General features: G+C 41.0%; 1 protein-coding gene across 1 annotated transcript; it reads right to left on the reverse strand.

The window, feature by feature from the left end:
* Positions 1 to 8,391: 8,391 nt before the first annotated feature.
* On the reverse strand, positions 8,392 to 99,044 carry COL21A1 (collagen type XXI alpha 1 chain). Its single transcript, XM_032216825.1, is given in 35 exon segments — positions 8,392 to 8,579; positions 9,311 to 9,388; positions 14,061 to 14,261; positions 17,271 to 17,325; positions 17,434 to 17,580; positions 22,156 to 22,188; positions 27,406 to 27,450; positions 28,915 to 28,950; positions 31,429 to 31,500; positions 32,555 to 32,608; positions 33,277 to 33,330; positions 38,324 to 38,377; positions 38,502 to 38,546; positions 47,596 to 47,649; positions 53,139 to 53,192; positions 53,294 to 53,347; positions 55,343 to 55,396; positions 57,131 to 57,184; positions 59,563 to 59,616; positions 63,914 to 63,958; positions 76,704 to 76,766; positions 79,517 to 79,600; positions 81,595 to 81,603; positions 81,712 to 81,714; positions 82,030 to 82,050; positions 82,052 to 82,129; positions 82,356 to 82,445; positions 82,447 to 82,518; positions 85,858 to 85,880; positions 85,883 to 85,933; positions 85,936 to 86,072; positions 86,227 to 86,391; positions 91,273 to 91,279; positions 95,515 to 96,066; positions 98,957 to 99,044. Coding segments are annotated over 35 exon segments (2,874 nt in total).
* Positions 99,045 to 129,528: the final 30,484 nt, after the last annotated feature.

Below are 129,528 nucleotides of genomic sequence, written 5' to 3' on the forward strand. Positions count from 1 at the left end.
TAGTTTAATTAAAAGAAGGACTAGGGGAGACATGATAGCAGTGTTCCAATATCTCAGGGGTTGCCACAAAGAAGAGGGAGTCAAGCTATTCTCCAAGGCACCTGAGAGTAGAACAAGAAGCAATGGGTGGAAACTAATCAAGGAAGGAAGCAACTTAGAACTGAGGAGAAATTTCCTGACAGTTAGAATAATTAATCAGTGGAACAGAAGTTGCCTCCAGAAGTTGTGAATGCCCCAACACTGGAAGTCTTTAAGAAGATGTTGGATAGCCATTTTTCTGGAACGGTATAGGGTTTCCTGCCTAGGCAGGGGGTTGGACTAGAAGACCTCCAAGGTCCCTTCCAACTCTGCTATTGTATTGTATTGTATTGTATTGTATTGTATTGTATTGTATTGTATTGTATTGTATTGTATTGTATTAAGCCAACTTTCATTTTTCCAGGCTTGATGGAGAAGAACAAGGATTGTCCTTCCTTACCACAAAGATTCAAAATGGCCGAAGACCCACTAGATCTCTTAGTTAAATCTTTAGGAAGCTTGGCTCACCTATAGCAGATTCTTCTCTTTGCTTTGCTGTAATGATCCTGTAGCATGCTATATAATGCACACATCCAAGAAGAGCAATTAATATTATAGCCAGTGAGTCTGCATTGACCACTGCAATGCAGTTGGCATGAATAAAATCAGTTTTGTGTGCAGACCAACAAGCTGATTAATCACAATGGCTCCTGTTCTCCTCTCACTGGTCATGTTTTTGATTATCTGAAAAAAACCTCTGCTGGTTCTACTTTCAACTAGTGCAATAGTAGTTGAGAAAGAGTACTTCTAGTGAACCCAACTTTGGTCAAATTTGCTTGAATTTTTGCTGTTGTATCTGCAATAGTATCTAAGATAATCCCAACTTTTAGATAACTGAGCAGATACTGTTTCAACTTTCATTCTCAGTTTTTTTAAGCCTAAAGGAGTTAATTGTTGTATACAGGGAAGGTTTTTTCTTCTGATGTTTTTAAAGTCAATCAAGGATGAGTACCGATACTAGTTTGGTTCATTCTGTCTTTAGCTCATGGTGACATTTGGCTAAATAATGTTTGAATGTTTGAATGTTTATTTTATTTATATGCTGCCCTTTTCCCCCGAAGGGGACTCAGGGCGGCTCACAACTCAACTAAGGGAGGGGGATACAGACAAAAATTAAAACAACGCGCAACAATACATAATTTAAAACACACAGCAGTCATACCATTCGAGAAGGGGGTAGAAGCTTTTTAGCCCCAGGCCTGTCGGAATAGCCAGGTTTTGAGGGCTTTGCGGAAGGTCTGGAGGGTGGTGAGGGTTCGAATCTCCACGGGGAGTTCGTTCCAGAGGGTCGGAGTGGCCACAGAGAAGGCTCTCCTCCGAGTAGTCACCAGTCGACACTGGCCGGCGGATGGAATTCGGAGGAGGCCTAATCTGTGGGATCTAATCGGTCTAGAGGAGGTAATATTGTGATATCTACTGGAATACAGTAAGATGTATGTATTTTGTAAATTCACGGTAAATAATTTAGTTTTCTAGATTTCTAAAATGTGAAGCACAACGCTTAAAATATATCTTAACTCATGTTAACTTGCTACCAATTTTTCTTTAGTTTGACTTTTAATGTTTAATGTATATTCTATATGAATAAAATTTATATATTCTAATATAAAATTTAATTAGCTTTTACATTTTTCTTATTTTAATTTTTGTAAGCCATTCCACGCGCTTTGAGTAGAAATACAATATTTATACTATCAATCTCCCTTCTTTCTTTTCCACTACTTCTACTTCCACTAATATATTTTTAACAACTTCTTTGCTAGTTGAGTTCAGCTTTAGTAAGAAGAAACTGCTAGAACAATTCCTGGCCTGAGCAGATTGAACTGGGAGTAGACCTCACTGGTTCCACCACAAATCCGCGAAGCCCTTATCCGCGGAGACATAAGCGCGAGGAATAATTCGCACCGTTCGAAGCGCTAAGGAAAAACGCGACCCTACCGCGATGACATAATCGCGGAGGGCAAATCCGCGCATTCCCAAGCACTCAGTACCCTAAACCTAACCCTAAACCTAACCCTAAACCTAGCCCTAAACCTAACGCTAAACCTAACGCTAAACCTAACGCTAAACCTAACGCTAAACCTAACCCTAAACCTAACCCTAAACCTAACCCTAAACCTAACCCTAAACCTAACCCTAAACCTAACCCTAAACCTAACCCTAAACCTAACCTTAAACCTAACCCTAAACCTAACCCTAACCCTAAACCTAACCCTAAACCTAAACCTAACCCTAAACCTAACCCTAAACCTAAACCTAACCCTAAACCTAACCCTAAACCTAACCCTAAACCTAACCCTAAAACAAACCCCTAAACCTAATCCTAACCCTTACCTTAATTGAAATCGGCTTTCTGCTACAGCGCCGTTTTAAAGCGCCCTTCTGTTTCCGCGCTGTTGTCGCGGCGGTGACGATGTGCGGTGATGACGTTGCGGCTTTAGCGACGCGCTTATGTCTCCGCGGATAAGGGCTTCGTGGTTTTGTCGTGCCACGGACCTCACTGATTACAGGAAAACCACCTGGGCTCCAGTAGTGTCTTTCCTTGACCAGTTGACATGAAACTAGACACCCTCTGCCTATTCATTGATTTGGAAGTCCACTGAATTTTACTGGTGGAAATTATTTCCAGATAAGCCTGACAGAATTGGAGCTTTCAAGTTTGCCTATTCAAAAACTTAATGTCGTAAGTGCCTTGTCTGTTAAGTGTGAAAATATAATGATGAAATTTTGATTTTATTTTATCATCTGTTAATATAAGAGAAGTGATTTTTTTTAAAAAAAATACTCCAGGCTATTGCTGGTTTGGGGGTAAATAACATTACTCATATTTCTAAATTACAACCAAGCGTGTATTATCTAAATTTTAAGAGATGACTCCATTCAGCTAGCATTGTTAGTGCCAAAGTATTTTATTTTGCTGCCATCTGCTGGCTATTATATATTAAAGAAAGGGAGACATTTATCTAGAACCTTTTCAAGCAACCATATCAGTGGGGGAGAAAAAGGGAAAAAAATGTGGCATGACAAAACCGCGCTCGACTAAAGTGCGCCCGATTAAACCGCGTCGCTGACGTCATCAACAGGGCGACAACAGCCAGGGCGGAGAAAGAAGGGCGCTTTAAATAGCGCGTTGAAAGCAAGCCGATTCAACTTAAGGTAAGGGTTAGGTTTAGGGTTAGCTTTAGGGTTAGCTTTAGGGTTATGTTAAGGGTTAGGGTTAGGTTTAGGGTTAGGTTAAGGGTTAGGGTTAGGGTTAGGTTAAGGGTTAGGATTAGATTTAGGGTTAAGTTAAGGGTTAGGTTTAGGGTTAGGTTTAGGATTAGGTTTAGGGGGGTTAGGTTTAGGTTTAGGGGTTAATTTTAGGTTTAGCGTTTACAGCGTGCTTCTGTCTCCGCGCTGTTGTCGCCCTGTGATGACGTCAGCTACGCAGTTTCGTCGAGCGCGCTTTAGTCGAACGCGGTTTTGTGGTGGAACCAAACAAAATTGCCTTTTCCTGATGTTAAAATGAAAGTTTCGGTTTTATTAAACTGATCCTGGAGATTTGCTTCTTAAGTCTTAATCAAATGCCTTAACCACTAAACTACATCAACTCTAAAGTTATATTTTACCTTTTTTTTTTTTTACTGTGCACATTTAATTATAGCCTGAAAGTCTAATCAAAAAGCAACTTGAAACCGTAGAGATTCAGCCTCCTGCTATTCACGATTATCGGGGTTTGCAATTCTTTCGCTCCTGCTCTACCATTGACTCACAAAGAGACCTTTTCGCCCAGGCTCTTTGATAGCAAATGTGCTGCCTAAAGGATTGATTTCGCCCCCACAAGGGGCAGTGTCTCCACCAAGCCCCACTTTTGTTCTCAAGGAGACAGAGTGAAAAAGTTCCCCCAGAAATCGAGGCAGATTAACATTTTGGGGTAGCAGGCAGGGAAGATTGTCCATGGCGATCGCATGATCATCTAAGCCTGGAGGTACAATTGCTGTAGATTCAGGCATGGCTTTTAAGTCCCTTTGTTCAGTGGTGTCATAATTTTAAAAGATGGCTGAATGAATGATGATTATGTGTTCTGACCCCCCCTCGTCCCACACCAACACACTCCGAGCCAAAGATACGTTATGGCATTTAATTAACAGACAGACAGGTCCTTGGCAGCAAACCGGCACAGACAAGCTTGGGCAGCAATCCAGCACAGATAAGGCTTGGCAGCAATCCAGCCTGCCAAGCTCACAATAATGTTTTCCAACATTAGTTCCTGCGTTGACTTCTACAAAAGGGGCGTGTGCACAAGCAGTCCTTTTATAGTCTGGAGAGGATCCTAATGACCACCAGCTGAGTGCAATTACCTCCTGTACTTGCACAACTGTTCCTGACGCCTATTAGCTCTTCGGTGCCAGGCATCCAGGAACAACTCACTGCTGACGTCAGGATCACACTCCCTTGTCTCCTCCCCACTGGTCCAAGGCTCAGGCACCTCCTGGTGGCCAACCAGCCTCTCTGAGCCCTGCTCGGAGTCGGAACCCTGTCCAGGGTCCTCCACATCCTCCAGAACCGACTCATAGGGTCCCTCACTGTCGGAGTCTGGTGGCAGCTCCAACGGCTCCTGCTGGGCCACAACAATTATGTGAGGAATACCTGTACTGAAAATCCTTCTGAAAGCATTTGGCTATGAATAAGAGAGAATTAAAAATGATATTACTGTGAGATTTCAGATGAACTGGCAAAAGACACCGACGAGGCCTTTCTGGATCAGGGATCAAGAATCTTTCAAAGAACCATAAAAAAAAGTAATGATAATCAGAGATTATCAGAAAACTGAAAAAGTAACCAATCTTTTAAAAAGATTCAAAAAGCCATAGATAGGCTCGAACAGTTTGCTGAAATACATATTGTAGAATTGAATTTTACAAGAAGAAAGGTTTTGCTCCGTATCTGGGTTAAGAAAAAGTCAGCCACAAATGTACTATTGGACAGGCCTGGACTGGCATTATTACACGTGAGAAGTATCTTCATACTCTCGTTGGCATGAAATTAAACATGAAGCATGACGCAGCTGCTAAGAAGGCAAATACTATCTTCATGTGCATAACAGGTGCATAGAGTCCACAACACGAAATAATTACTTGACTCTACTCTGCCCTGGCGAGATCTTATTTGAAATACTATATTCAGCACCATTTAAAAAAAAAACATAGTGCCAAATTGAAGCAGGGGAGAGAAGGGATCAGGAAACCCTGTTGAATGTTTATGTTTAATAAATTTATATGCCGCCCAATCCCGAAGGACTCCGGGCGGCTTACATAAAAACAATTTAAAAGAGCACTAAAAAGTTTAAAAAGTAGAAGACAAGGCAAGTTAAAAAGACACAACATGCACTCAACCTTAGTGGGGCTGGACCTCATTCAAGAGCTCAACAGCCGCAGGCCTGCTGGAAAAGCCAGGTCTTAATAGCCTTGCAGAAGGTCGTGAGAGTGGGGAGGGTCCGGATCTCTGGGGGTGGATCGTTCCATAGGGCCGGGGCAGCTACAGAGAAGGCCCTCCCCCGAGGAGCCGCCAAATGACATTGTCTAGTTGACGGCACCCGGAGAAGGCCCATCCTGTGAGATCTTATCGGCCGCTGGGAGGTATGTGGCAGGAGACAGTCCCAAAGATATCCAGGTCCTAGGCCATGTAGGGCTTTAAAGGTGAAGAACAATGGAAGGGTATGGGTATGTTTAGCACACAGAAAAGACTACTGTGGGGAGATAAGATAGTAGGTTATAAATAATTGGAGTGTTTATTACATAGGGAGGGAGTGGGCTTATTTTCTATTGCCCCAGAAGGGCAAAAATCAGAACTGACAAGTTAAAACCAAAAAAAGCAGGCTGAAAGTACAAGCTGTCAATCAGTGGAAGAGGATGCCACATTCCTTGGAGATGTTCAGAACAGTGGCTGGATTGTCATCATCATGCGCTCTACATGGGGCTACCCTTGAAAAGCGTTCGGAGACTACAGTTAGTCCAGAATGCAGCCGCGCGAGCTATATTGGCTGTACCGAGGTACACCCATGTTACACCTGTCCTCTGTGAGCTGCACTGGCTACCAATTGGTCTCCGGACGCAATTCAAGGTGTTGGTCATTACCTTTAAAGCCCTAAATGGCTTAGGACCAGCGTACCTGCGAGACCGTCTACTGCCACATACCTCCCAACGGCCGATAAGATCCCACAGGGTGGGCCTCCTTTGGATGCCGTCAGCCAGTCAGTGCTGGCTGGCGGGCCCCCGGAGAAGAGCCTTCTCTGTGGCTGCTCCGACCCTTTGGAATCAGCTACCCCCAGAGGTCCGGACTTTGCCCACTCTCATGGCCTTCAAGAAGGCTATTAAAACCTGGTTGTTCCGGCAGGCCTGGGGCTGTTGACCTTATTGAAAGGTCCAGCCCCAACTAGAACGATTGTGTGTTGTGAATTTTAAATTATTTTTTATTTTCCTTTTTTTCCTTTTTTCTTTTTCTTTCACTTTATAAGCCGCCCAGAGTCCTATATTTGTATTTGTATTTATTTGTCTTGTATGTCGCCCACTCCCGAAGGACTCCGGGCAGCTCACAATAGACAAGGGAAGGGGAAAACTGGACAAAGACAACACTTTAAAACAAAAACCGCAACATTCACAATTTCCGTGGGGCTGGATGTTTCACAAGCCCTCCGGCCTGCTGGAGCAGCCAGGACTTGGTGGCTTTGCGGAAGGCCGGGAGGGTAGTAAGGGTCCGGATCTCGATGGGGAGATCATTCCAGAGGGCTGGAGCTGCAACAGAGAAGGCTCTCCCCCGGGGGGTCGCCAGCCGACATTGGCTGGCGGATAGAATCCGGAGGAGACCTAACCTGCAGGATTGGGCGGCCTATAAATTTAATAAATATAAATGTATAATATAAATATATATGATCTAATAGATCCAGAGGTAGGTTGCTAATCTTTTCACTACCAGTTCGGTTGCACTCCCGCACACGCATGCAATGCTTCTGCTCATGTGCAGAAGCATTTGGGTGGGTGGGCACAGCCTCCCGCTGCCGCTACTACCCGTTCGGCCAATCCGGGCTGAACCAGCTGCAACCCACCTCTAAATAGAGCCAACCATGAGCAAGGGTTGGATTACATTTCTCTATGTCCCTCCCATCTCCCCAGTTCTATGAAATGGAAATAAGACCCAATAAAATCAATTTTGTGACCAGAACCTCAACAAAAATTTATTTAACCTTGAATGTCAAGCATATTACAAATGAGACAGAAAAAAAACCAGCAACTGTAGCTAGTTAAATGCAGCTTACGCTTTGTGTAAATACAGTTTACATGAGATCTTTGCACTAATATTTAACACCGATTCAGATTCTGATGGAAACTGTACAACTGAGTTGATTACGATGCCAGCACGTTTCTTGAATGCATCTCATTTTACAAAATGAACACTGGGGAAAAAAAAAAGCAGCATCGCAGAGACTGTAATTATGAAGAAGCATCAGAGGTCTCTTGTAAACTTTTGGTTTTGACATTTACAATTCTATAGGGAAAAAAATGGTAACCTCACGTTCTGTAATCCGGATGAACAGATTAAATAAGGTTATCCTTTACTCTGTGAAGATTTGCTTTTCAACAACAGAAAACCTTTGCCAGACTATACTTAGAAACCAGTATTTTAAATGCACATTTTAGTCTATTTCTGAAGCTTCCAGAGATGTTTTTTTTCTTGTGGATAGAAGCATATAATTGAATATTTCGCATAAATTCATTAAGGTCAGCATAGCTAAAAAATACATTGCATCAAATTGCCCAATGATAAATTAAACATTGAGAAACTGGTAGTTCGTGCCTTTCTCAATAGGAAAAACACAGAAATTAGGGAAATCCATCAGCATGTGAAATAACAACCAGCAATCCTCCATTAAAATTAAGATGTATGCTGTATATGCCGGCCGAATAGAAAAATCTTCACAGTGATTTTACACTTGATTACCAAGTGCAGAGAGCCCAATCCAGATTTGCTGGGCAAAAATAATTATCAAACTAAACTCATTGGAGAAAAGAACTGGAATACAGAGAGGGAGTCATATTTGACAAAACAGTCCTGATTTAAGGTAAGGAGAAGATACCGCTGTCAATATTTTCTGGGATAACTAAATTCAACTGGATCAGAACCCCTAAATCCCATACGCTGGGATATTTTTTTACCATATTATTTTACACCGTAAGAGGTACTTTAGTTCCTAGGAATTGGAATTATTGCCAGTTTTCTTCCTGAGTCTTGATAGGTCATCAAGGGCAAGCACCAAGGCCAGTTTGCCAGCTCAGATTAATAATTTGGTCCCTTTCTAAATGGATCTCTCCGTACAATTGCACTGAAGCACAGAGATGGGTCACAAATTCCAGGCTGTCCAATTTGCCCTGGAATTCCAGGACTTCCACGTTCTCCGTCTTTCCCAGGCTCCCCACGTTGTCCAGGGCGTCCTTCTTTACCTATTCCCGGTGGGCCTTCAGGACCTAGGCAAAATATGGAAAATATAGATGAAGAATGGTTAGCACCCATACAATATTGTAGCCTGAATTATCCCATCTGGATAACCCTTACCCCCTATTGCTTAGTCCTGCTCTACAGCTTCAGAGCAATGAGGGAAATCATTCTAACAACTATACCATTACAATACCCTTTCTCAGCCATCAGATTCCACCGGATTATGACCCAATTCTGTTCTTTTCAGTCTTTCAATCTAAAAAATATAATTGCCTTCCCTGAACAAAATAACTTTTCAAACCCTGCTTACAGAAACTGCCTCTCTGGTTAACCCTTATTACCATTGTAACAACTAAGGCGAAGCGCCCATCGACCTGAGTGACGTTGACTTGGCCATGCCCACATGATCACATGACCACCAAGCCCTGTGTACCCAGCTGGTCATTAGGGCAGAGAACCGGTTGGTAAATTATTTGAATCCCTCCACTGGTGTGTCCGTGTTGAGACAGACAAGTGGGAGGATTTTAAGTGCCCTGTGGTCATAAGTGCAGATGGATGCAAAGCGCTGGGTTTTGATCATGTGACCATTGCAATAATAATAACTTTGGGGACCAGGCATTTTTTTTTCACTGCTACTATAACTTTGAATATTCACTGAATGAAAGATTGTAACTTGAGGACTCCCTGTATACAGAAGTAAATTAATGGTAATATATTAACTAGAAAAACCAACAGGAAGGTCTGCCTTCCCAAACAATACCTGGAACTCCCTGAGGGCCTTGAATCCCGGGAACTCCAATACCTTGGTTTCCTTTAGCTCCATTTTTTCCTGGTAGTCCTACAAGATAGGAAGTATAGGATATCATTTATTCTCAAACAGTGTATATTAAGACATATTTCTACAATGTTGTGGCCCAGCAGGAGCCGTTGGAGCTGCCACCAGACTCCGACAGCAAAGGGCCCTATGAGTCAGCTTTGGAGGATGTGGAGGACCCTGGACAGGGTTCCGACTCCGAGCAGGGCGCAGAGAGGCTGATTGGCCACCAGGAGGTGCCTTAACCTTGGACCAGTGGGGAGGAGACAAGGGAGTGTGATCCGGACGCCAGCAGTGGGGAGGAGCCAAGGGAGTTGTTCCTAGATGCCCAGCACCGGAGAGCTAATAGGCATAAGGAACAATTACGTAGTTACAGGAGGTAATTGCACTCAGCTGGTGGTAATTAGGCTCCTTTCAAGACTATTAAAAAATGCTTGTGCACAAACCCCTTTTGCAGAAGTCAACGCATTAACTACTGTTGGAGAACAGTATTGTGAGCTTGGCAGGCTGGATTGCTGCCATGGCTTGTCTGTGCCGGTTTACTGCCAAGGACCTGTCTGTCTGTTAATAAATTCCGTAAAGTATCTTTGGCTTGAAGTGCGCTGTTGTGGGCGTGATTTCAACATCGCGGTTTTCTTGCCGCGGTTTTGTTGGCGCGCATTTGTCATGCGCGCATTTGCCGGCTCACGTTGCTTTAGTAAGTAATTGCTGATGTGTTGTTATTTTGGTTTGCTGTTTATTGTTGCAGGGCATGGGGTGGGGGTTTTTTTGCTGCTAATTTTTACAACTGGAGTTCAAAAAGCTTTGTGCAGATTGCAAGCGGTTTTTCTAGTGCATTAGCCTTCTATTTATGAAAGACATTTTCCACATAATTGCTCTCTCTTGGCTCAGGACAACTCTGAAGGAAAAGTGGCAATTTTCCCAGTCTCCCAGTTTAAAGCTGCAACTGTCCACTCTGTTTCTTAAACAGGCAAAGAAACCACTTTTTTAAGGGGGAGTTCATGAACCAACCAGATTCCCAGGCCTACATTTTGCCTTAGAAAACTATTGTTAGGAACTTGTCTTAACATTAGAAACAATTAAATCAAGTACAATTGGACAATGGCTTTAGCAATGATATGAAAACAATTTTAAAAGTACAGGCTTATATATATACATTTGTTATATTTATGCTGATAAATAAATAAATATAACAAATGTAACAAAAAGGCAACAGTAAAAAATATTGGGTTTCTGTCTGGATGGTCTCTTGTGACGAGCCGAAGACAGAGAGTGGAAGTGTGACCTTCCTCCCATATTTGGGCATACCAGGGGTTGTGACTTTAAGTATATATATATATATATATATATATATATATATATGTATGTATGTATGTATGTATGTATGTATGTATGTATGTATGTATGTATATATGTATGTGTATATATATATATATATATATATATATATATATATATATATATATATATATATATATATATATGTTTTCTGAGGTTTTCGCGGGTGTTAGTATGTAGGTCTCTAGTTGTTCGGGTTTTCTCCCGCGTAGAATTGGAGATGTCATTTCGACGAAGTGAGATCTCACACTACTCCTGGAAACACCAAACCTGAAGTAGTCTGAAGCAGCCTGAAGATGCCCGAACAACTAGAGACAGACAGACATACATACATACATACATACATACATACATACATACATACATATATATATATATATATATATATATATATATATATATATTTGGGCATACCAGGGGTTGTGACTTTAAGTATATACCTCTCACCCTGGCTGCTGATAAGGAGTCGAGCTCTGTAGCTCAATGGTTAACACATCTGCCTAAGAGGCAAGAGAGCACAGGTTTGAATCCCAGTAAGGGTATGGCTAGCTGATGAGAGCTAAATAGCTTGAAATAGATCTATACTAGTCTCCCTTTATTTATTTATCAGCATAAATATAACATACATACATACATACATACATACATACATACATACATACATATGTGTGTGTGTCTGTGTGTGTGTGTGTGTGTGTGTGTGTGTGTGTGTGTGTATCACAGGGAAAACTCCCTAATGAAGGCAAAAGAAAACTCCTGAACCCTTCGGGTCTGTGAACTATTTAGATGTTGGGTGGCTCTTAGGGAGATTTTGAGGGAAGAAAGATATCCTGAATCAATAATCAAGAAAAACATACAAGAGCATTTGCTTCAGGACTGACCTAATCCCATGTGACAAGGGCTGTGGCCTATTTATTTATTTTATTTACCTTTTTATTAAATTTATTGGCCACCCATCTTGCTTTGAACTGACTCTCAGCAGCTTACAGCATTAAAAATATCAAAACCATCAACAATAAATATTCCTAACCCAATAAAATGACATTACCATCAAACTATTGTCAAATATTTTTTAAAAGCATCTTTTCTTTATCAAAAAAAAGCTCAAAATTCTGGCAGACTTTATCAATAGAAAATCTTAATTCTTGAATCCCTTTATCTCTCCATGCTTAAGAGCTTTCCTTGAATTCTTTTTCTAGCCATTTCATTACTTCTTTTGTATCCTCCCTGCATTCGCCCTCTGTCATGCCTGCAAGCCATCTTTTCTTTTCGACTTCAGGCCTGGCAAACTTTCGACTGTCTACTTTCTATTGTGGGGAAATGGGAGGGGGGATTATAAGAGTTGGGTGATATGTAGCCATAACAACATTCTTCTTAGAAAGTCAAGGTCATCTTTGTCTCTGCACCTGAACCGGAACTGGATAGGAGGAATCTGTCTTCGTGGCAGTGGAAGATTGGACCATGTGATGAACTTGTGGGTGTTGGGGGCAGGATCTTGAACTTTCAACTAGGTGGGGAAAACCTGGAAGCTTTCAGATTCGGGTTTTCCCAGATGTGCCAACACACCTCTTTTAATAAATTGGAACTTTGAGGAATCCTTTGCCTCAGACTCTGATTTAATTTTGGATGCTATTTGGAACCCTGACACCCTCCCTGTGAAATAAAAACTTTCATTTGTTATTTTTTTTGTATCCTACGACAACCCATGAGGTTTGAGCAACACGCCAGCATTCACTAAGACTTGACAATGATTCTCAAAAGCACACCCATTCTCACAAGATTTTTGGAGGCTTGTGTGGAGATCACACAAGAATAGGGTGTGCTCTTGCGCAGCCTCCGGCCCTCTAAAAATTGTGTGAGGACAAAGTGTGCCTTTGAGAGCCTTTCTGAGACTGTGGAGGTGATAATCTCAGGTTGGAATGAGGAAAGTTTGTTAAAGGAATTGCTGAGGCAGGAAGTTGCAGCTGTGTTGAGTCAACAAATGATGAGACACGACTGCCTAGCAACAAAAATGTTGCAGGTTAGAAGGACATGTTAGAAGGATGCTAGCTAAGGTACATAGACATATAAACTTTGGTAACCTCTAGTTTATAATAATAGTAAAAGACACACCTCTTTGGATAAGAAAGCTTAGTAACATAATCATGTGATGTATGAAGAAGGAGGGTAAAGTAGAAAGATCCAATCAAAAGAAACATTGATTCTTAGAGTTTTAACTTCCTTAATCATAACGGTATAAAATTTGTGCACGTGCATTGTTCGAGGTCTCAGGTCCTTTGAGGCTGGTACCCTTTTGCTGGAGTACTCCAATAAAAGAAGCTGAAAGTGCCATTCCTCGTGTCTTTATTGGCTTTGACGCCAGGCTAGCACCCATTTTGGGGTCAACGGAAGAGCATTCTCTGAAAAAAAAGACTTCAAGAACAAAGGCCTTGGGCGAGCTGGAGCATGACCCGTCAAATGCGCGCCTGACAAAAGCGCGCCAACAAAACCGTGGCGAGAAAACTGCGAGATCGAAAGCGCTCCCACAAAAGAGCACCCACAAAAGTGTGATTAGGGTTAAGGTAAGGGTTAGGGTTAGGGTTAGGGTTAGGGTTAGGGTTAGGGTTAGGGTTAGGGTTAGGGTTAGGGTTAGGGTTCGGGTTAGGTTAGGGTTAGGGTTAGGGTTAGGGTTAGGGTTAGGGTTCGGGTTAGGTTAGGGTTAGGGTTAGGGTTAGGGTTAGGGTTAGGGTTAGGGTTAGGGTTAGGGTTAGGGTTAGGGTTAGGGTTAGGGTTAGGGTTAGGGTTAGGGTTAGGGTTAGGGTTAGGGTTAGGGTTAGGGTTAGGGTTAGGGTTAGGGTTAGGGTTAGGGTTAGGGTTAGGGTTCGGGTTAGGTTAGGGTTAGGGTTAGGGTTAGGGTTAGGGTTAGGGTTAGGGTTAGGGTTAGGGTTAGGGTTACGGTTGTTACATTGTTTTCATTGCTTTTTTAATGGCGCGCTTTCATTGGCGCGCATTTGTCGGCGTGCTTCTGCATGCATTCGTCGGCGCAATTTTGACCTTGCCGTTTTCTCGCCGCGGTTTTCTCGGCGTGCTTTTGTCTGTGCCTTAAAAGAAGCAATTATCTTTGCTAAGAAATCATTAAAATAGCTATTTCTCCTTTAAAAAAAATAATTCACACATGAAGGTGCATAGGACAAATAACTCTACTTTGGTGAGGAGGAGTTTGGCAGTTTTCATCCATTTATAAAATATCAGGATGGAGTAGTGGTCGAATTGTTAGAGTCTAATACATCCAGACAGCAATGAATTGGAGAAAGTTGCCTGATCAAAAACAGATTAGAAGCAGAACAGTTTACGGACAGAAATGGGTTTGTACAATTACCTTTTGGGCCACGAGATCCAGGACGCCCAGGAACTCCTGCCAGACCTGGAGCCCCATCATTTCCTGGCAGACCAGGAAATCCTCGAGAACCTTGTGGACCAGTTGGGCCTGGTGGACCAGGAGGTCCAGAGATGGCATCCTGAGTTTGGCAATGATCGCAATGCTGAAACCTTCTGTCCCTAAGTATAGTAGGCAACTGGGCTAAGAAGAATTCAGACAACAAATATTTAGATCAAATATAAACATCTCATTATCAAAGCATAACATCTATTGACCTCAACCTTTGGGGGGTTAAATTTAGATCTAGATCAGTTAAACAATTTTAAGTTTCTCAACTTTGGCAAGAAAGCTTTATGCACAGCACATTTCTCTATTTTCCACAATCCCTTTCTCGATGTTGAAAAACTAAGGCTAGTACGCCATGAACCTGGAGCAGGAAGCACTTGAGGCACTTCTATACCTGAAATCTGACCCATCAATTTGGCCCTATAAACTGTGCCATCACAAGAATCCTCAACAGTTCCCGCTGGGTGGCTAGCATTTCTTCCAATAGGTAGGCTAAAGTATGTTTCATCTCGATTTTTTGAACTTCATGAAGTTTAAAAGATCTAGATGAAACATTTTCTTTTTTTTTAAATAAATAAATTTTATTAAAGGTTGTAAAAAAGGCAAGGTTTACAAAATACAAAAAGAGAAATAGAACTCATTACATGTTTACAACGCAAATGGCAAAAATTCATACATACATATATACATAGTTCATCTCACCTTGCCTATCTACATATCTACCCAAGGTAAGTAAGTAAAGGAAAAGGAAAAGAAAAGAGGGAGGAAAAAAGGGGGGAAAAATCACTAAGAAGGAAACAGTATGAAGCTAGATTACTAATTCTATGCAGGTATTCATAACGGATTTTTCCTATCAGATCGTCAAAAGTTTTTTCAACACTGTAGTCTATTAATATTACTTGTAGGTGAATTCTCACCTCTAATATATATCTTATCTCATTTGTTACTTAGTCTTTGTATATCATAATTTCATTTTAAATTGTTCCTTAAGTTATTTTAAGTTAATAAAATATCTCATTTATATATCTTAATTCTCATTGTCTTTCTTATCAAACCATTTGTACAGTTTCTCCCACACTTTATAGAAATCTGTATCTTCTTTTTCATTAATTGTTAGTCTATTCATTTCCGCTATTTCTAAAATTTTATTCATAACCATTGTACTAGTGGAGGCATTTTCTTTCTTCCAGCACTGCGCATATGAGATTCTTGCTGCCGTCAGGATATGGACGAGTAGATATTGATTGGTTTTAATTATTTTTGGATCTATTATCCCTAATAGAAACATTTCCGGATTGAGGTTTAATTTAGTTGACATAATTTCGTTTAACCATTTTCATTTTCATCAAGGTTTGTCCACAGCAAGGTAGCAAACAAAAGGAATGTGGGGAAGTAGCAAAGTCATCACTGAAACCAGTCAGAAAATATCAGGGGACTGGGAGAATGAGCAGCCACTCTACATAAGTACTGTCCTTCAGTTATAACCCTAAGGATCCAGCATGATGGGACAATAGTATCCTTTATTTCATTTATTTGCTTTAAAGTGGTGAGGCAGAAAATTATGGTCTATTGTGAACTGCTAAGCCATAATAAAACAATCCAAAGGTGGGGAAACAATTCATTTACAAATAGGAGTTATTAATTTTTTTAAAAGAAGTACGCCAATTGGGGGTATAATTCATAGGGTTCAGACAATTAGTCAGTTAAAATAAATCAGTTATTTTTATGTAAATATGAAACCTGGATTGCTTGAATCCCGCCCAAAAAATCCATCAGAGTGAAGAAGAAAATAAGCAAATGCAACAACGGAAGGAGGGAGAAAGACAGGGGTGGGTTCCTGCCAGATCTAACCTCTTCTATAGAAGAAGTTCCACAAATCTACAGTGCCGTTTAGAACCGGTTCCAGCTCCCTCCTCCCGCCCATCCGCACATCATCCAGCTGAAGAGTGAGAGGAGGAATTCTGGGAGTTGAAGTCCACAGGTCTTAAAACTGTCAAGTTTGAACACCCCTGTGGGTTTTTTTCTAAAGGGTTAGGGGTGGAAGGGTCTTGTAACTTGACAGCTTTAAGACTTGCGTGCTTCAAATGCCAGAGTTCCTGAGCCAACATGACTGGAGGAGGAATTCTGGGAGTTAAAGTCCACAAGTCTTAAAGCTGTCAAGTTTGAACACCCCTGGGCTTTTTTCTCTAAAGGGTTAGGGGTGCGAGGGTCTTGTAACTTGACAGCTTTAAGACTTGCGTGCTTCAAATGCCAGAGTTTCTGAGCCAACATTTTGGTTGCTAAGCAAGAGCATTATTAAGTGAGTTTCACCATATTTTCACCATATTTTTAAAAAGTTGGCCATGCCCACCCAATCACATGGCTGGCAAGCCACTCCCACCCAGTCACATGGCTGGCAAGCCACTCCCACCCAGTCACATGGCCAGAGAGCCACTCCCACAAAGCAGGCCACACCCACAGAAGAGGTTCTAAAAAATTTGAAACTCACCACTGGAGAAAGAGGAGGGAAAAGGAGAAAAGGAAAAGGAGAGGAAGTAAGGGAGGAGTAGTAAGAGTAGGATAGAGGGCAGGAAGGAGAAGAAGAGAGGAGGAGTGGGGGAGAGGGAAGGGAAGAAGAAAAGAGAAAGGAGAGGAGGAAAGAAGAAGGGAGAGAAGGGAGGTTGGGAGGATGAAAGCAGGAATAGGGTTGTTGTAAAATAAGATGGATGTGCGGGGTGGCATGAAAGCGACCCCAATTATATTTTTAAATGTTTAAATGGATTGTGATAAATGTTAAAAGACAACGTATAAATATTAATAGTACTTATGAGAATGTATATTTGTAAAGGAGAAGGAACAATAAAACTTTAAAAATGAGATGAGTAGGATATCATAAGACTGCATACTTGTAGATAGGAAAGTTGATATTAGAGATTTTTAAATTGAGTAGTTAATTTTATTGGGGCCTGGCTTGCTTTTAAAAGTGTGGAACAAGCCATCCATTTGGTTATGTGATTATGTTGTTCTTATGAATGACCCCGCCCAACGGCAACAAATTTTCAGGGTGCTTTGACGCTTCCTAAAATTTTAAGAGTGCCCTTGATCTCAAAACAGATTGCCTTGCCTGCCTCTACTGAAAAACAGTTCTTTTGACCATGGACTCACTTCTCATCACATCTGCACAAACTTGCCGAATAAATTCTTCTGAGAAACTTCTTCCCTGCATTGAACAAAGGTATTTTAGAAAGTTTCCACACGTTGATTGTAGCATGAAATGAACAGTAGCTGTAGGGTGTTTTTTTTAAACCCATCAACTGATAATACGCACAGGTTTTCCATCTGAACCAGGGATTCCTGGAAAGCCCCTCTCTCCTTGTATTCCCCGGGATCCTGGAGAACCCATCAAGCCATTCACTCCTGGTTCCCCCTTCTGACCATGGATGCCATGGAAGCCGGGGTTTCCTTTCTCACCTATCTGAAATTCACACAAAAAAGCAGTACTAAGCAACAGCAGAGTTTGCTACCAGCATATTAACATTCTCAGCAATGTGTGTGGCCATTATACAAATAAAGAACAAAACGACATACTGTTATGAATCAGTTGTGCTATTTACTGCTACAGTCTTAGTCTTAATATTTACCTATATCAGTGTTTCTCAACCTTGGTGACTTTAAAGTCCTGTGGACTTCAACAGCTGGCTGGGGGATTCTGGGAGTTGAAGTCCACAGGACTTTAAAGTCACCAAGGTTGAGAAACACTGACCTATATAGTATTAAAACTCTAATTTTTGTAACCTTTTAACCAGATGAAACAGTGCATCACAGGGCAACAATTCTTGAACTAAGATTCCACCAATGACCGGACTTAAGAGTCTCTGTACAAAATCTGGAACCGATGACTCGGGAGGGGATGAAATTTGGGGAGGTTGAAGCTGCTTCGGTGCTGCTGGGCTGCAACTGCTTTGGCTCTGCCAAACTGCTGCTGTGGTCATATGATGCTCGCTTTGAATATTCTGTGACAGTTTCCCAGCCATTCTCGCAATTACTCTCTCCCTCACTCAGCAGCAGTCACTTACATGCCTGCTGGAAAGGGAAGGAAGGCAGGATTTGGAAGAAAGGAACCTGTTGTGGCCCAGCAGGAGCCGTTGGAGCTGCCACCAGACTCCGACAGCGAGGAGCCCTATGAGTTGGCTCTGGAGGATGTGGAGGACCCTGGACAGGGTTCCGAGTCCGAGCAGGGCGCAGAGAGGCTGGTCAGCCACCAGGAGGCGCCTGAGCCTTGGACCAGTGGGGAGGAGACAAGGGAGAGTGATCCGGACGTCATGCATTGGAGCAGTGGGGAGGAGCCAAGGGAGTTGTTCCTGGATGCCAGGCAACAAAGAGCTAATAGGCATAAGGAACAGTTACGCAGTTACAGGAGATAATTGCACTCAGCTGGTGGTAATTAGGCTCCTCTCAAGACTATAAAAGGAATGATTGTGCACACGCCCCTTTGCAGGAGTCAACGTATTCACTAAAGTTGGAGAACTTTCGTGGCTAGCTTGGCAGGCTGGATTGCTGCCAAGGTTAGTCTGTGCTGGATTGCTGCCAATGTCTTGTCTGTGCTGGATTGTTGCCAAGGTCCTGTCTGTCTGTTAATAAATCCTTGAAGTATCTTTGTCTCGGGGTGCTTTGGTGTAGGGCAAGAACAGGAACCCATGTGTACCCTTCCCAGTCCATATCACCCCATGAGCTCCCCCAACTGCTCCTCCTTCATGCACACCTTTAGATTTTTAGATTTAGATTTTATTTATTATTTATAGGCCGCCCTTTTCCCTGAGGGGACTCAGGGTGGCTTACAATTCACGGGAGGGGAAGTGCAAGACAAAACATAAGACAATACGTGAGTGGAAAAAAATAAAACGATAAAACACAACTTTCATTCAGCATTCGGGTGGGGCGGATTAGAATCTTTATCCCCAGGCCTGACGGGATAGCCAGATCTTAAGGGCTGTGCGGAAGGTCTGGACGGTGGTGAGGGTGCGAATCTCCACGGGGAGATCGTTCCAAAGGGTCGGAGCTGCTACTGAGAAGGCTCTCCTCCGTGTAGTCGCCAGTCGGCACTGACTGGCGGATGAAACTCGGAGGAGGCCTAATCTGTGCGATCTAATTGGTCAAAGGGAGGTAATTGGCAGGAGGCGGTCTCTCAAGTACTCAGATCCACTACCATGGAGGGCTTTATGGATGGTAAGTAGCACCTTGAAGCGCACCCGGAGATCAACAGGTAGCCAGCGCAGCTCGCGGAGGATTGGTGTTATGTGGGCAAACCGTGGTGCGCCCACAATCACTCGCGCGGCCGCATTCTGGACTAGCTGAAGTCGCCAGATGCTCTTCAAGGGCAGCCCCATGTAGACCACATTGCAGTATTCCAGCCTAGAGGTCACAAGGGCTCGAGTGACTGTTGTGAGGGCCTCCCGGTTCAGGTAGGGTCGCAACTGGCGCAACCTTTCCCAATCCATGGCACCTCTTACATAACCTCACACATCAACCTCTCTGAGTTTTCTCCAATCTGTGTGGCATCTCTTCTGCATTCTTCCTGAGCCACACCACTTTGCACATGCCTTATCTGACCCACATGGTACATCTTGCACATCCCTACACACTATTCCACATCTCGCACATCCTGTCACTCTCTCCCCTACCCGGCAGCAGCCACTTACCTGTCTGCTGGCCTTGTACTTGCAACTTTCTGCTGGCTTCCCCAGTGATTTTCTCCTTGCAAGCTTTCCACAAGCAAAGTAAATGGAGAAGCTGGCAGGGAAGGAAGGAAGGAAGGAAGGAAGGAAGGAAGGAAGGAAGGAAGTCTTCTGCCACATACCTCCCTCAGACCAATAAGATCGCACAGGATGGGCCTTCTCTGGGTACCTTCAGCGGGACAATGCCGGCTGGCGACGCCTAGAAGTAGAGCCTTCTCTGTTGCGGCTCCGGCCCTATAGAATGAGCTGCCCCCGGAGATCCGGGCCCTACCCACTCTCATGGCCTTTCGCAAAGCCATTAAAACCTGGCTTTTCTGGCAGGCCTGGGGTTGTTGACCCCTTGATGGTGGTCCAGCTCCGTCTGATTGGGTTTCTGTTGTGTTCCTTTTTAACTTGTTGTGTCTCATTGTTTTAATAATTCTTTTTAATTCTTTTTTTCATTTCTGTAAGCCGCCCGGAGTCCTTCGGGATTGGGCAGCATAGAAATTCAATAAATGAAAATGAAATAAATGAAGGAAGGAAGGAAGGAAGGAAGGAAGGAAGGAAAGAAGGATGTTTGATGCTCCCTGCCGCAAGGAAACTCAATAGGGAAGCTGGCAGAAACTCAGAAGTTGCTTCCATGCAACTGTTTTGCCCATGCGTGGTCATTCTGCTTCTCTGTTTAAGTAAGGAAATATCTCTGAAATGATGCCCAATGAGGCATAGATTGTCTAATGCTTTACACAATAGTTAAAGTCCGATGCAAGGATAATCCCTTTCTCTCCCCTACCCCCTTTCATGGTAAACAGCTGAAATGCTGCTTAGACTGTTATTAAAACTGAAAAATATGAAATTCCAGAGTCAAAGGTGATATAAAGAGAGAGAGAGAAGCAAAGAAAACTGTATTTTGTTCCAGATAGTTAACTGATGTAACTATTAAATCAGCCTTTCCTATCTATTTATTTATTTCCTTCCCGATGTTTGGGAGTTGGAGACTTGGTTGGGAATTGGGGGGAAGAATGCACTGAATGATATGTAAGTATAGGAGTCAACATTTTGAAGCCTCAGTTATTCTTCTTACAAAAGGTCGCTGCGGGTGCAATCTAATGCAGATCTTCAGTGAACTTCAGTTCATGTATTTCAATGGCTCCAAAATACAGTTAAGCCTCTGCTGGAAAATCAGTCAGGAGCGATATATTTTTTCTAAACAGAAAGCCAAATCCACCTCAACCACAATGGAACAAACACTTGGGCAGACCTGTTCTCTTTTACTATTGTGACGGTGATTAGTAGTACATCCTAATCCAGTTTTAACATCCTTGCAAAATGAAATAATTCCAAAGCCACGGACAAATCTGCCAGTCCGAGATGGTCCTTAACAAACTGAAATCATTTCTCTCATAAGATGTTCCTTCCTCTTGTCTTCTGCCAGTCTTAGATACAGTGGTGGGATTCAGCCGGTTCGCACCTAGTCGGGAGAACCGGTTGGTAACTTTCTAAACAGTTGGGAGAACCGGTTGTTAGAAGAAATCTTTTGGTTTTTTCCACTTTACAGGGCTAATCCTGTAAGGAAGGCAGGAAGGAAACATTCTAGTGTTGTTTCTAGCCTCATCTTTATTGCCCTGCTTACAGAAACTGCCTCAAGGCTAATCAGGAGTCAAGATCAAACTTAAGGAGACTAATGAATCGAAATCTTCTTGAAAGGCTGTAATTACAGTTCCCAATAAAAATGTTGATCACTGGCTGCACTAGTTGGGAATTCTAGGGTAGACTGTAGTAATTAAATACACAACTAATGCTTGAGACTGACTGATATTTGAGTCTTTATTTAAGCTCTAAGTTTAAGTTATGGTTATACTAAGCAAAATCAAATTTATGTTGTTGTTGTTGTTGTTAGTTGCGAAGTCATATCTAACCCATCGCAACCCCATAGACAACGTTCTTCCAGGCCTTCCTGTCCTCTACCATCTCCTGGAGTCCATTTAAGGTCATGTCTACTGCTTCGGTGACTCTATCCACCCACCTCATTCTCTGTCATCCTCTTCTTCTTTTGCCCTCAATCTTTCCCAGCATTAGGGTCTTCTCCAGTGAGTCCTTCCTTCTCATTAGGTGGCTAAAGTATTTGAGTTTCATCTTCAGGATCTGGCCTTCTAAAGAGCCGTCAGGGTTGATCTCCTCTAGGACTGACCGGTTTGATCGCCTTGCAGTCCAAGGGACTCTCATTTATCAAAATGATAAATTTACATAATGCAACATAAAATCCATGCTCAAACTAGCAGTTGAAAATACTCAGAACAACAGAAAAGAAATGCGTATGAAACAAAAACAGCACGTACCTCTCCTTTATCTCCTTTAAATCCCACCGATCCCTTTTGGAATCAAAATTGTAAAACACGTAATGAGTTATTGTGAAAATGTACTATTTCTACTGACACATAGTTAAATTTACTTACATTAAAATGTACACTTGAAAAAAGAAACCCACCGAGTTTCCACGCAACTACAGTTGCAAACTATCTTTTTCATCTTGACATCTAACAGCTTGAAGTATTATTTTTTTCCAGCAAGGAAAAAATTCACTCTGCAAGATTAAGATGGGGGAAAAAAATATACTCTTTTAAAACTACACATATAGACTTGGATCCAAAACTCTTCTCAGAAAAAAATTCAGCTAATAAAATAATCTCACTTTGTGGATGTAAGCGAGAGAGGCAAGGAATTGTAGCTGAATCCTCCTCTCTGAAATCACACAAAGATGCTCCAGGTCAGAAAAAAAAGGGACTAAGATGTCCAATATAGTTACCATGGAAAATGTGTCCATTGGTCCAGTCAGGCTCTCTGCTTTACCCTTCTTTAAACAAAATATTTTAATTAAAAATAAAACAACGGGGAGTATGAAAAAAGGGCAGGCCTCCACCATCATTTTTTTTGTTTTAAAAATAAAGATAAAAGTGGTAAACTTCGTTTACCAAAAGTAAGTTGGGTTTCTGGCACAGAACATCCCGAGGGAGGAAATGGGGTCTAAGTGTTGAGGAGAGGAGCACATCAGTTTTTTTTTTTTTTTTTTTTTTTAAATATATTTTATTCAATTTTCACATTCCATTTGCAATCATTTATATACAGGGTATTTAAGAAAAGAAAAAAAAAAAGAAAAAGGGAATAAAACGAACAAGTAAAAAGGAAACACAACTCATCATTCACAACCCCACCTAACCCTTTCATCCTCCATACACCCCATCTACCCCCTCCAACTTTCCTTTCTCCCTCTAACACTCCCCTCCTACTTCCCTTTCCCCTCAAACCTTCCTTCTCCCCTTACTCCCCGGACACCCTCCTTACATTCCCCTTACTCCTTCCTTACTCCTCCCTCTTCTTTCCCTCTACCTCCCTCCTTGGTGTATGCCTTTATTCGAGTGTTGTTTGATCTGATAAAATGAACCAAGGAAAAAAAAAATAAAAAAAAAAGAACCACCGTATATAAATACATTCTTCTTATTAAGACTATGTTAACACCCCCCCACCCCACCCCCCACAATCCCCATCCCTAATCCTCCCGACTTCCCAGGGCCCACACCTGGCACTACCTTCTGTCTAAAATATCTTGTATACATATGGATTAAAAAATAAAAGTAATATAACAAAACAAAAAAAAAGCAGATAAAAAAAAAAGGAGAAAAGAAAAGAGAAAAGAGAAAAAAGAAAAAAAAGAAAAAAAAGAAACCACTCTTTGCGTTGATCTCAGCCCCCCATCTTTATCTATGCTTAAATAGTATAAATCATTCTATCTATATTTTATTCTCGTCTCTTACTTCTTTGCTATTTACCCCAACCTTCTGTAGATTCTCCCGTTCCTCTTCCTAAACCTCATGATCCCTTCCAATAAAATTTAAGCAACGTGGTTCATGCCATATATTCAAATATAACTTTACAGACAAGTAATCAAACTTTCCCTTCTAGTAAAATTTAAACAGCGTAAATGATCTTTCTTTACCCCCTTTTCAAACAGTAATTCAAAATAATCTAACCAAACTTCCCCTTCTTAGTAAAGTTAAGCAGCGTAAATCAGATATTACTTTACACAGGAATCAATTTCTATCTTAAGATAATTCCAACCGACTTCCTCTTCTAATAGGATTTAAATAACTTAGTTCATTCCACATGCATTTCACCCTCATCCCTCACTTGTCTGATATTTACCACTATCAAATTTATACTAGCATTTGTTTAAAATATAACTCAGAGCGATTTAAGTAGCATGGATCATTCCACATATTCAAATAATACTTTCAGCAAGAGTCAGTTAACCTTCTATTTTAAGGTAGTCCCTTCTAACAAAGTTTAAACAACATAAATCATTCCGCATTCTTTTTACACTTATCTTAAGATAATCCCAAGCGGCTTTCTGTTCTAATAAGCTTTAAACAACGTAAATTTTACCCTCATCCCTTGCTTGTCTGATGTTTACCACAAATAACGTAGTTCATTCCACATGCATTTTACCCTCATCCCTTACTTGTCTGATATTTACCACTATCAAATTTATACTAGCATTTGTTTAAAATGTAACTCAGAGCGATTTCAACCAACTTTCCCTTCAAATAAAAGTTAAATAGCATGGATCATATTCAAATAATACTTTCAGCAAGAGTCAGTTAACCTTCTATTTTAAAATAGTCCCATCTAACAAAGTTTAAACAACATAAATCATTCCGCATTCTTTTTACATTTATCTTAAGATAATCCCAACCGGCTTTCTGTTCTAATAAGCTTTAAACAACGTAAATTTTACCCTCATCCCTTGCTTGCCTGATGTTTACCACTATCAAATTTATGCTAACGTTAATTTAGAATCTAGCTCAAAGTAGTTTCACCCAGCTTTCCCTTCTGATAAAAATTAGTCCGCTTTTTCTACCGGAGAGAGGTCTCAAACCCCCATTCAGTCCTCAACTTTAGCAAGCATTTTGAAGTGTCTAAATTCTCGATCTCCGTTTTTCTGCTTCTCCGAGGGAGGAGGGGCTACCCCCTCCATCTTGCAGCCACATGGCCAGCCGCTTGCCTTCTCCTTCCGCTTGTCTCTCCTCTCTTCCAAGCGCGTCAGGAAGTCCCGCCTTCAGAATCCTACAATAGAAATCTTGAGCCTCCGAAACAGAGTTAAGACGAAATCTTTGATTCTCAAATGTAACCGTGATACCGGCAGGGGCCTCCCATCTGTATCGAATCTGTTGACTCCTAAGCTCCTTAGTTAAAAAGGTGTAGTCCCTTCTTGCCTTCAGCATCTGAAAAGGAATATCTTTGAAAACAATCAGGTCCTGGCCGTCAACTCGGAAACTGTTATTATGAAACTTTTGTACAATCGCATTTCTAGATTCTTTTGTAGAGAAATGTATAATTATGTCCCTCGGGAGCTGTCGCTGTTCCGCTATCAATGAGTTCTGGCGATAGATTTTCCGAATCTGCCAATCAAAGTTAAGTCCCGGGCTTCCCAGCGCATGGCTGAAGGCTTCAGCAAAGGTCTGTTTCAAATTCTCTTGCTCCTTTTCACGGAATCCTCTGACTCTTATTGCAAATGCCTTCCTATTAAAATTTATCATCATAAGCTGTTCTTCGTTATCTCTAATTTTTTGTTGTAAAATTTGAATATTGGTAGTCAAATTAAAATTAGCCTTCTCCAGACTTTCCAATTTGTTCTCTATTTCAGCAGAGTAATCTGACAGGGCAGACACGGCTGCAAACGTATTCGCCTTCATTTGATTAACTTTAGATTTTAGATCATCATAAAGTTCCAATACAAATTCCTTAATTTCTTGCTTAAAGGCATTAAACATTTTAAAGAGATATTCCTGTGTTAAAAATTCTCCAGTAGAGGGCGTAGGAGACAAAGGCTGTGTTTCCAGAAAAAATTCTTTAAATTCTTTAGACACATTTGTAGCAAGACGCTTCTTTGATCTGGGTGCCATAATAAATAAACAAGTAAGCAGCGCTTCGCTCCCCTCTATTTCCAAAGAAGAAGAGTTTATTTTGTTAAAGAGCGGTCTGCAGGAAGATAAACCCGGCTAAGTACATCCAGTAATCATCCACGGAGAGAAATCGCCATTTTGAGGTCTATTTAGACAAAGAAGTCTCTAAGACGAATGGTGCTGGTATTTAAGATAGTAATAAAAGCATAAATCTCACAGGGGTGGTACCCTCCCGTATCAATTCTAGCTTGAAAAAACTTTGTTTTGTCCTGGGGGGGGCTAGCCTGTCTGGGGCTGCCAAAAAAAAAAGGCAGCTGAGAAGAAATGGCTGGAGATAAAAGCTCCGCTTCGGCTGGATCTAATCTCTTTCCACAGCCAAAAAAAGAAAAAGGCTGTGGCTTACGAATAGACCCTAGCCTACGGAGCTATCCTCCCTGCCCCTTTCTTAGCCAAAAAGGGGTGCTATCTATGATCTTATTTAGATATACAAACCAGATCTCTGAGGAGCTCGGTGGAGCCCTCCTCGGCAACAGGCCACGCCCACATCAGTTTGTTTTGATCACCTACACCAGTGGTGAGATTCAGCCGGTTCGCACCTATTCAGGAGAACCGGTTGGTAACTTTCTAAGCAGTTGGGAGAATCGTTTGTTGGAAGAAATCTTGCTTTCTTTTTTCCCACTTTACAGGGCTAATCCTGTAAGGAAGGCAGGAAGGAAACATTCTGGTGTTGTTTCTAGCTTCATCTTTATTGCCCTGCTTACAGAAACTGCCTCTCCGGTTAACCCTTATTTCCATTGTAACAGCTAAGGTTGGCCCATCCAACCTTAGGTGGGGCTTGGTGGTCATGTGACTGGGTGGGCGTGGCCCATCAACGTGAGTGATATTGAGTTGGCCATGCCCACCCAGTCACATGACCACTAAGCCCCACCTACCCTGCTGGTCATTAGGGCAGAGAACCGGTTGTTAAATTATTTGAATCCCACCACTGACTTACACCATGACAGCTATTTATGAGAATCTGTGTACATGCTGTCAGCACAGATAGTCCTCAACTTACATTTAGTGACCATTCAAAGTTATAATGGCCCTTGGAAAAGTGACTTATGACCTTTTTCCACACTTACAACCATAGCAGCATGGTCACATGAACAAAATTTGGACATTTGGCAACTGGCTCATATTTACGATGGTTGCATTATCCCGGGGCTATGCGATTGTCTTCTGTAACCTTCTCACAAAGAAAGTCAATAGGAAAGCCAGATTCACTTAACAGCCATGTCAGTAACTGAACACCTGTGGTGATTCACTTAACAACAGGGGCAAGAAGGATGTGGCAGAAATGTGGCAAAACTCACTTAACAAGTGTCTCACTTAGCAAAAGAAGTTTAGGGGACGTCAATTTTGGTCGAAAATTGAAGATTACTGGCATATTCCTGACATATCCATCAATCCAAATATTTCTAGTGTCTGATGTGAGAAATTAGGCATAACCTTATGAGGAGGGCCAAAACCAATCTGTGACAAGCTGTGTTTGAGGATAAAAGAATAGGAAAAAAACACATTACCCGCAAATATGTCCTGTAAGAAATTGTGGGATTCAAAAAGGACTTGATAATCTCTCCTTCTCACCTTTTGGCCTGGAATACCGGTTTTGCCTCCTTCACCCTTATGACCCTTAAGACGGAAAAAAAACCCAAATTGGTTATTGATGTGAAATGGGAAATCCACACGATTATATTTAGGTTGGATCCTAACAAACCTATTCATTTATTTCAACTGCTTTAAGGATGATTTAAGGACATGTAGACTTCACAGATTGCTTGAATTTATGTTGTCCAAATTTCAGTATATTGTTTTATATCACATTTATATTGATTCAATCAGTACACACATCACATCTGATTTATAAACCTGAAGCAAAACAATAGGAAATTTAATTTGGATCTTAATTTTAAAAGATCTTAATTTTAAAGAATATTTAAATCAAAGATGTAAAAATAGCTTAAGAAAAGTAAAAAAAAAAAGGCATCAGAAAAGATTTTCCACAGGTGTAACATCAGACAGAACTTTCAGTAACACACACAGACACAGACACAGACACAGACACACATACACAAACACATATATATATATATTGGAAGCAGTGGACTTCCTCCCATATTTGGGCATACCAGGGGTTGTGACTCTAAATACATACCTATTTCCCTGGCTCAGCTGATAAGGAGGAGAACCTTGTGGCTTAATGGTTAACACATCTGCCTAAGATACAATACAGCACAGGTTCTAATCCCAGTAAGGGTATGGCTAGCTGATGAGAGCTAAATAGCTTGAAATAGATCTATACTAGTCTCCCTTTATTTATTTATCAGCACAAATATAACATATATATATATGTTTTATTTGTGCTGATAAATAAATATTATATATATAATATATATGTATGTATGTATATATATATATATATGTGTGTGTGTGTGTATATGTGTGTGTGTGTATATGTATGTATGTATGTATGTATATATGTGTGTGTGTGTATGTATATATACATATACATACATACATACATACATACATACATACATACATACATACATACATATATATATATATATATATATATATATATATATGTTGGTTTTTTTATTATTATTTGTGCTGATAAATAAATAAAGGGAGACTAGTATAGATCTATTTCAAGCTATTTAGCTATTTATATATATATATCTCCACTGAAAAACCAAGGGGGTGGGGTTGGAGAACTGAGAAAGAGTCTTAATTAGTTTGAAATAGTTGGTAGCTCTACCATGCTTTGATGTAACTTGTTCATATTTTATTGTGTTAAAACCTTAATAAAACACAATGCGAATGTGTTATATTAACTTTAGATTGTGTCTTAAATAACAAAGGTGCCAATCTGTACCAACTGGATTCTCCACATACTCTCAATCCTGGGATGGTAGTTTATTCGGTCTAGCACAGGTCAGAGAACGAAACCTGAAACAATCTATGGCTTCTCTGATTGAACAAAAAAAGAACAGTTTCACATGTAATGCAAAGTTTCACAGCTTACATTCTTTTCACCAAGCAAGCATTATTCCAAGTTATATCATAACTAGAAAAAAGGAAAAAGCAGCATACCTGGATACCTTTTTCACCTTGATTTCCTTTCTCTCCCTGAAAAGTAAAAATCAATTTCTTGTTAAACTGTTATTTGTATCAGTAATGGTGAAATGGTTAAACTAAAACAAATTAAAAACAATTACAGACAGTCCTTGACCTACAAACCACAATGAGGTCCAAAATTCCCATTGCTAAGCAAGTTGTCAAATGAGATTTCCCTCATTTTATGACCTTTCTTGCAGCAGTTATTAAGTGAATCACGGCAGTTATTAAGTGAATCATGTGGTGGTTAAGCGAATCTGGCTTCCCCAATTGACTGCTTGTTGGACGGCAGATGGGAAAGTTACAAAAGGTGATCACATGAACCTCGGACACTGCAACTGTCATAAATACATGTCAGTGCCAAGTGCCCAAATTTTGATCAAGTGCCCATTGGGATGCTACAACAGTTGTAAGTGGGGAAACTGGTCACATGGAGCCGAGGTGGCGCAGTGGTTAAATGCAGCACTGCAGGCTACTTCAGCTGACGGGAGTTCTGCAGTTCGGCTGTTCAAATCTCACCGGCTCAGGGTTGACTCAGCCTTCCATCCTTCCAAGGTGGGTAAAATGAGGACCCGGATTGTTGTTGGGGGCAATATGCTGACTCTGTAAACCGCTTAGAGAGGGCTGAAATCCCTATGAAGCGGCATATAAGTCTAACTGCTATTGCTAAGTCACTTTTTCAATGCTGTTGTAATTTAAAATGGTCACTAGTGAATGATTGTAAGTCAAGGATTATCTGCGGTTGTATTTGTAGAAATGTTTTGTACGTATGGAAGGGTTTTTCCCTGATAACATGGCAACGTGTGATCTCTTGAACAATAGTTTGGACAACTTAGAGCCATGCTAGTACATGGCATTACACAATTTCCATTTTTAATTTCACATCTCCAGTCATTCTTGGCATGCCAGTTCATTGTTAGTCTTTCTTTTGCACTGACATTTCTAGATCCTACTTATTCGCTTAAACAATTTTGAACAAAGATTCTCAAGGCAGCTACAAGTGTTTCAGTGTATCTTTCTTCTTTGATTAAGGAGCTAATGATATAAGAAAAATGGATTTGGTTACCGGCAGTGATGGGATTCAAAAAAATATTTACTACTGGTTCTGTGGGCATGGCTTAGTGGGCGTGGCAGGGGAAGGATACTGTAAAACCTCAATTCCCTCTCCACTCTAGGGGAAGGTTACTGCAAAATCCGCATTCCCTCCCGAGCAGCTGGGACTCGGGAGGCAGAGAATAGATGGGGGCAGAGCCAGTCAGAAGTGGTATTTACCAGTTCTCCGAACTACTCAAAATTTCCGCTACCGGTTTTCTAGAACTGGTCAGAACCTGCTGAATACCACCTCTGGATACAAGTGGATGCATGTTTAGCATTCAAGACATGGTACAAGTGTGGCAGGGCCAGGGATAGCTTCTGCCAGGTGTACAAGATATCATAAGCGCCCATCAAGGTGCGCTGCAAGCACAGGAGGGACAGAGGTGCTGTGGGTGCCATCTGGGCGTCTCAGTGGAAAAAACACTGGAGTGCAAGGGACTTACCAGTGTGAATTCCAACCTTCCCTGCCAGCTTTCCTATCAACTTTGCTTGTCTGAAGTCAACAAGGAACATTGCAAATGATGATCACATTATTGTTGGGACATTATTGTCCCAAATGTGCTTTTTTAAAAGGCAATTGGACTTCCGTCTTCAATTCTGAAGAAGAATTAAAGAAACTTCTTGGATGAAAAGTGAAATGTCTTTAAGGAAAACCACAAAAAAAAGGCCAGTTGCCTACTGAAAAACCATGATCTGGATGACTGAGAATCTCCATAGACATGATCCCATATGTGGGATACTGCAGCCATCGTAAGGAAGATGGTTGCTAGTACCCAGATCGCGATCACAAGACTGCAGGAATACATTCTGCTGAAATGACTAGCACTCCAAGGACCTGCCTTTAAGTACCATTGTTGTAACTTCCAACACAAAATTATTGGTTGGGTTTTTTTCTTAAGTTTTGTGGCATTTCCACACACGAGAGTCCCCAAAGCATTATGATTATAGGGGCACCAAAGCTGTCTAAATTAAACAAATAAATATTAACTAGAGTTTCTTCTCGTCTAAGGAAGGCCAAGCATGGGATTTAATCCACTAATCTCTATCTTTGTACTGATATTACATGGGCAAAACAAATGATTCTAGCTAGATAGTCATCTGTAAAAGATAAGTTGAAAATTAAAAACAACATCATCCGAGGTTAAGGAAATTGTCTGCACTAGATGTACTTTTGATTGATAGCAGTTAGCAGGGCAACCATATATTCTGAGAAGAATCCTGCAATTTCTGGTTCTGATTGGGAGAAACGTAGCTACAGAGTTAACTTTTTGTCTAATGGTCTTAAGTATTATGTTTGTAAGGGTAATATACAACTAAAGGCTCATTCATTCTTTGGGCTTTGTTATAAAAGGAAACACAGGTCCATAATAATAAATAAATAAAAAACAGGCATACCTTCAAACCAGGTGTACCAGGAATCCCGGGGTAGCCTGGTTCACCTGAATCACCCAGTCTTCCTTGTTCTCCCTGAGAAACCAAAAAGAACTCCATAAATAGGAAACTACACATTCTGGAAATGCATTGTTCTTCTGAAGCTGTGGACAGAATTCTGCGAACATCTGATTTCAAAGCACCTGGGTGGTAATGGCTTTGGACTTCTTTTTTCCTAGGCCTTCACATTGCAGTTGTGCAAAATCTTAAGAAGAGGTTCTTCACAATAGGAGGGTGCATGAATGAAATGAGTCTTTAAACTCGTCACATGGTGTTAAAGTTGCCATATTGTTCATAGGGCATGCTGTATGTAGCTGTCTCACTTCCCCAGCAAAGTATTTCTTTCATATCCTTATTTCCCAGCACTTGTTGGAGAAGAAATTTCCTGTTAGACAGTTAGAACAATTAATCAGTGGAACAGAAGTTGCCTCCAGAAGTTGTGAATGCCCCAACACTGGAAGTCTTTAAGAAGATGTTGGATAGACATTTGTCTGGAACGGTATAGGGTTTCCTGCCTAGGTAGGGGGTGGGACTAGAAGACCTCCAAGGTCCCTTCCAACTCTGCTATTGTATTGTATTGTATTGTATTGTATTGCATTGCATTGCATTGCATTGCATTGCATTGTAAGAAGACTCATATCTTTTAGGAGTTTTCCCCCCTGAATATTTCCACTACAGAATAAACCCCTGTGATATTTTGGCATCAAATGAGCTGTAAATATAAAAAGCTTGATAAAAACTCATAAGCACATTCATTATTCTTGGCTTTGCTCAGAACGCTGAAAATATCCATCAACATTAAGAAAATTGAACTATCTACATAATAGCACAGCTCTTCTATCACAATCCTGATAAAATGATTTCAGAACTTGATTTATGCAAACATTTAAAAGAACTGCAGTGGTAAATCTTTTTTTTTTAAATCACCTCGTTTCTAATTGCTATAAGCGTTTAGCCAACAGTTTCCCCAGCAGTCTATGACAGACAGAAGAGAGAAATGTACACTGAACACAAAGTAAGCATAGTGTTTGTGTTAACCGAAGAATGTAGTTCCTTGCTTCATGACACACTAAAACGTAGCCAAATTTACCTTGGTACCTGGAATTCCTGATTTCCCTTGTGGTCCTTGTTCACCCTTGTCGCCCTGTGAATACAAGACTTTAATTAGTTAATGGGGTTACTAAAACAAATTGTACAAAATGTTTAGACAGACAAATTAAATGAATAATTTTCAACGATTCCTCTTGGGAGCTACCCCTTTTCTGAAATTCCCCTATTGTAATGAGTAATTTAGAGTAGTATCATGAATTGTGGCTGTATCTGAGTGAGTGTGCTTATGTGTGTGAGAGAGAACGGAGGAACGAAAGGGGATTAGTTACATTTCGGTTTACAACTTCATCTGTTTTCATTTCTTACATACATGAAGGAGATGCATTGAAAGACTGCAGTACTAGTCTCATGGGAGTTACAAAATCCCAAACCATGAGCATGGCTATAGATTAGAAGCTTCAATGAACAGATTTTTATGTTCCAAGATTTCTACAAGAAGCACATGGACTTCTCCTACTCAGATGTGCGACCTCTTGCTCCCCCTTCCAATTTAAGGAAAGGACTGTTGTTTCAACTTTGGACAGAATGAAACAATCTTAAAAAGTCCTTTATTTCCTGCACGTATTAAACTTCCTGTGGTCCCAAATATTGACTTCACTGTGCTAGAGTTCAGGAGAGTTTTCATATATTTGCATTGTTTCTTGTTTACTTATAATGTTTTTTTAAGATTTTATTTTTTACAAGTCAAGGCAGAAAATATACCTTAGGACCAGACCCTCCAGGTAAACCTGATGATCCCTCAGGTCCAGGAAGACCCTGAAGAATAAAAACAAAAACAGATATACATAAACAACCCCCATGATTTGTTTTTTTTTAAAACAAGAAAGTTGGAACATTAGCAATACAGACTGTGTTACAATTTCTTCTAACATGAAACTGTTTTCGCTCCACATGGGGCTGCCCTTGAAGAGTGTTCGAAGACTCCAATTAGTCCAGAATGCAGCCGCGCGAGCGATTGTGGGTGCACCAAGGTACACCCACGTTACACCTATCCTCCGCGAGCTGCACTGGCTACCTATTAGTCTCCGAATCCGCTTCAAGGTGCTGGTCGCTACCTATAAAGCCCTACATGGCATCGGACCTGGGTACCTGAGAGACCGCCTCCTGCCGATTACCTCCCATAGACTGATTAGATCTCACAGGTTAGGTCTCCTCCGGATTCCATCTGCCAGCCAATGTCGGCTGGCGACTCCCCGGGGGAGAGCCTTCTCTGTTGCAGCTCCGGCCCTCTGGAATGAGCTCCCTGTCGAGATCCGGACCCTTACTACCCTCCCGGCCTTCCGCAAAGCCACCAAGTCCTGGCTGTTCCAGCAGGCTGCGGGGGGGGAGGGGGGCTGAGAAGCATTTACCTTCACGGAAATTGTGAATGTTGGTTTTGTTTTTAATATGTTGTCTTTGTCTCGTTTTCCCCCTTTCCCTTGTCTTTTGTGAGCCGCCCGGAGTCCTCCGGGAGTGGGCGGCATACAAGACAAATTAATAATAATAATAATAATAATAATAATAATAATAATAATAATAATAATAAGGCCCCTGGGTGGGGCCCGACTAGTAACCAATGCCAAATCCAGCGAAACAACTGGCCGCTGTGATACAATTGTATAATAATAATAATAACCCTTTCATTTCTTACATTTGAATAACACAAATTAAAAATTTATATATATTGCAGTGTGTTACTGCGTTCCACCTCTTTCTGCCTTAATTTTTTTACTTGCAATTGAACATTTATCATTAATTCTTTCCAAATGCAAATAAATAGAAGGTTTACATGTTTATTATTTAGAGAATGATAATCTGTTTTCCTAACAGCCTTTCCAAAATAGAAAGTGCTCTTTCAGAGACAATGTCACTGCTTTAAAAACCAGGCATTTCTACTGCTCCACCAGTCCACATCCATCTGAATCCATTCTGCCTTATATGTATACAATTTCAATTTATTCAGTACTGTGGAAAAAATTTTCCTCACAATGGAAAAGAGAAATAAGAGATGGATGAGGGGAACCAGTTGAGTAAACAGCATTGTCATCAATACTAAACTTAAAACCTGACGCTGAAACCAAATTAAACAACAAAGGGCAGAGCGATTTAAAAATATACTGTGTGAAGTGCTTGACCAGGAAAAATGCTGAGAGGGTTCTCCAAGATAAGCAGCAACGGTGAAATCCTGCTTGGAGTTTGTCAACCGCAAGAGAAACTTGGGCTTAACTCCACTAAGCCATTATTAATTTTCTCTCTTCTCCTCTGCAAGTGTCAATTAAAGGTACATAGTTGTTAGTGCCTCCTAAGTGCAGTGATCTATTAGTTAAAGAAGGTTTGAACATAAATATTTGATATTACCAACAGTTCTTAAAATGTACAAATGATAAACTAGCACATGGGATGCACACTGGCTCCTTCCCTTGCTTTCATTCCCATTCCTTTCCCATCATCAGTGTTTACATTATATTTGCCCAAGCATTAAGTACAACGAATTCAAACTGGCTTCCTGCCAGTCAAGGTTTGTAAGCCTATTTCAAACCTCTGCTTGAAAAATCCTCTGTTTATAATTGATCAAGTGTGCATGTAACTGGTACTTTATGTATGGCTCAGGTTCAAACCAGACGTAATACTAAACAGATTATCAAAACTACATTCTTACATTTAACTACAAGCACAAAGTGCTCAAATAATTCTGTTTTCACTGGAATCACAGGGCGATTTAACCTTTTTTTTGGCATAGCCACGATGCCTGTGAAACATGCCATTCTAAGATAGTTTTTTGGTTTCATTTGAAAAGCCTGATGCCAAATGTATAAATATCTTGTAATATGCCTTATCATAAACCAAGAAGCACTTAGTTTGACATAAACTAGAGGCAAAGCCAATAAGAGAGAGAAAGAATTAAAGCAGGAAATAGAACAAGAATTTTCCAAGCTTGGTTTCATTGATAGCCATGACTAAAATGGTTCACCGACAAAAGGGCGAATGAAAAAACCACGCCCGACTAAACCGCGGTGACAAAACCGCATGTTCTAAAGCGCTCCGATGAATGAGTGCTGAATCGTGCCAACAACAGCGCGGCGACAGAAGTGCGCTGTAAAACTAAACCTAACCCTAAACCTAAACCTAACCCTAAACGTAATGCTAAACCTAACCCTAAACCTAACCCTAAACCTAACCCTAAACCTAACCCTAAACCTAACCCTAAACCTAACCCTAAACCTAACCCTAAACCTAACCCTAAACCTAACCCTAAACCTAACCCTAAACCTAACCCTAACCCTAACCCTAACCCTAAACCTAACCCTAAACCTAACCCTAAACCTAACCCTAAACCTAACCCTAAATCTAACATTTACCTTAACTTAAATCGCCCTTCTGCCAACACGCTGTAGTAAATCGCCATTCTGTCGACGCGCTGATGTCGTCGCGGTTTTAGCGACGTGGTTTAGTCGGGCGCAGTTTTGTCGTTCGCCCTTTTGTCGGGTCACGGACTAAACTTCCTGTCCCTCCCACCCAAAAAAAACCCCCCAAACCTTGCAGAATCCATAAAACTAATAGAAGAATCGCTACATGTTCACTGCAAAATCAAAAGAGCCAATCCCATATTCTGCATCTAAGTTTAAGGAGAGTCTTTTTTCAGGATATAAATTCTTTGCAAATAGGCTTTTCTGACGCAGTTATGGATCACTGACACGATGATCCCGAACCCTTTCAAATGCTACTAAATCCCAATTCCCATCAGCCCTAGCCAGCACTGCAAAACACAAGAGATGCTAGGAGATATAATGGAGCAACATCTGAAAGTCCCCTGGCTCCCCACTCATAATGTAGCAGTTTTACAAAATTAGCCAAAATTCCAGGCAGCAAAAATGAAGCAAGTATTTAAAATACAGTATGACAAACAATTGCTGCTTCTTCCTCCAGAACTGGAGTTACTAATGGCAAATAAAACAATATATGATTGAAGTTGGCAACTGTAATAGGAATATTTTTTTTCCTTATTTCTGATGAAATCTCCCTCAGGTATTACACATGAGTTATCAACAAGGTTTTCGTCCATTCTCTTCTGGAACAACTACTGTAACTAACAGCAAATAAATTTGACTTTATATTGTGGCTGGTTTCTCTTCAGCCACTCTAAATATTTAAATCTTCCCCCACACTTGCAAGTAAATGGCTCCTATCAGGGAAAGAATAGAATGAAACCTTAACATAATAAATGGCCTGGAAAATGTACTATTCAAACTGATAGTATGCTGCCTCTACATGCAGAAACCATCTTGGAGGAACCATAACCAGCATGTTGCAAAGCAACTCTCCTTGAAGTATTGCAGTACTTACTGAGATGAAACCTAAGGCTGAAAGATGAAGCGTCTTGAAAAACCTTCCCTATTAAAATGTATAACTTTCAAATAAGAGGGGGGGAAAAAAGAGAACCAGGTCATCCCCTGAAGAGGAGAATATGTAAACACAACAACGGATAGAGTAGATGGAGGGAGGAGTAGAAGGAAAGATAGGAAGGAGAGGAGAAAGGAGAGGAATAGGAGAAAGGGAAAGGCAGAGGAAGAATGGGAGGGAATGTAAGAGTAGGAAAGAGGGGAGGAAAGGGAAGAAGAGGGGAAGGGTAAAGGGGAGGAAGGGGAAGGAGAGAAGGGAAAGGAGAGGAGGAAGGAAGGAGAGAAGAAAGAGAAGAAAGGGGGGTAGGAAGGAGGGAGGGAAGGAGGGAGGGAAGCAAGGAGGGAAGGAAGGAGAGAAGGAGGGAAGGAAGGAGGGAATGTAGGACAGAAGGAAGGGGGAAAAAGGAGGAAAGGAAGTGGGAAAGGAAGGAGAGAAGGAGAAAAGAAAGGAGGGAAGGAAGGAAGGAGGGAAAGAAGGAGGGAAGGAGAGAAGGAGGAAAGGGGAAGGAGGGAGGGAAGAAAGGAGGGAAGGAAGGGGAGTAGGAGAGAAGAAACGAGGGAAGGAAAGAGGGAGGGAGGGAAGAAGAAGTAGGACCCTTGTAAGATAAGATGGATCTATGGGATGTTAAAAAAGCAATCTTCAAGTATATTGTCAACTGTAGGGAAAAATTGTTATAAATACATATTATTAATAACAATTATGAGATCATATAATTGTGAATGTATATATGAAATTAAAAAAAATGGAGCTATGTCTACACGAAGAATTCCCATCACTTTGAATTTACATTAGTGACAGTTGCCATCTGTTCAAAATTAGCGTACCATCCATTCTGGAAAGAGAATCATTCTGTGGAAGCTATTAACAGGTCAGAACAGAGGCGCCTCCTTGTTATAAAACAGTTCAATGTGATGGAAAGAATCATAATTTTCAACTTCCCTACTAAGTGCACGACACGACACGTGTCCCGTTAAGAACCCATGCAGAACATTTGAAAGGATCCTTAAGGCAGCGAATAATCCCCCCCCCAAAAGCGTTTAACTTCAATTTCCATGCAGTTATTCAATATGCATTCATTCAGGATAATCTGCAGCATAATTAATTTGTTTTCATGGCGTTATGGTGGCTTTCTTCTCTGTTTTAAAACTAGCATCTTAAGTCTTTTCAAGTTCAGCCATTGTCAAAGAAATTAGTTTTGATATCATTTCATTCAGATATATTTGGAGTTTACATTGAAAATCTGGATTTTACAATTGCTGTCAAAGCATACTACAGAACCGGATAGCATAATTTTCTTCGGTCCATGATTCCTATAACCATGGCATTTTGCCACATCCACTTCCCAAAAAATGGAATAACAAAAACTTACAGGTAACCCTGACGGTCCTTTTTCTCCTTCTTGACCTGGTAGCCCACTTTCACCCTATGATATATTTTGAAAACAAAACAAAACATTATTTATTATGGAATGCACTGTGGCAGTAGTACTTTAAAGCTAAAAATAATAATGAAATGTCTCTATATTAAATCTACATCCTGATAAATACCTTATCTCCTTTTATTCCTTGAATTCCAGGGATCCCAGGCATTCCCTTGGGAAAAATAAATTTAAAAATATTAAACAGAAGCACCGCTGTGTTTCTCACTTGAAGTTCTTTATTCATTCTCCAATTATTGGAGATAATTATGCATTCATATCCAGTGGTGGGATTCAAATAATTTAACAACCGGTTCTCTGCCCTAATGACCATCTGTGTAGGTGGGGCTCAGTGGTCATGTGACTGGGTGGGCGTGGCCAACTCAAGGTCACTCATGTCGATGGACGCTTCGCCTTAGCTGTTACAATGTCACAAGGAGAGGCAGTTTCTGTAAGCAGGTCAATAAAGATGAGGCTAGAAACAACACCAGGATGTTTCCTTCCTGCCTTCCTTACAGGATTAGCCTGTAAAGTGGAAAAAACAAAAGGAGATTTCTTCCAACAACCTGTTCTCTGAACTACTTAGAAAGTTACCAACCGGTTCTCCCAAATAGGTGTGAACTGGCTGAATCCCACCACTGTTCATATCCCACTGTGATATTAAACTTGAAACAGAAGCTGTAAATTCATGTTTATGTGTGAACAACTAGCCATTATGAGGCAACACAGTCATGAACATTGGTTAAAAATAGATGCATGTTGGCAGTATTTGTATATGTGTCCACCTCTCCATTCCAGATTGCATGGTCTATAATCTTTGAGCTGTGAATAATAGAGGAAATGAGTCAACATTTGAATTCTTGATTGATTCTTAAGCATGACTCAACAATGTACAGAGGGAGGCATCTAAAATATATTGATCTGGATCTTTAACCACATACACAATTGTTCTTCTGATGAATTAAACTAACATTAAAAAAAAAACTATGGAATCACTGTGCATAATGTATCTTCAAAAGTATTTTTGGGCTGATGTTCATTCTTTTCTCATTCTAACAATGTCCCGTGTGTCTGCAAGAGACTAATCTTTGTTTCAAGGGAATGCTTTCCAATGAAACTTTCTCTGCTTTCTTTTTTTTTCTGTTTTATTTTGGGGATACTGTAAAATATTAAGAAAAATATGTTTCATCTCAAAAACAGCTGGGTTATCTTATTTTTGGATTGAGATATTTCCTGGGAAACCAACAAAAAAACAATGAGGTCTTTATTTAAAAAAAAGAAAATCTAATTTCCATCCTCATTGTAGCAAGGTTTGGGTTATGACCCTTTCCTCCTACACCATAAAAAGCATTGGCAACAAAACACTCAGAAAAGTATTTGGTTATCTCCGCTGGAAAACCTTCTAAATACAGTTGTGCTTTTTGGCTTGATTTGGCTTGAGTTTACAGAACTCCTCACATTCACAGTGGCTGTGACCACCATTTAATGACCACCAATTCTCATGGCACCCACAATCATTTAATCCTAGCAGAAGTGACTTCATCACACAACTTGCATACCACAAACAGAAGCTGCCAGTTTTCTTTGCTACTGGAGGCCACAGGGAAATAGCCCAACCGTTCTTGCCAGGGGTGAGCATATCATACGATATATTTGCTAGGAGCCAAGAAGAGCCACCTACTGAATTTTACAAGGGCCTCTTCAACTTAGATCTCAGCTATCAAATTGTGATGATCATAAGAAGCAAAGAAAATATATTTGTGCCCAGAGTTTAGAAACACACTTTGCCTCCAAAAGTCTAACACCAAAAGTAATTAAATTCTGAAGGCAACATTCTTAAAAGGGCAACACAGAATTAATTTTAATTAAAATGTGTAGTATACTTGGATGCAATAAAATTGGCACCCCTACTTTCAATTGAACCATTCGGGAACAAAGGCCATATATGGTGTAACTTTTGCTTGTGCACATATATTTCAAATGTTGTACTGCTAAATATATTGATATCTTATGAGACTGCTGTTGGAGAGACCCACACTGCACTGAAAGCAACTAGATTCACAATAGAAATCGCAGACAGGAATAATGTGACATGACGGGCATTCTTCCATATATCGGGGTCCCAGGACTTCTCCATCCATTTTGCTCGAAATAATCGGAGTCGAAGCTTGGAAGGCCTCTCTTCATTTTTGAAATGGACTGATTTATAAATAAATAAATAGAAAACTAGCATAAATTTATCACTATTAGAATTGAGTGGTCTGGTCTGATCTAGAAGGTCTATTTATGTGGCCTGTAAGATTTGAAACAGGCTTGATCAATCACTCCATCGATCAAAAAGTCCTATCGAAACAGCAATCATATTTACCTAAAAATGAAATTCTGGCTAACTCACCACTACAAGGAAAAGCTATAGCAATAGCAATAGCAGTTAGACATATATACCACTTCATAGGGCTTTCAGCCCTCTCTAAGCGGTTTACAGAGTCAGCATATATTGCCCCCACAGTCTGGGTCCACATTTCACCCACCTCGGAAGGATGGAAGGCTGAGTCAACCTTGAGCCGGTGAGATTAGAACCGCTGAACTGCAGATAGCAGTCAGCTGAAGTGGCCTGCAGTACTGCACCCTAACCACTGCGCCACCTCGGCTCAACTATGCTTTGGCTCAAACAGGCAGTGTTCTAATATTGTTTTTCATGAAGGCACTTTTAGATTTTTTTTTCATTCTTTTTGAGTTTTACCAAAAAAATGCACGTTTGGTTTCTGTAATATTTTTTCTATTAACAATGACTGAATTTAGTTCATTTTTAGTTACAGATATGCCAAAGCAGGCAAAGCCCATATTATATATTAATTATTTATACATATATAAAATAGAGTTCTGCCGTACAAAGACAGTTTTCCCCCCTCCATGCTATCACTTCATTAAACAATAGCAATAGCAATAGCAGTTAGACCTATATACCGCTTCCTAGGGCTTTCAGCCCTCTCTAAGCGGTTTACAGAGTCAGCATATTGCCCCCAACAACAATCCGGGTCCCCATTTTACCCACCTCGGAAGGATGGAAGGCTGAGTCAACCCTGAGTCGGTGAGATTTGATCAGCCGAACTGCAGAACTGCAGTCAGCTGAAGTAGCCTGCAGTGCTGCATTTAACCACTGCGCCACTTCGGCTCTACAACTAATTTCCATAACACTGTCTAACTCGCCATGCCATGTTGCCGTCACATGATGTATTACCTTTTTTCCCTTTGCGGAATTTGGGTGGGTGTGGCCTGCAAGTGATACATCCGCCCTGTGAGCTGTCAGTTTGACACCCCTTGTATGCCCTGGGATGGCAAACCACTCAGTAGGTCTGTATTACTTATTATCCTTCTCATCTGTCCTATTTCCTAGTTGCTTAGTTTCTTCTGACTATAACTTGTTCTATCTCATGGTTTATGTTGATTGCCTTTATCTAGTATCTTATTATGATTTATGTTGATTGCTTCAGTATCCTATTATGATCACAGAGTGTTGCATCTATGATTTATGGTTATTGTATTTTAGGCTTATGATTATCACTTGTTGCTTGTAGGTACACTAAGAGCTTAGGCACCAGAGACAAATTCCTTCAGTAACACTTGGTCAATAAAGTATTATATTTCTATTTCTAATAGGTTTTGTTAGACTTCAAGTTGGCAGATGATTCTTGTTGCTGCTAAACCTGCCTCTCAGGATAGCTGAAGAATTATTAGCAATCACGTTCAGTTTCAGCTTAAAAATAGTATGTTTTCACCAAAACTGTGCTCAAAAGTAGCCTTTACTTTGATTCTTGTTATGGCATCTCCACATGAGAGTTCGCTGTGGCTGACACCTACATTTTTATGAGCAAAAATTAAAGAGGGAAGACTCACTCAGCCTCTGAGTGGATCTTATTAACTGGAAAACCCATTTATTTTCGGTTCAAAATTAAATTTCCTTGTTACATAACATTTATTCCTTGATACATAGAGAGCTGCCAGGAGAATAACTAGAGCACAGAGCATTTGGCAAACATTGCAGCTGAAAATTTTAAACAGAGAATGCTCTGCAAGTCACAGAGAAGAAAGGCATAGAATTCTAGGAAGAAAGGTTATTCTGAAGTAGATAGTATTTTATTCTCTAGTCTTTCTAAAACCATCTGGTGTAAGAGGTCCCTGGCAGAGGCTGGATATTTGGTCAAATACTGGCAAACGAGTTCATGGTTTTTAAATTCTTTTTTTAGAATAATAAATACAAAAAACCTCAGCATAGTTATGAAATTGTTGCTTAATTTCAAAAGTTAACTACCTTTTCATATGAATGAATTAACAATGTAGGTTGCAGCCCGAGTGAACTTTTTCGCTGTTCTAAAGCAGACTCAAGGAATTTTGTGGAGTGGTTAGGTACAGTATATCTGCTTTGTGATATACCACCCAGATGTCTATGGAAATTCTCAGTCATTCAGGTGATGGTTGTCCCAAAAGTACTTTTTCAAAGGGCAACAGGACTTTGTTTGTCCCTGAGGATTTTTTGCTTCTCATCCAAGAAGATTCTTCAGCTCTGACCAAATGGAAGGAAGACACACTTCAAACCCAAACCTATACTAAGGCTTGTCCACTACAAGGGGAAAACACCCAGACCAGTGGTGGGATTCAGCCAGTTCGCACCTATTCGGAAGAACCGGTTGTTAACTTTCCAGGCAGTTTGGAGAACTGGTTTTTGGAGGAAATCTCCTTTCGTTTTTCCCCACTTTACAGGGCTAATCCTGTAAGGAAGGAAACATTCTGGTGTTGTTTCTAGCCTCATCTTTGTTGATCTCCTTACAGAAACTGCCTCTCCGGTAAACCCTGATTACATTGTAAGAGCTAAGGTGAAGCGCCCATCAACAGGAGTGACGTTGAGTTAGCCACACCCACCCAGTCATGTGACCACTGAGCCCCGCCTACCCAGCTGGCCATTAGGGCAGAGAACCGGCTGTTAAATTATTTGAATCCCACCACTGACCCAGACACAAGCTGAGCAACGTGATATATGCAGTACAATGCAGCAAAACATGTTCTTAGATCTGTACATTGGAGGAACAAAAAATTTCTTCACAAATGCATGGCACAATATAGGAGAGCAAACCCATCAGGACAAGTGTCAGCAATCCATTCGCATTGTAAGACAAAGGTCATTTTTTTCAATTCAAAAGATATTCAAAAGATATTCTGGACAGAGGACCACTAGTTTGAAAAGGGGGTCAGAAAGGCCATCTACAGCCTTCTCTTAACAGAGGTGAGTGGATGACACCAACTATCTTCTGTTTATAATACAAGCATTTCCATGACCTGTCAAAACCGTGCTCGACTAAACCACGCCCGATTAAACCGCATCGCTGACATCATCAACAGGGCGACAACAGCCAGCGCGGAGAAAGAAGGGCGCTTTAATAGCGCTTTGAAAGCAAGCCGATTCAACTTAAGGTAAGGGTTAGGTTTAGGGTTAGGTTTAGGGTTAGGTTTAGGGTTAGGTTAAGGGTTAGGTTAAGAGTTAGCGTTAGGTTTAGGGTTAGGTTAAGGGTTAGGATTAGGTTTAGGGTTAGGCTAAGGGTTAGGTTTAAGGTTAGGTTTAGGGTTAGGTTAAGGGTTAGGTTTAGGATTAGGTTTAGGGGGGCTAGGTTTAGGTTTAGACGTTAATTTTAGGTTTAGGGTTTACAGCGTGCTTCTGTCTCTGTGCTGTTGTCGCCCTGTTGATGACGTCAGTGACGCGGTTTAGTCGGGCGTGGTTTAGTCGACCATGGTTTTGTGGTGGAACCATCATTTCAGCAGTTCCGCGAAAGTTCCATTCCTCTTTCGGGCACCCTAACAACACCGAAAAACCTTCAATGGCCTCAACAACTCTCAGAAAGAGTGCTAACAAGACAACTGCAAATAATATATAGAAATACATTTGCAGCAGGTATGAATCTTCATGTATTTTTGGTTTTGTTTTCCTTATGATGCTATGCTATTGGCTGACAACCCAAGTGAGGCGTATGGTGATTTTTTAGACTCTATAGCTTCTCCATGAAGAAAATCAATCTGAAAATCAGTGTGTCAAAGACCAAGATGGTTATTAAGTCCCTGATATTTTGTTGTGGGCGTAAGTAATATCTTCAGTACTGCCTAGTTACAATGCTAGCACTGATGATGTTACCTAATTAGATAATAAAAGATCAGCAAGAAAACCACCAAGGACCCCACAACTGTATATCTGTCCAAATGATGGGATCAAGAAACAATGGGTGGTAATTTAAACAACTGCATAGGAAATTAAACATGAAATATAAGTTTCAATATAATGTTTCTAAATAATGAAAACTTCTGGCTTTATTCAATGTAATCTGTACCATATAACATCTAGTTTTTTGTGAGCATTACATTCACTGAAATGATAAAGAATGTCTGTCTCTGATCAAACACTAACTCAAAGCAGATTATCCATACAATGGTTGAATAACCGAGGGAAACAGAATGTTTGGATACTGTACAAATGGGAAAAATGCCACTCTCTGGGAGTATTGTAAAAGTTGTATGGAGCATTTCATGAATCATTGCCTGTAGGAAAGGCAGTCTTAGGGGAAGTCCCTTGCGGAATTAACAGGGTATATCCTCCATTGGCATATGAGTGAAGAATTTTAATTTGCAATCCAGTTCTTCTCTCCTGGTCTAGAAAAATTGTTTTCTGTAAAACATGCAGAGGTGGGTTCCAACCAGTTCACACCTATTCGGTAGAACCAGTTCGTCAAATCTACCGAACCGGTTAGAAGACGTTCCACCAGTGGACCCGGAAATCAGGCCACACCTACAGAAGAGGTTCCAACATTTTTTGAAACCCACCACTGGTCCTTGGATATGATTATTCTACACTATCATGCTCCTATTTATAAAACTCAGTGCCTCTGTGAAAGGTAAGGGTGACTACTGCGTTTGTGGTGCAATCAGAACATTGCGTGTGTTGAAGTTGTTTTAATGCAAACCAAAGATGCCTTTGAAAAAACAAGTTTGCATCATATTCTTATTCATGCCAGTGCTGTGTGTGAGGTGATTTAAGGTGGTTCTGACAAGTGTCGTCGGCATCTTCATATCCGGTCACATGGGCCGCAAGCCACTCCCATCCGGTCACATGGGTGGCAAGCCACTCCCACAAAGGAGGCCACAACCACAGAGTAGGTTCGAACAATTTTTGAAAACCACCACTGAAAACATGCTTTCTGCTATATGGTAAAATGATAATCAAAGCAGTGTAGGGTAAGACTACAAGTAGTTCCTGGGCTATGACTGTAATTCAGCCTGGCAAATATGGTCATAATTTGTGACAGTTGTAAAGTGGGTGACTAACCCAATTTTATGACCTTTGGGGTAGCAATCATTAAGCAAACACTACAGTCAGTAAGTGAACACTGCAATCATTAAGTAAACCCATTGTTCACTATGGGACAGGGTTTTTTTTGCCAGAAATAGGAAGTAAATGTCTATTTCTTGCAAAACCATTGTAAATTGAGGTTACGTGACTGCAAATAGCCAGTTTTGGGTGCTAAGCACCCAAAATGTGGTCACGTGACCATGGCAGCATTGAAGTTTTGAAACAAGGTCATAAGTAGATTCTGGAGGTCTATCGTGTTTCATCATGTGTTGAGGACAAAATGCACTAAAAAGGTATTGAAAAATCAGAGACTAAGGTAAATTGATAAAATGTTGAGAGTCCCTAAAGAAAGGAAAAAACGAAAACGTGGAGCAGAAAAATGGGAGGGTCCAGGAAATTCTGGATCATGGGCTCAGCCGGCAGGGTTTAGGAAGAAGAATACTGGCAAGTTAGAATTTTGAATTACTTGCAATTATGGTAAAATAAAATAAAAAACATGCATCTCAAAGGCTCAAAGATGTTTGAGTCATTTTTTTCAGTTCCTGATAAATATCACTTTATTGTTCATTCGTTCTTTCTCTTTCTCTTTCTCTTTCTCTTTCTCTTTCTCTTTCTCTTTCTCTTTCTCTTTCTCTGTCTGTCTGTCTGTCTGTCTGTCTGTCTGTCTATCTATCATCTATCTATCATCTATCTATCTATTTATGTATCAATCATCTATCTATCATCTATCTATCTATCATCTATCATCTATCATCTATCATCTATCATCTATCTAGCTATATATCATCTATCTATCATCTATCTATCATCTATCTATCTATCTATCTATCATCTATCTATCATCTATCTATCATCTATCTATCATCAATCTATCTATCTATCTATCTATCTATCTATCTATCTATCTATCTATCTATCTATCTATCTATCTATCTATCTATCTACGAGCCATGGTGGCACAGTGGCTAGAATGCAGTACTGCAGGCTACTTTTGCTGACTGTTGGTTGACTGCAATTTGGCAGTTCAAATCTCAACCAGGCTCAAGGTTGACTCAGCCTTCCATCCTACCGAGGTGAATAAAATGAGGAACCCGAAATTGTTGAGGGCAATGTGCTGACTCTCTAAACCACTTAGAGAGAGCTGCAACGCCTTGTAAAGTGGTATATAAGTCTAATTGCTATTGCTATTGTTATCTATCTATCTATCTAACTATCATGTCTCACCACTCACTTTTGGAAATAGATGGAGATGCAGATCTTACTGATACTTACTGGGATGAGGGTGGAAATGATGAAAGCAGCATTGTGAATACAAGCTCTGTTCCTTTAATATGTGTGCTAAGATGTCACAGGCATGTATGAAAGTGTTGTAACTGGCACGATGTCTCTTTTCCTCACTTTAATGAAGGTGGTGGGTCCTGCAGATACCTACCTCAGCTTCCATTCCTTAGCATTTTGACTTCAGAAAGCCCCCAAATATTAATCATAAACCATTTTGAGTCTTCTTCTACTGGAAGCAGCAGAAAGTTGTTTTAAATAAATAAACAATATGAAACATTATGTCAACAAGCTCCCTGTGAAAGCACTACTTTATAAGAGGGAAAGGAAGAAAGAGTCATGTTGATGAATGTCATTAATTGCTCTCCAAAAAGAAAAAGCACAGTAGTAACACAAAGAAGAAAATCCTCCTTAATCTCTTAAAAAAAAACATTAAAAGATCAGCTGCCAGGTTTCGATATGTGGCTGTGTTGTGTTTGACGGACAATTTTTTAAAAATAGATTTTAACAAAGAAAAATGAACGTCAGTAAACAATTTAAAAACTGAAAAACTTACTGGATTCCCCCGTCTTCCTTCTGGTCCTTGAGAACCCTGTTGTCCAACTTCTCCCTTAATGTTGATGACAGAGAAATAATCAAGAAACTATTAAATTTCCAGTAGCACACTGGGAACTGAACAGTCTGAACTTAACTCCACCAATATATGGGAAATATCTAAAATCTGCCAGTAAAATACACCAAGCTAAATCTTGCTGCTACACAGCATGTTTCTGCAAGCTGTTTTTTTTTTTTTTTTTCAATTTTTCCACTTGCATTTAGGTTTCAGACCTTGCCAATGCTGTAAAATCTATGTTCCGGCCTGTTCCCCTATGAAATCAATCTCTGGAACACACCAAGAGTCCATCCACGTTCTGATTTAGCCGAACATAAAAACTCTGCTGATGTGAGCTGCTCTATTGGTTTCTGCCTCCAGAGGGCACAGCTAACTAAATATGGATATCTTTCCAAAAGAGTCAGGGCAGAGGTGGGTTCCTACCAGTTCGCACCTATTCGGTAGAACCGGTTCGTCAAATCTACCGAACCGGTTAGAAGAGGTTCCACCAGTGGACCCGGAAAGCAGGCCACACCTACAGAAGAGGTTCCAAAAAATTTTGAAACCCACCACTGGTCCTTGGATATGATTATTCTACACCATCATGCTCATATTTATAAAACTCAGTGCCTCTGTGAAAGGTAAGGATGACTACTGCGTTTGTGGTGCAATCAGAACATTGCGTGTATTCAAGTTGTTTTAACGCAAACCAAAGATGCCTTTTAAAAAACAAGTTTACATCATATTCTGATGCATGCCAGTGCTGGGTGTGAGTTAATTTAAGGTGGTTCTGACAAGTGTCGTCGGCATCTTCATATCCGGTCACATGGGTGGCAAGCCACTCCCATCCGGTCACATGGGTGGCAAGCCACTCCCACAAAGGAGGCCACACCCACAGAGTAGGTTCGAACAATTTTTGAACCCCACTACTGGGTAGGAGGCATGATTTATCCTCCTTTGTTCGTGGCTAATTTCAACCAGTGTTGACAGATGGGGAGAGATTTCACTCAGAGGCCCACTCAATTTTATGACCTTTTTATTTTAACCATAATTAAGCAACTCACTGTAGTTGTTAAGTCAATCCTGCAGTCATTACATCAATCTGGCTTTTCCCATTGACTTTGCTTATCAGAACACATAATCACAGGATGCTGCAACCATGGTAAGTATATTCCAGTTGCCAATGCCCAAATTTTGAACATGTTACCCTGGGGATGCTGCAGTTGTCATCAGTGCAAGGACCGGTCGTAACTCCCTTTTTTCAGTTCCATTGCAACTTCAAACAGTCACACAAATGGTTGCAAGTCAACCGATAGTCATCAGCTCACAACAGTTGATTCGGCGACTGTTCAATGTTACAATCGCACTTAATGAGTGAGTGACTCTTTTTTCACACTTAAGGCCATTGCAGCATCTCCATGGTCACATCAATCAAAATCCAGAAGTTCTGGTTCGTATTTATGACCATCGCAATGTCCCGGGGTCATTGGCATTTAGATCCTAAAAAGCTGGCTTCTATGTTTCTGAATGTACAGCCTAAATGTTGGAGGTGTGGTTCTCTCGATGCTACATATTATCATATATGGTGGACCTGCCAAAAGGTTAAGGCATTCTGGATAAAAATATGGTGGGTTATGCAAAATATCTTTAAAAGAAGGATAAAGTTTACTCCTCAGTTATTCTTACTAGGTATATGTACTGACTTTACAGTGGTAGAGACTAACTTGATTCTGCACCTAATAACGGCAGCAAGACTGTTGGTGGCGCAATACTGGAAGAAGGAAGACTTGCCTACAATCCAAAAATGGACATTGAAAGTCACAAACTTAGCCGAGATGGCTAAAATATCGGCATATCTTAAAGATCACTCAAATGAGAGATATAAACGAGACTGGAAAAAATGGATTGACTATATACAAAATAAATACGGGACCAAGAAATTCCAGTTAGCCTATGCTTAAGATCAGAAATTATTTAAATTGTTTAAAGTTAGTTCAGTAAGAAGAAGCTAAGCTCAATGCAGAATGTCATTAATTTCTTTATTTCTTTTTCTTTTTTTTCAATAGATTTTAGACTGTGTTTGTTAAAAATCCATACCGTGTACGGGTTCTGGGAAGCCGGGGGGGAGGAGGGGGGAGGGGGGAGGGAGGGGCACAAAGACAAAAAAAATTGTACTTCAATGTTTTAATGATTGACGAATGATGAAATATTTGTGTTTTAAAAGAAATAAAACCTTTGATACAACAGCAATGTCCCGGGGTCATGTGGCCCACCTCGGGGGAGGGCCTTCTCTGTAGCTGCTTCGGCCCTATGGAACGATCTTCCCGTAGAGATCCGGACCCTCACCACTCTTCCGGCCTTCCGTAAAGCCACTAAGACTTGGCTGTTCCGGCAGGCCTGGGGCTGTTGATTAGTATCCAGCCCCACTCCAACTGTATGCATGTTGTTGTAATTTTAATATTTGTATCCTTATTTTAATTTTTTTTAATATATGTTTCTTGTCTTGTCTGTAAGCCGCCCAGAGTCCCAAGGGAGTGGACGGCATACAAATGTTAATAAATCTAAAATCTAAATCAAATCTTTGGAGACTTTCTGACAAGCAAAGTCAATGGGGAAGCCAGATTCACTTAACAACTGTGTTACTAATTTAACAGTTGCAGTGATTCACTTAACAACTGTGGCAGGAAAGGTCATAAAATGGGGCAAAACTCACTTAACAAATATCGCTTAGGAACAGAAATTTTGGGCACAATTGTGGTTGAAAGTCGAGAACCGCTTATATTCTTACGATTCATTCTGGCTGGGAATTTAAAGACTGGTGTAACCTGTGCATATGATAAATACATAACCTCCATTCGCTACATTTTGAAGAATACCAGGTTGCGAGACACTTAGCGGCATCTTTAAGAAAGTCTAACTCTGAAATACTCATGCTCTGAGTTTCTTAAAGAGGTGGGGGGTTATGAATAGTGGGGAAATTGGTAAATATAACTTTTTCCATCCAATGGAAAAAGTTCCCCAAACTCTTCCACAAAGAAGGGTGGGACACTAATTATTCCACAGAAGAGAGTTTGCAAACATATAGGTCTGCAGAGGCCAATTTATAGAGCTCATGATTTTGATGTGTACCGAAATATTTATAGCAATAGCAATAGCAGTTAGACTTATATACCGCTTCATAGGGCTTTCAGCCCCCTCTAAGCGGTTTACAGAGTCAGCAAATTGCCCCCAACAACAATCCAGGTCCTCATTTTACCCACCTCGGAAGGATGGAAGGCTGAGTCAACCCTGAGCCGGTGAGATTTGAACAGCCGAACTGCAGTCAGCTGAAGTAGCCTGCAGTGCTGCATTTAACCACTGCGCCACCTCGGCTCTTTATTTATTTATTGTTTCGGGGAGGGGGGGGGACTATTTCTGAATTTTCGGAAGAAACTGAAGACGATTCCAGAAGCCAATTTTCAAAGATGCTTTTCTTGTTGAAATATTCTGACTTTTGATTGCAAAAAAAAATCCAAGTGAAACAATGTTTTATAGCCAGCAGATGTTAAAAAGGCAAAATGGGAGCATTTTAATCTGCCAGAAACACGAGGCCATTGCTTTTTTTAATTTCGAACTATTCAGAAATAGATACTATACTCTTTCCTCTTGCTCTGTATTCTAATCTAAGAACGAAAGAATGCAGCGTACTTAAACAAAAGCATATATTGAAAGTTGGATTTTTTTTAATTAAAAAAAATCAGACATCAAGAAGGAAATCCAGACAACGTACTTGCGTTGTTCTTCAAATTTCCTATACTCTCTATTTATTGCTGCCAGAGCAAAACTACAGTACATGCCAGAAAGAGCAATTTAACTTGATTAGAGAATTCCCAAGGTATGTAACAAGGGAAGGGATGGAAAAAGCTGCAGCAAAAACTTCCTAAGAATTCCATATGCAATAAATATCACACGGAAGACAGAAAAATCATGTAGTTGACCAAGTTGCAATAATCTCACTTCTTATACTACCAATATCTGCATGCCAATAATCATGGATCAGCTTTGATGTATGGAACAGTCCAGTGGTGGGTTTCAAAAATTGTTCGAACCTACTCTGTGGGTGTGGCCTCCTTTGTGGGAGTGGCTTGCCGCCCATGTGACCGGATGGGAGTGGCTTGCTGCCCATGTGACCGGATATGAAGATGCCGACGACACTTGTCAGAACCACCTTAAATGACCTCACACACAGCGCTGGCATGCATAAGAATAGGATGTCAACTTGTTTTTTAAAAGGCATCTTTGGTTTGCGTTAAAACAACTCCAACACACGCAATGTCCTGATTGCACCGCAAACGCAGTAGTCATCCTTACCTTCCACAGAGGCACTGAGTTTTATAAATATGAGCATGATAGTGTAGGATAATCATATCCAAGGACCAGTGGTGGGTTTCAAAAAATTTTGGAACCTCTTCTGTAGGTGTGGCCTGCTTTCCGGGTCCACTAGTGGAACCTCTTCTAACCGGTTCGGTAGATTTGACAAACCGGTTCTACCGAATAGGTGCGAACTGGTCGGAACCCACCTCTGGAACAGTCCTAATTAGGCCAGATCCTCCCTTCCATGCAGCAATCCTATGAGCACAAACACATGCCTGGAACCCTATCAGACAGTCAAGAAGATGTGCAGTAGAAGTCAGTGGTTGTTTGATCCTCCTTTTTATGTTATGAATTGTTTCCTTGATCCCCGTGCCAGATGGACTCCTACTCCACTGAGTCCATTGGTATCATGTCATTATTCACAGCTGCTCTTAAACAGCACATATGTTTAAAAGAAATGTAAGCACACAAGAATAAGATTAATAAAATAAGAATCCATTAATGCAATCGAAAGAAGTATAGGCATACAGGTAGGTAGTCCTCAACGTACGGCCACAATTGAGCCCAAGGTTTCTGTTGCTAAGCGAGACCCCTTGTTAAGTGACTTTTGCCCCATTTTACAACCTTTCCTGCTAGAATTGTTAAGTGAAAATCACCGCCGTTGTTAATAGCAATAGCAGTTAGACTTATATACCGCTTCATAGGGCTTTCAGCCCTCTCTAAGCGGTTTACAGAGTCAGCAATCCGGGGTCCTCATTTTACCCACCTCGGAAGGATGGAAGGCTGAGACGGTGAGATTTGAATCGCCGAACTGCTGAACTAGCAGTCAGCTAAAGTAGCCTGCAGTACTGCACTTGTGACGCAAATTTGGCTTCCCCAATGACTTTGCTTGTCACTAAAAGGTGATCACATTACTCTGGAAAGCTGCAACAGTCATAAGGTCATGTCAGTTGCCAAGCGTCCTAATTCTGATCACGTGACCATGGGGATATAAGTGTGAAAAACGGTCATAAGTCACTTCTTTCATTGCCCCTGCAACTTTGAACGAATGGTTGTGAGTGGAGAACTACCTGTATACGTCATGCATATACATGAAGTTAATTTGAATTCTAGTTATGAATACAATATTTGAACAAAATCAATATGTTGGGTACCTTAAAACCTGGAATTCCAGGTACGCCATCCTTCCCATTCCTCCCAGGTTCTCCCTGTTTTTATAAATAAAGTTAGAATTACTCACCAGTTGTAATAATGCAGAAAAAGGAAAAACAAAGAGAATCCCCCCCCCCAATATTTGTCAGAAACTTACAACCCGTCCAGGTATTCCAGGAAATCCAGAAGAACCTTTTTCTCCTTTTGCGCCCTGGTAAAAGAATAGGACAAAACTAAATAAGAGAAGCAGTCAATCAAACTGTCAGCACCCTCTAAAGGCTGACAGAATACATGGTGAGTTGAAGATGGCTCATTAGTCCTACTCATCAAGTGCCAATTATGCTTGACCAGTTGTGGAAAAACCTGGACTTAGCACTGTGAAGGAAAATTATCTCTCTTTTTTTTTCTTTTAGTACTTATTCAAGGTGATAATATTCTTATGGGTGAAGTGTAGTGTTCTGGCTCTTGTTTTAAGTTGACAAAGAGATCTGTGGAAATGGTTTATCTTTCCTTATACATTGCACAATAATTTCTCCCAGGATTGAACTAAAATTGCAAAGGCAGATCCCCTAAGGGAACTCTTCCCATTGGATTTTTTTAAATCTCTAGATAAATTTTATTGAAAGTTTTAAAAAGAACATGAAACCTACAAATAGTTTTGCTATGTATTCTTTTGTATTCTGTAAGCTAGTATGGAATAAAAAAATGAAAAACAGAAAAGATAAAAAGCAATCAATTCTCTTTGCAACAAATATAAGCATAATTACAAAATTAACTGTTACTCTATGATTACAAAAGAAAGCTCTCTTTTTTCTATTATTTACTTTCCCCCCCCCTAATCATCAAAACTACAGGTAATAAATGCATTTTTCTGTTTCATACAATATATATATATATAAGGGGCTTCCAGTCAGCCACAAATGTAGATATTGTATTTTCTCTAATCAAGGATAGATAGATAGATAGATAGATAGATAGATAGATAGATAGATAGATAGATAGATAGATAGATAGATAGATAGATATGTAGATATTGTATTTTCTCTAATCAAGTATAGATAGATAGCTAGATAGATGGATGGATGGATGGATGGATGGATGGATGGATGGATAGATAGATAGATAGATAGATAGATAGATAGATAGATAGATAGATAGATAGATAGAAAGATAGATAGATATGATAGATATGATAGATAGATGGATGGATGGATGGATGGATGGATAGATAGATATGATAGATATGATAGATGGATGGATGGATGGATGGATGGATGGATAGATAGATAGATAGATAGATAGATAATAGATAGAGATGATAGATAGATAGATAGATAGATAGATAGATAGATAGATAGATAGACGATTGATAGATGGATGGATGGATGGATGGATGGATAGATAGATAGATAGATAGATAGATAGATAGATAATAGATAGATAATAGACAGAGATGATAGATAGATAGATAGATAGATAGATAGATAGATAGATAGATAGATAGATGATTGATAGATGGATGGATGGATGGATGGATGGATGGATAGATAGATAGATAGATAATAGATAGAGATGATAGATAGATAGATGATAGATAGATAGATGATAGATATATTCCAATAGTCTTTCACAGATCTATAATAACAGGATAAATTGTCCACGTTGTTCACATTTCCAACATACATTTGTAGCACCTATATACATTTTATAAATTTCTTTGGTGATAAATACAAAAGATATATCATTTTATAAAAATTGTATTTAAAAAAAATTCCCATTGAACTATTTGTATATTGTAGCCAAACATTTTAGCCCATTTTATCAAACATTGTTTCACTTAGTCTCTCTAATATTTCAACAAAAGTTTATATATTTTAGCAATAACATGTTCATAGTTTTTATATAATTTTATTTCAAACTCACTTATATTGTTCAAAATCATAAATGTTTTTATCCATTTTAAACCTTTTTGAGATTTGTGTATAAGAAAATTATTGACAAGTATAACCTTTTGTTGACAAATCTTCCCTTGATTTTGTTTTACAACTACTTGGAGAGAAATCTAGTGCATTGTGATAAGCTAACCATTTGTGTTAACTTTTATTTCTTGTCTATAACAACCTAGATTTATGTTTAGTCCGGCTCACCTGACATATGGTTTTTTATCAAACTAAATCATTTGATCTTATATTAAGTTTAAACTTGCCTTTTTCCCATAAATTCCTGGTATGCCTTGATCTCCTTTAGGTCCTCTGTCCCCCTTAATAAAATAAATAGATAACTTTATTTTTATATGCGAAGAGGCAAATTAAATAGAATAAAGCAAGAAAACATTTGCTCACGATATCTAAGGTGATAGTAGCCATACCTTTTAGCATAGTGCAAAGGTGGTTTAAAATTAATACTTATTTACACACCAGAAATAAAATGTCTTCATAACTGTGTATTTAGACCACCTGCCTATCATGACTTTTTACAGCCATTATCAGACGCAAAAGATGCCTTAAGTTCCATTTAAACTGATTTATTGCTTATGCCTATGCACAGGAATCTAGTCAACTAACTAATAGTTAGGACTACTTTGGCACCAGATAAGAGTTAGACTTCAAGATGGGTTGGACTTAGATTGCTTGTGGGAACATAGAGATTCTAGGCTGATTCCTCTGACTCCACCCCCAGGGTCCTTCTTCTACACAATGCTATAAAACATATAATAATAACATAAAAACATATAAAAACAGCAATGTGAAAGAATAACAACTCTAATTTACCTCTATTACAGTTCCAATTTGCAATATTTTAGGAGGTCTATTGTATAAAATAATGAATTAAAAATTCAAAAAAAAATCCATCTATTAGGAGGTAGCGTCTATGGAAAGATGAACAATATTTCATCTAAGACAAACTTTGCACTAATGTTGAGGTGATAAATAGATTAAATAGTCCAGACCTTCAGAGCAGGCTAGTTTCAATTATCAGGAAAGAGGAAATGATAATATTGAAAAATACTTCCCCTAACAGTCTTGAATAGAATAGAATAGAATAGAATAACAGAGTTGGAAGGGACCATGGAGGTCTTCTAGTCCAACCCCCTGCCTAGGCAGGAAAGCCTATACCATTTCAGACAGATGGCTAGCCAACATCTTCTTAAAGACTTCCAGTGTTGGGGCTTTCACAACTTCTGGAGACAAGCTGTTCCACTGATTAATTGTTCTAACTTTCAGGAAATTCCTCCTCAGTTCTAAGTTGCTTCTCTCCTTGATTAGTCTCCACCCATTGCTTCTTGTTCTACCCTCAGGTGCTTTGGAGAATAGCTTGACTCCCTCTTCTTTGTGGCAACCCCTGAGATATTGGAAGACTGCTATCATGTCTCCCCTGGTCCTTCTTTTCATTAAACTAGACATACTCAGTTCCTGCAACCATTCTTCATATGTTTTAGTTTCCAGTCCCCTAATCAACTTTGTTGCTCTTCTCTGCACTCTTTCTAGAGTCTCAACATCTTTTTTACATTATGGCGACCAAAACTGGATGCCGTATTCCAAGTGTGGCCTTACCAAGGCCTTATAAAGTGGTGTTAACACTTCACATGGTCTTGATTCTATCCCTCTGTTTATGCAGCTTAGAACTGTGTTGGTTTTTTTGGCAGCTGCTGCCAAATATTTAAATAAATTGTCCTCTAGGACTCCAAGATCCCTCTCTCAGTTTACTACTATTGAGCAAAGTTAGATTAGGTAAGGAAAAATGATTTAAAACTGGATAAACAAGTCAGCCTATGTGATATTTCCATAAATACGGATATCTACCTTTACTTATTTGACAATATTCTGAACTAAAAGTTGCGTCCTTTAGACAGAAAAGAAAACATGGAATAATAACTCCTGTGTTTTTTTACTCTGAATGAGATAAAAAGGGCAGGATTTTTATTATTTTGACAATCCCTTGATGATTTTTTTTAACATCCTACCCCTTGTTACAAGAAGCATTTGGTTTGAACCTTAGATGCTGGCATTCCGTGTAATCCAGAAAAACCTGGAACTCCACGTTCACCCTAGAGGGGGAAAAAATGTAAATCTCTGTGAAGCATGTTAAGTAAATAAATAAGTATCAAAAGGCATTGTTTCATAAATGAGACAAAGATATTTTCTCCCATGGGCTTGCTTTCTAAATAAGAATTACACCACTCCTTTCTTCATTAGATAGCCATGAATTCTTAGGCCTGGTCAGGATGCCAAGGCACCCTTGAACTAACATTTAACCACTAAATCTTAGGACATGAAGAAATGATGTGCAAAAACAAATGGAAAGGGCATTGCTTTGGCTAGAAAAAATAGGAAACTAGGGAATAATTAGCCATCAGCCAGAAGCTCCCAGCATCCGCATTTTGAAATAATTAAGAAATGAACTATCTGGAATGCACAAAACATAAGAAGCAAACAATCTATGATGTTCTTTCTAGAACCAGCCCCCATCAAAATTCTTGTTGAGAAATACCTTCTGACAACAGATACTCCACACAGAAACATTAAAAACATATTTACTATGTAGAATTACGGATAGTAAAAACATGTCATTATTTCAGAGAATTCAGTCAACAATATGTGTCTGTATGGCATTATTCATGAAGTTAGTTTAGCAGGTAATTTTATTTATGGCTTCATACTCTGCTGTTCTCTATCACTGCCAGATATGACCTTTCCCTCCGTGTTTCATATTTAACTGCCCATGATTTATTTGCAAGCTCATCTTAATCTATTCCAATAAGACAACTGAATGGTATATTGCCAGTATGTGGAACAGTAAATCTGTACCAGCAGATATAAATCAGCATCTGGACAATAAATTAAAGTCTTGGTTATTCGCAACTTCTGAAACGCTTCAAAATAATATCTACCCTCAAACAACTGAACATGAGCAATAGTCATCAATTTTTGTTTTGAAGAAGTGGGAAAATGTTCTTAACTGTCTGAAACTGACATTTTGCAAAACCATTAGTTTGTGTAAAAACAAGCCTAAACAGCTTGACCTCAAGTGACTCAAATTTAACTCAAATATACATTTTAAGATAACTTTTCAGCTAAATCACAATGGCATCTAATCTAGGTTTCTATAACTCAGTATATTCTATAATCTTTTCTTCTTTCGCCCATCACCTGATTTTCCATTTCTTTACTTATAATAATCTATGTGGCTGCCCAACTCACTCAGTGACTCCACTGTGGAGTGGATGGCGTACAAAGATTTTAAAAAATCAATATAAAAACAATAAAAAGAAATACACTCATCCTGGCAACAATAGTCAGATCAACCATTACATCTTGTCCGTGTTGCAATTGGGTTGGATCGTAATTGCCTTAATTTCCATAATCTTTAGTAGGTAACCACAAGTATTCGGTTCAACATTTTCACAGTGTTTTATGAACCCTAATACTTCTTATGTCTTTATCTACAGTTATCTAAATTAGTTTTATATATATAGCGTTCCAATTGTAACTTTATAGGTCTTTTATATAACTCAAGGATTTGATTCCCTTGCAATTTTACATTAACAGTTTTTATTTTTGCTTCTACTTTAGAGCGATTGTTATATTATTAGTTTTATGATGTTCCACAAGCAAAATAAACAACAAGAACTAATCTTACAAGAAATGAAGATATTAAACATGTGGCTCAAACGCGTATTGCATGCCTTAGAGCATTAACGCTCATTAAGGGCCACAGTGTACATTTCATTATTCATTATTCCTCTTGGGCTCACTGCCAAATTCATTCTTAACCACAGCTGACTTTGATATTATAAAGAATGGAAAATCATTGGTCGCTGGGAGCTTTCTGAATACTACATAGAATACAAAGTAATTTGGTCAAGATGAATTTTCACATAATTATATGAGAGTGATGGCTATAGAGAAGCTTTGATATATACAGTGTAAGTATACTATATGCCATAAAAAAACATTCAATTCAATTCTAAATGCTTGGATTTTTCATATGTGCAGAATGATTTCCAAAAAAGGAAAGAAGACTTGAATAATCGCATATAAGATTATGTTATTGTGAACTTTTCAAAAATCCTGGTGTCTTATACAGTAGGATCGTAATCATATACAAAGCCTAACTTCCAAATACATTGTACTTAAACTTGAATAAATTGCACAGGTGCACACAAATGAAGCCATTTTTTTTGCATTTGGCTGGACATCCAGACTTGTTGGGAAAATTCAAATATAGGAGAAAAAACAGCAAATCATGTCAGAAGATATCTCTAAACCAAGAAGTATTCAGAAGCAATTTGAAATAAACCATACATTTCTACAGGCAATCAAGTATATTTTAAAAAGATAATGTATTATCTTTCGAATATTTTGAGTATTATGTGGTGCCGCATTTATTGATTAAAATGAATTATAGGCATTTAATTAGCCTCACCTTTGCCCCATCTCTCCCAGGTTCGCCTTTCACACCTGGAAGGCCATGTGGACCCTTGTAAAAAAAAATTAATCTAGATTAGGAACCTTGTTGAATTTTATGCCTTTTATTTATAATTATAATAACCATTATGTAAAATGTAAAATGTTGTCTCACAGAGGTTCTTAGAACAGCTTATCCCATTTTTGGCCAATTTTGGCCAGTTAAGAATGTTGCAATTCTCCCCAAAACATGAAGGCACTTAAAGAAACATTTTCTAGTGTTAAAAAGAAACAAGAAAAATATCTTTAAAAGAAGGATAAAGTTTACTCCTCAGTTATTCTTACTAGGTATATGTACTGACTTTACAGTGGTAGAGACTAACTTGATTCTGCACCTAATAACGGCAGCAAGACTGCTGGTGGCGCAATACTGGAAGAAGGAAGACTTGCCTACAACTCAAGAATGGACATTGAAAGTCACAAACATCCGCTTTTGCGGATGATTTGGTCATAATATTGGAACAACCGCAGGAATCCAGTATGGTTTTAATGAATATGATTAATCAATATGGTCAAGTGTCGGGCTTTAAAATAAACTTAGGAAAAACGAAAATATTAGCTATAAATATGAATATTAAACAAAAGGAAGAATTAGGAGTGATGCTAGGATGTGAGGTAGTTAAAAAAGTCAAATATCTTGGAGTTAACATTTTAACTTCAAATGGGAAATTATATAAGCATAATTATGAACCACTTTGGTATAGCATACAGACAGAGATGAAAAAATGGGAGAAATTGCACTTATCTTTGCTGGGTAGGATAGCGGCAGTGAAAATGAACATTTTACCAAAATTTTTATTTCTCTTCCAAATGTTACCTATACTTAAAAAAGATGCGAACCTTTTAGAATGGCAGAAGGGTATCAACAAATTTGTGTGGGCAGGAAAGAAGCCGAGGGTAAAGATGAAAATAATGCAAGATGTACGTGAGAGAGGAGGATTGAAACTACCTAATTTAAAACTATATTATGATGCAGTGGCATTATCTGTAATTAGTGATTGGATTCATTTAACTAATGATAGAATATTGAACATTGAGGGACACGATCTGGTATTTGGTTGGCATGCTTACCTGTTATTCAACAAAAAATTGGATAAGACCTTTAAAAGTCATATTTTAAGAAATGCTTTATTGCGGGTCTGGAAGAAATATCAATATAAATTAAATGACAAGATACCCATGTGGGCAATTCCTAGACACGCAATTGAAAATATGAATACAGCACAAAAACAGGACAGAATTACTTACAGACAGCTTCTTACCTCGGAAAGGGGGGTATTACAATTAAAATGTTTAGAGGTATTAAAAGAGGAGAAGGTAGTTCAAACATGGTTCCAGTATGGGCAATTACAGGCTAGGTGGAAAATAGATCAAAAAATTGGTTTTATTCAAGTTGAGGATAATCTGTTTAAACAAATAAGAGATCAAAGCTTAATGCATATAAAGAGGATATATAATGTATTAATACAGATGGATTCGGAAACAGAATTAGTTAAAGATTGTATGATAAAATGGGCTCAAAATATTGAGGAACCAATAATGTTGGATACATGGGAAAGAATCTGGGTAAGAAATGTGAAATTTACACAAGCTCAAAATCTGAGAGAAAATTTTTACAAGATGTTCTATAGATGGCATTTAGATCCTAAAAAGTTGGCTTCTATGTATCCGAATGTACAGCCTAAATGTTGGAGGTGTGGTTCTCTCGATGCTACATATTATCATATATGGTGGACCTGCCAAAAGGTTAAGGCATTTTGGATAAAAATATGGTGGGTCATGCAAAATGTTTTTAAAAGAAGGATAAAGTTTAGTCCTCAGTTATTTTTACTAGGTATATGTACTGATTTTACAGTGGTAGAGACCAATTTGACTCTGCACCTGATAACTGCAGCAAGACTGTTGGTGGCGCAATATTGGAAGAAGGAAGACTTGCCTACAATCCAAGAATGGACATTGAAAGTAACAAACTTAGCTGAAATGGCTAAAATATCGGCATATCTCAAAGATCATTCAAATGAGAGATATAAACGAGACTGGAAAAAATGGATTGACTATATACAAAATAAATACGGGACTAAGAAATTCCAGTTAGCCTATGCTTAAGATCAGAAATGATTTAAACTGTTAAAAGTCAGTTCAGTAAGAAGAAGCTAAGGTCAATCTAGAATGTCATTAATTTCTTTATTTCTTTTTTCTCAATAGATTTTAGACTGTGTTAGTTAAAAATCCATACCGTGTACGGGTTCTGGGAAGTCGGGGGGGGGGGAAGGAGGAGGGGGGGTGGGGGGTGGAGGGAGGGAGGGATACACACAACAAAAAAAAAATTGTACTTCAATGTCTTAATGATTGACAAATGATGACATATTTGTGTTTTTTTTTTTTAAAGAAAAATAAAAAAGTTGAAATACGAAAGTCACAAACTTAGCCGAGATGGCTAAAATATCGGCATATCTTAAAGATCACTCAAATGAGAGATACAAACGAGACTGGAAAAAATGGATTGACTATATACAAAATAAATACGGGGCCAAGAAATTCCAGTTAGCCTATGCTTAAGATCAGAAATGATTTAAATTGTTTAAAATTAGCTCAGCAAGAAGAAGCTAAGATCAATGTAGAGATGTCATTAATTTCTTTATTTCTTTTTTCTCAATAGATTTTAGACTGTGTTTGTTAAAAATCCATACCGTGTACGGGTTCTGGGAAGTCGGGGGGGGGGGAAGGAGGAGGGGGGGTGGGGGGGTGGAGGGAGGGAGGGATACACACAACAAAAAAAAATTGTACTTCAATGTCTTAATGATTGACAAATGATGACATATTTGTGTTTTTTTTTTTTAAAGAAAAATAAAAAAGTTGAAATACGAAAGTCACAAACTTAGCCGAGATGGCTAAAATATCGGCATATCTTAAAGATCACTCAAATGAGAGATACAAACGAGACTGGAAAAAATGGATTGACTATATACAAAATAAATACGGGGCCAAGAAATTCCAGTTAGCCTATGCTTAAGATCAGAAATGATTTAAATTGTTTAAAATTAGCTCAGCAAGAAGAAGCTAAGATCAATGTAGAGATGTCATTAATTTCTTTATTTCTTTTTTCTCAATAGATTTTAGACTGTGTTTGTTAAAAATCCATACCGTGTACGGGTTCTGGGAAGTCGGGGGGGGGGAAGGAGGAGGGGGGGTGAGGGGGTGGAGGGAGGGAGGGATACACACAACAAAAAAAAATTGTACTTCAATGTCTTAATGATTGACAAATGATGACATATTTGTGTTGTTTTTTTTTAAAGAAAAATAAAAAAGTTGAAATACGAAAGTCACAAACTTAGCCGAGATGGCTAAAATATCGGCATATCTTAAAGATCACTCAAATGAGAGATACAAACGAGACTGGAAAAAATGGATTGACTATATACAAAATAAATACGGGGCCAAGAAATTCCAGTTAGCCTATGCTTAAGATCAGTAATGATTTAAATTGTTTAAAATTAGCTCAGCAAGAAGAAGCTAAGATCAATGTAGAGATGTCATTAATTTCTTTATTTCTTTTTTCTCAATAGATTTTAGACTGTGTTTGTTAAAAATCCATACCGTGTACGGGTTCTGGGAAGTCGGGGGGGGGGGGAAGGAGGAGGGGGGGTGGGGGGGTGGAGGGAGGGAGGGATACACACAACAAAAAAAAATTGTACTTCAATGTCTTAATGATTGACAAATGATGACATATTTGTGTTTTTTTTTTTTAAAGAAAAATAAAAAAGTTGAAATACGAAAGTCACAAACTTAGCCGAGATGGCTAAAATATCGGCATATCTTAAAGATCACTCAAATGAGAGATACAAACGAGACTGGAAAAAATGGATTGACTATATACAAAATAAATACGGGGCCAAGAAATTCCAGTTAGCCTATGCTTAAGATCAGAAATGATTTAAATTGTTTAAAATTAGCTCAGCAAGAAGAAGCTAAGATCAATGTAGAGATGTCATTAATTTCTTTATTTCTTTTTTCTCAATAGATTTTAGACTGTGTTTGTTAAAAATCTATACCGTGTACGGGTTCTAGGAAGTCGGGGGGGGAAGGAGGAGGGGGGTTGGGGGGGAGGGGGGAGGGAGGGAGGGGTATACATTAGGCTAGACAAGAATTTGGTGGTAAACTAGAACTATTTTGACAGACAAAAAATTGTACTCCGATGTCTTACTGATTGAGGAATGATGAAATGTTTGTTTTAAAAGAAATAAAACTTTTCAACGAGAAAAAAAAAAGATTAAAAAAAAGAAACAAGAAAAAAGACATTGTGAGCTTACTTGAATCCCTGGTGATCCTGGAGTACCAGCTACTCCTTGATAACCCTAAAAAGAAAAACCCAAAAGTAATACTATTGCATGTTTGAGCACTTTGCTTTCGATGATTTACAACAACATTTTCATGGCTCAGCCTTGAGGGTTTTGGAATTTCTGTCAGGTGCACAGAACTGGAAATAATCACCATTAGAACTTTGAAAAAAAAATAATGCATTTCAGGCCAACTTCTCCATCAGAACAGCAAAGTAGTCATTAAGGATATAGTATCTTCCAAACAGATTGAATTAGATGTATTCTAGAGCCGAGGTGGCGCAGTGGTTAGGGTGCAGTACTGCAGGCCACTTCAGCTGACTGCTATCTGCAGTTCAGCGGTTCAAATCTCATTGGCTCAAGGTTGACTCAGCCTTCCATCCTTCCGAGGTGGGTGAAATGAGGACCCAGACTGTGGGGGCGATATGCTGACTCTGTAAACCGCTTAGAGAGGGCTGAAAGCCCTATGAAGCGGTATATAAGTCTAACTGCTATTGCTATTGCTAGAGCCAAGGTGGCGCAGTGGTTAAATGCAGCACTGCAGGCTACTGCTAGATCAGCAGTTCAGCGGTTCAAATCTCACCGGCTCAGGGTTGACTCAGCCTTCCATCCTTCCGAGGTGGGTGAAATGAGGACCCAGATTGTTGGGGGCAATATGCTGACTCTCTGTAAACCGCTTAGAGAGGCCTGAAAGGCCTATGAAGCGGTATATAAGTCTACTGCTATTGCTATATTGCTATTGCTATTGGCAGATTGAATGTCACCAGACTCAAGGTTGACTCATCCTTCCATCCTTCCAAGGTGGGTAACTTGCCATTATGGTAAAAAAAAAATATGCACCTCAAAGGCTCAAGGATGTTTGAGTCAAAAAAAAAATAGTTCGTGAGAGACATCATATTCTTCTTCTTTCTTTCTTTCTCTTTCTATCTATCTATCATCTATCTGTCTATCTATCTATCTTTCTATCTATCATCATACTGCATGTTGAGGACAAAATGAACTAAAAAGGTATTGGAAAAACAGAGACTAAAGTAAATTGATAAAATGTTGACAGTCCCTAAAGTAAGGAAAAAAATGGAAACGTGGAGCAGAAAAATGGGAAGTCCAGGAAATTCTGGATCATGGGCTCAGCCAGCAGGGTTTAGGAAGAAGAATACTGGCAAGTTAGAATTCTGAATTACTTGCAATTATGGTAAAAAAAACATGCATCTCAAAGGCTCAAAGCTGTTTGAGTCAATTTTTTTTAGTTCCTGACAAATATCACTATTGTTCATTCATTCTTTCTTTCTCTTTCTCTTTCTCTTTCTCTTTCTCTTTCTCTGTCTCTGTCTCTGTCTCTGTCTCTGTCTCTGTCTCTGTCTGTCTGTCTGTCTGTCTGTCTGTCTGTCTGTCTGTCTATCTATCTATCTATCTATCTATCTATCTATCTATCTATCATCTATGAGCCATGGTAGCACAGTGATTAGGGTGCAGTACTTAAGGCTACTTCTGCTGACTGCTGGCTGACTGCAATTTGTTCAAATCTCATCAGGCTCAAGGTTGACTCAGCCTTCCATTGTTCCAAGGTGGATAAAATGAGAACCTAGATTGTTGTGGGCAATATGCTGAAACTCTAAACCACTTAGAGAGGGCTGTGAAAGCTCTAGGAAGCAGTATATAAGTCTAAGTGCTATTGTTATTCCATCCATTAATTTCAGACGACAAAGAGATTGAACTTTACACAGTTTGCCCCATTTTAAATCAGAACTACATGGAAGGCAACCTCCTGGGCGGAATTCCCACATACATTCATATCAGTGAGCATATTGGTACATTTTTCATGAATGGTTGATAGAAGAGGAGCAGAAATCTAGTTCCTAATAAACAGATACAGTAGAACCTCTGGTCACAACCATAATTAGTTCCATAACTTTGGTCACAACTCGATTTGGTCATGACCCGAACCTAACCCAAATTAATGCAGTTGGCTCTTGCAAAAAAAAATGGTGCGGAAGGGGAACTTGGCTGTGGCCATGTTTGATTGCCACTAGGGTGTTGTGGCCCAGCAGGTGCCGTTGGAGCTGCCACCAGACTCCGACAGCAAGGGGCCCTCTGAGTCGGCTCTGGAGGATGTGGAGGACCCTGGACAGGGTTCCGACTCCGAGCAGGGCACAGGGAGGCTGCTTGGCCACCAGGAGGCGCCTGAGCTTTGGACCAGTGGGGAGGAGACAAGGGAGAGTGAGCCTGAGTCCAGCCATCGAAGAGCTACTAGGCATCAGGAACAATTAGACAATTACAGGAGGTGATTGTACTCAGCTAGTGGTCATTAGGCTCCTCTCCAGACTATAAAAAGCTACTGGTGCACAGACTCCTCTTTGTAGAAGTCAATGCAGGATTGAATGTCAGAGGACATTACTGTGAGCTTGGCAGGCTGGATTGCTGCCAAGCCTTATCTGGGTTTATTGCTGCCTGAGTTTGTCTGAGTTACTGCCAAGGTCCTTATCTGTTTGTTATGCTTGGCTTTCAGCCACCGAGGTTTTGGTGTCTTGCTATTAAAGTACATTCCAGTTAAGCTTGTCTCGGCATTCATTACTGGACGGAGGGGGGGTCTGTTTGTGAGCAGATTCAAAAATTTGGTGAACTTTTTGGTCGGAACCCAATTTGGTCATGGTCAGAAGCGTTGATGACCAGAGGTTCTACTGTATCTTTATGTTTTATGTTCCTTCTGCAAGTCCAAATCCTATTTTATAGAATAGCAACATGACACACCATAGAATACACAAACTCACATATGCCCCTTTGAGCAATTCCAATTTTAAAAGGGCTACAACGATTATGTGGCTATTTAAATCAGTTCTGTGTCTCAGTGGAGGAAATGGGTTGAATGTCCCCTTTGTCTTCATTAACAAAACCGACCATTACGAATGACATAAAGTTCATTGGAATCATAAAGTACACTCCACAAAAATTAATTCAAATTTGAAAATTGTTGGCAATAAGTAATAAATAGTAGTTGATCACATTTTGTCCAAAAAACCAAAAAGGTCAAGAAAAGAGACAAGTTGCCAGGAAAAAAAATATCCCCTAACTGCATGGCATTCAGGGAATGTAAAAATTTGATGACTGAGTTGTGATCCAAAGACATCCAGCCAGATTTCCTGCCTAGGGCAGGCCTAGAACTCACAGTCTCCTGGTGGTTTCAAACTCCAACTCTTCAATACTTTACTGTATCCCCTTTTCAACCATACTGAATGACAACTAATAGAGCCGAGGTGGCGCAGTGGTTAGGGTGCAGTACTGCAGGCCACTTCAGCTGACTGTTATCTGCAGTTCAGCAGTTCTAATCTCACCGGCTCAAGGTTGACTCAGCCTTCCATCCTTCCGAGGTGGTGAAATGAGGACCCGGATTGTTGGGGGCGATATGCTGACTCTGTAAATCGCTTAAAGAGGGCTGAAATCCCTATGAAGTGGTATAAAAGTCTAACTGCTATTGCTATTGCTAACTAGATGGCAGGAAAGAATCTTTAAAAAAATACTTTCTTGCAACCTAGTGGTCAACTGATCAACCCAGGAATTAGGGGGAGGCGGGAGAAAGTTCAATTAGCCAGTGGCATAATGAGAAAAACAAAGATTTTTTTAAAAAAATGCAGTGCGCAGAATTATGTGATCATGCCAATTGGTGAACATATTTTTGATGGTGGATAACATTGGGCAGGGCTTGAATTTCTGCCAAAGAAGCTAGCAATCATAGTCCTTGATATAGTGCACATTAAAGCTGCATTGACAGTGGCCCAGGGCAAACCCAATTTGGGCACATAGTAAAGATTTACTGTGGGGAGACCGAGATGTAGGGAGGCATGCTTTCCTACTAGTTATTGGTCGGCAAGGGAGCACGGCAAACCAGCTGTGGGGATACGGCTATAGAGGAAGTACTACCTGTACTAACATTCATCTTTACAGGTGACCCACAGGTTACAACAGCAATTTCCATTGCTAGATGATGTGATTATAAAGCACAACACCGCAGGACTGTGGTTTCCATTACCACCATAACTTGTGCAGGTTGTTAAGCAGGGAAGAGCTAGGAGTCCCTGGCAAGCAGGCTGGCGGATGTGCAGGTGCCACAGGGGTGGGGGGTGCAGAGGTGGGTTCCTACCAGTTCGCACCTATTCGGTAGAACCGGTTCGTCAAATCTACCGAACCGGTTAGAAGAGGTTCCACCAGTGGACCCGGAAAGCAGGCCACACCTACAGAAGATGTTCCAAAAATTTTTGAAACCCACCACTGGTCCTTGGATATGATTATGCTACACTATCATGCTCATATTTATAAAACTCAGTGCCTCTGTGAAAGGTAAGGATGACTACTGCGTTTGTGGTGCAATCAGAACATTGCATGTGTTGAAGTTGTTTTAAAGCAAACCAAAGATGCCTTTTAAAAAACAAGTTTGCATCCTATTCTTATGCACGCCAGTGCTGTGTGTGAGGTAATTTAAGGTGGTTCTGACAAGTGTCGTCGGCATCTTCATACCCGGTCACATGGGCAGCAAGCCACTCCCATCCGGTCACATGGGCAGCAAGCCACTCCCACAAAGGAGGCCACACCCACAGAGTAGGTTTCAACAATTTTTGAAACCCACCACTAGGGGGGGTGCTGCTGAAAGCTGCTCCAGAGCAAAGACAAGTGTGTGGGTGCCACAAGGAAGTAGTGGATGGGAGTCAGAGTAACTTCAGACTTCCTGCTGGCTTCCCCATGGATTTTGCTTGTGGGAATCTGGCAGGGAACAGTAAAAAGTGCACAACAGTAAAATGTGCAATTATGAGACCGTCGCTTGCTGTGACATAGTAACTGTGAGCCAAGCCCTAAATGCCCAGATTGCAAACACATGAACATGGGGACACGGTGACAGCCAGAACTCCGAGGATCGGTCATAAATCTCCTCCATTCAGCACAATTGTAACTTGAACGGTTGCTTGAATGAGTGTTTGTAATTCAAGGACAGAAATCTACCTACTATCTTTATTGCATATATTTGGAGGTTAAATTGGGATCATTTGACACATACCATTGTTCTTGTTAAGTCGCGGTTCTTGGTTTGACTATCATATACCTTGTTCTGAATGATTTTCCCAGTTGGGCAGCTTAAATATTATTACAATTACCCCAGCAAAATATCTTTCTATTTTAGTTATATTTATTGTGAATAAAGCAATGCGGTTCCAGGCTATTTAGCTATCAATACATTCCAAGCAATCTTCAGTAGGCATTCTAAGACTTTATCCTAAATCAACATTCTTCAGTTTCATTTTCTTGATACCTTTAATATTTGTTCATTTTCCCCGTAAGACCAAGGAACACTTCAGTGGAAATTTGGATTAGGAAAGTTCTCTCGTTCTATGGTAATATTTATCTTTAAAGGTTTTTTTTTTTGGAAAAATCAAGATATTGAGAGTCAGCTTGGTCTACTAGTGAAGGCTAGAAACTAGGAGACCGTTTTAGTCCCATTTTAGGCATGAAAGCCAGCTGGTGACCGTGGGCCAGTCACTCGCTCTCTCACATCCCAGCCCACCTGACAGGGTTTTGTTGTTCAAAAATAGGAGGAAGAAGAAATACCGTGTATTTGACTGGCTTGATTTATTCGTAAAAATAATAAAAGTGAAATATAAATAAACAGATAAGGCCTCCAATAACACACATTCTGATGTTCCATCTGCTACTTACGTAAGAATTCAAAATTCATTAGAAAAATAGCATATAATTGTATCCAGTTATGATTAATTTCAAAATCAAGCAAACATTCCCAAAATTTTCTGAATAAACAGTCTCAGAATTACTGCTGACTACATTTATAATCCCGCAGTTCATGTGTCCCAAGGATCTTGAATGCCTGTGGAAATTTTGGTTTGTCTGCAATGAAGGGATATGGCTCTAACTCAAACTATCCATGATATTTAAAGCTTTATTAGGAACGGCCTCTATGGTTTAATAGACCTGCCCGCAGAGCAAATTTTCATTAAAAGAAGCATATGACTTTGGGATGCAAGGTTTTGTATCAGGGGTGGGTTTCAGGCGGTTCGTGGCAGTCCCCGCGAACCAGTTGGTTGGCGAACCCGGAAGTAAGTAACTTCCGGGAACGCCGAAGGATCCACCCGCCCACCCGCGTTTCTTACCCGGTTTTGACAAGTTCTGCTCTTCCATGCATGCGCAGAACGCATACAGCACCTGCGCGATCCTCCAGGAGCAGCTGGAGCATCGCACAGGCGCTAGTACACATGCGTGCACTGCGCGCGTGCACGAGGACGCCGTCGGCCCCGTTCCAACTGAACCGGTTGGAACGGGGCGAGAAACCCACCCCTGTTTTGTATTATTATATTCCAGACCATTTTACTCTATACTAATTCCCATTATGGCTAAGGAATATTCAAAGATTGTTTCATTTACAGCTCAATTACTAACCGAAAGACGACAAAAACAAGTTAGGAATATGTTCCAATGAGTTTAAGAAGTATTGTATAGGGGCTGGCATTTAGGCAGACCAAGAGCTGCATCATGATTTTAATACTCCTTCTTAACAGCCCTAAATTCCTAAATTAGCCAATTCCTAAAATAACTTTTCCAAAAAAAAAATTCCATACTGTGAAAAATGTTCAACTTGAAAAACTGACTCATCTGGGGAAAACATGTAGAACTGCCATATTATAAATCTACAAGAATGGTTGGGTTTTTTTTTCCCTTGCATGGTCCATTATAATGTTATTTATATCATTACTAAGAAGCTTTGTCCCCAGCTAGAATAAAATCAACAACAAGGATGTGGTTCTCTCTTCTAAAAATACTAGCAGCATAACTTCCCACTTACTATTGATAGCATCAAGTATTTTTATCACTAATCCGGAGGCTATACTACATTATGGAGGCTTTCTGAGCAGTAAAAGTATCTACCTTTAGATGAAATCATGATAAATTATATTAAGTTTCTGTATTTCTTATAACCAAAGTGCACACAGCATCTATTTCCTCAGGCATGAATCTGAATCTTCTAAAAATTATAAAAAGTCTGCTCTCAGGATATAACAGAATAACAGAGTTGGAAGAGATCCTGGAATCTTCTAGTCCAAACCCCTGATCAAGCAGGACATCCTATATCATTTCAGACAAATGGTGGTCCAATATCTTCTTAAAAACCTCTAGTTGTGGGTTTCTGCCGGTTCACACTGGATTGGGAGAACCGGATGGTGAAATTTACCGATCCGGTGAAAGGGAGTTTGACCGGTGGACCCAGAAGTAACTTCTGGAACACCTGCCCCAGCCCTGTCACGCCTCGCTCACCCCCGCCCGTCCAGAAGCCGCTCCATCGCTCGGTCCCCCCGCCCGCCTGCACTATCCTAGCCCAATTCGGTTGTCAAGTCCCATACCTGGGAGTGAAGGTGGTGAACGGAGAAGCATGGAGAGGTCCAGCGGCACAATCCACCAGACAGCAGTGGCAAGCTCAGGAGTTTTCTACTGGATTCCTATCTGTCTTGCCTCCTCCCTTCTCCCAAAGTTCTTTTCCCAATGTGTGATAGCTTTCTACTGGATTCCTTACTGCCTGCCTTCTCCGATCTCCCTAATTTCGGCCCTTAATGCTCCAGTTGTCTATTTTTGGGAGGTTTTTTTATATACATTTCTTTATTTATTTATACTTAGCTACTTATGACCAAGTATTATTTACCTATATTATCTTTATATTACTGTCATTTATTCCTTACATACAGTTATAGGTAACATTACCTAGTTTATTCTTTATCTTGCCGTTCTTATATTATTATTATTCCAATTTGAAAGGTTATAAGGATAGTTTGAAATGCTTTGTTTACAGCCTTAGCACCTGCTATGACCACCACCTTATTTTCTCTTTCTTTTCTTTTCTCCCTCCCCTTCCTTCTCTACTTCCTTCCTTCCTCCTCTCCATCCCTTCTTCCTTCCCTTACCTCTTCCCTACTCTACCCTTTTTCTTCTCCTTCCTACCCTCTCTCCTTCTCTTTCTTTCTCTTCCTCCCTTCTTCTTCTTTTCTCTCCCTTCCACCCACCTTCCTTACCTCTTTCTTCTTCCCCTACCTCTCCTCCACATCTCACTTATTTCTCTTTCTTTTCTTTTCTCCCTCCCTTCTTCTCTACTTCTTCTTTCCTCCTCCTTCCTCTTTCCTTCCCTTACTTCCCCTACTCCTACCTCAGTCTTCTCCTTCCCCCTCTCGCCTTCTCTTTTCTCTCTTCCTCCCTCCTCTCCTTTTCTTTCTCTCCCTCCACTCACCTTCCTTACCTCTTTCTTCTTCCCCTACCTCTCCTCCACTTCACCTTTTTCTCTTTCTTTTCTTTCTCCCTCCCTTCCTTCTTACTTCCTTCCTTCTCACTCCTTCCCCTTCTTCCTTCCCCTTTCCCCTACTCCTACCCTCAGTCTTCTCCTTCCTACCCTCTCTCCTTCTCTTTTTTCTCTCTTCTCCCTCCTCTCCTTCTCTTTCTCTTCCTCCCACCCATCTCCTTACCCTTTCTTCCCCTACCTCTCCTCACTCTCACCTTATTTTCTCTTTCTTTTCTTTTCTCCCTCCCTTCCTTCTCTACCTTCTTCCTCCTCCCATCCCCTTCTTCCTTCCTTCCTCTCCCCTACTCCTACCCTCAGTCTTTCTCTCCCTCTCTCCTTCTCTTTTTTCTCTCTTCCTCCCTCCTCTCCTTCTCTTTCTCTTCCTCCCACCCATCTCTCCTTACCCTTTCTTCTTCCCCTACCTCTCCTCCACATTCTTATTTTCTCTTCTTTTCTTTTCTCCCTCCCTTCCTTCTCTACTTCCTTCTTCCTCCTCTCCTTCCCCTTCTTCCTTCCCTTCCTTCTCCCTACTCCTACCCTCAGTCTTCTCCTTCCTACCCTCTCGCTTCCCTTTCTCTCTCTCCTCCTCCTCCTTTTCTTTCTCTCCCTCCCACTCACCTCTCCTTACCTCTTTCTTCTTCCCTACCTCCTCCACATCTCACCTTATTTTCTCTTTCTTTTCTTTTCTCCCTCCCTTCCTTCTCTACTCCTTCCTTCCTCACTCCTTCCCTTCTTCCTTCCCTCCTTCTCCCTACTCCTACCCTCAGTCTTCTCCTTCCTACCCCTCTCTCCTTCTCTTTTCTCTCTTCCTCCCTCCTCTCCTTCTCTTTCTCTTCCTCCCACCCATCTCTCCTTACCCCTTTCTTCTTCCCCTACCTTCCTCCACATCTCACCTTATTTTCTCTTTCTTTTCTTTTCTCCCTCCCTTCCTTCTCTACTTCCTTCCTTCCTCTCTCTTCCCCTTCTTCCTTCCCTTACTTCTCCCCTACTCCTACCCTAGTCTTCTCCTTCCTACCCTTCTCTCCTTCTTTTTTCTCGTCCTCCCTCCTCTCCTTTCTTTGCTCTCCCTTCACCCACCTTCTTTATTCTTCTTCTTCCCACTACCTTCCTCCAACATCTCACCTTATTTCTCTTTCTTTTCTTTTTCCCTCCCTCCTTCTCTACTTCCTTCCTTCCTCCTCTCTTCCCCTTCTTCCTTCCCTTCCTTCTCCCCTACTCCTACCCTCAGTCTTCTCCTTCCTACCCTCTCTCCTTCTCTTTTTCTATCTTCCTCCCTCCTCTCCTTCTCTTTCTCTTCCTCCCACCCATCTTCCTTACCCTTTCTTCTTCCCCTACCTCTCCTCCACATCTCACCTATTTTTCTCTTTTCTTTTCTCCCTCCTTCCTTCTCTACTTCCTTCCTTCCTCCTCTCCTTCCCCTTCTTCCTTCCTTCCTTCTCCCCTACTCCTACCCTCGTCTTCTCTTCCTACCCTCTCGCCTTCTCCTTTTCTCTCGTCCTCCCTCCTCTCCTTTTCTTTCTCTCCCTTCCACCCACCTCTCCTTACTTCTTTCTTCTTCCCCTACCTCTCCTCCACATCTCACTATTTTCTCTTTCTTTTCTTTTCTCCCTCCCTTCCTAGAATTTCTAGTCTTTAGTTCCCCTCTTTTCTGCATTAATCTCTGCCTGCAGTATTATTCAGAACTGTTCAAAATGCAAATAGTCCTCAACTTACAACTCAACTCAATTTGTTTAGTGTCCCCTCACAGTTACAATGGCAGTGAAAACAGTGACTTATGCCTTTTTTTTCCACATTTACAATTGTTGCAGCATCCGCATGACCACATGATCAGAATGGGCATGTGTTTATGATGGCGGCAGTTGCACCCTTGAGCCTTCTCACGAGCAAAGTCAACGGTAAAGTTAGATTCACTAGCAATTGTATTACTAACCTAATAACTGCAGAGATTCACTTAACAACCATGGCAAGAAAGGTTGTAAATTTGGGCAAAACCCATTTAACTATATTTTGGGTTCAAATTGTGGTTGTAAGTCGAGGACTACCCTAAACCGTCTCTACTGGGAATTCCGATCTGAGAAATTTAGGCTCAGGTTGCTAGTTAATCACAGAGTTTAGTTTTTAGTTTAGTTTTAGTTTTCCCTTTATTTGTATGCCGCCCTTTTCCCTGGGGGGACTCAGAGCGGCTCACAGTTCAAAAAGGAGGGGGGGAAGGACAGACAATTTCCAACATAAGACAATACAACATATTAAAAGAAGGCACAACAGTCACACAATTCGGGTGGGGCCAGAATCCTAACCCCAGGCCAGCCGGGACAGCCAGATCTTTAAAGCGGCGCGGAAGGACTGGAGGGTGGTGAGGGTCCGAATCTCCACGGGGAGTTCGTTCTAGAGGGCGGAGCAGCCACTGAGAAGGCTCTCCTCCGGGTAGTTGCCAGTCTGCACTGGCTGGAAGATGGAATTCGGAGGAGGCCTAATCGATGCGATCGTATCGGTCTAGTGGAGGTAATTGGCAGTAGGCGGTCTCCTCAAGTACCAGGCCCACTACCATGAAGGGCTTTGTAGGTGATAAGTAGCATTTATTGGGAATATTAACAAATGGTTACTCTGAACTACGGGATGACATCATGTAATCTACTACAGTTTCTTACAATAGGCTTTGCCAACCTGCGCCCTCCTGTTCCTCTTCGACAAGAGAGTTAAGGAAATCTATATGAAGTACTTTCCTTTTTTCTGTTGAAGAGTTCAGCATTTGGGCAAAATCATTGCTTTATAACTAACGAACTATTGACGTAAATCCTCCCTCATAAAAAAAAAGCAACGCTTTTCTAAAAAGATCTTGATTCTACTAGCTGTTGGTCCTCTCTGAACATTATACTAGGATTTCTTTATGCTTGGACTCTCTCCCATTACACTCTTCAATACCTGGAAATGTGTATTTTTGGTGCTGCTATTCATAACAGAACAGTGTCAGCCTCCAAAGGGAACCACCATAATAATTTCAACCATCTGTTGTACCTATGAGCATGGCCCAAAATGTAACTAAGAACCCAAAATAAGAAAAAATTGGACATCTTATAACATGGAACTCCTCGAGCAATTTGGCAATGTCCCTAAAATTTATAGTTTCCAGCAAGCATTTATCTCAGATTTTCATGTAGAACTGATACAGAAAACCAAATATTCCTGACCACCACAAAGAGGCAACAGCCTTATAGAAATAAAGAAGTATTAACCGGTGGGGGAAAAACATTGTGAGCAAGAAAAGTTCACCCAAAGTAGCATTAAAATAATAAAGACCATGCTGTTTATTATTATTTATTAATTAAGATAATTTCATTGACTATATACAAGGAATTGAATTTTTCTGGAGAAAGATCTTCACTTTGAAGACACTCCATTTCAGTATTCCATTTCATTCATTTTATTGGGTGGAGTTTTGCTACAAGGCAAGTGTCTTTAATAACAGTAGAATTAACTTTGGGAAATGATACAAAAAGCTGAGCCTAAATTTTGAGATTAGGAATGATGTACATTGTTTAAGTTTAATATGATGGGAAGCCTGAGCTCAATGTAGAGAGTTTATTGATTTTTCCCTTTTTTTGTTTTTTGTTTTTATTCCTTTCTTTTTTCCTTTATCTTTTATCTTTTAATTTTTAATCTATTTGGTTTTTAATATACTCCAGACTGTGTTTGATAAAAAGCTATGCCGGGTATGGGATCTGGGAAGTCGGAAGGGGGGTTAGGGAGGGGGGTTTACTGGGGGAGAGGGGGGAGGGGGGGAAATATAGTTTTCAATTTTCAAAATAACAAGAACGCACTTGTATACTGTTTGCCTTTTTTCTTCCTCTCTCTTTTCCTTTTCTTTTCTTTTCTTTTCAATTTTAGTGTAAATATACAAATCGAATAGATTAATGAATAGTAGAAATACAACGAAGTGAGGAGTAGAGGGAAAGAAGAGGGAGGAGTTAGAGAGGGAGTGAGAGGGGAATGTACGGAGGGAAGGGGAGAAAGGAATGTCTGAGGGGGAGGGGACGTAGAAGAGGGGAATGCTGGAGGGGAGAAATGAAAGTTGTGCGGGGAGCGGAAGGTAAGGGTGTGTTATGGAGGATCGAAGTGTTTATGTGGTTTTCCATGGTGGAATAGACGATGAGTTTGTGTTATTGTTTTCTTAATTGCACAGTATATAAGCGATTGTATAAATTGAAAATGAAAATGAAATAAAACAGTTTTCATGGGGGGGGGAAGCTGAGCTAAATTTTAAGGAAAATATTAATACTTATTTTTGGCATACCAAACCCTTTCGAGGCAAAGTAATCTTAATTCTTTGCATTTAGGAATATGTCTAGGCTGAATTATTATTATTTTATTCACAGTAACATTCCGATCCATTTTATTATCAGTTTTGCATTAAAAACTACTGAAGAGGACTAAGTTTGTAGTACTCACAGGCTTACCATCTGGACCAGATTCTCCAGGGAAGCCATGAATCCCGGGTTGTCCTGGATCACCCTAAAAATAAGACAAAGTACAGAATAAGGTGAGACTCACAAAACATTTCCCCAGTCTCTAGAAAGGGTCCTTCATTGCAAACTGAAATTCTACTTACCCTGAAGGGCTTACAGGATGAAGGGAACAGCAATAGCAGTTAGACTTATATACCGCTTCCTAGGGCTTTCAGCCCTCTCTAAGCAGTTTACAGAGTCGGAATATCGCCCCCAACAATCAGATAGATAGATAGATAGATAGATAGATAGATAGATAGATAGATAGATAGATAGATAGATAGAGATAGGTAGATAGACAGACAGATAGACAGACAGACAGACAGAGATATAGAGATAGATAGATAGATAGATAGATAGATAGATAGATAGATAGATAGATAGATAGATAGATAGATGATAGATAGATAGATAGATAGATAGATAGATAGATAGATAGATAGATAGATAGATAGATAGCATAGCAGTTAGACTTATATACCGCTTCATAGGGCTTTCAGGTCTCTCTAAGCGGTTTACAGAGTCAGCATATTGCCCCCAACAATCCGATAGATGATAGATGATAGATAGATGATAGATAGATAGATAGATAGATAGATAGATAGTAGATAGATGATAGATGTAGATAGATAGATAGATAGATAGATAGATAGATAGATAGATAGATAGATAGATAGATAGATAGATATAGAGATAGATAGATAGATAGATAGATAGATAGATAGATAGATAGATAGATAGATAGATAGATAGCAATAGCAGTTAGACTTATATACCGCTTCATAGGGCTTTCAGCCCTCTCTAAGCGGTTTACAGAGTCAGCATATCACCCCCAACAATCCGATAGATAGATAGATAGATAGATAGATAGATAGATAGATAGATAGACAGAGATATAGAGATAGATAGATAGATAGATAGATAGACAGACAGACAGACAGACAGACAGACAGACAGACAGACAGACAGACCGACAGACAGACAGATAGATAGATAGATAGCAATAGCAGTTAGACTTATATACCGCTTCCTAGGGCTTTCAGCCCTCTCTAAGCAGTTTACAGAGTCGGAATATTGCCCACAATCTGGGTCCTCATTTTACCCATCTCGGAAGGATGGAAGGCTGAGCCGGTGAGATTGAACCGCCGAGCTGCAGAACTAGCAGTCAGCTGAAGTGGCTGCAGTACTGCACCCTAACCACTGCACCACCCTCACCTCAGAAAGATCAATGTTTGGGTTTTTTTAGATGGGGGTTGTCCTCACCGTATCCTAAAACTTTCCCCCCTCATTCTATAAAATTATAAAATGGTTGAGACTGGAGCTATTAGAGAATTGCTTTATTTCTCTATTATGTGGACTTACCTAATTTAAAGAAATTTAAGAAAAATACAACACATTCTTAAAACTGTAAAATTTTGGAAGTAAATCAAAGACGTATTATGCAGGATTTGTTTTTACAATCCTTAATTTTTCCGTGGGAAACATTTCCATCAATTGCTCTTGCTTTCACAGGAGGTGGCCTTATTCTTGATATTTAAGCTGTTACAAACTTTCCTAACATGCATAACTAAATAAATAAATAAAAATTGTAAGTATTATATTAAAAGGGCATAATAGTTGGCTGAGGCCTCAGAGAGTTGGCCAGTTATTATTATTATTTTAATATTCTGATATATATGAGACTGTAAGACATTCAGCATCAAATCAAAGATGGTAGGATTTTCTTAGCTGCCATGTCTTAATCAACAGTAATATGAACCAAACCCTAGGAAAGCTTAAACATGTTAAGTAAACATTAAAATTGGGGGGGTTTGCTATATTTCTAACAAAAATACAGCAATGGACCAGTTTACTAAAAAGCCTCATTTACAATGTCAGTCTTTCCTGCTACATATCACAGAATCAATAATTAGCCCTTCATAGTATTGGACCTGGGTACTTGAGAGACCGCCTGCTGCCAATTACCTCCCAAAGACCCATTAGATCGCACAGGGCTGGCCTCCTCTGGGTTCCGTCTACCAGCCAATGCCACCTGGCTATTACCCGGGGGAGGGCCTTCTCTGTGGCAGCTCCGGCCCTTTGGAACGAGCTCCCCGCAGAGATTCGGACCCTCACCTCTCTCCAGGCCTTCCGAAAAGCCGTTAAAACCTGGCTGTGTCGGCAGGCTGGGGTTGATGAGTTCCCTTCCCCTCTCGATTGTGTGTCTGTTGGTTATTTTAAATGCTTGTATTTGTAGTGTTTGTGTTTCCCTTTCCCTCCTTGGGTTTGTGCGCCGCCCTGAGTCCCGCTGGGAATAGGGCGGCATATAAATAAAACGAAACCTAAACCTAAACCTAATTCCATTTTTTTAGTACAGCAAAGGTTTCCACATGACAAATCATAATGTAGACATTTCACTGATTTTTCTACAATTTCTTCTAAAGGAGGACTGCTAAATTCTGAACTGACTATTTAAGCATAAATCTGTGAAGCATCTTATCTATTATTTCAACTACCTCTAGAGGTGATTAATTCCATTGTAACTCAAGTCCTACGTAGTGGCCATTAAGACTCCGTGAAGACATAGATGGTAAAATGAGGAAAACAAACATATGAAGGGCAAAATGGTTGAAATGTGGTTTTTTAAATGAAGTTCCTAATGAAAAAGTTCAGTTCTTGACAACTTGACTAGCCAGTGGTGCATTAATCCACAAACACTTCTATTATCTCAACCATATATGTAAAACACCACCTATATTAGGTTCAACGTCTACTCACTTTGGGGCCTGGGGGTCCTTGTTTTCCTGGAGGACAAATACAAGGAGGAGGTGTAGCTCCTACATCGCTAGGTCCATTCTTGCACTATTAAAGAAAAAATATATATTTACAAATTACCAACTCCAGTACAGTTTTTACACTTTGCTCCACTAAAATCCCCAAAGGTAATCAAACCAGCTTTGATGATCAATAGCAATTTCATAATCCTAACACAAACTTTGCTCAGTCTCAGAGGATAGCTTTAGTTTCTTAGGCGATAACTTAATTATTCCTACAGATTACTATGCAAAAAATTATCATTTGAAAGTATGGTGCCTTTCACAGAATGTCGATCGCCCATCTTCTCCCATCTGGGAGCGATGGATAATTCTGAAGGATCCATTAAATCAGATATAGAAAAATTATGCAGAAATGACAAAACGAGGCAATCACTGGCAAACATTTTCTTTATATTCAAAGTTCCCAGGCTTAACTTTTGGCATTGCCTAACGAAATTTGAAAGATCAACCACCCCCTGGTGATTAGCTGCAATTCAGACGCTATGGACTGGAACAAGGTTACATTAAGTGCACCCCTGTGTGGAAGCCTCTTGGACCATAACTGTTGAAACCAGAAGACATGGTCTTCTTAATCTTGAGGAAGGGGGTAGTTGATTTCTATAAGTATTAACACCGGCACATCACAATTAAAAAAATGAAGACCCTCCTCTAATGTAATCCTTTTCACCTGTGTAAAATTTTCCCCACCTACATAGTAGCTCTCTCAGTCCATTCCTGGGTCAGATGAAAAAATAGTTTGGGTTCACCAGACAAAGAATTCTGATATTTGATCTTAACAAAAACATTATACCACTAAATCATACAGACCATGCCCAGGGGATGGTCTTCTGAGACAAACAATTTCTTGCTTGCACTGTCTATTAAAATAAATATTTTTAGCCCTCACATCTGTATTAGGGTGAAAAAAGTACCCCTGCTTTCAGAATGTTTCACATAGAAGTGCTCAAATATTATCTGTTTATTGCAAAGAACAAAGTTACACGTTCACACTTTTTTAAAACGTAAGGATTATCTATCAAGGATTTTCTCCTGGGCCTGTAATTAGAGAGATTTCCACTGAATCATTCCTTATATTTTCCAAATTCTATGTAATTTCTCCTTTCATGTACAATTGAAATGTCACCAAAATTAACTTATGACTGCCAAAACTGAACACTTTCTAGCACTTTATTTGCCTTAAAAGCAGAATATATCCTTCTATATTTTATATGTATTATGTACATGTGCATTTGCAAATATGAATTAAATATGTGTGTGTATAGTTTACATACATAGTATATTTCATTCAATGTGAACACTGAATGTTCCTAATAATATAAAAATAGCTTAGTAATAATGGAAGATAGTCTGTATAGTCAGGCCTGCAATTATATCCTTTTAGAATTTTGGCCTGCCACACTTTCTCTTATTTCCATTATGCTGTTTCTTTAGTAGAGTTGATGGGAGTGGGGAATAGAAAGGAGTAGGATTGTGGAATGTATTGTTTTCATTCTTTTCTAAAGACCAAAGGTCATCTTTTGTCTCCGCACCAGTACACCTGACCGGAAGCAACTGGGTGTGGATTGCCAGCGTGGAAGAGAAGATTGGACCATGTGATGGATTGTGGGTGTGGGGACAAGATCATGAACTTTAACTGGGTGGGATGTGATGTCATTTCCAGAATTGGGATTAACACATACGTGCCAAAGATGTCTGCTTTATTAAATTGGAAGATAAAGGATCGTTTTGCCTTGGACTCTGATTTAATTCTACATGATACTTGGAACGCTGACACTGTACACCAAATAAAATCAAGATAACATAAAAATTGAAATAAACCTCAATTGAATTGTTTACTTAAGGAGAATTCCTCAGCGTGGAGGTAAAAAAAAAAGTTTGCAAACAGCAAAACCCCACATTTCCTTCTATCCCGTATTCCAAACCCACAAAACATTCCTACCTCACCTGGTTAATAGTAAGTTACTAGAAATGTAAGAAATGTTACCTTAGATTTGTACAAATGTGCATTGTTTGCCTTACCTCTCCATTCTGAAAGAAAAAAAAAGAAAGAATGATGGAATTAAAACTTCTTTTAAAACCTGCACACACAAGCAAGCTTTTCTTTTGCATCCTCCTGAAAACAGCCCAAAAAGTCACAAACTAAATTCTGACCATGGTCTCTCTGGATCTCCAACAGCTCAGCAAAGAGATCTGTAAATACTTCATCTTAGTCAGGGGCAATCAACAAACATTTTGGAGAGAGAGAGAGAGAGAAATCATCCCTGTGGAATTTTAGACAAGTTTTCTGATGGAGAGAAGCCTAAATTCCTAGATTATTGCTTATGTTAACATAATTTTAGCACAAGCACAAACCCACTCTCAGAATCTCTTCCTAGGCTCTTTCCCCCAGCTTTTTATTGAGAAATATAAATAAATATCCAACAGTTCTTAGGTAATCTTCTATAATACTCACACGCCAGGTATCTCACAGGCTGTTTTCACGGCTGTTTTGTTCCGGGCTGCAATAAATCCTTAGCTTTTGGATGTCAAACTGTAAAGCAGAAGTTAACAGATTCTTTAGACAAGTATTTCTTATGACATCTTATGAAGAGGTCTTTATACAACCAAAAAGTTCATCATTATCTGGTCCTCCCCATGGTCAGTGTCAGAATACACTGTTGGGGTTTCAATGGGCTTCATGGGGAGGTGATCAGTGGTGGGTTATTATACTAATGCGCATATATTTATTTCTGTTTCATAAAACGCTGCAATCTGAACAAGCGCATACCTGTACAGTCTACTTCTTTTCCAGTATATTTTCCTATCTGAGTCACTCCGCTAATATAGATTCCTGCGACAGGATGCAATGGCTTCGTTTCCGTTTCTTGGTCATTCTATGTACAATGTTACATCAGCTTCAGTTACTAAGAGACGAATTTGATGCCAGCCTTGATCAAACAATGTCTAGAACAGAGAATAGTAAGTGTACGTAAGTATGTTTGTCTGTCTGTATAGAACAGTCATTTTCCTATTCCTTAATGGATTCACATGCTATTGAGACATACACTGTCATTCATCTAACCTTAAACAGGCATTAGTAATTAGTAATTTAGTAATTTAATAAATTTATATGCTGCCCAATCCATAGGACTCTGGGCGGCTTACAAAACAAGATAAAAGATAAAAGTTAAAAATAGAAAAAGAGAAACAAATTTAAAAACAACACACCATACATTCCGTCTAGTGGGGCTGGACCTCGTTCATGAAGTCAACAGCCCAGGCCTGCCGGAATAGCCAGGTTTTAGTGGCTTTCAGAAGGCCGAGAGAGTGGGAAGGGTCTGGATCTCTACGGGTAGATCGTTCCACAGGGCTGGAGCAGCTACAGAGAAGGCCCTCCCCCGAGGGGCCGCCAGCTGGCATTGTCCGGTCGACGGCAACGAAGAAGGCCCAGCCTTTGAGATCTTATCAGCCGTTGGGAGGTATGTGGCAGGAGGCGGTCTCTCAGATATCCCTCCATATATTAATTGCAACAACTTAATATTATAGCCCAATATTCATGGGAAAACCACACAGAAGGACTCAAAAATTTTGTTTCTAAAAAATACAATCTTAATATGGCAATCAATGTATGCAGTTGTAGCAAGCGGTGCCTATGTGGGAAAAGAGAATAGGCAGACCATAACATAATCCATCTTCTTTAGAAAATGTTTGTATATCGGGTTTGAAAGAGTAGCCTGCCATTCTTTGCTAAAGGCCTTCAGGGACCATAGAATAAATATTATTTATTTATTTATTTATTTATTTATTTATTATTTATTTATTTATTCTCATTAAATATATTTGCACCCATCGTGCCCTAAGCTAGAAAGAGCCGAGGTGGCGCAGTGGTTAGGGTGCAGTACTGCAGGGCCACTTCAGCTGATTGTTATCTGCAGTTCAGCAGTTCTAACTAATCTCACCGGCTCAAGGTTGACTCAGCCTTCCATCCTTCCGAGGTGGGTGAAATGAGGACCCAGACTGTGGGGGCGATATGCTGACTCTGTAAACCGCTTCGAGAGGGCTTAAAGCCCTATGAAGCGGTATATAAGTCTAACTGCTATTGCTATTGCTATTACCCTGGGCTTACAATAAGGAGAATTTAATACTTTCCAAACGTTACACTACTACCCCTCCCGTATTCCAAGCCAGGGCAGGCAATAGGGAGGGGAGTGCTAGGAAATGTGATTCAATACTATCTGGAGGATGCTGTCCACGCCCATTCAGAGGCCGTCTTCCAAAAACAGACAGGAAAAGAAAGCTGATCTTTTGGTTCTGAAAAAAGCCGCATGAAAGCATCACTTTTTTCAATGACCTACCCCATTGAAACTTGAATCTAGGTCCTAGTCCAATATGTTAAACCAAAGTTAAACTATGTTACCAAAATGCCTGGGTAAAGACTGCTGCATCAGCCTGGAATGAAGAAGATATCCATGTCACATCAAACATGCCTCGAATTACAAGTGGCACTGACCTATCTTTGTTTAGCCAATAAATTAAAAGTGTTCTACAGATGGACAATCCTACCAGTCTGGAGGTTAGCATTCATGTATATACTTTAGTCTCAACCATTAAGGCTTTTATCTGCGAGACCGCCTCCTGCCTCCCAACGGCCGATAAGATCTTATAGGCTGGGCCTCCTCCGGGTACCGTTGACCGGCAATCGCCGGCTGGCAACTCCTCGGGGGAGGGCCTTCTCTGTAGCTGCCTCCGGCCCTGTGGAACGATCTACCCACAGAGATCCGGGACCCTTCCCACTCTCTCGGCCTTCCGAAAAGCCACAAAACCTGGCTGTTCCGGCAGGCCTGGGGCTGTTGACCCCATAAATGAGGTCCAGCCCATCCTAGGTTTGAGTGCATGGTGTGTTGTTTTTATAATCTGTTTTTTCTCTTTTCCCTATATTTTAGTTTTTATTTTATTCTTGTATTTGTAAGCGCCCGAAGTCCTACGGGATTGGGCGGCATATACATTTATTAAATTACAATTACAATTAAATATGTACGAATAGTTAAGATTAGGTCTGGAAATGGACGTTTGGACAAAGGAAAAGTAAATTTGGGACGAAGTAAATTTCCAATTCCCTTCAAAAATAGCTGTGGCATAAATTCCAAATGAGAATTACTAATACAGTCAATACAACAGATGTTACGAAATTAGCCATCTGCCATATCAAAGTGCTATTTAAAACTACAGAAAAACATGGAACTTTTTCATAATAAATTGCCACTCCTGTAGTCAGTCCCCTTCTGTTCTAGATAGCCTCTTCTCTTCAGAAGGGTCTTTAATTTAAAACCAATCTATATTACTAGTGCTAAGTATCACCTTAACGCTATTCAGATTGGGTGAATAATCCAACCGCCAATCCTAAATTCCATGAGAAGTGTTAGGCAGTCACTGTGCCTTTAATAAAAAGAAGAGTATGCTTTCACCTGATCCCATAAGATTGCACAATATCTTCCAGAATGCAATTGCAAACATGGGCCTAAATTTAGGTTGAACTGGATCTGAAATATTGGATCTTCTGGCATTTTTAAACACATAATAGAACCAGGTTATCTGCAGGGTGCCGGTCACATCTATCTGACCCACCAGAGCGGCGGAGTCAAGAATTTGCGGGTCCCATCACCTAGGGAGATACACCTGGTGGGACTCAAAAGAAGGACCTTCCCATGGTGGCTCCCTCTCTCTGGAATATTTCCCAGAGATTAGAATGGCCCCCACTCTAACATCTTCCGTAAGGCGCTGAAGACCTGGTTCTGCCAGCAGACCTGGGGATTGCAGAGCGGGATGGAGCCCATTAAAGGGCTCCTGTGAGGTGTTATCACCGGGGTGATGGATGGGGAGATTATTATATGTGATTTATTTTATCTTTTATAATTTTTTTGATTTAATATGAAAGCGAGAGGCGCAGTGGTTAGAGTGCAGCACTGCAGGCTACTTCAGCTGACTGCAGTTCTGCAGTTCGGCTGGTTCAAATCTCACCGGCTCAAGGTTGACTCAGCCTTCCATCCTTCCGAGGTGGGTAAAATGAGGACCCGGATTGTTGTTGGGGGCAATATGCTGACTCTGTAAACCGCTTAGAGAGGGCTGAAAGCCCTATGAAGCGGTATATAGTCTAACTGCTATTGCTATTTATATATGAGGTTTTTACATTCCTGTGAGCTGTCTTGCGTCTCCATGAATACATAGCCGGCAATATAAATTTCCTAAAATAAATAATAATATAGTTGTAGATTTTTTCCAATTGACACATGATGTGCTCTTTACCTTTACACGGGGTGCAGTAAAGTAACAATCTGACTGCCATTGACTAGGTTTGTTGTAGTAAAGGATAATGTTTCTTTTCTCCGATTACAGTAACAGCTATTTGTGGTGTTCCATCTTGGCTTAAAATCCTCCACAAATCCCATGTTTTTTTTACTTTAAATCGCTGTGTAGATACAAATACATATGATGGAGGAAGGCCTTCTGGAAATACATTTCTGAAAAACATTTTTTTTTCCAAAAATTAAACATGAAATAATTTTAGACTTACAAAAAAACAATGTATAATAAATACATACAGAGAGAGAAAGAGAGAGAGAGAGAGAATGTGACAAACTTTCATAAGACTTTCAGCTGAGAAGAAAGAAATACCTTGTCAATTCTGTCAGATCAATCCGGGAAATGATTTCATAAGCTTTTACATTAGTGCTTGGAATCTGAATTCTTTTCTTCACCTTTTTTTAACATCTAAACCTAAAAGGATATCAATCCTTTTTCATCCGAGATGCCACTGGAATTTTTGTTGGGCAAACGATTCTATAAGAATACACAGAACAAATAACTCGCAAATGAAGTATAAAAGTGGTATAAAACATTAAACACAAAATGGAAAACTTTTTGTCTTGCTTCACAGTAAATAATTGCATTTTTTTTTTGACTGGATGGCTGAGAAAGAACCTGAAATACCTTTTTAATATGAAAAGTTCATTAATGATAGTCATGTTCTTATATTACATTTTTCCCTAGTGGAATTCTCTTGAATTCTTGATACTACTCTGCTGTGTTTAATATGAGTCAACACTTTTGGATAGTAGCAATAGCAATAGCAATAGCAGTAGACTTATATACCGCTTCATAGGGCTTTCAGCCCTCTCTAAGCGGTTACAGAGAGTCAGCATATTGCCCCCAACAATCTGGGTCCTCATTTTACCCACCTCGGAAGGATGGAAGGCTGAGTCAACCTTGAGCCGGTGAGATTTGAACCGCTGAACTGCTGATCTAGCAGTAGCCTGCAGTGCTGCATTTAACCACTGCGCCACCTCGGCTTCACTATATATCAAAATATCTTCATGTAAGTGGCAGGACACAATGTACCATAATTAACTGTTCTGACCCCCTTGTGCCACACCAAAGCACACTCCAAGCCAGAGATAAATTACAGCATTAATTAACAGAAAAAACAGGTCCTTGGCAGTAACCCAGCACAGAGAAGCTTGGGCAGCAATAAACAAGATAAGGCTTGGCAGCAATCCAGCCTGCTAAGCTCATACAAAGTTCTCCGACATTCGATTCTGTGTTGACTTCTGCAAGAGGGGCGTGTGCACAAATAACTTTTTATAGTCTGGAGAGGAGCCTAATGACCACCAGCTGAGTGCAATCACCTCATGTAATTGCGTAATTGTTCCTGACGCCTATTAGCTCTTCGATGGCGTGCATCCAGGAACAACTCACTACTGGCTTCCGGCTCACTCTCCCTTGTCTCCTCCCCACTGGTCCAAGGCTCAGGTGCCTCCTGGTGGCCAACCAGCCTCTCTGCGCCCTGCTCGGAGTCGGAACCATGTCCACATCCTCCAGAGCCGACTCATGGGGCCCCTTGCTGTCGGAGTCTGGTGGCAGCTCCAACGGCTCCTGCTGGGCCACAACAGTTTGCCTATTCCTTCTCTGGAGGTATTCCAAAGTGAAGAAAGCGGAAACTATCAGCTAGAGGTAGACTATCATTTTCTCTCCTCCAACCTTAACAAACCTTTCTAACTGGAAATAGCCTTTCCTTTGTAGAACTTGGAAGAAGATAATCCTCTGCAAATCCCATAATGTAGATGTTCAATAAATTTAAAGACAAGGAAATACAATACCAGCAAGTAAGTCCACCCACATTATATGAATTGTGGCTTGCGATTTTTGCACCTTCCAAGCATGCTTTGGGCCTGAAATTACTTTCATTCCCCAAAAAGCATGATGTGCTTGTTAAAACAGTCAAAGTTGGCAGATTACTGTTCAAAAAACTAAAATGATATTAAAAAGCACAATAATGGGCATTGAAACAGAATATTAAAGAGTTCTTAAAATAATGTGCCAATTTCTTTTTACTACTAAATATATAACAAATGCCCATTTTAGCTTAGAGAAAGGGGAAAGGAAATGTTTCCAATAGGAGAAGCAAGGGCAGAGGTTAGAAAAATCTCATTCTGGGATATCATGAGACAATTTCTCCCCTAAAATATAGCAACAGAATATTAAGGATTCAAAAGATCCGTTTAAAAAAAAGAACCATTCAAAATTGAAAGATGTTCCACGGGAAAAGCTCAGTGCACAATTTGTTAGTTGTGCAGAACTAGACATGTCATGGGATACAGAATTTATGCAGCACTTCTTAACAGAATATAAACTTCTACCTTCACACAAGAGATTATTACATTCAGCAGAATGCAAAATCCGTCCAACCTTTTCATGTCTTCCTATTGTGAACTAATCAAGGGACAATTTCTCCAATCAGTTCCAATAGCCATTATTCAGATAGCCCTCCAAAAACTCGAAACACAATGAGTAGAAGCAATCACTTGAGAACTAGAAGTGCACATACACCAGTGGTTGGTTCAAAAATTGTTGGAACCTACTCTGTGGGTGTGGCCTCCTTTGTGGGAGTGGCTTTCTGCCCATGTGACCAGATGGGAGTGGCTTGCTGCCCATGTGACTGGATGGGAGTGGCTTGCCACCCATGTGACCGGATATGAAATTATGAATTAGCAATAGCAATAGCAATAGCAATAGCAATAGCAATAGCAATAGCAATAGCAATAGCAGTTAGACTTATATACCGCTTCAAAGGGCTTTCAGCCCTCTCTAAGCGGTTTACAGAGTCAGCATATTGCCCCCAACAATCCGGGTCCTCATTTTACCCACCTCGGAAGGATGGAAGGCTGAGTCAACCCTGAGCTGGTGAGATTTGAACAGCCGAACTGCAGAACTGCAGTCAGCTGAAGTAGCCTGCAGTGCTGCATTTAACCACTGCGCCACCTCGGCTCTATATTAGTACTTAGGTCGGTCCAAGTAGCTATTCAGAAGTTAGTGGTTAGAAGCAATCATAAAGCAAGATATGGAATTAAAACCAGAAATATTTTGTTGGCTATTTGAAAGGGAGTATAATATATATTAATTTTACACATGTTAGCAGCTGCTGGAATTGTGTTGCACAACAGTGGAAAAACAGAGATATGTAAATGAATACATATTACAATGTGCAGGAATAAATAAATTGACAATTAAAATCAAGAAGGCTTTGAATACTTTTTCACGTGGGATTGGTTTTAGCAATTGCCAACTAACGGAAACAGAAATTAGAAATCCAAAAGTATGAAAGAAAACACCAATTATGTAAGGAAAGGTCCCTAAAATGTATAAGGAAATATTACTAAATCATTATTAATGCGTAGATAACTGCGGGACATTACACACCCACCAGTGGTGGGTTTCAAAAAAATTTGGAACCTCTTCTGTAGGTGTGGCCTGCTTTCCGGGTCCACTGGTGGAACCTCTTCTAACCGGTTTGGTAGATTTGACGAACCGGTTCTACCAAATAGGTGCGAACTGGTAGGAACCCACCTCTGACATACACTATTTGTGAGGCAATGAATTTTACTAAAGTATGAAATACCTAAGAGCAATTTAAAAAAATATTCTGCAATATCAACCATAATCCAAATCCTTTAAACTATATAATTTAATTTAATTTATATAGCTGCCCATCTCGTGACTCTGGGCGGTGTATAGCAATTGAATAACAATAAATATAGGTAATAAAGAAATAAGTGGAAATATGCTTGCTATCAATATTAGATTATTATTAAGCTGTTTCTAAATAAAGGGAAGGTACTGCTTAGCCGTAACCAGCATTAGTTTATCTAGAATAAGTCATGTCAAACCAACCTCTTGTTTTAGATAGCATGATCAATGTAGTTAACTGTAGGATTAGGATGGACAAGTACATTGTGACCTTAAGGATTTCCCAAAAAAAATGGATACAATATAAGGTGCTAATAAAGAGGAAAGGAAAATACGGTCTGGACTTCGCTACCATCGGATGGATAAAGAACTGATTGAATAATTACACCTAATAATTGTACACCGGGGTAGTCAACCTTTTATACCTACCGCCCACTTTTGTATCTCTGTTAGTAGTAAATTTTTCTAACCGCCCACCGGTTCCACAGTCAAGGTGATTTACAAAGTAGGGAAGTAACTTTACTTTATAAAATTTATAAAGCAGATTTACAGCAAACCCCTACCGCCCACCATGAAAGCTGGAACGCCCACTAGTGGGCGGTAGGGACCAGATTGACTATCACTGTTGTACACCATCTGTTTTCCAATAAATGAAAGGTCATGTGGCATACTGCAATGCTCTATTCTAAGCAATGTGCTGTTCAATATACAATGATTTAGATGTGGGTTTAGAAAATTTCTGATTTGCACTGATTTATACAGATTTGCAACAACACTGATCAGATTTGTAGAAGGCTCATAGATGGATGAAAATAATACCATGATTCAGAGGATCTTATAAGCTGGAAACCATTCACGTGAGTTTCAACATGGACAAATTGAAAGTCCTTCATTTGATTCAAAAGAATCAAAGTCATGACCATAGGATTGGGGTGATCATCTCAGGCAACAGTACAGGCAAAAATTATCTATAGGTCTTGGTGAAACACAAAATGAGTGTAAGCCAAGATAAAAAGAAGGCATTATATCTCTTCTGTATTGTTCAGAAACATGCATTACATAAGACATCTAGATCTTTTAGATTGTTTGGCCCATTTTCCCTTTTCCCCAGACTCAAATAATGTAATTACCCCACACTCATCGACACAACACTGTCTCTGTTGAAGGCTTCATCAGTGGCAATCTCAACTGGATCCTTGACTCAATCCAAGCAATTATAAATTGCTCCATTGTCTTCAGATATGCCAAAATTATCTCCGGTTGACCTATAATATGGTGTTTAATTTAATGGGTGCTACAGCTAGGGGCCAAAATGGAGTTCAATGAAAGGAACCAAGAGAAGGAGATTGAAAGGGGGGAAAAAATGAAAAAAGAAACCCTGGATATACAGTATGTCAGCTGGAGAAGAACAGACTACAAGAAGACATGACAGGTGTCTTCAGAAAGCAAATATATTTGCTTAGTGTTCTTCAAGAAGACTTTACAATTGCAAGGTAGGAAATTTTATTGGAGAGCAAGAATTCCCTAACAATAAGCCTACTCAACAAAGAATCCAATTGCTTTAGCGGGTGTGTCCTCCCCTTCATAGCAACTGTTTAAATAGAATTTGGATGGTCAACTCCAGTGAATGTTGTCACTAGAAAGAGGGGTGGATCAAAACTCCTTCCAATCCTTACAGTTTATGATTTTATGTTTTACGAACTTTCTGGAAGTAGCTTGGAAGATGAGTTCCCCATCTAATATTGGTTACCAGTTATTTACGGTTATAGAACATAGAGCCGAAGTGGTGCAGTGGTTAGGGTGCAGTACTGCAGGCCACTTCAGCTGACTGCTATCTGCAGTTCATCGGTTCAAATCTCACCGGCTCAAGGTTGACTCAGCCTTCCATCCTTCCGAGGTGGGTGAAATGAGGACCCAGACTGTGGGGGCGATATGCTGACTCTGTAAACCGCTTAGAGAGGGCTGAAAGCCCTATGAAGCGATATATAAGTCTAACTGCTATTGCTATTGCTAATTGCATGAAACAGAACAAAAAAACCTTAACACAGAAACAACCACATAATAAAATAAAAATGAATTGTATCCAGATAGGAATTAATCAAACAATAAACATTTTCATTAATAAACCTCATTCTTTCTTGCAAGAATTACAATCGCACACATCTGGCAACTCTCTCAGTATTTCAGTATCTAGAGCAATCTCAAGCTAAAAGAAACATAACCATCATTTACACTGTAATATGTAAACCAATACCAGCTGAAACTCAAATGTGTGTTCAAAGTACAATAATAAGACATCTCGCAAACTAAATGCCACTATTACTTGTATGATACAAAGTATTTTTAATCTCAGAAGCAAAACTTTGCTTTTAGATCAAACATCTACAAGGTGAAGGACTTTGCCCCATCATCATATAAATATTTTAATATTTTACTTTGTTCATATAAATATTTTAAAACAATAGAATAAACAAGAGGATTTGCTTCCATTAAATCTTTTTTTTTTAAGGGAAAACTGGAAACAGTTTCTACATACAAAGAGAATGGGACTGGCAAATTATATGCATGTTATTCATGGACAGTCTCTCAAGAATAAATCATAACAATAATAATTAAATACCATCTATATCCACATCACTTTTCATAGGAATGTAAGCCATAACAAAAGAGTTGGAGGAAGATTCTGCAACGGCAATCATCACAGAACTACAAAACAGAACTTCACAATTACATCTTCTATCGTTTCTTAAAGTATCAATATTTGGCAAGAAGGAGGCAGTTATAGTATTGCACTATAGAATATTGTACTTAATACTAATCGGCAGGGGACTCTTATCTTAAGGAATAATACAGGAGAAAAGAATTTACTTTGACCAAAATCTAAGCTGATCAGATGGTTCTGTTTATCTTTTTTAAAAATATATGCAAGCTGCAAATTCTGAGCACCCTCCATGTTGACTTTCATATCTTGAATTCATTTCTGTACATTTGAGATTATTTTTGCCAATAGCACAGCTCCCAAATCATTTGAAAAGATGTCGCATGTTCAAGGAACCCCCTAAAGATTTCTTATATGCCACGTACAATTCAGAAAGGGTTTCTTTCATGAATAGAATGGAATCTCTGTGGCCCACCCAACATCTATTGTCTTTGACAAAGAGGAAAGAATAAATTTTGAATGCTGGGGATTAGATTTAATTTCACAACGATCAAGAACAACTGCTATATAATTAAATTTACTGATTAGGCTCTGCAGCACCAGAAATGGATGCAGAGCCCAGAGTGAATCATATTTTGCCTATCTCTGCCCCTGGCTTCAGCATCCTTTCATCAGTGGGACTCTACAGCAGAAAAAAAACGAACAAGAGATGTGGCACAAAAGATTATGAAGATGTTTTTTCAGCTCCAGAAGCTCATCCGAGATCCCAACACCTTCCCTGTCAACTTCTCAGATTAGGATAAACCATTCTTTGTTGGCATTCAGTTCAACTACTGTACCCCATACAGTGCTGTTTATCTACAGTTTATCATTGTGGTTTCCTGCATATTTTTATTCTCGTAGGGTTATAAGGCACATGTAATCTATAGAGCAGGCATACAAATGGCTGGATTTAAAAAACACGGACAATGTAATTTGGGAATTGCTGTTTATTTTTTGGCAAAAATCACAAGCCAAGTAATGCGATTAGCTTCCATCGGACTTAATCCCTTGACATTTATTTCCACGCTCTACATGGGGCTACCCTTGAAAAGCGTTCGGAGACTGCAACTAGTCCAGAATGCAGTCGCGCGAGCGGATACTGGGTGCACTTAGGTACACCCATGTTACACCTATCCTCCGTGAGCTGCACTGGCTACTTATTGGTCTCCGGACGCAATTCAAGGTGTTGGTTATTACCTTTAAAGCCCTGCATGGCTTAGGGCCAGCGTACCTGCAAGACCGCCTACTGCCACATACCTCCCAACGGCCGGTAAGATCCCACAGGGTGGGCCTCCTTCGGACGCCGTCAGCCAGACAATGTCGGCTGGTGGCTCCCCGGAGGAGAGCCTTCTCTGTGGCTGCTCCGACCCTTTGGAATGAGCTACCCCCAGAAATCCGGACCTCACCCACTCTCATGGCCTTCAGAAAAGCTGTCAAGACCTGGCTATTCCGGCAGGCCTGGGGCTGTTGACATCATTGCTGAGGTCCAGCCCCGACCATAACGAATGTATTTGCGTTGCTTTTAACCTGTATATTTTTATTTCTTATTTTCTTTATTATTTTCTTTCCCTTGCTGTAAGCCGCCCGGAGTCCTCCGGGATTGGGCGGCCTATAAATAAAATTAAACTTGAAACTTGAAACTAAAACTACTGAAGAAGCAAAATAATTGTCAAAGGATAACTGAATACAGGCATCTCTGTTTATATCACTGAGATAGCATAGCATGGTCCTCCAGAGAAGATATCACTATATTCCCTTTCGGGAGTAACTTTGGAGGAATCAAACAAATTCCTTCCTTGGAGGAATCAAAAGAGAGACCCATCCTTTGCCCTCTTCCTTTTATTGTAACATCCACTTTCTCTCTCGGTCCTTTTTCTGATCAGCAGGTCAACATTTGATGAATGTTACACACACTTACACATTGGCAAATCAAATACATAAACAGCTCTCAACACGGTTAACAATCTTGACTGCTGCCTAAATAGTTAAGACAAATTTTGCCCCAAGGGTTTAGTTACGAGTAATACTCAACTTACAATGTTTAATTAGTGACCGTTTGAAGTTACAATGACACCCCCCCCCCAAAAAAAGTGACTTATTTTCATGCTTATGACAGTTGCAGCATCCCCATGGTCACATGACCAAAATTCAGATGCTTGGCAAACTGACTCATATTTATCATGGTCACAGTGTCCCAGGGTTGTGTGATCCCCATTTGTGACCTTTTGAAAAGCAAAGTCAATGGGGAAACCCGATTCACTTAACAACTGCATTACTAATTTAATAACTGCAGTGATTCACGAAACAACTGTGACGAGAAAAGTTGTAAAATGGGGCAAAACTCATTTAACAACTGTCTCACAATTTTGGGTTCAATTGTGGAGGATTACCTGTCCCATTAATTCATTGCTTTAAGGAATGGTAATATTTGACACAGAGCACACAGTGGGTGCTCTTGATAATTACATGCCAGCTAACCCAATTTCATATTACTATATTCAATGCATACATCACTGCAGCTTAGGGGTGGGTTCCTGCCAGTTCTAAGCTCTTCTACAGAAGAGGTTTCCACAAATCTACAGTGCCGTTAGAACCGGTTCCAGCTCCCTCCCCTCACCCGTCCGCACATCATCAAGATGAAGAGCGAGAGGAGGAATTCTGGGAGTTGAAGTCCACAAGTCTTAAAGCTGTCGAGTTTGAACACCCCTGGAGGGTTTTTCCCTAAAGGGTTAGGGGTGCGAGGGTCTTGACAGCTTTAAGACTTGTGTGCTTCAAATGCCAGAGTTTCTGAGCCAACATTTTGGTTGCTAAGCAAAAGCATTGTTAAGTGAGTTTCACCACATTTTACAAGTTGACCACGCCCACCCAGTCACATGAATGCCAAGCCACTCCCACCAGTCACATGGCCAGCAAGCCACTCCCACAAAGCAGGCCACACCTACAGAAGCGGTTCTTAAAAAATTTGAAACCCACCACTGCTGCAGCTGAACATGATAATTGGTTTTTTTAATCGATTTGTGATACGTCTTTATATTGTTGTTTGCTGAAAAACTGAAATCAACATTTATGTCACTGAAATACCAGATTGTTTTAGTATAGTGTCACTTAAAGAGACTAGTCCCTGTTAGGTCTCTCCTGTCACCCCACCTAAGCATAATTCTTAAAAAGTTATATCACCACACAACAGCACCTCATGCATTTAAAAAAGAAGTGCTCTACGAAGAATGATTAATATTTACCTTCGCAGAGTTTCTGCTTTATGACTTCCCTTATTCTGGATATTGCCATATAATCTGCAACATGGAACACATATGTGGAAGAGGCTTGTTGGCAATCGCTTTCAATTCATCCTCTTTCGGTTTCAGAACCAACGCCAATGGCAAACAGTGTGATTTTGTTTCTCCTGGCTTCAGAAGCCACCTCTTTCACCTCATCCTGGGACTTACCATCAGTCAGGACAATTGCAATCCGTGTAAGGAACCTTTCTGATTTACCAAATAGATGGTCCATTGCAAACTGAATGGCTTTGCCCGTCTGCGTGTTTCCACCCAAATACTGCACATATGCCATTTCTCTGATTAGGTTTTCATTGGAGTCATAAAAACCCAGAGGAATTTCAAGTACAGGATAATCGCTGTACTGCACTACTCCAACCTGAATGAATTTTGGTCCTATGTTAAAGTTACTTGTTATATTGAAGAGCCATCTTTTGATTATTTCGAAGTTTTCTGGGCCAACACTGTAGGAGCCATCTAAGATGAAAACTAAATCTGCTGGAGCTGTTCGGCAACCTAAAATAAATAAAGAGAAAACATGTTTTTACTTGTATCTTTATCATTGTAATCCAAGATCATTAGCATTCTTTAGACTGTAAACTAGGATGGAAACCTCATCAAATGTAACTGTACTTATTTCTAGATAAAATTATATTGGGGTTGTTGTTGGTGTTTTGAATCTCGTGTCTAGATAAGATAAGCTACAACCTAACCAAGTTAGTTAATCAGAAGTGACTTGAAGTCATTAGTCATTTCAACCCCTATTGTGGATTTCAAACAGTCAGCCTTTTTTTAATATATATATATATATATATATATATATATATAATATATATATATATATTATATATATATATATATAATATATAAATTATTTTATTTTCCATTTCATAACATATAATCACATGTATACTATTTACAGAGCCAATATCATGTTGTGTTAATTAATAATTACATCAGTTCATCTTGCCATCAACTCCCAGAAAGAAGAAAAAATAAATAAATAAAAAGAAAAACCAATTATGGCTCTTCTGCTCTCCATACACCATTTGTGCCTTATCCAACACTTTCTTCTGCCTCTCTCCTCCCCCTCCCTACCTCCTTTCTTCCCTCCATCATCCTTGTCTACTCTACTTCCCCTTCCTTTCTCCTTCTCCTCTCTCCCATTTCCACTCCTCCTTATTCTCCTCATCTTCCCCCCCTTACCCTCTCTCCTATCCCTCTCTTCCTATTTTTCTTCTCTCCTTTCCCACTCTTCCTCTCATTCACTTGGTGTATTTCAGCTTCTGAGCAAACTCCATTGGCGCAGTAGTTAGGGTGCAGTACTGCAGGCCACTTCAGCTGACTGTTATCTGCAGTTCAGCGGTTCAAATCTCACCGGCTCAAGGTTGACTCAGCCTTCCATCCTTCCGAGGTGGGTGAAATGAGGACCCAGATTGTTGGGGGCGATATGCTGACTCTGTAAACCCCTTAGAGAGGGCTGAAAGCCCTATGAAGCGGTATATAAGTCTAACTGCTATTGCTATTGCTATTGTTGATGGTATTTATACTTCCATTTCAATATAACATATCTTTGTTTGAAAAAAAATAAGAGAAGACAGTATACATGTACAATCATATTACTTTAAAACCTAACACCCCTCCTCGAGCTTAATATACTTCCCTCCCTCCCACCCGACCCCCGACCCCCCCAACCTTCCCTCCCCAGTCTTAAAATGTGATAAAAATGGCATAAACCTGTACTCTATTCTCAACTTCTTTTGCGTAGAATGGTACTGAATTAACTTTGAAAGAAACTTACAGTAAATATAGGATTAGAAAAATAACTCCATATCAGTAAAATAAATAGAAAGGAATTTATAATTCATTATTTTTTTTAACTTCATATATGAGAGTACAGTTTTAAAGGATGTTTAATGAGCTCAGTTTTGGGGGGAAAGCTCCATATTTGTCGATTTCTATACCTTATAGTCATAATCTATGCCACACACCAGTCACAAATTGTTTTATTTACTCTTAGAAAAAAATGGATATTGTTGCTAGATTTATTAGTTAACTAAACTAGTAGAATCATGTTTTGTCCATGTTTTAAACTTTTATTTAAAAAAATTACTAAAAAAGATAGGGACTTAAATAATAATACTTAAATTAACAAGTATGTGAATGCTTAATGGGTGTACGTTGTTGAGAGAAGAAAAATATGAAGATAGAAATGGAATGAAATGGTTAGGCCTGAACCCAGATTTCCTTCCATACGGTGGTATTTTATTGTAGCTTTAATTCACATAGATCACTCATTTGCAGCTTCACATTATGTAAACAATTGGAATAACTTATTGTGAATGAAAGATTATTGGTTTAGAGATAACTAATATGCTATCTTCCTGCAGCTCACCTAATCATAATTTTTTCAACAGGAGACTTGATATTCCCAGTGGATCAAATAGAAAAAAAACAGACAGAGCAGACTCTTGAAAGTTTTCTAGCATTGATCTACATACCGATGAGATCATACAGAAATATAAAATTCTAGAGCAATGATTCTCAAACTGTGGGTCAGGACCCCTTTGGGGGTCGAATGAGCCTTACAAAAGGGGCACCTAAGACCATTGGAAAACACATATTTTTGATGGTCTTAGGAACCGAGACACCAATTTTATGGTTGGGGGCAGTGCCGGATTTTCCTATAGGCTAACTAGGCTTCAGCCTAGGGCCTCAAGATCAAGAGGGGCCTACATTCAAATTATTAGCAAAATTAAAGTTACACTATTCTAAAAACAGTGAACACTAAAACACTGAACCGAAAATAAGGAGAAATTCTATGCATATGACTAATAAACAAACATAAACATGTATTGGTTAAGATCGTTCCAGCGCCGCGGCAGTTGGGGAGCCCGCCCACATTCCCGGCACCGGCGGTCGGGCGAGAGGCACGGCTGCTCCCAGTCGACGCGGAGCCCACCAGCGGCCAGGCAGGTGAGGGCAAGGGGGCCGAGCCGGGCAGCTGAGCGCAGCAGGGGAGGCGGCTGGCCTCACTGCCTTTGCCGCAGAGCAGAGCTGCCCTCCGTCGGGAGGCCAGCTATATATATTGATATATATTGATATATATCACAGTAATGATGTATTTTATTGTCTCTCATGTAATTTACAAACTTAAAAATGGGAGGTGAAAGGGCCTCATAAGTGGAATAGCCTAGGGCCTCTTTTCATCTAAATCCGGCCCTGGTTGGGGGTCACCACAACATGAGGAACTGTATTAAAGGGTCGCGGCATTGGGAAGGTCGAGAACCACTGTTCTAGAGGCTTCTGTTTCACTTAGAACTATCCCAAACATTATAATCAGACAACTTCAAAAACTGAAAGTTTCTATATTTTATTAAGTATCTCTGGTTAGCAAAACTCTTACTTGCTCTTGTATCGCCGCTTGCAGCCAATATGCAACCATGTAGAAAGAACATTAAAACTGTCTGAAGAAATGTTCTGTTCGTTGCCATGTATACAGCGAATTGTGTCCTTCAAATCCTAAAATAGACTGGGGAAAGTACAAAATATTTTAAAACGGTATTACAACAATAGGAAAACAATGATATAGGAAAATAGGAAAGCAGTGTCTATAAATGGTTATGGCTTCCTGTAAGATTAATCGGTGTAACAGATTGGTTCAGCTAGTTGTATTATCTAACTAAATTAACTCCAGGACTAGTGATGTGCGGTGAGGTTTATGGCTGGTGAGGCAGTTTTCTCCCCCGAAAGCGCTTTCTTTCTTTCACCCACCTGAGTTCTGACAGGTGGGCGGAAAGAAAGCAGCAGCCCGCCATTAGAGAAAGAAAGCTGGCGGGCTGCCCTCCCTGCTTCTCCTACCCCCGGCCCTTCCCTCTCTTCACACACACACATACACACACAACACACACACACAAATTACTTACAATTACTTACAAATTACATTAATTTTGAATTCCTCCCCCTCCCTCCGACCCACATACGTTTTCTAGCTGTTTCACAATCAGAGAGGATTTCAGCTCTCCTCTTGCCTGCCATGATGAAAATGTAAAAGGAAAAAGGCAAGAGCTGCTGAGGTCAGGCTGGGTTAGCTGCTGCCAGAGTCCCCAATGGATGACTCTGCTTAACTGTTTAAAAAAGTCTCTAAAAAAACGCCCTCTACAGGAGGAGGCAAGAGAACCACGTGCCTCATCTACATAAGGAATTTTCGCCTTTTAACCCTTGCTTAACTCTGCTCGAGGGATCATAAAGTCAGACTAAATGAGGCACGTGGTTCTCCTGCCTCCTCCTGTAGAGGGCGCTATTTTAGAGGCTTTTTTAAACAGTTAAGCACTAAGCAGAGTCGTCCACTGTGACTCTGGCAGCAACTAGCTCAGCCTTTTTCCTTTTACATTTTTTTTTCTTTTCATGATGACAGTGGTGAGGCTCTGCCTCCCCTGCCTCCCCCTGACTGCATGTCACTGTCCAGGACTGATGATAGATCATACTAGTTTTTAATCTGAAGAGCCTTAATCATAAGAAACTAGTGTCAATAGGGTCCTCTACCACTAAGTGCCACAACAGTCAAAACTTCAACAAAGAAAGACCTCCGTGGGATACTATTTCAGTGACTTGTCTTGGATTTGGATTTAGTTTATTTGTATTCCGCCCTTCTCCGGGAGGGACTCAGGGCGGCAAACAACTCAGGGGGGGAAAGGGGACATAAATACAGTACACATGATTAAAATACACAAGAGCCACACAACCATACAAGTCGAGAGGGGAACTCATCAACCCCAGGCCTGCCAGCACAGCCAGGTTTTGACGGCTTTCTGGAAGGCCTGGAGAGAGGTGAGGGTCCGAATCTCCGCGGGGGAGTTCATTCCAAAGGGCCGGAGCTGCTACAGAGAAGGCCCTCCCCCGGGTAGTAGCCAGATGGCGTTGGCTGGTGGACGGAACCCGGAGGAGGCCGACCCTGTGCGATCTAACGGGTCTTTGGGAGGTAATTGGCAGCAGGCGGTCTCTCAAGTACCCAAGTACCTTGAGACCACCTGCCAAAATTCCCAGGTATATCAGATGTTTAGTGACCATACAATGAGCTGCATGGAATAAAAGCCTGGATATATACAAGGCAATGTGGAACTATTGCACATTCTTCCTCTGTTAAATACTTATTATTAGAAATTAGTATCACAAAGGCCAGCATTCCAAAACTTAAAATAGACCAGAATACAAAAATTGCCTCGGGTATACAGAAATATGTGCACATTTTATCCTACTGTGCAGTAGACTTCCTACATGAGATAAAATCATATGAAGAATCCAGTAGAGATTGAGCTCCAGGACATTCTTTCAACAAACTGGTACCTTCTAGAAATTTTGGATTTGAGTTCATCTGTTATGTAAGTGTAGGATAAGTAGGAAGGCTAATCCGACACAGTCCCACAAAAATGTAAAAAAAATATGAAACAGCCTTCTGCAATTCACTAGAAACGGGCTTACCTTGACCAGTTCAAAAGATTAGATAAAAATCTGATCAAATAATTATAGTATATTTCAAAGCAAAACAAGCTGCTATATAAATCCAATTTACAGAAGAGGTGTGCAGAACATTTCAAATTAAGAATAGTTCTTTGCAGTCTGATATACTTTTACTGACTATTCTAGAACTGTTTTCGATACAAAAGTTCTTTTCTAGCTCAAAACTGATGGGGTGTGACCTTGACATACTTCTGAACAATTTGAAACTAGTGTTATAAATTCAAAACATTTTGTATATCTCCATTTATAGGCAGATGACAGGTACAGAGAAACAGGACCATCCACATAGACTGTAGCATAAACAATTTATTGAAGCCTATCCACAAGAATCGGGTCAACTAACACCATTAAATTGGCGGTCGGTAAGGGTCAAAAGAATTCAAGGGGGAGGGGTTGGACTGATCTCTTGTATCAATGCAAAAACTCTAAACTGATAATGCATTTTATTTCATCCTCCACCCCTACCTGCTGTTTTCCTACAGTAACTATCGTGAAGCATTTTCCCCACTCTTATCTGCTAAGTAACTTTAAAATTTATGATTAGGGCCTGACCAGATTGCAAAGAATTACTTTGCCAATCAGTGCTAGCTTCAGGATTCTGCAAGAGAGCTAGGATAAGATATTCTAGGTCAGGGGTAGTCAACCTTTTTATACCTACCGCCCACTTTTGTATCTCTGTTAGTAGTAAAATTTTCTAACCGCCCACCAGTTTGTTTATCTATCTATCTATCTATCTATCTATCTATCTATCTATCTATCTATTTATTTATTTGACTTATATACCACTTCATAGGGCTTTCAGCCCTCTCTAAGCGGTTTACAAATTTTTTTAGTAAATTGAGTCAGCAACTTGCCCCCACAGTCCGGGTCCTCATTTCACCCACCTCGGAAGGATGGAAGGCTGAGTCAACCTTGAGCCGGTGAGATTTGAACCGCTGAACTGCAGATCACAGTCAGCTAAAGTGGCCTGCAGTACTGCACCCTAACCACTGCGCCACCTCGGTTCCACAGTAATGGTGATTTATAAAGTAGGGGAGTAACTTTACTTTATAAAATGTATAAAGCAGAGTTACAGCAAACCCCTCTACCACCCACCATGAAAGCTGGAACGCCCGCTAGTGGGCGGTAGGGACCAGGTTGACTGTCAGTGCTCTAGGTGAATTATTCAGGCTGGCATACTAGAAAGGTATTCAAAACCATTGATGCTACTTCAGTTTGATATGGCTTATCATTCTTTAATCTGTTCATTTTCTCATAAACTGCCAAAGATCTCAATTTAGTCAAGCCTGGCACTCAGACAAATCAACCATCAACAGGAACATAGATATAAAGGACAACTAGATGCCATTCAAAAGAGACAACCAAAAAGCCAAAAAGGAAACAAAAGGACCAAAACACCTCCTTCCCAACAATCAACATCCAAATAAGCAGAGATTAATACAAAGCCAACAATCGAGCAGTAAACAATACTCCAATTAAGGAACCACCACCACTCAGACAAACACTCAAACAGTAAACAAGAACCACCAAGACCACTCCCACCAACACTGATAGGGCAAACCACTTGTATATAAACAGAGAGTTACCCCACTCCCCTCTAGCCCTCATGATGTTACTTAGTTGGGTAATGAAACATCTACAAGTAAACAGCCAAGCCCAGACCCCACTGGGCTCAATTTAAATGTTTGAGTTTGAGTTTGAGTTTTATTTAGCTTGTATGCCGCCCTACTCCCAGAAGACTCAGGGCGGCTAACAATAAGAAGGGAAGCGGGGTACAAAAATAAAAACAACAATTAAAAATTCAGCAACAGTCATAACATAGGATGGGGCTGGATAATTCAACAGCCCCAGGCCTGCCGGAATAGCCAGGACTTAGTTGCTTTGCGGAAGGCCGGAAGGGTAGTGAGGGTCCGGATCTCAACGGGGAGATTGTTCCATAGGGCCGGAGCAGCTACAGAGAAGGCACTCCCCTGGGGGGTCGCCAGCCGACATTGGCCGGCAGATGGAATCCGGAGGAGACCTAACCTGTGAGATCTAATAGGTCTTTGGGAGGTGACTGGCAGGAGGCGGTTTCTCAGGTAACCAGGTCCGATACCATGTAGGGCTTTAAAAGTAATGACTAGCACCTTGAAGCGTGTCCGGAGACCAATGGGAAGCCAGTGCAGCTCGCGGAGGATAGGTGTAACGTGGGTGTACCTAGGTGCACCCACAATCGCTCGCGCGGCTGCATTCTGGGCTAGCTGAAGTCTTCGAACACTCTTCAAGGGCAGCCCCATGTAGAGCGCATTGCAGTAATCCAGTCTTGAGGTGACGAGGGCGTGAGTGACTATCCGAAGGGTCTCCCGGTCCAGATAGGGTCGCAAATGGCAGTGGTGTGGGCCTTTGAGTCTAGATTTGGTCCCACTACTAAGCTGCAGTTTGGTGAATCTACTCAAAAATCACTATATGTGATTACAGAAATACTGTCTCTTACTGAATTTTGATTCAGAGCAAAAAGTTAATGTACTTGGTATTTGTCCTGCCACATACCTCCCAACGACCAACAAGATCTCACAGGTTGGGCCTCCTCTGGGTACCGTCGGCCGGACAATGCCAGCTGGCGACCCCTTGGGGGAGGGCCTTCTCTGTAGCTGCGCCGGCCCTGTGGAACGATCTACCCGTGGAGATCCGGACCCTTAACACTCTCCCGGCCTTCCGAAAAGCCACCAAAACCTGGCTGTTCCAGCAGGCCTGGGGCTGTTGATCAATGTCCAGCCCCACCTAGACAGAATGTGGTGGTGTGTAATTTTAATAATTGTATTTTTATTTTTTATTTTTAAATGTTTTTATCTTGTCTCTGTAAGCCGCCCAGAGTCCTACGGGATTGGGCGGCATACAAATTTTATTAAATTTCAAATTTCAAATTAAATTTGTAAGTGTTTTGAAAAACATCAGAAATTATGCATTTTTAATTTTCCTTTTCCCTTTTTTTGCCTTGCACTTCCTCCCCTCAATTTTTTTTCAACATTGTTGTTTTTTTCTTTTTTTTTTGTAGAATTTGAATAAAATGTTTTTTTTAAAAAAAATAGGGCTACAATGACAAACCAAATAAATATAGCTGTGTAAGCTTATCCATTTTTTTTCCCTTTCGTCATCATCAATATTATGAACGTTAGTTTCTTGAAGCCCATCTATAAAGTGCCAAGTTCAACATTGGTTCGCTAAAAGAGTCTTCAGTATTTGTGGCATTTGACCTAAATACAGAAAACAAACATTTATCCAAATCTACAAAACAGAAATGTAACACAAGATATTTCTGGAAACGTGTCACTATTTATCCGGGACCTGGTACCAATAACTCTGCCAATGGCCTGTTACGAAACTTCACAAGCACTATAAAAATATGCAGACCTGCTTTGCAATATGCCAAATTTTAATCTAGCCTGCATAAATTTCCTGAGGGATGTAGTTCTATGCAACTAAATAGTCATTTCCTTTCTTCCACAAAGAGCAGCCAAGGGAACACAAAGGATAAGAGCAATCAGCCATTATATGCTATCTCGTCATCTAGCACAGTATGCATCAGGGGTGGGTTCCTGCCAGTTCTAACCTCTTCCATAGAAGAGGTTCCACAAATCTACCGTGCCGTTTAGAACTGGTTCCAGTTCCCTCCCCCCACCCATCCGCACATCATCAAGAAGAAGGGCGAGAGGAGGAATTCTGGGAGTTGAAGTCCACAAGTCTTAAAGGTGTCAAGTTTGAACACCCCTGGGTTTTTTCTTCTAAAGGGTTAGGGGTTTAAGAGTCTTGTAACTTGACAGCTTTAAGACTTGCATGCTTCAATGCCAGAGTTCCTGAGCCAACATGACTGGAGGAGGAATTCTGGGAGTTGAAGTCCACAAGTCTTAAAGCTGTCAAGTTTGAACACCCCTGGGGGGTTTTTTCTAAAGGGTTAGGAGTGCAAAGGTCTTGTAACTTGACACCTTTAAGACGGGTGCTTCAAATGCCAGAGTTTCTGAGCCAACATTTTGGTTGCTAAGCAAGAGCTTTGTTAAGTGAGTTTCACCACATTTTACAAGTTGGCCACACCACCCAGTCACATGACTGCCAAGCCACTCCTACTCAGTCACATGGCTGATAAGCCACTCCCAATCGGTCACATGGCTGGCAAGTCACTCCCACCCAGTCACATGGACAGCAATCCATTCCCACCCAGTCACATGGACAGCAAGCCACTCCCACAAAGCAAGCCACACCTACAGAAGAGGTTCTAAAAAAATTTGAAACCCACCATTGGTATGCATGTTATAGTAATAAAGATTATAACACAACAAAAAAGCCACTTTTGACAAGCTTTTGATTTCACAAACAGCAAGCCACGTATTCGGAGTTTGATAATGAGTGGATAACATTGTCTGAGGAAAGAGTGATGGAAGATACAAATAAAATTAATGCAAGTCCTTAACTTACACCCATTCATTTAAGAAAGGTTCAAGGTTACAGCTGTCTTTGAAAAAGTTATTTATAACCCCTCCTTGAAGTTAGGACCTTGTCAGTATCCCAGTGGTCACATCACAATTCAGATATTTAGCAATCCGCTTGCATTTACAATAATTGAAGCTTTGTGTGGTCACATGATCACAATTTGTGATCTTCCCAATTGGCTTCGAACAAACACAGTAAATTCGCGAAGCTGGATTCACTTAACAGCCACGTGATCCATTTAATGACCTTGACCATGGTGAATTGCTTAATGACTGTGGCAAAAATGATGGTAAAAATCAGATCTCGTCATGTAAGGATTTGTTTTATGACCAAACTGACTTACAATGGACATTCCAATCCCAATTGTGGTTGTAAGTCAAAGACTATCTGTAACAGCTGTATTGTGTGAATTTAATGTGCAAGTTGGCGAGTTTAAACAACCCAGTTATTATATGCAAAATATAGCTGGAATATGTTTCATCTTAAGCATCAAGGGGGCATGATCGATGTCATTCATTTGCATATTTTTATACTAAAATACTGTTTAGACTTTATGCTCACAAGTCAGTGAAATGCTGAATCTTGGATTTTACCAAAAAATAACACCACTGTAATAATGATTGATTGAGTGCAGACTAAGAGCAATCCAATGGCCACACACTGTTACCCATTTTTAAAATTCTTAACAAATTAAGATTTGATCCTTTTAGACCTGAATTAGTATAGACCTAAGGTCATTATTAATTATATTATTAATTATACCCGTGGGCACCATAACAGACATGATGAGGGGGCAGAGATTCCTGTAGGAACAAAGATTTTTGCCTTTATTATGCTCCCTGCCCACCCCAATAGCTCTACTAGAGAGCCATACTTCAAATCTATCATATTTTTCTTATTATTTAGACTATATGTCAGAGGTGGGTTCCTACCAGTTCGCACCAGTTCGCAGGCCACACCTACAGAAGAGGTTCCAAAATTTTTTGAAACCTACCACTGACACACACACACACACACAGACTCACACAGAAAGAGAAAGAGAAAGAAAGGAAGAAAAATAGAAAAATAGAAAAAAGAAAGTGAGAGAGAGATGAAAGAAAAAAGGGAAAAAGGGACAGAGAGACAAAAGGAAGGAGAGAGAGAGAGAGAGAGAGAGAACACATGGCTGGCAAGCCACTCCCACCAGGTCACATGGCCAGCAAGCCACTCCTACAAAGGAGGCCACACCCATAGAGTAGGTTCGAAAAAATTTTGAAACCCACCACTGCTATATGTATGTAGGAGCCTTTAAGGAGCCGAGGTGGCGCAGTGGTTAAATGCAGCACTGCAGGCTACTTCAGCTGACTGCAGTTCTGCAGTTCGGCTGTTCAAATCTCACCGGCTCAGGGTTGACTCAGCCTTCCATCCTTCCGAGGTGGGTAAAATGAGGACCCAGATTGTTGTTGGGGGCAATATGCTGACTCTGTAAACGGCTTAGAGAGGGCTGAAAGCCCTATGAAGCGGTATATAAGTCTAACTGCTATTGCTATTGCTAATTTGTATTCCTAGCAAATGTTAACAGGGACAATATTCAGGCTCTATTTGCCTCCTATTTTTCTGATTAATAATATGCAATAATGAAAATATTCAGAATAATATTCTCCGGGGGGGAGGAGGGAAATAAATGCCATTATTTACTATATCAGTCCCAGTATGACTAATTCATTTAGATGAAGTGCTAGAATTCAGTTAAGTAGTTCTTACAAGAAGAAATCATCGGCCATCCACTTTCCCATAAGCCGTTGTCCCAATCGAAACTCATGCTAGTTCAGTTTATACTATCCGATAATGAAACCTTGCAAACAAACTTGTTATGGCCCCATAAGTTTTAAAATAGGAAGCGTTGGGGGCTATAGCAGCAGAACCTAAGAAATACTTGGCATCAAAAATATTATTCAGCAAGTTTCGCAAACTGGTAGATTCCTAGGCATCTGGGAAGATTTAAACTCTAATTCTTATATCAACTTGAGGGAAGTAAGAATGAATTATGAAAGACATTTGCCCTTTGGTTTCCTGTTATTTCAGCAACAGGTGTTCTACATTATTCCCAAGTTATGTTATCTTGAAAATAATTAAAGCCCCAGCATGAAGGCTTTCCGTACTGTATTCATAGACAAAATTATTATTATTACTATACAACTGTATCACAGCAGCCAGTTGTTTCGCCAGATTTGGCATTGGTTACTAGTCGGGCCCCACCCAGGGGCCTAGGACGTCATAACGTATTTTCGTAATATGCGTGCAGATCCAAGCAGTGCGGCTTTTTGCATTTGACTGATGGTGATTTTGTCAATTTTTAACTGTTTTAAACGTAATTCCAGTGCTTTTGGAATAGCACCCAGTGTGCCGATTACCACTGGAATTACCACTGCTGGTTTGTGCCATAGTCGTTGAATTTCGATTTTTAAGTCCTGGTATTTTGCGATTTTTTTCATGTTCCTTCTCATCAACCCTGCTATCACCTGGTATTGCGATGTCTATGATTGTAACCTTGTTTTTCTCAACCAGTGTGATGCCTGGTGTATTATGCGCCAGTATTTTGTCGGTTTGTATGCGAAAATCCCACAAGATCTTGACCATCTGATTTTCAGTGACTTTTTCAGGCTGATGTTCCCACCAGTTTGTTGCTGTTTTAATATTATAATTTTTGCACAAATTCCAATGGATCATTTGTGCTACTGAATTGTGCCGCAATTTATAACCAGTCTGCGTGATTTTTTTTACAGCAGCTGAGTATGTGATCAACAGTTTCATCAGCTTCTTTGCAAAGTCTGCATTTGGCACTACTACTACTACTACTACTACTACTACTACTACTACTACTACTACTACAGTGGATCTGTTAATGGATCTCTTAAATGCAGGTGAAATTCTGAAATTCAGTCAATTCCATGAACCCAGTCCACCTCACCCGTAAGAAATCCAGGTAATGTTCAGAAGTTCTTAACTACAGTTAAGAAATTCTGAATCCTCCATACAGCCCGATTCAAAATCCACTTGTTATTTATGAACTTTACCAAAGTAAATCACAGAATCCAATTCTTTATTGCTGCCCTAAGAGGCAGTGTCAGCGACACGTGTCACCTGGGAATCATCGAGTTGTTAAATTCAATTCCCCTCTACCAGCCAACAAGAGGGGACCTTTCTCCAGGACGCAAAGAAATGTTCACATATAGTTGAGGACAAACAAGCCCAGAAACGAGATACTCACTGTACAAGTTGTTCATCAACAGCAATCAGTGAAGTTTCTTCAATTAATCTTCAGGGACTTTCTCCTTATATATCTAGGAGCCAACTGGTTTCCTGAACACAAAGTGCATGTGTACCGAATCTCACTGAACGTATAGTGAGGGAAGAAACAGCAAATTTCTATCAACTGCACATTAAAGCAAGATTGTGACATTAAGTCATTCTGGCAGGAGATTCAGTCTTCATGAGAAAAGACTCTCAAAGGATATTTATGTAAAGGAACTGTGAGCGGTTCCTAAAGCCCAACACGTTTATTTGCAGTTTAGAAGAAACTTCTAGGGCCATTCCTATCGATGCCCTAAACCACAAATATCTCCAAAACGAAAAGCAAAACATCCTTCTCAATTATGAAGAGTGCAAAAATCAAACAGCTCACACGCAGCCAGTCTTCCAGGTAGCAAATCTTCTTTGCATCTAAATCTCCTTTTCCAGCCCCAGATTTGTATTTAGCGGATCAGCAAGCCCCCAAACGGTACTGTGTTGGATATTCTCACTGTCCTTTTGCTAGCCTGCTTTCTTCATTTTAAAACCAAAGCCATATGATTTCAGCCTTTTTTTTTTCCCAGTCTTCCAGAAAATAAGTTAAAAGGTCATCCAGAGCAGCCTGCATCCCCAGAGAACATTAACACTTCTCTCATGTTGCACTGGGATGTGGAGAGCTTTCAAAAACCGAGCCATTACATTGCACTTGGCAGACTTGTTGGGAACCTATTTAAAAGAGCACCGAGCAGTTGATGAAAAGGCATACAAGATCTTGAGGATCAGCCCTCAGTAATACTTCATTTATTTCTCTGCACAGAATGAAGGAGTGTGCGCTAAGAAAAGCACTCCTCCTTTCTCGTTTCCCCACTACGACAGCCCTGTGATCCCCTCAGCCAGCTTTCACGCCTAAGGCCGGACTAGAACACACAATCTCCTGGTTTCTAAACTGGCGCCTTAACCACCCAGAGGACACCGAAGGCAGATAAAAGTAAGATAAATAAACAGTTAACCTCTAATAAAAATCACCCCTCAGCATAGCCCAACTGGGGGGGAGAGAGAGAGAGACGTCGAGAAATAAAGGATTTGACTCCTTTCCTAAATCTAGGAAATTCCTGGAAGAAAACATATCATAGATTCAGCACAACACAAGGCAAGGTCTTTCCAATGCATTCCGGAAGATGAGAGCATCTTTAAGAGGGTACTCCTTCCCCCAACTTAATTGTCAGGAATCTTCCTATTAAGATAGGCATATATTAGGTTGAAGCCTCCCAGATGTTGAAGATTCAAGCCATCAATTTAAGATTGTTCCCTTACAACCACTGGCAACCAATGTGTATTTTCAGCAGTGGAATAATATATCACCCAATATGATGTACCTACCTCTTAGCAATCCGGCTGCTGCATTTTACATCAATGGAAGCTTCTAGGTGTTCCTCAAAGACAAAACCCCACATGGGGCACGCTGTAGTAGCCAAGGCATAACATAACTAAGGAAGAAATAACTGCTGTCAAACCTACTCTCAGGCAGACCTCCATAGGTGCTGTACTAGAAGTAGGTGTTGCAAACTTATTCTTCAATACTTCAGCCCATCCCTAAATCCCAAGGAAAATCAAAGACAATTCCTAAGCTAAAAACTTGCTATATCAGATGAACTGAAATTCCATCCAGAAGAGATTGAATCTCAAATTCTAGGGCAAGCTTTTTTTTTAACTATACAGTCTGTGTGTGTGTCTGTGTTTGTGTGTGTCTACCCAAACACACAGTTCATGGTGTGTTTAATACAAAGAATATGTAAATAAACCACATGGCATGTGAAAATCTGAAGGGGAACAAAAAATGCAGGCCTCGTATTATGAGAAATGGAAAGGAATCTGTCCAAAATTATTTTTCTCAGCAGAATGGCTTTAAAAATATAGATTGCTGCCTTTTCATTTGCTTTGATCAAGATTAGAAGCAGTGACTTGAGGGGGGGGGGAAGCATGCAGAGAGGGTGTCAAAAATTTAATTGATGTTTATTTCAGGAACGCTGTTTATTTTTGTATGACTTATCCTCAACGTACAACCATTCATTTAGTATAACTCTCCAAAGTTTCACTGAAAAAGTAACTTAGGACCGTTTTCACACTTACAGCCACTGCAGAATCCTCATGGCCACGTGATCAACATTTGGGGGCTTGGCAGCTGGAATGTGTTTATAAGGATCACAGTGTACTGTGGTCATGTGATCATCTTTTTTTATTTAACATACAATCACATGTATACTATACATAGCCAATATCCTATAGTATTAAATGGTAACAGTTCCTCTTGTCATCAACGCCCCAAAAAATAAAAACCCATTATTAGCTCTTCTGTTCTCCATACACCTCTTTCTTCTACCTCTCTCCTACCTCCTTTCTTCCCTCCATCAACCTTTTCTACTCTACTTCCCCTTCCTTTCTCCTTCTCCTCTCTCTTCATTGCACTCCTCCTTATCCTCCTCACCTTCCCCCCTTACCCTCTCTCCTATCCCTCTCTTCCTATCTTTCTTCTCTCCTCTGTTTCCCACTCTTCCTCTCCTTGGTGTATTTCCGCTTCCATATCAATATACTTAACATATCCTAGTTTTAAAGAAAAAATAAGAGAAGACAGTATACATGTGGAATCAAATTAATTAAAATCTAACACCTCTCGTCAAACCTAATATATACCCCTCCCTCCCACCCTCCCCGGTCATGTGATCATCTTGTGCAAAGTCAATGAGATTCACTTAACAACTGTGTTACTAACTTAACAACTGCAGTGATTCAGTTAACTGCTTTGTCAAGGAAGGTCATGAAATGGGGCAAATCTCACTCACTTAGCAACAGAAATGTTGGATTCAATTGTAGTCATAAGCCGAGGACTAACTGTATGTCATTACAGGTTGACTATTCTGAATTCTCTAAGTATTTTTCACAACTTTTGACTTGATTCAAAATGTTATTGACTGCATTTTGCTGAAGTCAAACTGGTTGAAAATGAACTATTTGAACTGAGCCTAAGAGCTCCTTGTTAATAATTTTCGTTTGTAGTTTCAAGTTTATTCTCGGAATACAACAAAGTCAAATGTATTGCTTTGGCTATGTAACAGCTAAATTCCCTTATTTTAAGAAAAAGGGGATGGATGACTAAGAGCATTTAAAACTGAAGGGCACATAAAGTTCTTAAAACACTGAAGACTTTCTATCAAAGATGGAACTTGGGGATATACAGATTCATCCAAATTCCATTCATTTCAGTTTTATATTTCATTTTCATTTCATTTATTAAATTTATAGGCCGCCCAATCCCGGGGGACTCCGGGCGGCTTACAATGAAAGAAGAAAAAAAGAAAAGCAAAATAAGTAAAAAAAATAGTTTAAAATACACAACACACATACGTTCTAATCGGGGCTGGACCTTAACACTAAGGTCAACAGCCCCAGGCCTGCCGGAACAGCCAGGTTTTAACGGCTTTCCTGAAGGTCATGAGGGTGGGTGAGGTCCAGACCTCTGGGGGTAGCTGATTCCACAGGGTCGGAGCAGCCACAGAGAAGGCTCTCCCCCAGGGGCCCGCCAGCTGACACTGACCGGCTGACGGTATCCGAAGGAGGCCCACCTTGTGGGATCTTATCGGCCATTGGGAGGTGTATGGCAGTAGGCAGTCTCGCAGATAGGCTGATCCTAAGCCATGTAGGGCTTTAAAGGTAATAACCAACACCTTGAATTGCGTCCGGAGACCAATTGGCAGCCAGTGCAGCTCGCAGAGGACAGGTGTACTATGGGTGTATCTCAGTACACCCAATATCGCTCGCGCGGCTGCATTCTGGACTAGCTGTAGTCTCCGAACGCTTTTCAAGGGTAGCCCCATGTAGAGCGCATTGCAATAATCGAGCCTTGAGGTGACAAGGGCCTGCGTGACCATCTGATATATGAACTCCATCATGCTTCTGTTTCATCAAATGTCTACCTTATTCTGTGATTTCTTTTTTTTAAAAGCAAAACAGTTCTATGTGTTTGCTTGCATAGATAATCCTCCTTAACATATGCATGCTGTTGTAACTTTCCTAATGCATTCAATTTGGTCTGCAAATGTTGTTGCCGAAAACTGCATCCCAGAATTTGGCAAAGTGCGAAATCTAGATGAAAAGTTATGTTCCAATGTACACAGCAGTTCTGGAAAGTGTAAATGAGAGCTCGTTTACATAAAAATAGGATCTGAATGAAGTTCTCCGACATCTCTAGTGGAGCCAAAAGAACCACAATAAAAGTTTTTTTTTAAAGTTGGGAACAGCTCAACTTCAATTTTTCTTTATGACTCAACAGAGGCCCTTGAACCAACAGACTCCTTGTCTACAAGAGAAGTTGTTCCTGTTTTGTGCTCCAGGATTTGATGCAAGGCAGAAGGACTGTGCCGCTAAATGCAATTTGTTCTGGCAAGCTGTACTGAACTGCTAAATTTGACCCACTTTTAAGATTACGCCAGATAACATGAAGAATAAACCATTAAGAAGCAAGTGGGGAAAAGCTTTGACCACAGCCCAGAACACTTCTGACTTGATATGCGTGATTTGTTGGAAGCCATGTGTAAGATTGGGTAAATGGATTGTGTGGCACGCCAGACTGGCTCATTTAAAACATTGAGCATAAGAACCAGCTAGATCAGTGGCTTATGGAGACCTAGAATCTCATACCTTCTATGGAAAAAAGCTTACTTTTTTTAAATTCAATGCTAAGAGATTCTACAGGACTTTATAGAGCCGAGGTGGCGCAGTGGTTAGAGTGCAGCACTGCAGGCCACTTCAGCTGACTGCAGTTCTGCAGTTCGGCTGTTCAAATCTCACCGGCTCAAGGTTGACTCAGCCTTCCATCCTTCTGAGGTGGGTGAAATGAGGACCCGGATTGTTGTTGGGGGCGATATGCTGACTCTGTAAACCGCTTAGAGAGGGCTGAAAGCCCTATGAAGCAGTATATAAGTCTAACTGCTATTGCTATCTATCTATCTATCTATCTATCTATCTATCTATCTATCTATCTATCTATCTCTATATCTCTGTCTGTCTGTCTGTCTATCTATCTATCTATCTATCTATCTATCTATCTATCTATCGGATTGTTGGGGGCGATATGCTGACTCTGTAAACTGCTTAGAGAGAGCTGAAAGCCCTATGAAGCGGTATATAAGTCTAACTGCTATTGCTATTGCTATTTCCTGAATGTAAGACAAATAAGGCAAGCTCATCAATACATGGGAAAGAAGGCACTTCGCCCTTCCAAGAGACCTGAATGTTGACTTGAACAGCAGAAGTATTTAATCTAAACCAATATATTCAGTTTATACAGTATATAATCAACAATGTTTTCATTGAGCTGAACAATTTTCACTGTATCAGTAGAACTACACTTTTGGATCCATCCCCATCGCACAAAAACATATTTACAGGTTGTCCTTGATTTATAACCATCGAAATTTGGACACTTAGCAACTGATTCATATTTATGATGATGCCTCAAAGTCATATGATCCTCTTTTGTGAGCTCCTGTCAAAATCAATGGGGAAGCCAGATTCATTCAACAACCATGTTAAGTAACTTGACAACTGCAGCAATTCACTTAACAATTGTGGCACACAAGGTCGTAAAATGGGGCAAAACCCACTTTAACAACCGTCACAATTAGCAACAGAAAATTTGGACTCAGTTGTGGTGGTTAAGTTGAGGTATATTTAAAAGTATTTGATCCGCTTGTAATAAACGTCTCCGTGGGAGTTGCTCTTAAGAACATCAAGGCTATTGTAAAAAGGTTAAAGCATTTTGGGTAAAAATATGGTGGGTTATGCAAAATGTTCTTAAAAAGAGGATAAAGTTTACTCCTCAGTTATTCTTGTTAGGTATAATTACTGATTGTACAGATATAGAGACTAACTTGATTTTGCATTTAATAACTGCAGCAAGACTGTTGGTGGCGCAATACTGGAAGAAGGAAGATTTGCCTACTATTCAAGAATGCGGAATGGTCGATGCCCCGTGTGCCAAGCAACATGGCTTCACATGCCACTTCAGGCACACATGCTGTAGGTTCGCCATGAACCTACAGCATGTGTGCCTGAATCTATACTGACACCAGAGCTGATCTATAATATCTAGACCATCACAAAATGGCAAGAAGAAACAGAAAACTCTTTTCTGCGAGCCAGATCTGGTAGTGCTGTACAATACGAAATTATTCACTAATAAGATAATTTCTACTCACCTTCAAAATAGAACTGCACAATACATCGTTCCCTCTTTATATTCAGCACTTTGTGTCTGAGTACGCATGATATTTATAATATTATTTACATGAACACCAGGGAATTGCCACTTGCAATTCTCCAAAAGGTTGGGATGGATAGAATGTATTTATTTATTTTTAAATTAATTTGCCGCCCATCGCGCCCATGGGCTATTCTGAACTTACAACAGTAGAAGGTCAAATTCTAAAAAAAAAATGTAAATCTAACAATAGTAAAACATTGAAACGATAAACAATGAAAAGACAGCAATAATAAAAATAAATAATGAAAATGCAGGCATATGGATGTATTATAGCAATAAGGAGTAAGAGATACTCCCACATCTTCTCTACCCTTGCATCATTGGTAGGATTCAAATAATTTAACAACCGGTTCTCTTCCTTAATGAAAAGCTGGGTAGGCGTGGCTTGGTGATCATGTGACCAGGTAGGCATGGCCAACTCAAGGTCACTTAGGTCGATGGACGCTTCGCCTTAGCTGTTGCAATGTCATAAGGGTTAACCAGAGAGGCAGTTTCTGTAAGCAGGGCAACAAAGATTAGCTAGAAACAACACCAGAATGTTTCCTTCCTGCCTTCCTTACAGGATTAGCCCTGTAAGGTGGAAAGAAACAAAAGGAGATTTCTTCCAACAACCGGTTCTCCGAGCTGCTTAGAAAGTTAACAACCGGTTCTCCCGAATAGGTGCGGACCGGCTGAATCCCACCACTGCCTTGCATCTAATTTGAATTTATGAATGAACAAATGATCCCAAAGTAAGAACAAGGGAGACCAAAAGTTGCTAAAAGAACATCATTATCAAAGGCTTTATGGAGAGAAACTAAGCACTCCCTCCTATCCTGTCTCAAAGCAAAACCAACGCTACACAATTTATTTCAATAAATATTTATCCTGACCCCAAAGATGATCATTTGTCAGAAAGAAAGCAGTAAGGAAAACATTGGAGCTGGAAGTCTTCCACATGTGTGTGTTCCTAAGACTGGGAATCTGATCTGAGCGATGATTAGGGGAAGTCGGTTTGACAACATTAATGGAAGTTGATTTATTTACAGAAAATACAATTTAGGGACATGCAAAATGTAGCTCAGCCTATCAGAAGGAAAATAGAAGAGCACATGCTGGGGATGTGTCTACCTGGGGGGGGGGGAAGGACCCCAGATTAGCAATCTCTTAGTGTTTTTCAAACTTGGCAACTTTTAAAATGTGTGGATTTCAACTCCTGACTGGGGAATTCTGGGAATTGAAATCCATATATCTTAAAGTTGCCTGTCTCAAAGCTGGCGGGCAGAGTATAACCCAAGAGAGGTTACATAATAAATTCTTAACTCCAGGCATAAAATCCTCTTAACTTCGCTACCAGTTCGGAACCGGGGGTGCTCACGTGCGGTGCTTCTCCGCATGCGCAAAGCGTCCGTAATGACGTCTGGGCAGGTGGGGCGGAGTCTCCTGCTGCTGCCACTACCGGTTCGGCCGCACCAGGTCGAACCGGGCCGGACCTGCAGAATACCACCTCTCCTTACCTCTCTATCTATACCCCATTGTCCCCTTGTGGTCATGAAGAATTAGTGCCATAGGAGCCATCTCCACCACAAAATCATGGCATAACTCAAATAGCAATATCAATAGCAGTTAGACTTATATACCGCTTCATAGGGCTTTCAGCCCTCTCTAAGCGGTTTACAGAGTCAGCATATCGCCCCCACAGTCTGGGTCCTCATTTCACCCACCTCGGAAGGATGGAAGGCTGAGTCAACCTTGAGCCGGTGAGATTAGAACCGCTGAACTGCAGATAACAGTCAGCTGAAGTGGCCTGCAGTACTGCACCCTAACCACTGCGCCACAACAGCTTTTATGCTGGAGCATATTTATATTCTGCAGGTATACAAAAAGGCACACAGATTGAATCTTAGTGCGAGAGACAATAATTTAACAGTTGCTGTGCTGTTTTAAACTGGACTAGTCCCAATACATTGAAATATTGAGGAAAATCGATACAATTCAGCCAAGATTTTTCAAGGGATAAAGTAACTTTGACTTTTTACTAATCTTGGTTTTACAAGTCATGGTTCAGCTTCCATGTCACTTACTGCTTAAAAAAGACATTTTAGTGTACATTTTCCTGAAATACCTTTCACTGTTTCTTCCATACACAGAGATATTCTATTATTGAGTAACTAACCTTAAGGTGGGTACATTAAATTTCCCTCCAACTATCTACTTTAGCTATAGAAGAAAGTTTTCCTACTTTGGGAATGTGAGATTGGGCCCAACACTAAAGAAATTATTTATCACAAACAACAGGAAGAGTGGGACTTAGTATGACTAACACGTTCAAAATATATACATTATTTGTACTGAGAAAATCATAACCCAAATTTATTTTCATAAATAAGTTACATTGGAAGCACATATAACATGATGTTTCAACCAAGTCCAAATATCGGCAAACCTTCTGTCTATCATTGAACAAATGCCTACAAAAATTTGTATTCTTTATTTTTAACCTGTCTTTATTATTTTTAGACATAACGCAAGGCAGAGAACATATTTAACACACCTTTCTGCTCCTATTTTCCCCACAACAACCCTAGTGTGACTTGAGCTAAGAGAGAGTGATTGGCCCAAAGTCATCCATCTGGCTTTCTTGGCTCAGGTGGGACTAGAACTCACCATCTCCCAGTTTCTACCCTAGATCAAACTGGCTCCTTGAAACTTCCCACATCTTTCCATGGAGTCCAGCTGTTCGAATGGAGCTTTTAAAAAAGCTTTTTCTGAGACGTTGCGGCATAAAAGTTGTCAAATATTTTTCTCATTTGTGTTGAGCAAGTGACTTCAAGGACGTGCCATATCTAAGTGCTGCAATATCATATTGGGCAGCCACATTTCTCAAAGCTTACTTACTTGAAAGCTTCCTTGGCTTTTGGATCTGATCAGACTTGGAATTGGATGGAGAAACCATATCAAGAGATGACATTTGAATTTGGGTGGCCCAAGTGGGAGGTTGCGTGTCCTTCAACTGCTCTTCGAAAGACAGCTTTAAAAATAGGGTTTCAATTTAAAAATAGGAAGCCATTAAACATCATGATTCTGAACTTGTGCTATTAATTTCAATTCTATTGTTGCAGGAACTAGATTGGGAAGGGTATGGGAAATTACTGCAAAGTAAAATCTTTAGCTACAGCAAATGTAAGGCAGATAATATTTTAATATTACATAAAGTGCTGAGGTTTTCATTAATCAGAAGTACTGTAAGATTGCTTTGTTTCCACTTTTGAGCATCTGGCAATCCAATATCTAGGAATAATTTCAAAAGTAACTGCTTACCTATGACTGTGCCAAAATAACTTTTCTTGCAATGTTATTTCAGTAAATATCATACCCAGTCCTATTTCAATTGTTAGATGACTAGAAATATTAGATATATTTGCTAGGATTCCTTATTCTTTCTTACTCATATTCTAGGTTGCCAGGGCCCCTCCACCAACCACGATTGGCCAAATTCTGCACATCTATTTTATTGGGCCAACTTAACTATCCAGTTTATTCCAGTCTTATGTATTTATGGTATTTTTACAGCTGCGGTTAAAACCTTTAGGTATCAGATTAAAATCTCCAAGAACAGAGCCGAGGTGGCGCAGTGGTTAGGGTGCAGTACTGCAGGCCACTTCAGCTGACTGCTGACTGCAGTTCGGCGGTTCAAATCTCACCGGCTCAAGGTTGACTCAGCCTTCCATCCTTCCGAGGTGGGTAAAATGAGGACCCAGACTGTGGGGGCAATATGCTGACTCTGTAAACCGCTTAGAGAGGGCTGAAAGCCCTATGAAGCGGGATATAAGTCTAACTGCTAACTGCTAACTAACTAACTAAACCCACAAAGTCAATTCTAATGGCATGAGTCAAAAGCATCATAATTACTATACTACAGCAATATTAGGAAGATCATCATCATCAAGAATCCACAATTCCTACTTCCAGCTAACTGTTATGCTTTATAAGAGAAAATAATAATAATAAATACATATACTGTAGCTATTCCACAAATCCAATTCCATCTCTTTGCTAATTCAGTGGCAAAAACATTTTGCTAAGCCGCACATTAGCATTTATCTGCTTTTAACCAAGCATGTTGTATAAAGCCATCCATCATGAAGTGTAAACTATAGATTAAGATTTAGTGTTAGGAAGCCCACTCCATCATGGCATGTTTAATAAACATGATTGGATAAAAGACTGTTTCAGAATAATATGGGAATCTAGCCTTAAACTCGCCTCCAAGGCAGATTATAAATTGTTTTCTACAGCAAGTCATTTAAAAAAGACATCGCTTTTTATTGTGGAGTGAGGTGGGGGGGGGAAGGAGTTCTTAGAGGATGCCAGGAACGTGTCATGAACTTTTTAGCACACTGAGGTGTACGAATCCTTGCAATTGTGATGTAACAAACCACAGTTCAATTGTACATTAACACAATCAGTGAAACAGTTCGTAACTCCAACACAGAGAAATTTACCGAAGATCTAAACAAACACAATAATTTTACAATTACACATTGGTTCCTGGTATGGGACCTCGAGTCAGTAGAGTTTTTACATGGGCCAACATTTGTTCTCCTCAAACCCCTTAAGCTGCAGGTTTAGCTGACCCCAAGAGTGAACTAAGATACACTTTCAGACAAAAATGTTCTATGTTACATTGGAAGAACGACGGATCAGACATTCCAGGACACTGAGGAAAGCTTTAATTAACAGCTCATAGCAGATCGGTCGCCAATATCAGCACCAGTGTGCCCAAGCAAGAATCAGTCAAAAACTTTAGCAGTTACTCCAGAGTGAGCATGGCTAATACAAATGGATGAAGTAATGCAGATAAATAAAGCGTGAATTCCTTCCTTCCCACCAAGAATTGGGAAGAGGTCATTCTACATAAAAGATTTTGCATAGATAGGAAATCCTGGTATAGTCACCTGTTCTGACCACCCTCGTTCCACACCAAAGCACACTCCGAGCCAAAGATAAGTTACGGTATTTAATTAACAGACAGACAGGTCCTTGGCAGCAAACGGGCACAGACAAGCTTGGGCAGCAATCCAGCACAGATAAGCCGTGGCAGCAACCCAGCCTGCCAAGCTCACAATCATGTTCTCCAACATTAATTCCTGCGTTGACTTCTGCAAGAGGGACATTTGCACAAGCAATCCTTTTTATAGTCTGGAGAGAAGCCTAATGACCACCAGCTGAGTGCAATTACCTCCTGTACTTGCGCAACTGTTCCTGACGCCTATTAGCTCTTCGGTGCCAGGCATCCAGGAACAACTCACTGCTGGCGTCCGGATCACTCTCCCTTGTCTCCTCCCCACTGGTCCAAGGCTTAGGCGCCTCCTGGTGGCCAACCAGCCTCTCTCCACCCTGCTCGGAGTCGGAACCCTGTCCAGGGTCCTCCACATCCTCCAGAGCCGACTCATAGGGCCCCTCTCTGTCGGAGTCTGGTGGCAGCTCCAACGGCTCCTGCTGGGCCACAACAAATACCTATAGATACATTGCTTCAAATGCAGATCTCTTTGAAGACTAGCCATTGGCTGGAAGACACTATCTGCCTGATGCCGAATTTTAATCCTTTTTATACTGTCTAAGCAGAGCAGCTCTCTCCTTCCCTTCCAGTTTTACTTCTACTCATTCAATATCATCGCCATCCCAGGTTTTGTTCCTCCCTGTCTCTTGGCCCTTCTTCTCAGAGCAGCTATCCCATCTCCTTATCCCAGCTCCATCCTGAAAGTGAAAAAAAAGGAAGGAAAAAGAAGGTGTCTGGGACCAAAATTGAATGGGATATGCACCCTGAGGAATCATCTAATTTTATAAATGGAAACCTTACTTTATAGGCAAATAGTTTGGATTAGTAAATTCATTCAACTTAATGTAACTTTTTTTTTAACCTGATCCTTGGACATAAATAGCAGACATCAGGAGAACTCCAAGCCTTCTAGACTTTCATAAGGCGTTAAAGACCTAGATCTCCCCACAGTTTGTTATTAGAGCCGGTAGATTAAACTAGCCATGTTGGTGGAGCGATGGGGGTCTGTTATGTATTAATGTTGGAATTTTAGGTTCACACAAATTATTATTTCATTTCATTTCATTTTTTCATTTATTAAAATTTATAGGCCGCCCTTTTCCCTGAGGGGACTCAGGGCGGCTTACAATCACAAGGGAGGGGGGTGCAGTATCAAAAAACAAAACAAAATGTGAACAAAGAAAAATAGTAAAACACAACTTTCGTTCAGCAATCAAACACTCGGGCGGGTGAATTGGGAACCTATCCCCAGGCCTGCTGGGAGAGCCAGATCTTGAGGGCTGCGCGGAAGGTCTGGATGGTGGTGAGGGTACGGATCTCAACGGGGAGATCGTTCCACAGGGTCGGAGCTGCAACAGAAAAGGCTCTCCTCCGTGTGGTCGTCAGTCGGCATTGACTGGCAGATGGGATTCGGAGGAGGCCCAGTCTGTGCGATCTAATTGGTCGAAGGGAGGTAATCTCTCTTCGCAGTAGGCGGTCTCTCAAGTACCCAGATCCACTACCATGGAGTGCTTTAAAGGTGGTCATCAGTACCCTGAAGCGCACCCGGAGACCAACAGGTAGCCAGTGCAGCTCGCGGAGGACGGGTGTAACGTGGGCGAACCGCGGTGCGCCCACTATCACTCGCGCGGCTGCATTCTGGACTAACTGTAGTCGCCGGATGCACTTCAAGGGCAACCCCATGTAGAGCCCATTGCAGTATTCCAGCCTAGAGATCACAAGGGCTCGAGTGACTGTTGTGAGAGCCTCCCGGTCTAGGTAGGGCCACAACTGGCGGACCAGGCGAACCTGGGCAAATGCCCCCCTGGTCACAGCTGACAGCTGGTGGTCAAAAGTCAGCTGTGGGTCCAGGAGGACTCCTAAGTTGCGGACCCTATCTGAGGGGTATAAAATTTGACCCCCCAGCCTAAGTGTTGGTACATTAGCCAAATTATTGGGAGGGAAGCACAACAGCCACTCGGTCTTGTCCGGGTTGAGTACCAGTCTGTTAGCGCTCATCCAGTTCTTAACGGCCTCTAGACCCTGGTTCATCACGTCCACCGCTTCATTGAGTTGGCACGGGGCGGACAGATACAGTTGCGTATCGTCCGCATATTGGTGGTATTTTATCCCGTGCCTCCGAATGATCTCGCCCAGCGGTTTCATGTATATGTTAAATAGTAGGGGGGATAAGACCGAACCCTGCGGCACCCCACATGTTAGGGGCCTCAGGGACGATCTCTGCCCCCCGACTAACACCGACTGCGACCTGTCCGAGAGGTAGGAGGAGAACCACTGCAAAACAGTGCCTCCCACTCCCACCTCCCGCAGTCGTCGCAGAAGGATACCATGGTCGATGGTATCGAAAGCCGCTGAGAGGTCAAGGAGAACCAGGATGGACGCAAAGCCTCCATCCCTAGCTCTCCAGAGATCATCGGTCAATGCGACCAAAGCGGTTTCTGTGCTGTAACCAGGTCTGAAGCCAGACTGGAAGGGGTCAAGATAACTAGCTTCCTCCAAGGCCCGTTGAAGCTGGAAGGCCACCACCTTCTCAACAACCTTCCCGATAAAGGGGAGGTTGGAGACAGGACGAAAGTTGTTTAAAATGGCTGGATCCAAGGATGGTTTCTTCAGGAGGGGTCTCACCACCGCCGTTTTAAGTACGGCGGGGAAGTGCCCCTCCCGAAGGGAGGCGGTCACGACCGCCTGGATCCAGCCATGTGTCACCTCCCTGCTGTTGGCAACCAGCCAGGAGGGACACGGGTCCAGAATACAGGTGGAGGCACTTACAGCTCGAATGGCCTTGTCCACATCCCCAGAGGCAACATCCTGGAACTCAACCCAGAGATGATTTGCCAAGTGGTCCTCCTGTGTCTCGGCTGGATCTACTGCGGTGGAGTCCAAGTCCGACCGAAACCGAGCTACTTTGTCCGCCAAGAATTGAGCATAGTCCTCAGCCCTACCCTGCAAGGGGTCTCCCGCATCCCTCCTGTTAAGGAGGGAGCGGGTTATCCTAAACAGGGCGGCTGGGCGTGACTCGGCGGACGCAACCAAGGCAGAAATGTATGATCTTTTGGCAGTTCTTAATGCTCGGACATAGTCCTTGGTGCAGGTAGTTAGAAGCGCTCGGTTCGCCTCGGACTTATCGGACCTCCACAGGTGCTCTAGGCATCTCCTCCGGCGTTTCCTCTCCCGGAGCTCCTCGGTAAACCAAGGAGGCCTCCGGGATCTACTGACCCGGAGGGGCCGTAGTGGCGCAATCCGATCAAGAGACTCCGCCGCCGCCGAATGCCAGGCGGCAACCAGAGTCTCCGCCGAACTGTGGGCGAGAGTATCAGGAATGACCCCAAGCTCCGTCTGGAACCTCAACGGGTCCATAAGTCGCCTGGGGCGGAACCACCTGGTCGGTTCCTCCTCCCTACGGTGGGGGTTTGGCCTCCGGAAGTCAAGCCTCAGTAGGCAGTGGTCTGACCACGACAGGGGTATGATCTCATTACCCCTCAGACCAAGATCACACATCCACTGCTCCGAGAGGAATACGAGGTCGAGCATGTGACCCGCTGCATGGGTTGGGCCCCGAATTACCTGGGTCAAGCCCATGGCTGTCATGGAAGCCATGAACTCCTGCGCCCCATCAGAGCGTTCACCGAGCGATGGCAAATTGAAGTCCCCCAGAACTATAAGCCTGGGGAACTCAACTGCCAGCTCGGCTACTGACTCGAGGAGCGAGGGGAGGGATGCTGCAACGCAGTTGGGAGGCAGGTACGTTAGCAGCAAACCCACTTGACCCTTGAGGTCCAACTTTATCAGCAGGGACTCACACCCGACAAGCTCCGGAGCAGGGACCCTACGAGGTAACAGAGACTCCCGGATTACAATAGCCACACCGCCACCCCTTCCCTGGGCTCTCGGCTGATGAAGCACCTGAAATCCCTCTGGGCACATCTCTACAAGGGGGACTCCTCCTTCTGTGCCCAGCCAGGTTTCAGTAATACATGCCAGGTCTGCCCTCTCATCAACAATTAAGTCCCGGATGAGAGGAGCTTTGTGTACCACAGACCTGGCATTTAGCGACAACAGCCTGAGACCAGGGTCCTGACTACTCGCGCCATCTGGTCTTGGAGTGGGGCTCATAGGGCCGGAAGGAGGGATCTCTGTGATGTAGCGAACCCTCCTTCCCCAGTAATGGCCAGCCCTAAAGTCCCCGCCGTATCTGCCCCTCCCCGTAATGACCGTAATGCTCCGACCCACTCCCGTGACAGTAGTCCCCCCAACCACCCCACTGACCCCCGCCTTCCCCGGCAGGCCCTCCGAGTCAAACATTCTCATTTATCCACTCTAACAATTCCCACGTAATATTTAAAACATATAAAATACAATAGTAACAATTAATAAAAGTGGGCCATTCATTCAATTCCAGTTAACTCCCATACACTCAACATACTATTTTAAAATTGCGCAGTTATAATGTATAGTAATATGGAAACAGTGGAGGAAGCGGTGCTCCGCTCCTCTCCCTTCTTATGTCCTGGGGAGATGTCCTTGGCCACCAAGTCAAAGTCTTAGGTTCTATTGTTATACAGTATTGTTTGCCGGCTTTAATTCTCTGTGTTCTATCCAGCATCACAACTGGATATCTTGGGGAGGGGGAGGTGTTTCCTTGAAAATGTTTTGCTTCTCATCCAAGTTCTGAAGAACTGAAGAAGCTTCTTGGATGAGAAGCCATGTTCTGATCTAGGCTTCCCAAAAAGTAGGAGGCAGATTCCTGGTCCCGACAAAACCAGTGATTAAATGAATGTGAATTCCTGGCAGACCTGGCATGTATTACTGAAACATGGCTGGGCACGGAGGGAGGAGTCCCCCTCGTAGAGATGTGCCCAGATGGATTTCAGGTGCTGCATCAGCCGAGGGCCCAGGGAAGGGGTGGCGGTGTGGCTGTAGTAGCCCGGGAGTCTTTAGTACCTCGTAGGATCCCTGCTCCGGAGCTTGTCGGGTGTGAGTCCCTGCTGGTGAAGCTGGACCTCAAGGGTCAAGTGGGTTTGTTGCTTACGTACCTGCCTCCCAACTGCGTTGCAACAGCCCTCTCCTCGCTTCTCGAGTCAGTAGCCGAGCTGGCGGTTGAGTTCCCTAGACTTATGGTGCTGGGGGATTTCAACCTGCCTTCGCTCGGTGAACGCTCTGATGGAGCGCAGGAGTTCATGGCTTCCATGACAGCCATGGGCTTGACTCAGGTAATTCGAGGCCCAACCCACTCAGCGGGTCACACGCTCGACCTCGTATTCCTCTCGGAGCAGTGGAGTTATGATCTTGGTCTGAGGGGTAATGAGATCATACCCCTGTCGTGGTCAGACCACTACCTACTGAGACTAGACTTCCGGAGGCCAAACCCCCACCGTAGGGAGGAGGAACCAACCAGGTGGTTCCGCCCCAAGCGACTGATGGACCCTGTTAGGTTCCAGACGGAGCTTGGGGTTATTCCAGATACTCTCGCCCACAGTTCGGTGGAGACCCTTGTCGCTGCCTGGCACTCGGCAGCTTCGGGGTCTCTAAACCGGATTGCGCCACTACGGCCCCTCCAGGTCAGCGGCCCCCGGAGGCCTCCTTGGTTCACCGAGGAGCTCCGGGAGATAAAGCGCCGGAGGAGACGCCTAGAGCACTTGTGGAGATCAGACAGGTCCGAATTGAACCGGGCACTTGTAACAGCATGCACCAAGGAGTATACTCGAGCTTTAAGATCGGCAAAAAGAACACACATTGCCTCCTTGGTAGCGTCCGCCGAGTCCCGCCCAACCGCCCTGTTTAGGATAACCCGCTCCCTCCTAAATAGGAGGGAGACGGGGGATCCCTTACAGGGTAAGGCTGAGGAGTATGTTCAGTTCTTGGCGGACAAAGTTGCCCGGTTTCGAGCGGACCTGGACTCCACTCTTGCAGAGCCAGCTGAGACACAGGGGAAAGACTTGGCAAACCATCTCTGGGTTGAGTTTCAGGAAGTTGCCTCTGGGGATGTGGACAAGGCTATGCGAGCTGTGAGTACCTCCACTTGTGTACTGGACCCGTGTCCCTCCTGGCTGGTTGCCAACAGCAGTGAGGTGACACGAGGCTGGATCCAAGCGGTTGTTGTTGCATCTCTTCGGGAGGGGCACTTCCCCACCGAGCTTAAGGCAGCGGTGGTGAGACCCCTTCTGAAGAAACCGTCTTTGGATCCAGCTGTTCTTAATAACTACCGCCCAGTCTCCAACCTTCCCTTTGTGGGGAAGGTTGTTGAGAAAGTGGTTGCCCTCCAGCTTCAGCGTACCTTGGAGGAAGCAAACTATCTTGACCCCTTCCAGTCCGGCTTCAGACCAGGTTACAGCACAGAAACCGCTTTGGTCGCATTGACCGATGATCTCTGGAGAGCTAGGGATGGAGGCTTTGCGTCCATCCTGGTTCTCCTTGACCTCTCAGCGGCTTTCGATACCATCGACCATGGTATCCTTCTGCGACGACTGCGGGAGGTGGGAGTGGGCGGCACTGTTTTGCAGTGGTTCTCCTCCTACCTCTCGGACAGGTCGCAGTCGGTGTTGGTGGGTGGGCAGAGATCGTCCCCGAGGCCCCTAACATATGGGGTGCCACAGGGGTCGGTCTTGTCCCCCCTCCTATTTAACATATACATGAAACCGCTGGGCGAGATCATTCGGAGGCACGGGATAAAGTATCACCAATATGCGGACGATACACAATTGTATCTGTCCGCCCCGTGCCAACTCAATGAAGCGGTGGACGTGATGGAACAGGGTCTGGAAGCTGTTAAAGACTGGATGAGAGCAAACAAACTAGTGCTCAACCCAGACAAGACCGAGTGGCTGTTGTGTTTTCCTCCCAATAATTTGACCACCGTACCATCAATCAGGCTGGGGGGACAAAACTTATACCCCTCAGATAGGGTCCGCAACTTGGGAGTCCTCCTGGATCCACAGCTGAGTTTTGATCACCATCTATCAGCTGTGACCAGGGGGGCATTTGCCCAGGTTCGCCTGGTGCGCCAGTTGCGGCCCTACCTGAATCGGGAGGCTCTCACGACAGTCACTCGAGCCCTTGTGATCTCTAAGCTGGAATACTGCAATGTGCTCTACATGGGGCTGCCCTTGAAGAGCACCCGGAGACTTCAGCTAGTACAGAACGCGGCCGCGCGAGTGATTGTGGGCGCACCTCGGTTCGCCCACATAACACCTATCCTCCGCGAGCTGCGCTGGCTGCCTGTAGATCTCCGGGTGCAATTCAAGGTCTTACTTACCACCCATAAAGCGCTCCATGGTAGTGGATCTGACTATTTGAGAGACCGCCTCCTGCCAATAACCTCCCTGCGTCCCATCAGATCGCATAGAGCGGGCCTCCTCCGTATTCCATCCGCCAGTCAGTGCCGACTGGCGACCACCCGGAGGAGAGCCTTCTCAGTTGCTGCTCCGACGCTATGGAACAATCTCTCCATGGAGATTCGTACCCTGACCACAGTCCAGGCCTTCCGTACAGCCCTCAAGATCTGGCTAGCCCGTCAGGCCTGGGGATAAACTCTTCTGCCCCTCCCGAATGCTGAGTGAATGTTGTGTTTTAGTACTTTTTAGTTATCTCACAATTTTTTTTTTCTGTATTTTGTCTTTCACTCCCCTTCCCTTACTATTGTAAGCCACCCTGAGTCCCCTCAGGGAAAAGGGCGGCCTATAAATGCTAAATAAAATCTAAAAAAAAAAAAAATCTAAAATTCCTCTCATTCCCATTCAGCAAGGCCTGGCAAACAGTCTTCCAAAGGAATATTTATGACTACAGACCTTATCTATCTTGGAAAGCTGCCAGGTAAATATTGTCCAAATGAGATGCTGTGGAAGGAAAGACTGGGCACAGAGTCTCTGAGATTCATGGACAGATCTTCACACTCCTGAAACGAATCTAACGACTGAATGAATGAATTGTTTCCTGCAAAAGACCACTCCCCTTTTGCTCCTCTTTTATTTCCCATGGGAGGGGCAATCACCTTCCACCTGTGGCTTTACTCTCAAGTCCGAGGTGGCGCAGTGGTTAGGGTGCAGTACTGCAGGCCACTTCAGCTGACTGTTATCTGCAGTTCAGCGGTTCTAATCTCACCGGCTCAAGGTTGACTCAGCCTTCCATCCTTCCGAGGTGGGTGAAATGAGGACCCAGACTGGGGGCGATATGCTGACTCTGTAAACCGCTTAGAGAGGGCTGAAAGCCCTATGAAGCGGTATATAAGTCTAAATGCTATTGCTATTGCTAAGTCTACCCTGATTTCTGAGTTGTTCTTTTCTTCTGGCAGCTCGGCACATGCATAAACTGGGAACAGGCTCCAGCTGCCTCACTGCTGTCTAGCTCCATAGGCATCTGATCATCGCCAGATGGCCTCAGCCCCATCTCTGCCTTCAACGCAGAGCCCTCATCCAAGTCTTCCCCAACCTCCAGGATTGGCCCATGCTCCTCCCCAGCATCCCCACTGTCTGACTCTGTTGCCAACTCCACTGGCCGCTGGCAGGCCACAACTAGCCAAACCTTTTGAAAGAAAAAACAAAGAAAATCAAGTTGCCTTTTAAGGGGGGGGGGGGTAATGCACCTTTGGGTCAACCAATAACCTGGATGATTATCTTCATACACATATACCAGGACAAGAATTTTCAATACAAATGGTTAATGAATAATGCTTAATGCATACAGTACAAATAAATGCAATTAAAAGTGTGTTGCATATACACATACATTTCATTGGGGTAAATCAGAGGATTGGTTTTAGTTAGAATTAACAGCCTTAGCTGGCAAAATATAAAAGCTAAGCACATTACAGTTCATTTAGTTTTAACTGTGAGGTATCCTTTTTTCAAACCTTTAGAATTGGAGATTATGTAAAATTCCGGGCCGTGCTCCTTGGAGATAACAATGGTGCATTTGTGACATGTATTTGTTCAATACTCCAGTTTTTCCTTAGGCATGGGTTACCCACATGCAGAGGTGGGTTCCTACCAGTTCACACCTATTCGGTAGAACCGGTTCGTCAAATCTACCGAACCAGTTAGAAGAGATTCCACCAATGGACCCGGAAAGCAGGCCACACGTACAGAAGAGGTTCCAAAATTTTTTGAAACCCACCACTGGTCCTTGGATATGATTATTCTACACTATCATGCTCATATTTATAAAACTCAGTGCCTCTGTGAAAGGTAAGGATGACTACTGCGTTTGTGGTGCAATCAGAACATTGCGTGTGTTGAAGTTGTTTTAACGCAAACCAAAGATGCCTTTTAAAAAACAAGTTTACATCATATTCTTATGCATGCCAGTGCTGTGTGTGAGGTAATTTAAGGTGGTTCTGACAAGTGTCATCGGCATCTTCATATCCGGTCAC

Source organism: Thamnophis elegans, chromosome 4 (genome assembly GCF_009769535.1).
Source record: "Thamnophis elegans isolate rThaEle1 chromosome 4, rThaEle1.pri, whole genome shotgun sequence".
Taxonomy (NCBI): domain Eukaryota; kingdom Metazoa; phylum Chordata; class Lepidosauria; order Squamata; family Colubridae; genus Thamnophis; species Thamnophis elegans.